This window comes from Schistocerca serialis, chromosome 3, assembly GCF_023864345.2.
Source record: "Schistocerca serialis cubense isolate TAMUIC-IGC-003099 chromosome 3, iqSchSeri2.2, whole genome shotgun sequence".
In the NCBI taxonomy this organism is placed as follows: domain Eukaryota; kingdom Metazoa; phylum Arthropoda; class Insecta; order Orthoptera; family Acrididae; genus Schistocerca; species Schistocerca serialis.
This window is the reverse complement of record NC_064640.1, coordinates 293,072,551-293,216,729: the sequence shown is the minus strand read 5'-3', so window position 1 is coordinate 293,216,729 and position 144,179 is coordinate 293,072,551. Positions and strand designations below refer to the sequence as shown.

General features: G+C 43.0%; 1 protein-coding gene and 1 non-coding gene across 2 annotated transcripts; one reads left to right on the top strand and one right to left on the bottom strand.

Moving 5' to 3' along the window:
• Positions 1 to 5,629: 5,629 nt before the first annotated feature.
• Trnas-cga (transfer RNA serine (anticodon CGA)) lies at positions 5,630 to 5,704 on the bottom strand. The gene has a single exon. It is a non-coding gene; the product is annotated as a tRNA-Ser (tRNA).
• A 56,715-nt stretch (positions 5,705 to 62,419) lies between these two features.
• Positions 62,420 to 137,621, top strand: LOC126471592 (uncharacterized). The gene is made up of 3 exons (XM_050099827.1): positions 62,420 to 62,442; positions 114,865 to 115,008; positions 137,283 to 137,621. The coding sequence occupies exons 2-3, from the start codon at positions 114,865 to 114,867 to the stop codon at positions 137,376 to 137,378; spliced, it is 240 nt and encodes a 79-aa protein (XP_049955784.1). The 5' UTR covers positions 62,420 to 62,442; the 3' UTR covers positions 137,379 to 137,621.
• The last annotated feature ends 6,558 nt before the right edge of the window (positions 137,622 to 144,179 follow it).

Sequence of the window (144,179 nt, the reverse complement as noted above, 5' to 3'; positions counted from 1 at the left end):
CGCATCTGCGACGTTCGCCATGACTGTGTCAATGCAGGATCGCGCTCTGTTTGTAAAGCTGTATTACAAGAATGATGACTGTGCACAGTCGCTCTGCAGAAGTTCCAGAGACTGAAGGGTTTGAAAAAAAGGCGTTGGTCCGATGACTGTCGTGGGTCTGGAGAAAATGATCCGGAAATTCGAAAAGACGGGTTCTTTTGATGTGCAACCTGGTAGTGGGAGGAAACGAATTGATTCGACGTCAGTGGAAGCAGTGGCCACTGCAGTGCAGGAGGAGACGAGTGGTGGTGTGCAAACGTGTAGAGCACGGAGAATTGCTCGAACGTTGGACATACCCGTGAGCACGATGCGTAAAATCCTTCGAAACATCCTTCTTTGCTATCGATTCAAAATTACCCATGTGCACGAGTTGCTTCCTGTTGACCTGCAAGCAAGAGAGAACTTTGCTTTAGAGTTTCTTGCTTGCTTGGAAGAGTACAATGATTGCCCGTGGAAGATTTTGTGGACAGATGAAGCCCACTTCCATCTGGCAGGATATGTCAATACACAGAATTGTCCAATATGTACAACGGAAAATCCACATGCAAATCAACCAGTACCACTTCATTCTGAAAAGGTCACTGTGTGGTGCGGGTTTACGGCATCATTTATCATAGGGCCATATTTTTTCAAAGAGACAGGTGCTCAGGGCCTGTTGCCTGTACCGTCATTAGTAAGCGCTATGAGTGTCTTTTGCGCAGCCACGTCAATCCAGCTCTCCAACAGCGTGGATGTGTGGATGGGATCATTTTTATGCAAGATGGGGCACCTGCGCACATTGTAAATCCAGTTAAGCAGCTGATGAAGCGTCACTTCGGAAATGGTAGCATTATCAGCCGCCATTTCTCTACAGCCTGGCCGTCCCATTCACCTGATCTTAATCCGTGTAATTTCTGGCTGTGGGGCTATCTGAAAGATATTGTGTTCAGTGTTCCAATTGCAAACTTAGCTGCATGTAAGGCACACACTGCGCAACACATTCTAAACGTGACCCTGGAAACACTACGATCAATTGTGGAACAGGCTGTTCCTCGATTCAACTTGTTGCAAAAAGCGGTGGACAGTATACTGAACATGTTTGGTGCAGGTCACACGGAAATTAATAATCCGATTCGACTTTGACTGACGCTTTTTATACGGTTTTTGGCCTCAGGACAATTAAAAACCGATTCTTCCTATCCGATGTGATATGATCTTGCCGTAGTGGGTGGGCTTACGTAACTAACAGTATCACACCTGTACACCTATGCACACTGAGTAGTACAGTTTGTTTAACGTAAAACGTACACCTTAGGCATTGTTGTATGATTTATTTGTCATTTGTAGTCGACCACTATTAAATTACGATGCTTACAGCGCCATCTTTGTTTTTCTTCTGCCATACGTTTTCCCCCTTCTCTGATTATATTCCGTTGCAATTTGACATCATTTTGACCAGTGGTGTTATTCCTACAGCGGTTTGAAAGTTTAACTTCTCGTTTAGAACTAAAATCTCAAACGCAATATACAGGACAAGTATACTAAGCACTTTTGGAGTAAGAAGAGCATTGTGAAAAGGAGTGTTTCTAACAGAAATTTTGCGCCATTGTCCTGGATGAAATTCAAAACCTCACTGCAGTGTCACATGTTGTGAGAGTATGTTGATGGTTTTCGTCTGCTGGATGGGGACGCTAAGCGCGTTGAACTATTCCAGAGGATTAAAAAAATGGTTCAAATGGCTCTGAGCACTATGCGACTTAACTTCTGAGGTCATCAGTCGCCTACAACTTAGAACTAATTAAACCGAACTAACCTAAGGACATCACACACATCCATGCCCGAGGCAGGATTGGAACCTGTGACCGTTGCGGTCGCTCGGCTACAGACTGTAGCGCCTAGAACCGCACGGCCACTTCGGCCGGCTCCAGAGGATTAGACTGTGTGGCTACAACACGTTTCAACTCTCCTGCCGAAACTTCGTTGAATACAAACATAACACCACAATGTAGACACCCGTTATTGTCGCCTGCACTCAACATACACATGTAAGAGATAAATCTCATACACTGCGTGGGTAGGCACCATTGTACACGTATAAACAAATTTCTTTCTGAACCAGAGGCTGAACCTACTCCCTTCGTGGCCTTCCAGCCTACAACGCCATACGACTCTCTATTTATAATGGCCTGAGTGATACACCTCCTCTGTTCCTAGAAATAATAGAAAAAATGTTATCAACGTATTTAAATTTTGTGACTCGCCCTAACACTAACCAAATTCTTCTGTTGTTGCCACAACCAGTGAGACTGCCACCTACCTGCGTCATCTGTATGTACCAGAAAACTCTATATTGGGTGTAGGATGGCATTTCGAGATGGGGAACTATATAAAGCAGTCGGAACATCTAGTTTGCCTGATGGCAACGACGTATCATTTGAAACGTTCCCTTTGAAAAATTATGAATGACTGTGCTGGTAAACTTCTACGTTATTTGATTTTCAAACAGATGAGAAAAACTCAACTTACTGATGCAGTTTTCTCTTTACTTATTCCGATCAACACTAAACTGACACACAATATTTTTAGCGCAACGCAATCTGACTTTCAGTTATCCCTACAGAAGAACGGCCCTGACTAACAATAACCTATACCTTTCATGAATCACTTACCTCACAAAAATCTTCGTTACTCGAACTACTGCAATACAACGAGTACCAATACTGCCAGCTAAATAAAAGGTTCTAACTACTGAAGGCACAAACTACTGATAGGCATAGTTAGCAAATGAAAGAGTTTGATAGAGAACAAACAATGTATTTACCTTAATAATGTTCAAGAGTCATCATTTATACATCCATCTTTACAAATTTCTTTTTTCTGGCGGACACACGTCCAGATCGTCCGCTTTTAGTTACCTCTCAAAACTCTGGCACCTCTCTCTCCACATCCACCACTGCTGGCGGCTCACATCCAACTGCGCAACGCTACGCGCTGTTCCCATCAAACTGCCCAACACTGCACAAGCGAATATTCCAACAATAAGTCCAACCAGCCACAGACTACACACAGCGCAGTCAGCGATTTTCATTCAGAGCACTACGTGGCGTTACCAACATAAAAACCTAAACAGCCTACTTACACATTCACCAGATAGCAGGCAAGTCCAACACACGTGATCATGTTGTTAGAAGTTCGTCGTGCTAATGTTCATAGACTATGGTACCTAGTGTTATCTTTTCTATTACATTCTGTATCTATGCTGAAAGTGGGAAATCGAACAGCCAATAATAGTTTAGTGACTTTCTTATATTCCAGTACAACAATTCGATCTAAACTTACTTTCAGAGCTTAGTTCTTGGCTGTCGGCTTTTAAATACGACATGCTTCAGTGCTCCTCCCTTCCATCAGCGATCGTTGAGTATCGGCCGCCGCCAGGAAGCTATCTTTCATTCGCAGTAGTTTAAATCTACATATGCATCTATACTCCACACAATACTGTGAAGTATATGGCAGAGGGTACTCCCATTGTGCCAATAATTAGGGCTTCTTCCCGTTTCAATCACGTATGGAGTGCGCGAACAAAGATTGCTTAAATGTCACTGTGTGCGCTGTAATTAGTCTAATCTTATTTTCGCGGTCCCTGCGGGAGCAATAGGTAGGGATTGTAGTATGTTGCTAGATTCTTAAGCCAGTAATGGCTGCTTAAACTTTTTAAGTAGGCTATCGCGGAGTAGTTTGCATCCATCTTGAAGCGTCTGTCAGTTCCAGTTTCTCAGCATCTCTGTGACATCCTCCGATGGGTCAGATAAACCTGTGACCACACGGTCTGCTTTTCTTTGTAAGAGTTCAATAACCCTTCATAGTCCTAGTTGGCATGAGTTCCACTCATCTGAGCAATATTCTAGGACTGATCGCAGGAGTACTTTTTAAGATCTCTCATTTGCAGACTGATGATTTTTTTCGAGTACTGCTCTAATGAATCGAGTCTGCAACCTGCTTTACCTACGACTGAGCCTCGGTGGTAATTTAATTTCATATCCCAACAGATTTTCATACCTAGGTGATTGTAAGTAGTAGAGCAAGGAGAGAACGAGCCAACCTTCAAATGACCTTTGGCGTCATATTACAGCTGAGATAACTGCGCATGTCACAATTCACTGACATCAGCATCAGCACTTTCATACCAGCAAGGTCATTCCACGAATCATGACATCCTGCCACCTGCCAAGGTCTACCCCCCCCCCCCCACTCCACTTCTGCAAATTCTCAATGAAACACCCCCCACCCCAAGCGCCTCCCAGGTCCTTTGCATTGGTGGGAGTGAAACTCAAGTGCAGTTCCCATGGTTATCATATTTCACTAACGTCAGTATCCCCACACGTCCCCCTGCACTTCTGCAAATTTTGTATGAAGCAGCCCAAGCCCCAAGCTCCTCCCAGGTCCTCTGCATTGGTGGGAGTGAAACTCAACTGCAGTTCCCATGGTTGTCATATTTCACTAACGTCAGCATCCCCACACGTCCCCCTGCACTTCTGCAAATTTTGTATGAAGCATCCCCAAATCCCTCTCCCCACGCTCCCGACCACCTCGTACTTCCGCTCTGCAGCTATTTTTGTATTACTAGCTTCCAAATAGTCATTTAAGGACTGGCTCACCAGTCCTCACATTGGTAACTTTGATTTGAGGTTGTATATCATTCTCCATGGAATACTGAAACGAGTAGATAGCATTCTTCTCTATAAACAATTGAAAACCAACATTCGGGTATTAAATACAAATGACGCACTGGAAATTCTTATTTGTTGACGATGGGTTTTTTACCATAAACACTTACACACAAAGCTCTGAAAACGTAAATAAAGGCGAGCCCACTTTCACACCCAACTCCCTCCTGTCACTGGAAGATGGTAGCACCGAAAACCTAAATTTAGTTAGAAAATATGAATAATGAAATTGGAATTTGTATTTGTTGAACATGAGTTTTACCTTAAGCACAATCCCACAAACCCAGAAGACGTGAACTAATAGCAAATCACAATTCCTCCAGCCGCTAGCAATTGCAGCACTGTTAAATCACGACCAGAGTTCGATCTTCGTACCACGCCTATAGATCGTTCCAATGCACGTATTGTAGTAGTGTGCACTGTGATTCCAGTTCACTGCAGATGCAGATCGATAATGGTCATGTAACCATCATGGGTATTGATATAGGCTTAGGAGGAACACCTGTACAGAATAGAAATACATCCAAATTCCTTTACAGAACCAACACCTCAGTACAGTTTAGCCGATATCATGCCAGGACCAGTGTGGCCTAATTACGGCACGCAGGATGCTAGATTAGTAACATTTAATGAGTGGCCCCATACTGCTAAGCAGCAACCAGATGAGCTAAGTGAAGTGGTGTACTTTTACATCGGTAATGGTGACGAAACAGTGTGTTTTCATTGCGGCGGAGGTTTGAAGCATTGGCATTAACAGGATGAACCATGAACGACACACGCTCTGTTGTTCTCCAAATATATGTTTATGATTTGTGTAAAGAGCACTGACTGTGGATATTATCTTTCGAACGAAAAATGCGATGAAACTTCCTGGCAGATTAAAACTGTGTTTCGGACCGAGACTCGAACTCGGGACCTTTGCCTTTCGCGGGCAAGTGCTCTACCAACTGAGCTACCCAAGCACGACTCACGCCCCTCCTCACTGCTTTAATTCCGCCAGTACCTCGTCTCCTACCTTCCAAACTTCACAGAAGCTCTCCTGTGAGAACCTTGCAGAACTAGCCCTCCTGGAAGAAAGGAAGAGACATGCCTTAGTCACAGCCTGGGGGTTGTTTCTAGAATGAAATTTTCACTCTACAGTGGAGTGTGCGGTGATATAAAACTACCTGGCAGATTAAAACTGTCTGCCGGACCGAGACTCGAACTCGGATAGAGCACTTGCCCGCGAAAGGCAAAGGTCCCGAGTTACAGGCTGTGGCTAAGCCATGTCTCCGCAGTATCCTTTCTTCCAGGATTGCTAGTTCTGCAAGGTTCGCAGGAGATCTTCTGTGAAGTTTGGAAGGTAGGAGACAAGGTACTGGCGGAATTAAAGCTGTGAGGACGGGGCGTAAGTCGTGCTTGCGTAGCTCAGTTGGTAGAGCACTTGCCCGCGAAAGCCAAAGGTCCCGAGTTCGAGTCTCGGTCCGGCACACGGTTTTAATCTGCCAGGAAGTTTCATATCAGCACACACACTGCTGTAGAGTGAAAATTTCACTCTAGAAAAATGCGATAATTACAGCAAACGATGTGTTAAATATTAAACTTGAGGCTGATATTCTGAACAAAGCAGTATCATCTGGAAAGCATGTGGCTAAGAGTGCTAGAGTGTGTAAAATTTGATTCCAAGACGTCGTGTGTGCAATGCTCCGTTCAAGTGGACACATTACCACCTGTGTTAAATGTGCATTCTCCATTTCCTAGTGTGTTGCATGTTGGGAGCCTATAGCTTCTAGAGTTAGAGTATTCAGTTAACGTAATTAAGACACTATCAGTAAATGGTGAATTTGTGCCTTTACAACATGGTAAACTCCACAGTTCACAAATTAAGATGTATCTTAACTTATTTAGTAAACACAGTTGTGCTTGCATGTAAGTTGCTACTTTTTATTTTTAGATCACTGGTTTCGATCTACGATGTAGACCATCATCAGATCTACATTTTGTGAAGAGGAATGAAACATATTGTTTTAGTTACGCCAAATTGACATTAATAAACAACAATTTAGTAAAACGGCGCAGCATTATATATGCTCGGAGACAGTAGGAATGGCTGACGTGGAACAGGCTCGTCCGTGTTGGCGTGGAGACCACTACTGAATACGGCTCGACTGTAGTTAAATAGCGAAAGCCTCACCCCTTGTCTCTGGCATAACTCATTGGTAGCCAATGATGGTGACATTAGATTATATTGTGTGGAGAACATGTATTAGATGTATAACTATTAGGAGTTCGGTATTTCAGAAAACAATGAAGGATATTTTTACTTTATAAAGAAGAAATACACGATAAAAGCGACGAAACAGAAAAACAGTCATTATCCAATGACAGGCTTCATTTAAACGTTGGCTGCCCTCTGCAGGGCCCTCTGGTAAACGCAAATGTACCAAGTCGATCGGTAGGACGCCAGCTTGGTAACCAAGAAGACGATGTACGTTCCGCCATTAATCAATGATATTACGGATTCCCAGCTAGTAACCATGGAAATGATGTGTAATCCATTAGTACCGTCATTTGCTAACAGATGTATGTAACCATCTGCAGCTATTGTAATATACTTCTGTAATGTATATTACAGAAGAATACCTTCTTGTTATGTCCTTACGTTTATCCACACGTAATTGGTCTTTGTTTAAATAACCGAGTCACTGCTGACATGGAAGATACCGACTTATAGCATAGATTATAAGATGTACAGCTACTTTGTACTAGATGCGCAAAGTACGTGTATATACAGGGTGTAAATTTTAAGTTGACAAACCAGAATAACTCGAAAAATAAGCTTCACACGAAAAAATGTGTAGAATCCAAAGTGGATTATTTTCGAGGGGAACATCTGCTGGTGCTAAAATTAGTCCGCCACCCCAACACCTGGGGGCGTGGAGGGAGGCAACTTTAAAATTTCAAATGGGAATCCCCATTTTTTATTGCAGAATCAGATTCTACATAAAAAACTACGTACGTTTTGTCTTTAACATTTGTTTTGATTCTAGGTAGTTGGCGCCGTAGTTCAAGAAAATCCATGTTCTAATTTTTGCGTGGAAAACGCTTACGGATAAATAAAAAATACTTATTTACTTCGTAAATTTTTTTCGCTAAAACTAAAGCTCTCCCTCTCTCCCAAAAGGGTGTGGACTGAGAGAGAGGAATTAGAGTTTTACAAATGTTGACCCAAATACTGAGTGAGTCTTGTGTAGTGCACGTGGGACGTAAGGGAAGGCAGATCATCTTCTCTTGTCATCCATTAACGGATTTGTGAAGAACCCAAACTAAACAAAAACTGTAATAAAGTTATTCTACAAAATCTTTCCAGAATTGCTGCCTAGCACAAAAAAGAAAGAGAAGTTAGTGACTGCCGTAGTCCTTATCTGAAAATTCCAACATAATGGCGGTGCAGTCAGTGAAACGTTAGTTTTTCGTGGCGGAAACGGTGTCAGCAGCGTTGAAGCATGTAATGTAAAACCACAGTTCAAATTTCCTTGAAAATTCAAACGAATTATACAGTTACCAACATAAAATTAATACCATATTTTGTTTTAACGAAAGTAAATGTAACTGCAAAACGAGTTTGCCATAAACGTTGCAAAGCTGTAAGATATCATGCACTTTTATCTCGAAAAAGACTTTTCCTCACGCGCCCTAGTTAATATATTTGTAGAATTTGAAGCCTGTCACTGAACTGAGGAAGTTTTGTGGCGGAAGTACACTGACAAAGAAACACAATTAACAAAATATAGGACACCACATTGTAAGCAATAAATTGTGTATTCCCAATAGGAAGCTGAAAATTATGTCAGTGAAGAGAAAAGAAAGATGCTGTTATCACTAAAAGAGTAATATGCAGTGTCATATATTTTACCTACAGATTACGCAGACGAATGATTGTAACTTCGATTAGGAATCATAAGCGTTCTGGCATTTTCGAGTTCATACCTCGCTAGAGAAATTACATATCTCTGCTCTGAGAATATCAAATGGTTCAAATGGCTCTGAGCACTATGGGACTTAACATCTATGGTCATCAGTCCCCTAGAACTTAGAACTACTTAAACCTAACTAACCTAAGGACAGCACACAACACCCAGCCATCACGAGGCAGAGAAAATCCCTGACCCCGCCGGGAATCGAACCCGGGAACCCGGGCGTGGGAAGCGAGAACGCTACCGCACGACCACGAGATGCGGGCTCTGAGAATATCAACCTACCTCACAATCACCCTTTCACATTACTCTTAAATGATGTCCCATGCCATCTAAAATGGCTAGAGGGGTCCGAATGGGCCTATGTGTTTCATTCTACGATACTCTGAAACGTAACTCTCTCGACAGAAACATTCTCAGGATTTGTGCAGTGAGCGCGTTTTTGGTATGTAATGTTCGTTTGTGTCACTCTAGTAGAATAAAGGAATGGTTCCCGATTTCACAGGGGAATTGAAACAAATGGATTATAAGGCTAGGGAGCTGTGTGGGCCACGCCATTTAGCAGACTATATCGGTTTCCTTGACATTAAGGGCGGGATACGTTACAGATATGGTCTGCTGCCAAAAGCAAGACAATAAAAGTAGATGACTTCTTCGGACAGCAGACAATTGAAACGAGCCGCAGACACTGTTCTGGGCAGGTGAAGGAATTGCCAGAGATCCCCGAGTGAGCAGTTTTTCAGCCGCTAACAAGCAGTGCAAAGCAGGCTATAATCACTGCTCTTCTCGCTTCTGTTTACATGGACTCTCCACGACGGTCGTCAGCGAGTAACGAACATAGTTTATTACCATCTTCATTGCAGAAAAATTTCTTTTCCTCTGCGTCTTCTGTTTTAGTATATATACTAAGGCCCTAAAATATTGGTTTTACTATATAGGATCTCTGAAATAAGTGGTACTTACCTACTGAGCTACACATCGCGACAAATTTGAAAAACGTAGCCATAAAATTCTGTGGTTATGTTTGTCCTTCGTCATCGATTTGTGATGCCTGAAAAGAAAATAATAAAGTGATAAAAGTACAAGGAATTTTACAGTGAGGTCTCATATATATTCAGGGTGAGTCACCTAACATTACCACTGGAAACACCTGCCAAACCACAACAAACACTGAATAACCAATTCCACAGACCGAAAGTGAGGAGAGGGGTTGGTGGAACTGGTTAATACAAACCATCGAGAAATGCACGAAAGTATGGTTTTCAACACATACTGCCGGCCGGTGTGGCCGAGCGGTTCTAGGCACATCAGTCTGGAACCGCGCGACCGCTACGGCTGCAGGTTCAAATCCTGTCTCGGGCATGGATGTGTGTGATGTCCTTAGGTTAGCTAGGTTTAAGTAGTTCTAAGTTCTAGGGGACTGATGACCTCAGATGTTAAGTCCCATAGTGCTCAGAGCCATTTGAACCATTTTTCAACACATACTTTTTTTTAATGGAATCTTGTTATTATTTTTAGCACAACTGCAAATAGAAACAAATACTTAATCAATGCCGTTTGTTACATTGTAAAATGTTAAGTACATCCGGCGTAATTTGTAACGTAAAGTTGACGCTTGAGTAACTCCTTAGTAGTTCAATCGTGTGTATCGAAGAGAACCGAATTAATTATGGATACAAAGAGAACAGTGATGTCACGTAGTTACAGAAGAGACATGAACAGCACGTTACGTCCACATGCTAACTTTTTTATTAGTGTTTTTCTTTGAAGAATACTGAACGTCACTGATTTGTTAGAAGGCCTATAAGGACGGAGATTTTTTTTAGGTGGGGTCACTTCAGAGATATGATGGTCAACTTTGTTTTTTTTTTTTAATGGAATACTATAGTTTGGTAGTTATTTTCTGACAGTGGTTATCGAGATGAATCCAATGATGTGTAACAGTAAGGTCTTTGATGGTCAACTAAGGTCACAAAGGAGGTATGGACGTCCATTTACAGAAGGTGTTCGAAGTGATGACCATTGGTATCAGTGCAATGGTGCAATCTTCTTATCATGGATTGAGTGGTATTCCTTATCACATCGGCACTTATCGAAGCACATGCTCTGACAATTCTCTCTCGCATATTTTCGGGTGTAGTTAGTACGTCTTTATAAACAACTTCTTTTGCGAATTCCCAAAAGAAAAAATCCAGAGGCGTCAAGTCTGGCGAACGAGCCGGCCACGACACATCTCCTCCGCGTCCAATCCAACGATTTGGGAATTGTCTCTCCAACTCATTTCTAGCCATCAGCGAAAAATGTGCCGGACACCCATCATGTTGATACCACATCCTGTTCCTTGTTGCTAATGGTATTTCTTTCAATAACAGATCTAATTTTTCTTGCAGGAATGTGGGTGTACTTCCTACCATTAACATTTACTTCGATGAAATAGGGGCCTATAATTCTGTCTCCAGAATCCCACACCATACATTCACCGACCACGGTTTTTGGTGTGCAACTTGCAGCTGCCAACATGGAATTTCAATTGCCCAGTAATGCATGTTATGCAGATTAACATTTCCATGGTTCGTGAATGTAGCCTGGTCAGAAAATAAAATCAAATTAATATATGTGTCATCCCTCTGAATCTGAAGTTGAGCCCATCGGCAGAATTAAATGCGACGCATACAATCCGTACCAGTTAATTCTTGGTGGAGACTGATAAGCTGAGGATGATGTTCATGGCGATGCAGAGCACGAACAACACTACTCTGGCTCATGCCAGATTCCCTTGCGATTTGACGCGAACTAACACAAGGATCGCGAACCACAGTGGCAAGAGTACCAATTTCCGTTTCCTCGTTAGTAACTTTCCTTTGCCGGATATGTTTCCGATGTGTTAAGATGTAGCTGTTCTCAGTTTATCATACACATATTTAAATGTACGACGTGTAGGGTGAGTACGTTGAGGATATCTTTCAGCGTATAAGTCTCTAGCTCTTACTGAATTTCATTGGCATTCTCAGTAAATGAGAAGCATATCGACGACTTGTTCTTCGAAGGAATACATCATTCACATTCGTTTGATTCAACGATACTAGTCTTACCGTTCCTATTAGTGTTGTATTGCGAAACCCTCGAATGGTGTTTACATGTCAATGGCACCTTAGATGGATACCCCGTATTGGGCGAATATTTACTAATCGCGCGATATACGAGAGAGAATTGTCAGAGCATGTGCTTCGATAAGTGCCGATGTAATAAGGAATACCACTCAATCCATGATAAGAAGATTGCACCACTGCATTGATACCAATTATCATCACCTCGAACACCTTCTGTAAATTGTGGCGCGTGCCCCCGGACTCCAACCGCGTGCTGATGTAGTCGACGCCGTAGAGCTGCTACTGCCACAGCTCTCGCGGCAGAGTAGAGACAGGATGCGATATAACGTCAGTCCCCGTAGATTAACGAGAGAAAAAAAAACTGAAAAACTTCCGGAAAGGCGTTCCTCGCGTAGTCGTTGTATCTGAATTACAAGTCCGCAGCGTTTCCACTTATGCGAACTCGTATAATTGATGCTTTTTGTTATTAATATTGTATTGTTAATTGCCCGGATTTGCAGTAGTTATTAATTCTTCTCGCGTCGCATAGCACACACCACTGATTGCGAGGAAATATTTTAGTTAACAGTTTTTTCTTACGCTGTTGTCTCGTTGCTATGGAATTGTTGTGCTGGTATGCAGCGAGATCTGGAGATACTCTTTGATTCAGTCTTTGTAAGATTGTGCCGTAATACGAAAATATTTTAAAGTTCACCCCTCAACTAATGACGTGAATATTTGCACTTCAATGAAATAGCCTTTCATGAGTAGTCGTTGATTTAGTCATTTATCAAACTATTTAATGATGTAGTCCACACCGGGTATTTAACTGGTAACGAACAATTTATTGTTATTTTGTCACTAAATACTTATAACTCCCGCACCACACGCACACGGAATAGTTTAGTTAAGTCAGTCCGATTGAGTTATAGTTTCTTGGCAATTACCACAACTCAACACTTTAGCGTAATTGTTTTATCTTCATGATGTCGTGTACTTAGGTCCTACTCAAGACTAATTGCGTGTATTCTTTCATAGAATGTTCACTTCTCCTTAAGGTCCAACTAATTTAAAGTCCAATGTTCACTAATTCCGGTATTAGATTTCAATTAACCCGTAGTGCACGGTTAAATGAGTCTATCTATTCCTCTCTCAGTTCATAAAATCAGTTTCTTAAGCCGTGAATCCCGTCACGCAACAAACACTTCTAAACTCGAAAACAATCTCGTCACGATTCGCAATCTCAATAATTCAGATCAGAACTGCTCTCGTACGTCTGCACTGGATGAGTTCTAGCAAGCGACTTCTTCTGTGGAAGAGCATTGTAGGCGCATTGAATTTCTTCGTTGCGCTTACAACTCTCTTCACATAAAAGTTATCTCCGATGACATTACTTTGGACTTACCTTTTGAGATATTAATTTCATATTTGTCACATGGATATTTGTCCATTACTGAATTACGATGTTTCTTCTTTCTGTTTCACTAACAAATGTGCTCAGTGGTGTACAATGTAGTTGTTGACAAAACTCTTTCGTGTTAGATCATCGGCAAAGATGACGTAACTGCCAAGATAACTTTCCCTACTTCATATTCTTTCTTAATTGACTTTAAGGTGGTCGTTGGGGCGTTACAAAATGGACGTTCATGCCACCTTTGTGACCTTCGTTGCCTTCAAAGATCTTACTGTTACACATCAATGGATTCGTCTCGATAGCCGCTATCAGAAAATATCTACCAAACTATAGCATGCCATTAAAAAAAAAGTTGAACATCATATCTCTGAAGTGACCCCACCTAGCAACAAAAAACCAACGTCATACCATGGCCCCGTAGTTCTATGCAACATTTGTCCCACAAACTTTTCAGCTACTATCATACTTTCGGAGTTATTCTAGGTGGCAATAGTTAGTGACTCACTCTGTATATGTGTGTTTGTGGGGAGAGGGAGGGAGAGAGAGCGAGAGAGAGAGAGAGAGAGAGAGAGAGAGAGAGAGCGAGAGCGAGAGCGAGAGAGAGAGAGAGAGAGATTTTACATAGGCTTAAGCGTAAGTAAGATAAAGTTAATGTAAGATTAATGTAAAGACAACGAAAATGATCATCATGTTGCCATATTCTGTACTGAAAAAAAAGCTAACTGTAAGAGCTCGCCGTTATGATTCAAAGCTGAAAATAAACGAAACAGAACTCAGCTGAATCATAAGGAAACCAACATATTGAGTTCTCTTTCACACTGCTTTCGGTGACTTCTTTTTCTTTACTAATTGCTGGGCCCGCCAGCAATGAACAATCTTTCGTCCATAACTAGACTATTATCTTTGCCTAAATTCTGTACTAGTCGCCCTCTGGGGCGGAAGATATGTGCACCTTCAGCCTGAGAATCATGTAAACTTTATTCTTTGTGTGTGTGTGTGTGTGTGTGTGTGTGTGTGTGTGTGTGTGTGTGTGTGTGTGTGTGTGTGTGTCCTAACTGCTTGTGATTAAGCTGAAAAATAAGCAAATGGAGAGATAAACAGTTTTCTTAAGGTAGTTTGTTGACTCCCTGGGCATCTTAATAAAATATTAGTCATCAGAGCTCATCCGGAAATATTTAGGTGTTCATTTTCCCACGTGCTATTCGAGAGTGGAACGGTCGAGAAACAGTCTAAGAGTGGTTTTCTTAACTCTCTGCCAAGCACCTGGATATGAGTTGATATGATGGAGATGTAAATGTATCGCTAACGAGAATTTACTTACACACAGTGGGGAATGATTCTGGAGGATCCAGTGCTTGGAAAACTTACATTGCTCAACGTGTGTAGCTTTAGATTTAAGGTGCGCAGGAAAAGATATTATGAGCTTAATGAAACTAAAAAAACTTTACTATGAAATAAAATTTAAAAACAATCTTAAATAAAGATAGTCTATTCCTGTTTGAATGAAAAAATTGAAGATTAGAGTTTAACGTTTTGGCGACAACGTGGTAATTAGAGTCGTAGTACAACCTCGGATCACGAAAGGTCAACTCTGCCCTTTTTAAAGAAACCATCCCGGAAGCTGCCTAAAAAATTTAGGGGTATCACGTAAAACCTAAATATTGATGGTCGGACGGGGTTTGAACCGTAGGCCTCCCGAATGTGAGTCCAGTATGGTCACCAATATGCCACCTCACTTGGCCCTACGTATAAGTCTGTGCACAGCTTCGAAATAAAAATCTCCTGGTGGGTAACATGAGATACAATGTACTTTCGTACTGGATCAGATAATGGTTGAACAGAAAAAGGAATAATGATGAATTTGAAAATCAGCAGATAAGCCGCTAAGGCAGATGACAGGCAGATTCATTTGAAGAATTCTCAGGAAGTATAGTCCACCCACAAAGGAGGTGCTTTACAAAATCCTCAGTCGACCAATACTTGAATGTTGTTCGTCAGTCTGAGATCCGTACCAGATAAGATGGAGAGAGGAAATAAATAAGATCCAAAGAAGAGCAGCGCATTTCGGTACAGCTTCATTTAGCAAGTGCGAAGGGGTCACGGATATGCACAGACAGTTCCAGTGGCAGACGCTGCAAGAGAGGCGTTTTACGTCAACGTGTGGATTACTGCTAAAGCTCTGAGAGCGTTCGATCCTAGAAGAGTCAGCCAATATGTTGCTTCTTCCTGCATACATCTTATGAAAATTCTGTGAAATTAAAAATCAGAGAGATTCGAGCTCACATGGAAACTTATCAACAACTGTTTTCCCGGCGAGATTTCGTGACTAAGCTAGGAAAAGGGGGAAATGAAAGTGGTATGCAAAGCACCCTCTGCCAAACACAATAAGGTGGCTTGCGTGATGTAGAGTAAAAGGTTATCTGCTGCAAGTAGGAGGAATATTGATGGTGAAATTTAAAGGATATACAACAGATATTGCAACCATACAGGTAGACTTGCCAACTACGGATACAGATGAAATTGAAGAAGGTCCTGATAATCTCACTGAAATCGCAAAATACGTGAAAAGGTATGAGAAATTAAATATAATGGGAGACTGAAATACAGTCATTACCGAAGGTAGGGAACACAAAGTTACTGAAGAATTACATCTCGGGAACTGAAATGAAAGGGGGAAAAATATTTAAATTATTCTGTACGAATTACGTGATGCGATTCATTCTCCGAAATCCTCCTGAGAAGAATTTTACGTCGTAAAGGGCCAAAAGGATATGAAATTAACTATCTTTTGGTGAAACAAAAATTCAGAAATACACTGAGGTGACAAAAGTTATGGGTGAGCGATATGCACATATACAGATGGCATTGCACTTGGATGATTCATTTGAAAGGGTTTCCGACATGATTATAGCGTACGTCGGGAACTAATAAACTTTGAACGTAGAATGGTAGTTGAACTAGGCGCATGGGATATTCCATATTGCAAATCGGTAGGGAATTCAATATTCTGATATCCACAATGTCAAGAGTGTGGCGAGAATACCAAATTTCAGGCATTATCTGTAACCACGGATAACGCAGTGGCCGACAGCCTTCACATAACGATCGAAAGCAACAATGTTTGCGCAGAGTTGTCAGGACTAACAAACAAGCAACACTACATGAAATACCCCCCGAAAACAACGTGGAACGTACGACGGACGTATCCTTTAGGTGCGGCGAAATTTGGCGTTAATGGCCTATGGCGGCAGATGACCGACGAGAGTGGCATTGCTAACAGCTCGATATTCCCTACAAATTTCTCTCCTGGGCTTGTGACCGTATCGGTTGGATCCTACACTACTGGAAAAACCACAGCCTGGTCATATGAGTCCCAATTTTAGTTGGTAAGAGCTGATGGTACGGTTCGAGTGTAACATAGACACCACGGAGCCATTGCCCAAGCCGGCCGTTGTGGTCGAGCGGTTCTAGGCGCTTCAGTCTGGAAGCGCGCGACCGCGACAGTCGCAGGTTCGAATCCTGCCTCGGGCATGGATGTGTGAGATGTCCTTAGGTTAGTTAGGTTGAAGTAGTTCTAAGTTCTAGGGGACTGATGACCTCAGATGTTAAGTCCCATAGTGCTCAGAGCCATTTTTGAACCATTGCCCAAGGTTGTCAACAGGGCATTGTTCAAGTTGATGGTGGCTCCATAATCATGTGGGCTGAGTTTGCATGGATAGGACTTGATTCTCTGGTGCAACTGAACCGATCATTGACTGGAAATGGTTACGCTCGGCTACTTGGAGAACTTTTGCAGACTTTCATAGACGATGGAATTTTTATGGACGACAATGCGCCATGTCACGGAGCCACAATTGTTCGCAACTGGTGGGAAGAACATTCTGGACAATTCGAACGAATTATTTGGCCATACAGATCGCCCGACATGTATCCCATCGAACATTTATAGGAAATAATCGGGAGGTCAGTTTGTGCACAGGATCCTGTACGGGCAACATCTTCGCAATTATGGAAGGCTACAGAGGCAGCATTTGTACAGGGGACTTCCAACGACTTGTTGAGTCCATGCTACGTCGAGTTGCTGCACTGCGCCAGCAAAAGGATATTCGACACGATATTAGAAGGTATACCACGACTTTTTTGTCACATCACATTATAATGTGGCGAGCCGCTCTTAACTGTCTTTTCAGGCCTGTGTGGTGGCGCACTAGAGCGGCCACGGCCAGACTTGCTGTCAAATTTACGTACACTATGTGATGAAAAGTATCCGGACACCCCCAAAAACATACGTTTTTGATATTAGGTGCTTTGAGCTGCCACCTACTGACAGGTACTCCATATCAGCTACCTCAGTAGTCATTACACATCGTGAGAGAGCAGAATGGAGCGCTCCGCGGAACTCACGGACTTCGAACGTGTTCAGGAGATTGGGTGTCACTTGTGTCATACGTCTATACGCGGGATTTATACACTCCAAGACATCCCTAGGTCCACTGTTTCCGCTGTGATAGTGAAATGGAAACGTGAAGGGACACGTACAACACAAAAGCGTACAGGCCGACCTCGTCCGTTGGCTGACAGCGACCACCGACAGTTGAAGAGGGTCGTAATGTGTAATAGGCAGACATCTATCCAGACCATCACACAGGAATTCTAAACCGCATCAGGATCCACTGCAAGCAATATGACAGTTAGGTGGAAGGTGTGAAAACTTGAATTTCATGGTTGCTGGTAAAAGCCAAACGTCGCCCCACTTGGTGTAAGGAGCATAAACATTGGACGACTGAAAAGTGGAAACACGTTGTGTGGAGTGACGAATCACGGCCCACAATGCGGCGGTCCGATGGCAGGGTGTGGGTATGGCGAATGCCCGGTGAACGTCATCTGCCAGCATGTGTAATGCTAACAATAAGGTTCGGGGGCGGTGGTATGGTGTGGGCGTGTTTTTCATGGATGGGGCTTGCACCCCTTGTTGTTTAGCGTGGCACTATCACAGCACAGGGCTACATTGATATTTTAAGCACCTTCTTGCTTCCCATTGTTGAAGAGCGATTCGGGGATGGCGATTGCATCTTTCATCACGATCGAGCACCTGTTCATAATGCACGGCCTGTGGCTGAGTTGTTACACGACAATAACATCTCTGTAAAGGACTGGCCTGCACAGAGTCTTGACCCGAATTCTATAGAACACCTTTGGGATGTTTTGGAACGCCGACTTCGTGCCAGGCCTCACCGACCGACATCGATACCTCTCCTCAGTGCAGCACTCCGTGAAAAATGGGCTGCCATTCCCCAAGAAACCTTCCAACACCTGATTGAACGTATGCCTAAGAGTGGAAGCTGTGATTAAGGCTAAGGGTGGGCTAACACCATATTGAATTGCAGCATTACCGACGGAGGGCGCCACGAACTTGTAAGTCATTTTTACCCAGGTGTCCGGATACTTTTGATCACATAGTGTACCCATAAATTGTACACCATCTCTGTTTCGTACGTAGTTTTGTAAAATATAATATGCCTTAACAATATCTACAATGATGGTTCAAATGGCTCTGAGCACTATGGAACTTAACATCTGAGGTCATCAGTCCCCTAGAACTTAGAACTACTTAAACCTAACTAACCTAAGGACATCAGACACGTCCATGCCCGAGGCAGGATTCGAACCTGCGACCATAGCGGCCGCTCGGTTCCAGACTGAATCGCCTAGAAACGCTCGGCCACAGCGACCATCTGCAGTGAAATCAATGTCTACATGTAGGGGCGTATGAAAGATCCTCCACTTATTTGCCATTATCGTCAACGAGCACTCTTTGAAATGTCTAGTTCAAGAACGATGCTAACCGAATACGTTTTGCTTCACAAAAAAGTAACAAAGATTCCGTTTTCAGAGCGGGCTTGGAATATAGGATGCAGTCAATATCTCTTCTCCTTTCGTTTCTCCTCATGCTTCCAGAGTTACACAGCCATAGCTATCTCCGTACCTTCCGTACGACTGAGCTGCGGCCAAGCGAATGCCAGCCAAGCCGCCCAGCCGCAGCCCTGGTCGTAGTAGCTGCGGCCACAGCCAGCCGTTGGTCGTGGCTGTGGTCACACTATTGTCCCGCCGCACTTGAGTCATGCAAACTCAAAGACCATGTCTGGCGTGAGGTCAGTCGCTTGACGGCGCGTTTCGGAGCGGGCCCGCCCGTTGCCGGCGCGCCGTAAGGCACGGAAGCTCGCACTGGGGCGTATCGCTTTCCAGTCGGGTGTGCCGCGGCGGTCCTCACAGGGGAAGTGACGCGTCTCCTACAGCCTCTCCTTCCCAAGTGGCTCTTTCCGCCTTCCCGTGGTGCCAGATGTTAAGCTTGGCATTTTGCCTTGCGACAAAAGGGAGAGCTGCGACCCAACCCGATGCGAAAGCGAAGGGTGCGTGGCACAGGGGGAGCTGTGTCGAGGGACCGAACATCAGTCCCTTCTGTTCGCAGGGTACAGACCAGCACGTGCTCTGCATGCCGGCGATCTCGTTTGTCGGCGTGGGATCGCGGCGCGAGTCGGCAAGGGCGCTTCGCCGCGCCCCTGGGTAACCGGGGCGTGTTCTGCCAAACCCAGGAGGTGGTGACATCGCCTGGGCCAGGTTAGATGGGTCCAGACCGCCGAACGTCTGGGGGGCCGGCCCGCCACCTGAGTAGGAGTGGGTCCTCGGCCAGGAGGTGGAAACTCGGGCAAGTAGGCGGCGAAGGGCGAGAGGTGCATCCGCCTCTCCAGAGTGCGGGGTGCAGTTGCCGAGGAGCGTCGCGTGAAATCGTCGATAACGGGGACACCGAGGAGGACCAGTGCACTGGCGACGGTGCGCTGAACCTGGCAGTTCGGAAGTGCCCTTGACCTAGGGGCGAGGTCGGTGGGCGAGCTGCAGAAGTCTCCCCCCCCCCCCCCCCCATGCCAGAGGAGCCGGTCCGGGGCAAGAGACAGGTCCCACCCCCTTTTTTCATCACTCGTTGAATCATGGCTACAAACGAAACGAGTGATTCGTGTGCGCCTCAACGAGCTTCCGCTGCGCCTGATCCCTCTCCCCAGGACGAGCAGGGACAGGCAGAGAATGAGACAGTCATGCAAAGGTATACCAGAATCACGACGCTCATGGAGCAACAAATTAAAAATGGCAAGATAAGCCAAGCTGGACTTGCCATCATTAAGAATGAGCTGGCAGCATGGGCTATTGCCCACGCTAAACTAGAAGGTAGGGTCGAAGAACTTAAGGAGAACGATAGGCTAAGGAGGCAACCGGCAAAGACGTGGGCGGCCGTGGCCGCGCAAGCGCCCACTAAGCGCCCACAAAACACGACCAAAGACACTATCGACAAAATCACAAAAAGAACAGATACAGCTCGTTGCCACAACTGTGGTGACTTGGATCACGTCTTAAGGCTGTGCACCAGGGAGCCGGCGTGCACTAAGTGTGGGGAACATGGTCACAGCCGCAAAGACTGCAAGGCGGCGGCAGTCTGCATACCATGCAAGAATAGAGGTAAGAAGTCTTGCGGAGCCACAGGCAGGAATTGCCCGACATACAGAATGTTGGAGCAAAGATTAATCTCCAGAACCGACTATGGTTGAGCCCGGCATACCGAACAGGATGCCAAAGCGAAAGTCCCCGAGCAAAAGGAGGAGGGATGCCATGAGTGCAAACAGATTCAAGTAGTTTTTGAGGTCGCTCTCGGGCGCCACTAAAACTGAAACAAAAGATAAAGCTATACAGGCCGAATTTCCAACAATGGACACTGGCATACAAACCAATCTCCCCCTCATGGCCGAAACTCTCTCCCCTGGAAGCCGGGGAACAAAGCTGGAACTGGGCATCCTGTGGCTGTGGCAACGCCTAAAGATAGTAATATAAATAAACAACCCATTCAAGAAAACACAGGGACAAGCTCATGTACGAGCCCCACTGCACTAAGTTCACCAATAGTCAGACTGCCACCGGTCGATCCGGTTAGGGTGTACCCCAACTTGGAGTACACCATGCAACTATCCAGACTAGAGCAGCAGGCTACCCTGACCACTGCCTTACGACATGTGGTCCGTGTAGGACATGAAGACGGCAGGAAGATAACCTTCTCGGTTATGGAGGCTGTCGACAGAATCCAGCTAAAATCAGTGAATCTCCCCACCGACTTCGGAGCCTTGCGAGATCTGCTCAAGAAAGTGTTCGAGAGACGAGGTGAGAAATTTGACCTTAACGACATCTACGCACAATCAGTAATAGCACATGGACGAATTGCTTTCGACTGGAGTAAGACCTGGCCACATGACCGAATACATACGTACTTTCCCTAATGACAAAATTAACTATTGGACAGCTCAATACTCATAACAGCAGACTCGTGATGCAGGAGCTCCGAAGGGAGGTGGAGGAGAGGAGACTTGATGTACTCTGTCTACAGGAGCCATACTCCCTGGCTGGAAAAATAGCTTTTGCTGCCGCGAGCTGGCAAATAGTCAGCAGAGGGGATGATCCGAAGGCGGCGATTATAATCACAAACAGACTCTTGAGAGTCACTACACTCTCGCAATTCACAACTAGCCACTGTAACGTCGTGGAGCTACAAACCCCTATGGGAACAATAACTCTCATAAACATGTATTTTCAGTATGGGGACAATACAGAACACTACATAGACCACCTAGCGAGAGTTACCACGGCGTTGCAGGGAAGAAAGGTTGTAATAACAGCTGACATTAATGCCAAATCCCCCCTGTGGTACAGTGGCACGAGAGACGCAAATGGTGAAAAGTTGAGGAACTTATAATGGCATCACAACTTGTGGTGGCAAACAGGCCTGGCAATCCTCCTACCTACGCTGCAGGAGGGGGACAGGGCACAAATATTGACGTCACCCTTGTAACTCCAAATATGGCTAACATTATTCAAAATTGGAGAGGCACAGAGAATGCCACCACAAGCGACCACAATCTGATATCCTTCACCTTGGGAGAAAGAGAGTGCCGCTGGGCCACGGGGTGGGAGGTGCAACTAAATTATAGAAGAGCTGACTGGGAACGCCTAGCTAGGGAGTGTGACATTCCTCCGTCACCGGGAGGTGACATGCATCTGGACATGGACGTGGACCAGAGAGCAGAGGAACTGGTGAATGCAGTGACAAGAGCGGTGAAGGCAGCCGTACCTACAAGAAGGAGGGCCATGGCGGCCTCTCCGTCACCATGGTCTGCTGAACTAGGAGAACTGCGTCAATCTGTCAGAAGGCTGAGGAGGCACTACCAGCGCAGTGTCGTCTGGCAGGAACGACAAAGGTGGCAGGTGCTATATAGGGAGGAAAAGCGGAAGTTCCAAAAGGAACTACGTGAAGTTAGGATGAGGAGTTGGGAAAAATGTGTGCTCAATCAACTAGTCACGGATCCATGGGGGCTTCCGTATAAGTTAGTGAGAGAAATAATCCGCTCTCCTCTGGAGCTATCAACAGTCAGATGCGGGGACAGGATGATGGAGTCCTGGCAGGAGACTGCGGGGGTCTTCCTCCTGTCCCTGTTGCCTGACGACAATTCGGATGGGGAGACAGAGGGGCAGAAGCAACTCAGAGATGAAGACCAAGAACTTTGCAACTGGTCGGCTGTTTTTAATCCTATTACGTGGAACCGTTGCTGTTGCGCAGCTATGTTTAAAATACAAGAAGTATACGTTAATGAGACGGCTGTCTACCCCTTCTCAGAGGAGGAGGTGGCAACCCACATAAGATCATTGAAAAAAGGAAAAGCACCTGGGCCAGACGGCATTGTGGCGGAGGTGGTGCAGTTTCTGGCGCCCCAGCTGACTGCGCCACTAACACAACTATATAACGAATGCCTCAGACAGGGAAAATTCCCTAAGACATGGAAAATTGCAAATGTAATAATTATAAAGAAAGGACCAGACAAGGACCCAGCAGAAGTGAAATCTTACAGGCCGATTTGCCTGCTGGATGTGTTTGGCAAAATACTGGAGAAACTGCTGGCTGACAGATTGATAGCACACCGAGTGTTGTGCGGGGTGAGCGACAGGCAGTTCGGGTTCAGGCCGGGGCGGGTCGGCATCTGATGCAATCGCCCTGGCGGCCGAGGTCTGTGGCTCGACCCCGCACAAATACGTAGTTGGCATCATGGTTGATATCAGTGGCGCCTTCGACAACCTGTGGTGGCCTTCGCTCTTCTCCTGCTTGCGGGAGAAAGAGTGTCCAGGGCCGCTATATGGTTGCCTGAGGAGCTATTGCAAGGATCGGGAGGTCTGGTTATCATCATCTAGCGAAAGAGTTGGAAAGATAATTACCAAAGGATGTCCACAAGGTTCCGTCTTAGGACCCCTCTTCTGGGACATCCATATGGAGCCTTTATTAGATAGATTACAACAAAGTGATGAGGTGCTAGAGGTGATAGCCTACGCGGATGACCTCCTCCTGTTGGTTGGTGGCCGTAGCCGCGAAGACATTGAACCGAAAATAGAGACAGCATTAGACAAATTACAACAGTGGTGCCACACGACTAAAATGACGATATCGCCCAGTAAATCCACCTACCTATTACTAAAAGGACATCTTATTAGAAATCCGACTGTCAGAATAGACGGTTCACCAGTTCTCCGACGACGTGAGACACGCTACTTGGGAGTTATCATTGATGAGAGGTGGAGTTTCGGAAAACACATTGATACTGTCACTCAGAGAGCCCTTCAGATATTAAATAACCTGATTTCCATAGGCCATAAAAGATTCCATCTTCCTTCACACCTAATTAGACTCTATCACAACAGTATCCTAACCTCAGTTGTGGGCTATGGCTCGGGAGTCTGGGCGCAAAGGCTCACGAGGGTTGTGCCCGCCATGGCGGTGAGAAGGGTTCAGAGAAGCATGGTATTAAGAGCTGTGGGAGCCTACAGAACTTCTCCAGGGGGGGCCTATTAGTTATAATGGGGCTCTGCCCTCTGGACATAAAGATAAGAGAACAGGCGGCTTGGTACTGGGTCAAGAAGGGAAATTACTAGAAGATTGCGGATATTATGGGTATTAGGATGGGGGATAAAAGAGAGATAAGGAAAAGAGGGGAGGAGCTCTGGCAGGAGACTTGGGAGGCAGAAGAGGCTGGACGAAGAACCTTCCAGCTTCTACCTGATGTGAGGGAACGACTTGGACTGAAGTATTTTGAGTCCACAAGAGATCTGATCCACTTTCTCACTGGTCATGGACCCTATCCGACTTACTTATGTCGATTTGGGAAGAGGGCAACACCAGCGTGCGACTGTGGCGATCCGGAAGGTACACCTGAGCATGTAGTTTACGAATGTCCCCTCTTCAATGATATCGCAAACACACTACGAGACAGACTACCCAACCGAGACACATACCATCTACTCAGACGGGAGGAGACCTTTCAGACCTTAAACACCTTGGCAAACGAGGTATCTCGAAAAGTTCTATATGACTATTTAGGCGAGATACATTAAATAATGACAATCACCACCGATTGCGTCCAAAAGCCCTATTCCCATGCCGCCCGTGCGCGGACTGGCCGACTACATCTAAGTTGGAATCCGCCGCGTACAGGACTAGGGGGAGTAGGGAACAACCACCGATTATGACACACACCGAATATGACGTAGGTTAAGTTAGTTAGATTGTAGGACTTAGTTATAGGAAATTAAGATAGGGACTGCAGCGAATTCAACATCGAGGCCTGCCCAGTGCCAGGGGCATGCTCTTCGGGGTTAGCTCGAAGAGCAAGGCATACGAAAGTAGGTTTATATCCTCACTGGCACACATGTGACGCTGCAGATTACATACATAAATTAAATTAGTTGTAGGAATTAGGTACAAACAGTATATGTAGATAGTATATGCCCATTGTTATGTTAATAAGTGTAGCTCACATACTAACATTAAACTAGCTGCAAAATTTACATACAAATGTATAACTGTTTAGGACCCACTAATGAATTAAGGAAGTGGGTTGATTTGTATAATTATAACGGTTTAATAATAAAGAATTTTAAAAAAAACTCAAAGACCATAAGAATCAACCCCCACGACATATCCATTGCGCGATAAAGGCTCTGCTCAAATACCGTCTCGTATTTCTTCCAAAGTGGTTCAAAATGGTTGAAATGGCTCTGAGCACTATGGGACTTAACATCTATGGTCATCAGTCCCCTAGAACTTAGAACTACTTAAACCTAACTAGCCTAAGGACAGCACACAACACCCAGTCATCACGAGGCAGAGCTTCCAAAGTGTTCACGTGCATTGTCATATTGTAATCGTAACCTCTACGGGACATGAAGTGGGATATCTTCTAGTGCTTTAATTGTTTGTGAGAAATACGTGATACCTTTGGGCTGGCGACAAGTAAGGACCCACAGTACTGTCTCACAATATTCCCGCCCATACTTTGATGGTAAAACGGACCTGACAGCCACGTCATGAGGGACGTGCGGGTTAACTTCACACTTATGGCAGGAATTGTGTATATTCAGGATGCCCTCTCGTGTGAATACAGCTTCATGAGACCATTTTACAATATTTGTGAAGTTTTCGTTGGCTACCTTTTTTTGCTGGAACAATTCACAAAGCTGCATCCACAGAAGACGCTCTTCATTACTCTGGTATTGCGTTAACGAATAATGATGCAGGTTCTAACCTCCACCACACAACACGTCCATTATCATACGCTGTAAGTTTTGAAGCTGCCTAGCAACATTACGCGCTTTTCTTTGGGATTCTTAGTGTATAGCTTCTTCGTTAGCTACAGTGCGGCTAGTCCGTGGAATAAATCCATTCAATGATGGTTGAAGGAGAGAATCTGTCTCTCGAAGGTGAAGCGCAGACAATGAATATATTCAGTTCTGTTATCGCATGCACCAAGAGCCAAAATGATATCGACATATTCAGCGTTGTATATGTCATACGACTTTCCACGCTATTTTACGAGAAATACAGGAAGAAAGTACGGTATGAGCATGACTGTAAAGTGGAGAACGTCAACTGTGCGTCACTTTCTTCGCAGCTACTCTCTGTCCAAGCAACAGAGTATGCAGAAGAAACTTCTTTCATCGAAGTAGCCATGGACCATAAATTGCATCATTGCTCTTACATGTTGTTGTTGGTGGCGTTTTCGGAGTGTTTCTGTGGGAATAGAATGATTATCAGTAATAAATGATTGACAAGTCCAGCATCTCGATGGCTATGTGTATGATTCAAGATTTGTAGAAAAAAACTTTCTTTCTGCATTATTCAACTGGTGAGAGGCTGATGATTTCAATAAAGTTATTTGTCTTGCGGTAATAGATGTAACTAATAATAATAATAATAATAATGTGTGGAGACGCACGCTAAAATGTCTGCGCTTATTATACTGAACACTGAAATGTGTAATTAGATGTTACAGGAAAATGATAACAAAAATGGTAACGAAGTTTAATATTTACATGTAAAGGAGGTTGCTAGCCTTATTGGGGACGTAATGCCATAACGAAGTGTAACGGGCGTGAAAGTGGCAAGCGTGGTAGTCGGTACGTTGGTGCGAATCGATGGAACCAATGGCAGGAAGACATAAAGGAAGCTGGGTTCGGATATAATAGATGAAGCAGTGTGCGACAATAGACTTGCACGATGTGGCTATGTGATTTGCATAGATAAGGGGAAGTGTGAATTAAGTAGTGGACGGTAATAGGAGAAAGGATGGACCAAAAACGGAATAGGTATAGTCAGTCTTTTTCTTCTTGGAGAAAAAGCCAGAACTGCAGAAGAGGGAAGCAATACAGACAATGAACCAGAAAGCATGGGTGCAGTGAATGACACAAGAACAGTCTTCAAAAATTTGTAATAAAAACGGTTATACTCTTATTTTTGTGTTAGTGTTATGTATTTACACTTGTTTTGTATCAGACCTCCTGTAATTACTGTCTAGCGGTTAACAAGCCAGATACCCTACTGCGCAGTCTAAGATTAGGAAATAAAAAAATTGCTCCTATTCGCGGAATTGGACTCTCCATGTTGAGTAGTCTAATGTATAACACCATCCAGCATGTATGATTCCAGTGTTGACAAATTGGCATTATTTTGACCTCTGTATTGGACCGGAAATACGCGCCGGACGAAATTTTGACACAGACATTTTAATATTACTGCTAGTCAAGGAATCACCCTGTGAATCCCGAATGCGGGGATGTTTCTTTATTCTGTATATTTGAGCAGGTGAAACTTATTTGTGTGATAAAAACTCTATAGTGTGAAAAGACTGTTAGATAGTAAGCTATCTCTTACAACAAAAATTTTAATTTAATTACCAAAACATTTTTCGCCTGTTCAAATGAGGCATCAGAACTACATATTGTAATAAAGAACACATGTTTACAAATTTTGGTCGCTCGTGTAGTTGTTATCGAACACTGTCAGCAAACAAATTCGTCTCATAGACTGTTAAGTAAGCATCACTACTAATGCACGTTCGTGGCTATGTACTACATTAATCAGAGGCTGTTTGCGTCCATCGGTTTTTGTGTGAAAGAGTTTTTCATCTTGTAAATTCTGTGATTGTGCCGTTAATAACAAATAGTACGATAAGAAGTGACGCAGCATAGTGGAATCTTAAACAAAATGATACTTGTCATTGTAAGTACCTGAGTCATACATTCAATCCTGCCAACAGACGCTGGCTTCACTTGCATTTCGAATCACTGTCATTTAAAATGATTTTTTTTATTATAATACACAGTGCGACGAAGAAACATACAACAGACGATCAGTGGTACCTCTCATTAATATAGTCTGCACCTGGTGTCTGATGATGATCTGAACGTAACCGGTAATAGGAATAATCAACCAAGCGATGGTAATCTCTCACATGTTTACAGGTTGGTATCTGTTAAACAATAACTTATTTATGAAACAAGCATAGTTACCCTTAACATATTATCCATTGACAAAATAACTAGTAACATAAGATGCGAGAAAATAGTGAAACCTAAAAAAATAAAAAATAAACGTATGTTGTAAGAGACAATCAATGAGGAGAAGTTGCTGTATTAGGCTAAATGATTCAAAAAGTTGTTTGAAGCAAACCTTGTCACTGATGACAACACGTTTACCGTCAACGGCGATGTCAAAAAATGGTTCAAATGGCTCTGAGCACTATGGGACTTAACATCTGAGGTCATCAGTCCCCGAGACTTAGAACTACTTAAACCGAACTAACCTAAGGACAGCAGGCACATCCATGCCCGAGGCAGGATTCGAACCTGCGACTGTAGCAGCAGTGAAGTTCCGGGCTGAAGCGCCTAGAACCGCTCCGGCGATGTCATTGGCGACGTAGTACCAGCTGAGACTGGACAAGTAATGCCGTCTCTGTATCCACACGAAACGATGAATTTGAAAAGAAAAAGGTTAAATAGTGATCCGCGGTGATTCTCTGTGGCAAACTTACAATTCTGATATCAGTGGAATTTGTTCTGTGATAAAGATTGACTTGGAAGCGACAACACCCAGCTTTCGAGTCTTTTGGAAATCAGTAGCCTGAAGAGAAATGACAGTCATCAACGAGAAATGATTCAGGGACATTCACGTACGAGCTATTGCCATCAATGCCGTCCAATATCGGCTCTTACGTTTTCGAAATTCTAGGGGGACGTGCGTTTTCTCTTAGCTCACACACATCAAAGGGCACGCTCTTAACAAAGGCCAGGTCCCAAGTGGAGCTGACAGTGGGTATATAATTAAACTGCCATTGCCAGGATTAATGGCCTGCCGCGAGGAAGCGCCTAATGAGCCCGCATCGTGCCATCGCTACGCGCTCTGCGCTGCGCGCCCTGCGCTGTCGGTCCGATCTGCGCCAGCGTATCGACTGGCGGCGCACCACACCTACGCTGGCGCCCGCGGGACCTGCACGTGGTCCGCCTGTCGCCGCCTCGCGCCCGACACTGCTTTCTGGGAAGTCAGCCCACGCACCCCGCTTTTCCTCTTCTACTTTACGATTTTCGAGAAGGCAGTGTCATTTTACCTCATGCAAACAAACTATAGATAAAAGGAAGTAGCCAATGTATTAGATTAATCATTTTCTTACGACTCACTTTCTGTCTGTGGTCGTTGGTGTATAACTCCCCGACACTGTATGACATTTATACACTACTGGCCATTAAAATTGCTACACCACGAGGATGACGTGGTACGGACACGAAATTTAACCGACAGGAAGAAGATGCTGTGATATGCAAATGATTAGCTTTTCAGAGCATTCACACAAGGTTGGCGCCGGTGGCGACACCTACAACGTGCTGACATGAGGAAAGTTTCCAACCGATTTCTCATACGCAAACAGCAGTTGACCGGCTTTGCCTGGTGAAACGTTGTTGTGATGCCTCGTGTAAGGAGGAGAAATGCATACTATCACGTTTCCGACTTTGATAAAGGTAGGATTGTAGCCTATCGCGATTGCGGTTTATCGTATCGCGACATTGCTGCTCGCGTTGGTCGAGATCCAATGACTATTAGCAGAATATGGAATCGGTCGGTTCAAGAGGGTAATAGGGAACGCCGTGCTGGATCCCAACGGCCTCGTATCACTAGCAGTCGAGATGACAGGCATCTTATCCGTATGGCTGTAACGGATCGTGCAGCCACGTCTCGATCCCTGAGTGAACAGATGGGGACGTTTGTATTCGTCATCGCCATACTGGCTTATCACCCGGAGTGATGGTATGGGGTGCCATTGGTTACACGTCTCGATCACCTCTTGTTCGCATTGACGGCACTTTGAACAGTGGACGTTACATTTCAGATGTGTTACGACCCGTGGCTCTATCCTTCATTCGATACCTGCGAAACCCTACATTTCAGCAGGATAAGGCACGACCGCATGTTGTAGGTCCTTTACGGGCCTTTCTGGATACAGAAAATGTTCGACTGCTGCCCTGGCCAGCACATTCTCCAGATCTCTCACCAATTGAAAACGTCTGGTCAATGGTGGCCGAGCAACTGGCTCGTCACAATACGCCAGTCACTACTCTTGATGAACTGTGGTACCGTGTTGAAGCTACATGGGCAGCTGTACCTGTACACGCCATCCAAGCTCTGTTTGACTCAATGGGCAGGCGTATCAAGGCCGCTATCACGGCCAGACGTGATCGTTCTGGGTACTGATTTCTCAGGATCTATGCACCCAAATTGCGTGAAAATGTAATCACATGTCAGTTCTGGTATAATATATTTGTTCAATGAATACCCGTTTATCATCTGCATTTCTTCTTGGTGTAGCAATATTAATGGCCAATAGTGTATCTCTGGCTCTAACGCGCGTGCGTACGTCAGTCTGTGTGTATGTGTGTTTGTGTTTGTGTGTATGTATGTGTGCGTGTGTGTGTGTAAGTGTGTGCGTGTGGGGGGAAGAGATTATGCCACTCTTCTCTTTCAAAAAATTATCGAGTTTCATTAGGAACTCGCTTGAGAAAGATTTTAAACTGGTAATTTAGTGTTGCGTAATCCCTTTTCGAATAAAACGTTATTTGAAGAATGGGACTTCAAAAACTTGTACTATTAACCATATCATATTAAGTTTCTGAGAAGCAGGAAATTCAAAAAATTGTCACCGTTCCTCATAGGAACAACACATTGTGAAGTATACTGAGGTGATAAAAGTCATGGTATACTCCCTAATATCGTGTCGTTACTCTTTTTGCTCGGCGGAGTGCTGCTACACGACGTAGCATGGACTCAAAAAATCGTTGGAAGTCCCATGCAGAAATATTGAGCCATATGCGGCCACTATATCCGTCCATAACTGCGAAAGTGTTGCCGGTGCAAGATTTTGTGCAAGAATTGACGTCTGGATTACGTGCCATAATTGTTTGTAGGGATTCATGTAGGGCGATCTGAGTGGTCAAATCATTCGCCCAAACTGTCCAACACGCTCTTCACACCAGTTGCGAAAAACTGTGATTCGGCGACATTGCGCAATGTCATCCCTCCCGGCGGGGTCAGGGATTTTCTCTGCCTCGTGATGGCTGGGTGTTGTGTGATGTCCTTAGATCAGTTAGGTTTAAGTAGTTCTAAGTTCTAGGGGACTGATGACCATAGATGTTAAGTCCCATAGTGCTCAGAGCCAAATGTCATCCCTAAAAGTTCCATAGTTCTTTGGAAACATGAGGTCCATGAATGGCTGAAAAGACCTCCAAGTAGCTGAACGTAACTATTTCCAACCAATGATCTGTTCAGTACACCAGACGAACAAGTCCATTCCATGTAAACACAGCCCACACCATTACGGAGCCACTTCCAGCTTGCACAGTGCCTTGCTGACAACCTGGGTCCATGGCTTCGCCGACCGTTGTGGCCGAGCTAGGCGTTTCAGTCTGGAACCGCGCGGTCGCTACGGTCGCAGGTTCGAATCCTGCCTAGGGCATGGATGTGTATGATGTCCTTAGGTTAGTTAGGTTTAAGTAGTTCTAAGTTGTAGGTGACTGATGACCATAGATGTTAAGTCCCATAGCGCTCAGAGCCATTTGAGCCATTTCAACAATACATTGCCTCGTGCGGTCTGTGCCACACTCGAGCCATACCATCAGCTCTTGCCCACAGTGAAATCGGGATTCATCTGACCAGGTTATTGTTTTCCAGTGGTCTAGGGTCCGACCGATATGGTCACGAGCTCAGGAGAGGCGCTACAGGCGATGTGCTTTTACCAAAGTCATTCTCATCGGTCGTCTGCTGCTATAGCCCATTAACGCCATATTTCGACACACTGTCCTAACGGATAATTTTGTCGTAAGTCCCACACTGATTTCTGCGGGTATTTCACATAGTGCTGCTTGTCTGTTAGCACTGACAACTGTGCGTAAACGCTGCTGCTCTCGGTCGTTAAGTGAAAACTGCCAGCCACTCCATTGTCCGTGGTGAGAGGTAATGCCTCAAATTTGGTATTCTCGGCACACTCTTGACACTCTGGATATCAGAATATTGAATTCCCTATCGATTTCCGAAATGGTATATCCCATTGCCTAGCTCCAACTACCATTCTGCGTGCAAAGTCTGATAATTCCCGTCGTGGGACCATAATCACGTCGAAAACCCTTTTAACATGAATAACCTGAGTAAAAATTGCTGCTTCACCAATGTTCTGCCCTTTTCTACCTTTTGTACGCGATAGTACCACCATTTGTATATGTGCATACCACTATCCCGTGACTTCTGTAACCTCTGTATATATTCTCCAGCTTTAGATAATGTTAACTTAATTTAATTCTCCTGCATCTGACAGTACCATTTTTCTATTTTAAAAGAACTAAAAAGCTTTATTAATTAGTTATACAGATTGACTATTAAGGAAGAAGATAAAATTTTCATACGTTTTTAATTATTAAAATTATGCATACATATTACGCCTAGTAGAAGAAATTCTGATAAAACTGTGAAGCACTCCACTGTGTTAATATGGGAACCATGTGCTTCAGGAGGGGAAAATGTGGTGGAGACTGAGTTGCTCAAGAGCAGTGAGGTTTGGGCTATCAGTGGATCAGGAGGGATTGGTACAGAGTGGGGCAGAGGAGGAGGGGGGGGGGGGGGAGGGAGCGGAGGATTCGGGAAACGTGATATTTGGAGTAGGTGTAACTGGGAGGAAGGTAGGCTATCGTTATGACGATGTAGGAGTAAAAGAGTGTGGGATGGGATGAGGGAGGGCTCATGAGAGGGTTAGATCTTGTAAAAAGTGTTAATTCTGGGACGGATTTAGTTATCTGGAACAGGCAGTCACTTAAAATTGCGTAGGAAGAGCATATAGAGGTGTGTAGGTGTAAGATTGGTGAGATGCGTCAGTATAGTAGCGGCAAAACACCAGGGTTGTAAATTAGAAGGGAAACAGTGGATCTGGAGTAGAGTTTGAAGGATGTAGAGGAAATGTGGAGATGTTCAGTCTGTGTGATGAGGGAGTGCAAAATAATAATCTGCTAAATGATTCGTTTAGGGGTAGATAAGTGGATCGCTGAACCTTAATCTAAATGATCTACCTGTCTGTCCAATGAATAGATTGAATTGTTCTTAGTGAGAGTAACGTATCTTCATTTAGGCTCATCTGCGCAACAAAAGTCATGTCGCTGAAGGTACTGATGATGCGTTGCACCAGTTACAAAGCTTACTAAGGAAAGTGTTACTGAAAAAACTCAAATCTGTAAACACTTCAATGAATTCTGGTAGAAGATATGAAACAAACAAATAGATTAAATAATACACCGTTTCTAGATAGCTGAAAGAACTTAATATTGTACTTTAGAGCATTTTTAGATGTATGGGTAATTTTTAATTTCCGATATATTATATAATACATATTTGCATTTTAGTCTCAATGTTCAAGCTGTTAAGACACATTGTAGTCAAAATAGGTCGTAATTAGGACGATGGCAGTGCTGCATTCACTTCGTCCGTCAAGACGCTGGAAGATTTGGGAGAAACATACTAGAGGGTACTCCAGATTCCTTCAATATCTGCATTTACGACAGCTTCGCGCCTGGGAAATGCTCTGGTATTTTAATACACGATAACTTTTATTGCAATTGTACTAGCTGTTAACTTCTCCATACACAATCCTTCATATAATTGTGTTTCCGCCTTTAGAACTGGTATGTTTATATCAGCATTTGTATTTCCTTTCTTTTACTTTGTTATGCGGTTCTGTTCCCAATTTCGGTGACATACTTTCTATTTGAATTCAAGATGTTGAACTTTTCAGTGTATTTTCGGTTGAAAAGATGTGCCGATCTACACTCATGCTCATAAATTAAGGATAATTGAAGAATGTGGTGCCACACAACGTGGCACTACACAAAACTGGCGCTAATAGCATAGGCACATAGGGAACACACACGACACAGATCTGTAAGTCCACGGTATTGATGATAAGTTGAGAAAACCGTCCCGAAACGGATGTAATACAAAACGCCACTGTTTCCTGCGCATGTACCCCGACGTCAATATGGGATATGATCACCATGCACACGTTGTGCGCAACGGGTTGGCATACTCTAGATCAGATGATCGAGCACCTGCTGGGGTATAGCCTCCCATTCTTGCACCAATGCCTGTCAGAGCACTTGAAGTGTCCTAGGGGTTTGAAGACGTGCAGCGATACGTCGACCGAGAGCATCCCAGACGTGCTCGATGGGGTTTAGGTCTGGAGAACCGGCAGGCCACTCCATTCGCCTGATTTCTTCTGTTTCAAGGTACTCCTCCACGATGGCAGCTCGATGGGGCCGTGCGTTATTATTCATCACGATGAAGGTGAGACCCACTGCACCCCTCAAAAGGCGGACATACTGGTGCAAAATGACATCCCAATACACCTGAGTTGTTACAGTTCCTCTGTCAAAAACATGCAGGGGTGTACTTGCATCAATCATAATCCCACCCCACACCATCAAACCACGACCACCATACAGGTCCCTTTCAAGGACATTAAGGGGTTGGCATCTAGTTCCTGGTTCACGCCAGATGAAAATCCGGCAAGAATCACTGGTCAGACTACACCTGGACTCGTCCGTGAACATAACCTGGGACCACTGTCCCAATGACCATGTACTGTGTTCTTGACACCAGGCTTTACGGGCTCTCCTGGCACCAGTGGTCAGTGGAATGCACCTTGCAAGTCTCTGGGCGAATAAACCATGTCTGTTCAGTCGTCTGTAGACTGTGTGTCTGGAGCCAACTGTTCCAGTGGCTGCGGCAAGGTCCCGAGCAAGGCTAGCTACAGTACTCCGTGGCCGTCTGTGGGAACTGATGGTGAGATATCGGTATTCTTGTGGTGTTGTACACTGTGGACGTCCCGTACTGTAATGCCTGGACACGTTTCCTGTCTGCTGGAATCGTTGCCATAATCTTGAGATCACACTTTGTCGCTCACGGTGGGCTCGTGCTACGACCTGCTGTGTTTGACCAGCCTCCAGTCACCCTAGTATTCTATCCCTCATAACGCCATCAATTTGTGTTCTTTGAGCCATTTTCAACAGACAGTCGTCATTACCATGTTTGACAACGTCTGCACACTTACTCGCTGCACCGTACCCTGATATGTACCAACACACCTCTGCGTATGTGGACTGCTGCCAGCGCCACCGTACGATGACCGCAGGTCAAATGCACCGCATGGTCATACCTCGAGGTGATTTAAATCCGCAAATCGCCCACCAGAGCGTTGTTTCACCATGTATCAGCATTATCCTTAATTTATGAGCATGAGTGTATTTCGAGATGTTACGAGTGCTGGTAAAGTAAAAAAACTATCATACGAGTTGCAATTTCATCATTCTACATACAGAACTTCACACCTATAATAGTAAGTTATTACGCCTCTCCATGGTAAAATCGTATTACGTTCATACACTGAAGAGAAAAAAAACACGCCTGCCTAATATCATGTAGGGCCCCTGCGAGAACGCAGTAGTGCCGCAACACGACGTGGCATGGACTTGAATAATGTTTGAAGTAATGCTCGAGAGAAATGACTCCATAAATCCTGCAGGGCTGACCATACATCCGTAAGAGTGCGAGAGGGTGGAGTTCTCTTCTGAACAGCACGTTGCGAGGCATCCCAGATATGTTCAATAATTTTCATGTCTGGAGAGTATGGTGGCCAGCGAAAGCACTTAAACTCAGAGGAGTGTTCCTGGAGCCACTCTGCAGCAATTCTGGACGTGTGGTGTGTCGCATTGTCCTGCTGAAATTGCCCAAGTCCGTCGTTAATGCACAATGGACATGTATGGTTGCAGGTGATCAGACAGGATGCCTAAATACGTGTCACCTGTCAGTCGTATCTAGACGTATCAGGGGTCCCATATCACTCCAACCGCACACGCCCCACATCATTTCAGAGCCTCCATCAGCTTGAACAGTCCCCTACTAACATGCAGGATGCATGGATTCATGAGGTTGTCTCCATACTCATACACGTCCATCCGCTCGATACAATTTGAAAGGAAACGCGTCCAACCAGGCAACATGTTTCCAATCAACAGCCCAATGTCGGAGTTTATGGGCCCAGGCGAGACGTAAAGCTTTGTGTCGTGCAGCCATCAAGGATACTTGAGTGGGTCTTTGGCTCCAAAAGCCCATATCGATGATGTTTCGTTGAATGGTTCACACGCTGCCACTTGTTGATCACCCAACATTGAAATCTGCAGCAATTTGCGGGAGGGGTGCACGTCTGTCACGTTGAACGATTCTCTTCAGTCATCGTTGGTCCCATTCTTGCAGGATCTTGTTCCGGGAGTAGCGATGTCGGAGATTTGATGTTTTGCTGGATTCCCGATATTCACGGCACACTCGTGAAATGGTCGTACGGGAAAATCGCCACTTCATCGCTGCCTCGGAGAGGCTGTGTCCCATCGCTCGTGCACCGACTATAACACCACGTTAAAACTCACTTAAATTTTGACAATCTGCCATTGTAGCAGCAGTAACCAATACAACAACTGCGCCAGCCACTTGTCTTATATAGGCGTTGCCGATCGCAGCGCCGTAGTTTGCCTGTTTACATATCTCTGTATTTTAATACGCATGCCTATACCAGTTTCTTTGGCGCTTCAGTGTATTTTCCGTTGTTTTTTGTGCGAATGATGTTAAATGTTAATATGCATTCATTTTTTGTCCTTTCCAACTGCACTTGTGCTGTATTATTTTTAGTAATGTCACTACATGTTCTTTCCGCACTGCTATACGACTCATGACGTGCTGTAAGTATAAGATACTGTTTGGAGTTGTGTAATTAACTGATCCGTGTACATTCATATTTTTTTTAGTGTTTCTTACTTTACTTGAAGCTGCCTGTAAGTTTTGTTATAGCTCTTACCATGGCCGCGTGGAGTGGCCGCACGGTTAGAGTCGCCATGTCACTGACTGCGGCCGGCCGATGTGGCCGAGCGGTTCTAGGCGCTTCAGGCTGGAACCGTGCGACCGCTACGGTCGCAGGTTCGAATCCTGCTTCGAGCATGGATGTGTGTGATGTCCTTAGGTTAGTTAGGTTTAAGTAGTTCTATGTTCTAGGGGACTGATGACCTCAGATGTTAAGTCCCATACTACTCAGATCCATTTGAACCACTGACTGCGCGGCCCCTCCCGTCGGAGGTTCGAGTCCTCCCTCGGGTATGGGTGTGTGTGTTGTTTTTAGCATAAGTTAGTTTGAGTAGTGTGTAAGTCTAAGGACCGATGACATCAGCAGTTTGGTCCCTTAGAAACTTACACTCTTTTGAACATTTGAACATTTTCTCTTACCATGAAGTAGCTTTAGCGTCCAAGGGGGCGAAATTAGTTAATCGCTAATATTGAAATAAAATCTTCCTTTTAAATAAAAATAGCATCATGCAGGAAAATGCCTTCTTACAATAAATTTGCATTGGTTATGGACCTATACAAAAAGACTATTGACTTATGGTAATACTTACAAACCATTTTCCTTGCTTACCTCATTCTCCAATACACTGGAAAAAAGTATGTGCATGAGGATAACAACACTCCCATCGCAAACTTTTGATACTTAATCAGTCTCAATGTCGATTTCGGAAAGGTCTGTCCGTAGAACATTCTGTTTTTCAATTCACGAATCAGTATACGCAATGTACTGTTGTACAGGCGGATCACACTGCTATTTCGACAGCTTTACACCCTGTCATTATCAAGGCACAAAAGCAACGAGAGAGCGCTATGCGAGGCATTCTAAGTCCTCGGCATGCAGAGCATATGCCCAAAGATAACACACACTGTTAACACTTACGCCACTACACAACCAAAGATAACAAGTGTCAGAAGTTATTGTTAGTGAATATTAAAAATTAAGAGTTCAGCTAGCACTAACTCTGTCTGTTGCTGGACCACGGAGAGAGCAGGATACCAAGCAGAATTTAAGCGTAAACCTCAATTTCTGTTATTTATGAGTGAGTTATACTTACCCCGTCATATGAAGAACTTAACAGATAATAGAATTAACTTCAAATAAAAACTAAAATTGCGTGCGTACCGCTGTGTGTGTGTGTGTGTGTGTGTGTGTGTGTGTGTGTGTGTGTGTGTGTGTGTGTGTGTGTGAGAGAGAGATAGAGAGAGAGAGAGAGAGAGAGAGAGACATATGCACATGAAATAAAGTTTTTGTTGTTGTGGTCATCAATCCGAAGACTGGTTTGATGCAGCCTTCTATGTTAGTCATCCTGCGCAATTCATACTTCCCTCCATTCCATCCCTAAATGGACGTTACTTTGATGCCTCAGGATGTGTTTTATCAACCGATTCTTTCTTCAAAGTCACGAATTTCTTTACTCGCCAATTCGAATCAGTGCCTGCTCGTTATTAATCCGATGTACCCATCTATTCTTCAGCAATCTTCTGTGGCACTACGTTTCAAAAACTTCGATTCTCTTCTTGTCTTAATCATTTAATGTTCATATTTCATTATAAAGTTAAACCTCAGATAGATATCTTCAGAAAAGATTTCCTAATAGTTAACTTGATATTCAGTGTTGACAAATTTCGTTTTTCCAGAAACACTGTTTCTGCCATTGCCAGTCCGCGTTTTATGTCCTTTCCACTTCGGCCATCGTCAGCTATTTTACTGTTCAAATAGCAAAAGCCACCTACTACTTTCACTGTCTGATTTACTAATCTAGCAGCGTCGGGTAGCCGCGCGGTCTAGGGCGTCCGGCCGGCCGGAGTGGCCGTGCGGTTCTAGGCGCTACAGTCTGGAGCCGAGCGACTGCTACGGTCGCAGGTTCAAATCCTGTCTCGGGTATGGATGTGTGTGATGTCCTTAGGTTAGTTAGGTTTAATTAGTTCTAAGTTCTAGGCGACTGATGACCTCAGAAGTCGCATAGTGCTCAGAGCCATTTGAACCATCTAGGGCGTCCTGTCACGGTCCACGCGGCTGTACCCGTCGGAGGTTCGAGTCCTCCCTCGGGCATGGGTGTGTGTGTGTCGTCCTTAGCGTAAGTTAGATTAAGTAATGTGCAAGCTTAGGGACCGATGACCTCAGCAGTTTGATCCCATAATACCTTACCACAAATTCCCAATTTTACTAATCTAATTTCCTCAGCATCACCTGATTTAATTCAAATACACTCTATTATCTTTGTTTTACTGATAACCTCTTGCCGTCAGTAACAGACAGTCAGAGCGGAAGAACTATCGAAGTTTTTATATTTTCCCTTTACTTTATTTCTTTTTCCAAATTTTTATATTTTCCCTTTACTTTATTTCTATTTCCAAATTTCTCCTTGAGTTTCTTTTCTGCTTCCTCCATGAGTAGAGTGAATAACATAGGGAACGGAGTGAACCCTTGTGTCACGTCCATCTCAACTACTGTTTCACCCTTCACGTCACTCATCATTATAGCTGCAGTCCGGTTAGGATACAAGTTTTGGATACGCTTACGCTTTCTATATTTTATCGCTGCTACCTTGAGAATTTCAAGCCACATCTTATTAATCTTATAGTTTGTTAATATTCACACATGTTAGCAATTGATGAATTCTTCTCGGGTTATCAGCCAAGTGGTGGCGTCGTCTTATCGCAACGTTTGAATGAGTTTTGTACCCATCATCTTCTGGTGACTTCGCCAGACTTCACCAGAAGATGCTGTGTACGAAACTCATTGAAACGTTGCGGTAAGACGACGCCACCACTCGGCTGATAACCCGAGAAGACTTCATCAGTAGAATACGCCGAGAAAGACTGCAATCGCATATGCTAACAATTGCCTTCTTCGGATGTGGTACTACTATAGCCTCCTTGAACTTTGAAGGTAATTCGCCTCTCTTTTTATATCTTACTTACCAGCTGGATTAGTTTTATCACGATGTATTCGCCAACGTCCTCAGTAATTCTGAGAGAATACCGACCATTCCAGGTACACTGTTCAGAGGTAGGTCTTTCAGTGCTCTGTCAAATTTTTCTCGCAGTATCATATTTCTTCAGTCATTTTCATCTATGTCCTCTTCTCTTTCCATAAATCTAGCTTCATCTTTGTTTCCTTTGTATAGCAAGCGTATACATCCCTTCCACTTTTCAGCCTTCCGTTCTTGGTACAGAACCAGCTTGCCATCTGAGCTCCCAATATTTATATAGGGTGTTTCCGTAACAGTGCACAAAAATTTAACAGGGCATACACTATGTGATCAAAAGTACCCGGACACCCCCAAAAACATACGTTTTTCATATTAGGTGCAGTGTGCTGCCACCTGCTGCCAGGTACTCCATATCAGCGACGCTATTAAGCACTAGACACCGTGAGAGAGCAGAATGCGGCGCTCCTCGGAGCTCACGGACTTCGAACGTGGTCAGGTGATTGGGTGTCCCTCGTGTCATACCTCTGTACGCGAGATTTCCACACTCCTAAACATCCCTAGGTCTACTATTTCCGATGTGATAGTGAAATGGAAACGTGAAGGGATACGTACAGCACAAAAGGGTACAGGCCGACTCGTCCTTTGGGTGACAGAGAACGCTGACAGTTGAAGAGGGTCGTAATGGGAATAGGCAGACAACTATCCAGACCAACACACAGGAATTTCAAACTGCATCAGGATACACTGCAAACACTATGACAGTTAGGCGGGTGGTGAGAAAACTTGGATTTCATGGTCGAGCTGCTGCTCATAAGCCACACATCACGCCGGTGAATGCCAAACGACGCCTCGCTTTGTATAAGGAGAGTAAACATTGGACGATTGAACAGTGGAAAAATGTTGTGTGGAGTAACGAATCACGGTACACATTGTGGCCATCCGATGGCACGTTGTGGGTATGGTGGTGGATATGGCGAATGCTCGGTGAATGTCTTCTGCCAGCGTGTGTAGTGCCAACAGTAAAATTCGGAACCTGTAGTGTTATGGTGTGATCGTGTTTTTCTCGGAGGGGGCTTGCACCTCTTGTTGTTTTGCGTGGCACTATCACAGCACAGGCCTACATTGATGTATTAATCACCTCCTTGCTTCCCACTGTTCTCCAACGGAAGCAGCTCGGGGATGGCGATTGCATCTTTCAACACGCTCGAGCACCTGTTCATAATGCAGGGCTTGTGGCGCAGTGGTTACAAGAGAATAACATCCCTTTAATGGACTGGCCTGCACAGAGACCGACCTGAATCCCATAGAACTCTTTTGGGACGTTTTGGAAAGCCGACTTCGTGCGAGGACTCACCGAACGACATCGATATCTCGCTTCATTGCAGCACTCCGTGAATAGTAGGCTGTCATTCCCCATGAAACCTTCCAGCACGTGATTGAACGTATGCCTGCGAAAGTGTAAGCTATCATCAAGGCTAATGGTGGGTCAACACCATATTGAATTCCAGTATTACTAATAGAGGGCGCCACGAACTTCTAAGTCATTTTCAGCCAGATGTCCGGATGCTTTTGATCACATAGTGTATCTGTCTCTCTTTGTGGATATGGTGATCGCTTTGCTCATTACAATAAGTAATTATTATTCAAAAATATATGCTGGAAAGGCTTGGATGAGACGAAAATGTATCCACATTGTTTCATGTAAAAAAGCACGTTACGTGCCGCCAACAGCAACAGAAACGTGTATTTTATTACGATACTGCAAAGTAGCAAAACTACACACACGTATTTATCTGTCATTGTCTATTATCATTCCTTAATATTCTAAGTAAACTTTTGTTTATATCATTCTGTACTTTGCATTACGTTTGTTACTATTTGTTTTAATTACATTTGAATTTATTGTATCTCTTCGTAAAAGGAATTATTATAGAAGTTTTTGTCAAATTACATCTCAAATAGGTAGTTACTACAATTCTCAACAAGGTGATCAACCTAACAAAAAATATCAATTACTGAGAACATGGTCTTCTACCATGGGTTAAGGGAAATACTATTGTTTTTGCTGCACCAGGCCTCTGCGGTTAGGGTGAGAATAGGCAATTACCGTTTCATTATCGTCCAAGTAGGTCAGCTTCAAACGCTTGCAGTAGCACGAAGCAATGAAACCCCGACTATGAATATTAAATTGCCGCGGATGGAAGAATACGGAGGACAGGAGGCTACGCTGAACTTCGTTTTACGATCTGGTGACGAAAGGTCAAATTGAATACGGTGGGAACATTAAGAGTCAGAAGTCACTTAATGATTGTGTTGGCCGGTGGCATGGTTTACTTTGGACGGATTGCAATCTGCTTACTGGAAGCTGCATCGCATTTTTCGACAGTAATAAGGTTACTTCGTTCATCTTTCATGTTGGACTTGTATTTGTTTTCGCTTGTTGTGTTTCAAAAGGACAATACATGTGTATCTTACAGTCTGCTAAATTTGTCTTATTACTGAGCACTGGATTTACCATTTATTCCATCCTTTCCTAATACTAAGAATGTTACGTTTAGCAAGAATGCGATTTGTAGGTAATAATTGCTTTATCTCGTCTAATGTGTTACTGGTACTGTAATGTTTTAGCTCAGGTAATTTTAATGTGGTATCTAAAGTGAAAATCCGCTTCGTGATTCCATGTATAGTTAGGATTAAACTACGAAAGCCGTTGACTGCAGTAGTATTCGTATTAGTGCCATAGTTAAAGAAATGCTTCGATTCGTTACAATTTCACGAAAATTTAACGCGTAAGTTATGAAATGACTCCGTGGGTACAGCAGTACAAAAAAGTTTAACTATGTTTTCTAATGAAAAGATATGTCTGGTACCAATATAACGATAGGGAGCTACTGTTTATTGCACAATGCTGGTGTTTACTAAAGCAGAGAAGTTGCGTTACTGACGATAACTACAACTAATTGGTTAAGGAGTGTAATAAATAAATGTCCTATTGGGACTGGCGACCGATTTTAAACTTAAGATTCATGGATGGAAATTCTGAAAAGTGAGTCTGCTGGTCCCTGCTTCAGTTATAAGCAATTTTACTCCGCCGATGGAGCGCACAGAATCGTATGTGCAGAATCACTGACTCAGTTGTTTTCTTGCTAGTAACGATAGGTCGGACCAGTCAGTTCTTACGCTGAGATCGACTAACAGCGACCTGGCTTTTCCGTCGCTCTGTGCTCTTCGTTCCTAGGGCTAATTATTCCTTATCAGTCTCTATGGGATCTTCGGACTCTGCCTAGTGAGCAGGCGACCCAGGTTCGAATGCTGGTCTTGGTACAAATTTTCATTCGTCGCTTCAGTCTGCATACATACATCATAGATGTTTGAGACTTCAAATGGTCTCTGGAACCATATAGTTTCACAGAGAGTTATCCTAATGGAAGATGGCGCCGCAACTGGGGAAGACATCCAAAATGAATGGAAGCAGTTCGTCCTCAATAATGTTCATGAAGGCCGCAGCCGTCATGGTGCTTTGGATTACTGCTATAGGTCTCATCCATGGAAGCCCTGCTGAATGCCCCCCGCAGCTTAACAATGTCCCCACCGGCCTGTGTCCGCGGCGCGTTTCGAGGAGCCGTTCGCCTGGGTTACGAGGTATTCGGACACGGCCACCAACCTGGTGAACAACAAATGTGATTCATCCAATCAGGCGCATGTTTCCAACGGTCCACGGTCCAGTCTCGACGATCATGTGTCCACTGCAATCGTAATTGATGATATCGTTGGGTGAACATGGGAATACTTGAGTGTTATCTGCTGCGGAGCACCATATTCAACAATGTTGCTTAGCGGTGTGCTCCAGAACACTTGTGCCTGATCCAGCTGTTGTCAGATGCCCCAGAGATCGCCACGTATTCTGTTTTACAGATTGGGCAAGCCCACGACCTCCATTACTGTGATTAGGCGTAGTCGTCCAACACCTTGTCGCCTACTACTGATTCTGCCATTATGTAAACACTCCCCATAAATGCTCAGGAAAGTAGCATGAGGACAACCGATCAGCTTCCCCGGTTCCGAGATAAGTGTTCCCAGACATCGGGAAAACAGTCTACTCTTGGTTAAGACGCTGACATCAGTGGCTTTTCCCATTTTCAGCCACCTTCGTCCGTGGGAAGATTGCCCACTTGTCACTGTTCAGCTTAAATGCTTTTCTTACCGCGACATGTGCCCGCAACGACATCATGTGTCATTAAATCTGGCGGAGCGCAATGGTAATAATGTTTTGTCTCATAGCTGTATACCCTCAAGCCGTTACAGTACCGGACTTGGAATAAGATCTTCTTTACTTCCGAGTATCAATATGATGCGTTTGTAAGATATTGTCTGTCTTCTGTATGGAATTTTTTAATTAAAAAAAATGTTAGTCCAACACGAGAGCCAAGAAAGGACATTATCAGCTGTGCAGTGAAAAAAGGTCGATGTTGTATGCAGAACTGATCGAGCCATGTCATGCTGAATTTAAGTAGTGCGCTGAAGAAAGACTATGGCTTTGCATTCTACAATAAGACATAGCAACTGCTGGTGTGTTTATTCGGAATTCGTAGCAGTTGATATTGCGTACTATATCAAAGACACACAGCAACACACAGCGCTTCCCATTCATTAATGTTTCTTTACAGAGCCTACACAGTCATCTAAAAATATATGCCTGTCGCTCTAATCAGACTTACAAAAGACAGCTCTTCTGATAACACGATCTCTTTGCCAGTCCATACGGCACGAATTACATTCTTGTGTCCACTGTAGCCTAAGACATTAATCGATTCAGGGTCTTATTGCAGTCGACAGTTTGCAGTGTTATATAAAATGAACAGCAGTTGTTATAAATGCAGACGACAAGGTTATCATTAACAACTGTGACGTCAACAAACAGCGAACACTGTCATCAGAAGCTTTTTTTATGCTTTCTTTATTGTCATTCCTATCACTCAGTGCTGTAGGCGTAGTTAAGACGGTCATTAAGATATGGAAGATTGATAATGATATTTAGTAAACGGATCATCTTGAAGTGGTGATACTGGAAAAATTTTGGAAATTTGTGGTAAGTTCCTATGTGACTAAACTGCTGAGGTCATCGGTCCCTAGGCTTACACACTGCTTAATCTAACTTAAACTAACTTAGGCTAAGGACAACACACACATCCATGCCTGAGGGAGGACTCGAGGGGGACCCGCGCGAACCGTGGCAAGGCACCCCAGACCGCGCGTCTGACCGCCCACGTGGCTGTGATATTGGGAGAGTGGTGTTATATCGGATGGTGATTTTGGAATTTCAGTAAGTCGGCTGTATGGGTAGACGAATGGATGGAATGGGATCATGTAATCATACGGAGGAGATGGAGGTGAGATATAGGCGGGGAGCTGATGTTGAGTGTTGGAGAAGAGAATTTTTAAGGTTTTGTTCTAGTATTTGAGAAAGGAATAGCGTCTGATTATGATTGTGTCTGTTATTGGCACAGTAAGATTGATATCTAGACTGAAGATAGAGAAATGGAACTGGTTCTGGAAAAATGTGGCAGAGGCATTTAGGAGAAATACAGAATGGGAGGTCACTGTAACTTTTTGCGGAATGACATCGCTCAAAAGAATGGATATTTTGATGAACGTACGAGAAAAAATGGAAGGAAGGCAGGAAGATTAGGGTTTAATGTCCCGTAGACGACTACATCATTTGAGACGGAGCACAAGCTCGTATTGAGAAAGGATGGGAAAAGAAATTAACAATTCCCTTCGAAAGAAACAACCGTCCTGGCATTCGCCTTAAGAGATTTAGAGAACTCACGAAAATCCTAAATGTGGATGGCCGCACGAGGATTTGAACCATCGTCGTCACGAATACGAGTACAGTGCCTTACTACCGTGCCATCCTTCTCGGTGAAGTAAAATGAATGATATATTCAGTGATGAGAACATTACCAATATAATTGTTTCGATGGGATAGTGTGCTGAAGGGACAGATGGGAAATTCGTTTCAGGTTTCGTGTGACGGAGTTTTGCTTTTAACTTGAGGGAGTAAGTTGGGTGGGAGAAGTTACACGCATTAGATTGCGTTGAGGACTGAAAGCTGCGACATAGTTTGGGCTGGTTTTCACATGTGTGTCTTAGATAATCATTTTGTGTAAGATATTTACGGCAACGATATACATAGGCTTCGGACTGGGAGGGTACCACCTTCTGTCTGTAACGATAAATGAAGGAGTCATGGGTAATGAGATAATCAATAGTTGCCGCGAATACTGCAAATTGAAGGACTAGGGATGTGGGATCAGTGTTGTTGTAGATACGACAGTCTCTTCGCATTTAGTATTCAGCATTGTAGTTAGGTTCCCGCTCAACCACCTGAGACGTAATCTCATGGACCATCTTGATTACAGAAGTGAAGGTCGGTGGGCGGCCTGAAGGTTATACTTGTTTGAAACGTGGGGGACCATGAGGGTCTAAGGATGCATTATGACCATTGGTTAATGAGGGGAGCTTATGCAGCAGGATTGTTGGAAATTGTGTACTGAAGCCTTATAATTACAGTAAATTTGTGTAATATGAATAAGATTATGTTTATGTTAATGAGATACTTATTCATTCCAAATGATAAGGTCTTCAAGCTAAGTAATGTAATGTCATTTCAGATAGAGGATGAGGATGAGTGTAATTAGGGCAAATTTTATTTCCTGGACAAGGTATTTGAGGAAATTCATAGGTAACTGGAACTGGACATCCAATGAGCGAATGTTTTACTGAGAATGCTGCACAAAGTTGCTACTTATGACACAGGTGCTGAGTAAGCTAATGCAACGCAGCTATGGTAGATGTAAAGGGAGCTGGCTGATGATTACAGCTGGTGACGTGAGAAAAAAATCAGAATATAACTATGACAGACATTTTTCCTTAGCAAGAGTGGCAGGATCCAAACTCCAGAGCATCTGAGTAGCCAGTACCAAATATTCAGCTCCGGGAATGAAGATATCGAACAGAAAAGTATAAAACTTGAAAACATTATACGATACCCCATAAACCAGTATGTGGCTAGTAAAGTTGTAAGGGATGAAAAAAAAAAAACATAATGGTTCAATGGCGCTGATAGAAAGTTACTACGAAAGCAAAGCGAACTTCATCAAAGATTTAATGAAGTGCAAACTTTTTTGACCAACAAAAACTGAACCAATCAAAATGTGCATAAAGACAGCAATGCCAGAATTGTTCAATGAATTCAAAAGTAAACTTTTAGCAACCGATTTGACTAAAAATCCTAAATCATCTTACGTAAAGTCAGTAAGCATATCGAAATCAACTTTTCATTCGCTCAGTGACTGTGCTGCCACCAAAACGGAAAATGAGACAGAGTAGGCCAAAATACATAATTCGGTCTTCTAGAATTATTTCACTGTGGATAATCGGTATACCGCTCCTCTTTTCAAAGCTAAAATGTGCAGATATAGGGATAAGCGATCGCGGAATAGGAAATGAACTAAAACCACGAAATAGTGGAAAGGAATCTGGACCAGATGAGTTATCTATGAGATTCGGATAGGTTATATGAGAGAACCTGCTCATCTTCAACAGCAGTTTACCATAGGTCGCAGGAGCAACAAAAGGATACCAAGCGACTGGAAAAAAGAAGTGTAAAATTATGCAACATGATTTAGCTTCATGCTTTATTACGTTTTTTCAAAAAAGAGAATTTCTTCCATAAGGTCCATAAAGTTTTACACGAATCCCGCAAATAGAGATCTTGCGAGGCTCAGGTCGACCTGTCGAACTGAAATTTAGCGCGCCAAAGAAAATGGTGCTCAGTCTGATGATGTGTTACCTGACTTCTGGAAGGCATTCGATACAGTTCCGTCCCGTTTACCGAACAAAATACGAGCTTACCGAGGACCGGACTAGATTTGTGAATGAATTCGGGGCTTACTAGCAGATAGAACTTAACATGTCGGTCTTAAGGGAATAAAATCGACACAAGTAGAGGTAATTTCGGGAATACATCAAGTGATTGTAGCACAGCTCCGTGAGACTGTTCGTAGACCACGTTGTTCCACATCTATATCTACAGTATTACCCTGGAATTCACAATTAAGTGCCTGGCAGAGGGTTCATCGTACCACCTGGAAGCTATTAATCTACCACTGTACTCTCTAACAGCGCGCGGGAAAAGCGAACACTTACATCTTTCCGAGCGAGCTCTGATTTTTCTTATTATATTATGATGATCATTTCTCCTTACTGAGTGGGCGAGAATAAAAATTTTTACATTCGGAAGAGAAAGTTGATGGCCTAATTTTCGCCGGCCGCGGTGGCCGAGCGGTTCTAGGCGCTTCAGTCCGGAACCGTGCGACTGCTACGGTCGCAGGTTCGAATCCTGCCTCGTGCATGGATGTGTGTGATGTCTTTAGGTTAGTTAGGTTTAAGTAGTTCAAAGTTCTAGGAGACTGATGACCTCAGACGTTAAGTCCCATAGTGTTCAGAGCCATTTGAACCATTTGAACCTAATTTTCATGAGAAGATCCTGCCGCAAAGGAAAATGCCATTGTTTTAAATATTGCAACTCCAGTCTGCGTATGATATCCGTGGCACATTCTCTCCATTTCACGATAATGTAAAATGAGATGTCCGTTTTTTGAACTTTTTCGATGTCATCCGTCAGTCCTATCAGATGCGGATCCCACACCGCGCAACAGTACTCCAAAAGAGGATGAACGAGCGTTGTGTGGGTAGTCTCTTTAGTAGACAGTCTGCATTTTCTAAACATTCTGCCAAAAAACTGTAGTCTTTCGTTTGCTTTCCCCACAGCGTTATCATATATGTTCCAGTTTAATTTATTCTTAACTGTAATCCCTAATACTTAGTTGAAATCACAGCCTTTAGATTTGTGTGATTTATCGTGTAACCGAGATTTAGCGGATTCCTTTCAGTACTCATGTGGATGACTTCACTCTTTTCATTATTTAGAGTCAACTGTCACTTTTCGTATGATCAGATACCATGTCTAAATCATTTTGCAGATGGGCTTGATCGTCTGATGACAGTACGAGATGGTAAATGACAGCATCATCTGCAAACAATGAAAGAGGGCTGCTCATATGTTCTCCTAAATCGTTTATGTAGATCAGGAACAGCAGACGGCCTATAATAGTTTCTTGGAGAACTCCAGACATTACTTGTGTTTTACTCGATGACATTCCGTCAGTTACTACGAAACTATTAACTACTTTCTGATAGGAAATCACGAATGTAGTCACATAAATGAGGCGATTCTCCGTAGGCACGCAATATGATTAGAAGTCGCTTGTGAGGAACGGCGTCAAAAGCCTTCTGTAAATCTAAAAGTATGGAATCAATTTGACATCCCCTAACGTTAGCACTCATTACTTCGTGAGAATAAAGAGCTAATTATGTTTTACAAGAATGATATTTTCTGAATCTATGTTGGATATTTCTCAAATTGTTTTCGTCGATTTAATTCATGGTGTTGGAACACAATATACGAGGGTTGGAACTTTAATAGTGGCAACTATTTATTTAAAGCTCGTACAAAATAGATACGTGTTTCAAAGTTTCACTGATCTTCAAAGTAGCCACCAGCATTGTGTATAACCCGTTTCCACCGATGTGGAAGTCGTAGGATACATTCGCAGTGCCAGTTGTGCTGACAGTTCGAGCGGCGCGGTTTATTGTCCGACGAATTTGTAGCAATTCTGAAGCGAATACCGTGAAGTGTTTCCTTCGGTTTCGAAATCGAATTGAACTTAAGAGGGCTCCGAACGATTTTCCAAGATATAAATAAGTTCGTACACAACTATAGATAAAGCAGATGAGAAAAAATTTATTGATTAGCCCAGCGTCCTCCCAGTTGAATGTAAAAGTGTTATTATTGCAACCATCATTAATTTCTTTCAAGTGTAACTCGAAGCACTTCACTCTGGACCATAACCTTGATATATTCTATACTTTTCGTTCACATATTAATACGAGCCACAAATTTAAATATCATTATCATCTCACAATTAATTAACAATAAATTAGTTTTACGAAAATACAGTTTGCTGGCATACTTAGAAGTTCTTTACCGTTTATCTTTCTTCGAACTGAATACAACTGGTTGTTCTGTTGCATACAACTCAGTAACGTTTTTTGCTGACATTGGAGAGTTTTTTTTTTTCTATCAGAGGCAATCAAATGAAAATGAGAAAGATGGAAAAATGTGTTAATGATCGGAATAAACGTTAATAAATTTAACCCACTGTGAGACAAGACGGTCAATGCCTTCATGGAAAAATGCTTACAGTTTCCTACGTAACCATGATTGTACCCAGGCGTGCACCAAAGAATGTCGTTCTTCAAGGCTCCAAAAGTATGGAAATCGCATGGTGAGAGATAGGGACTATATGGAGGATGTATAAGGGATTCCCAGCGAAACTTCTTCAGCGTGGTCGAAACAACGTTGGCAAAATGTGGGCGGACATTATCCTGCAACAGAATGATGCCGTCCGTCAACATTCATGGGAGCTTGGACTTGGTGGCGAGCTTCAGTTTTTGCGAAGTGTCCACGTACTGCTGTTTGCACTACGCTGCGGAAGTTCCTATGGGAAGCACTTAAACATCCTCCATGCAGTCTCAATCTCTCCCCATGCAACTTTCATATTTTTGGAGCCCTGAAGAAAGACATTCGTGGCCGTCAATTTTCTTCGAGCAAAGAGATGCACTCCTGGGACCAATCATAAACCTGTAGACAACCGCAGAAATGTGTCCATGAAGGCACTGACCATTCTGCTTCACAGTGGGATAAATGAATTAACAGCTTATCATTTTGAAATAATTAACAGTTTACTTACTTTTCCTCATAAGACTTGTTTTCATCTGACTGCCACTTATAGCACTTGCGTTTGGCTGCCGTCTTTTGTGTGTTTATCATGATTTGAGTGGTAAGCATCGTGCTAGATCTCAACTTTGTGTAGTCAGGTAAGTGTGTACAGATAAATTACTACGCACATAATGACAGAACGTCCTAAATCTAGCCACGAATCTAAGTGGGCGCTAGACGAGAAGCAAATTTTTTTTTTATCAGAAAATTCTGCAAAAGTAAGGAGGAAGACTTCCTTGCCGCCCATAGGTAAAGAGAAATGTGCTAACGTTTCCCCATCTACAGCTTCCACAGATCTCCACAGGAGAAAAACGCGTCCGTCCACTTCCAGATCGTAGTCGTCAGGGGGAATTTTTGTTTTGTATTCAGTTGTGCTCACATAGAAATGACGAAGTCGAAGATACACAAATAATGTACCGATTACGCCCCGTGTAAAACACATATGACCTGCAAGGAATGTAATACAACAGTAATATAAATAAACGTCTGTGTCTATAAATCTATCAAATGAATATTAAACATATATTTTGTATGCTACCTCGAATGTGGTAGGCTGGATGATTTGCCGATTCCTCACACACGAGATAGCTGCACTGTAGGATCTCTAATACAAACGTACGTAATTTCCTATTATCTTTTATTCTTCCTTCTTAAATGCAAAAATCTTGTTATTTTATAAATTTTTTTCTGAATTTATAATATGTCAACAAGTTATAACACGTCATTACCGTTTTTCTACCTTCCTAAACTCCTAACTTTTTTTTGTTAAAGAATTTGGCCAATTATAGAAAGCTTAGAACCTAAGACAAAGGTACAATCTTTTTCTTTTAATGTTCCCAGAACTTCTTCATGCGTTAGCTGATGGCCTGCCTCTGGTGAATTCCGTTGTTGGACAAGAAATTTTGCAGTATTGATCTGTTGTGTACGGTGTTTTCTGAGGACATTAAGTTTCTGAAGTTCTTTCTTGTCTCTTCCAGCCATCCCGTGGTGTTTTTTAATTTGGAAATGAAGTTAAAAATTTTTTTCGTTTGCCTATTGTTAATCATTATGTACATATGATCGTATAACTTTAATCTCCTCTTTCTTATTGTATCTGTAATTGTTTCTATATAGATCTTCATTTCTCCTCTTCGTCCAGTCTTCTGGTCCTAAAGATTTTCTGAGTATTTTACTTTATTTCTTCTCCAGCTCTTCTTATTCACCTCTGTTATTCAGTGTTAGGCATTTGGATCCGTAAAGGGCTTCCGGTTTAATTACTATTGCGTAGCGTTTAATTTTTGCCTGGAATAATACTAATATTTTATTATATCAGTTTTAGGTGAGCTTGTATGCTGATTCCATTTTCTTCGATCTTTCCTTACTTGTGGTGTCACACTGAAGAGCCAAAGAAACTGATACACCTTCCCAATATCGTATAGGGTCCCCGCGAGCACGTAGAAGTACCGCAACACGACGTGGCATGGACTCGACTAATGTCTGAAGTAGTGCTGGAGGAAACTGACACCATGTATCCTGCAGAGCTGTCCATAAATCCCTAAGAGTACGAGGGGGTGGAGATCTCTTCTAAACAGCACGTTGCAAGGCATCCCATATATGCTCAATAATGTTAATACACTCCTGGAAATTGAAATAAGAACACCGTGAATTCATTGTCCCAGGAAGGGGAAACTTTATTGACACATTCCTGGAGTCAGATACATCACATGATCACACTGACAGAACCACAGGCACATAGACACAGGCAACAGAGCATGCACAATGTCGGCACTAGTACAGTGTATATCCACCTTTCGCAGCAATGCAGGCTGCTATTCTCCCATGGAGACGATCGTAGAGATGCTGGATGTAGTCCTGTGGAACGGCTTGCCATGCCATTTCCACCTGGCGCCTCAGTTGGACCAGCGTTCGTGCTGGACGTGCAGACCGCGTGAGACGACGCTTCATCCAGTCCCAAACATGCTCAATGGGGGACAGATCCGGAGATCTTGCTGGCCAGGGTAGTTGACTTACACCTTCTAGAGCACGTTGTGTGGCACGGGATACATGCGGACGTGCATTGTCCTGTTGGAACAGCAAGTTCCCTTGCCGGTCTAGGAATGGTAGAACGATGGGTTCGATGACGGTTTGGATGTACCGTGCACTATTCAGTGTCCCCTCGACGATCACCAGTGGTGTACGGCCAGTGTAGGAGATCGCTCCCCACACCATGATGCCAGGTGTTGGCCCTGTGTGCCTCGGTCGTATGCAGTCCTGATTGTGGCGCTCACCTGCACGGCGCCAAACACGCATACGACCATCATTGGCACCAAGGCAGAAGCGACTCTTATCGCTGAAGACGACACGTCTCCATTCGTCCCTCCATTCACGCCTGCCGCGACACCACTGGAGGCGGGCTGCACGATGTTGGGGCGTGATCGGAAGACGGCCTAACGGTGTGCGGGACCGTAGCCCAGCTTCATGGAGACGGTTGCGAATGGTCCTCGCCGATACCCCAGGAGCAACAGTGTCCCTAATTTGCTGGGAAGTGGCGGTGCGGTCCCCTACGGCACTGCGTAGGATCCTACGGTCTTGGCGTGCATCCGTGCGTCGCTGCGGTCCGGTCCCAGGTCGACGGGCACGTGCACCTTCCGCCGACCACTGGCGACAACATCGATGTACTGTGGAGACCTCACGCCCCACGTGTTGAGCAATTCGGCGGTACGTCCACCCGGCCTCCCGCATGCCCACTATACGCCCTCGCTCAAAGTCCGTCAACTGCACATACGGTTCACGTCCACGCTGTCGCGGCATGCTACCAGTGTTAAAGACTGCGATGGAGCTCCGTATGCCACGGCAAACTGGCTGACACTGACGGCGGCGGTGCACAAATGCTGCGCAGCTAGCGCCATTCGACGGCCAACACCGCGGTTCCTGGTGTGTCCGCTGTGCCGTGCGTGTGATCATTGCTTGTACAGCCCTCTCGCAGTGTCCGGAGCAAGTATGGTGGGTCTGACACACCAGTGTCAATGTGTTCTTTTTTCCACTTCCAGGAGTGTATGTTAATGTCTGGGGAGTTTGGCGGCCATCAGAAGTGTTTAAACTGAGAAGAGTGTTCCTGTAGTAACTCGGTAGCAATTCTCGGCGTGTGAGGCGTCACATTGTCCTGCTGTAATCGCCCAAGTCCATCGGAATGCACAATGGACATGAACGGATGCAGGTGATTAGACAGGATGCTTACGTACGTGTCATCTGTCAGAGTCATAGCTAGACTATCAGGGGTCCCATATCACACCAACTGCAGACGCCCCACACCATTACAGAGCCTCCACCAGCTTCAACATTCTACAGCTGATACGCAAGGTCCATGGATTCATGAGGTTGTCTCCATACCCGTACACGTCCATCTGGTCGATAATATCTGAAACGGGACTCTGCCGACCAGGCAACATGTTTCCAGTCATCAACAGTCCAAAGTCGGTGTTGACGGACCCAGGCCAGGCGTAAAGCTTTGTGTCGTGCAGTCATCAAGGGTACTCGAGTGGGCCTTCGGCTCCGAAAGCCGATATCGATGATATCGTTGAATGATACGCATGCTGACACTTGTTGATAGCCCAGCACTGAAATCTGCAGCAATTTGCGGAAGGGTTGCACTTTTGTCAGGTTGAATGACTCTCTTCACTCGTCGTTGGCCCTGTTCTTGCAGGATCTTTTTCTGGCAGCAGCTATGTCGGAGATTTGGTGTTTTACCGGATTCCTGATATTCACAATACACTCGTTAAGTGGTCGTACGGGAAAATTCCCACTTCATCGCTATCTCGGTGATGCTGTGTCCCATCGCTCGTGCGCCGACTATAACACCACGTTCAAATTCACTTACATCTTGCCGGTCGGTGCGGCCTTGCGATTTTAGGCGCTTTAGTCAGCAATCATTAATAACCTCTTAAATCGTTACAGCTGCTGGCTTCCTTCCCAGTTTCCACACCTCAACTAATATTCCGTCTTCACCTGGCGCTCTGTTGTTTTTAAGCTGGCCAATGTACTGTTCAATTTCATGCAGTGATGGTGATTCGGAAGGTGGGTTTTCATTTCGAGGCTGCCTGAAAATTAGTCGCTGTGTTGGTTCCTCGCAGTTTAGAAGATTTTAGAAGTATTTTGCTACTAACTCACAGCTGTTTTTGTTGTTGGTAGAGCCAGTTTGCCTACTGAATCTTTGAAGTGGAGGCTCATCGGCTTGTAACCTGTTATTTCTTCTTTGAAAACTTTTTATAAGTCCTTAGTGTTGTTCTGTTGGAAATTTGTATCTATTTCCTCTAATCGTTTTTTGTGATGTGTGTGTGAGTTCTTAAGGGATCAAGCTGCAGAGGCCATCGGTTCTGAGACTTACACACTACTTAAACTAACTTAATCTAACTTATGCTAAGAACAACACACACACCCATGCCCGAGGGAGGACTCGAACCTCCGGCGGGAGGGGCCGCGAAGTCAGTGGCATGGCGTCTCTAACCGCGCGGGCACTCCGCACGGCGTTTTTAGTGATATTTCCGTTTCTCTGTTCGAATAATTTTTTATGTCTGTTTTCTGATCTCAGTGAATGTGTTCCAGTTTCTTTTCTTTTTGCAGGGGTTCCATTTTTTCCAAGCAGTTAGTCTATTCAAATGGTTCAAATGGCTCTAAGCATTATAGGACTTAACATCTGAGGTCATCAGGCCCCTAGACTCAGAACTACTTGAACCTAACTAACCTAAGGACATCACACACATCCATGCCCGAGGCTGGATTCGAACCTGCAACCGTAGCAGCAGCGCGGTTCCACATTGAAGCGCCTAGAACCGTTCTGTCACACCGGCCGGCACTTAGTCTATGCTCTGTCGCTTCGTCACGTATCTTATTCCACCGCCTATGTTTCCTTCTTCTTCGTGGTTTTTCTAGTTTTGTCACCGTTTCTATCATTGCTTCTCTGATTTCATCCCAGTTTATCATCTTCTTACTTTGCGTGAAGCTTTTTAATGAATTCGTTCCTGTTCTCTGACAGGAATTTTGTGTCAATTCTATGGACTCTTTTAATTTTGGTGTTTGGTTTTGATTTCTGTTGAAAAGTGTTTCGAATCTATGCCTAGACCTCTTCTGACCCTTACGCTCATGATTTCTTTATGGTTTTGTTTGGTTATTGCCACATGATCAAGTTGATTGGAACCAAAATGTGAATTAGCAGAAGACCAGGTCTTCTTTCTCCTTGGTAGTTCCCAGAAAAAGGTTACATTAGTTTTAAGTCAATTTGTCTGTAGAAGTTGATGAGTCATTCTTCATTCTTATTGGTGCGTTTGTGTGCAGGAAAATTTCCTACTGTTGCCTTGTATTTCTCTTCTCTGCTGATCTGTGCGTTGAAGTCTCCTACGAGTAGTTTCACGTGGTGCTTTGGAATTTTTGACGTTTCATTTTCTAGCGTCTCTTTCTGGATTTTTGCTGTTGTCATTGTTGGTAGGTGCATGTGCATTTATGATGGTATAGCTCTTGTTTGCTGATCTAATCGAGGGAAGTGATATTCGCTCCAATGGGGACGCAAAATTCGTTATGGATTCTGTTAGATTCCGTTTGACCATGAAAGCTGTTCCAAGCATAGTGACTTTCAATTTATTCTTTATGGCCGGTTTTCCTTTATAGATCCTGTAGCCCTCTGATTCAAATGCGTTCTCGTCACCGTATCTGGTTTCCTGAAGTGTTAGTATGAGTATGTTGCATCTGTTTAATACATTCCTCAATTGTTTAGGTTTCCCAGTTTTTATAGTAGAGTGTTGATGTTCACTGTGCCTAGCAGATGTTTCTTCTTAGGCCGTATGCGAGAAATACTAGGAAGCTCCGAGTCTTCCTTACATGATGTTCTAGGCTCTCCAGAATGCTACGGCCTAGTTGCATTTCTGTTTCCAGCGTTGAAGGATTTTTACCTCCTGGAGTACTTTTCCCTTCGGTTTTTATCATCATGTCTTGGTTGAAAGTAAATTATCTTATATGTATAGACTTAAAAAGTGATTAAGAAACGTGTGTGTGTAAATTGTTAATTTTAAGTATTTCCTTTTCTTAATTACTTTTAAGTCCACAAGATTCAATATGTAATATTATTAACCTTATTAAAAATAAGAAGAAATCAGATAAGTGTCGCACTCTGTATATGTACAATTGCATGTTATAAAAATATGACCTGTCTTAGTAACAATGTGATGGGTCATTTGTAAATGCTAGAAAATAAAATTTTTAAAAAAATATCCCTTAAAATTGGAAGGAAAGTCATATACACCATCCGTCTATGAATCATGTGACTCCTGGTAAACAGAGTGAATCCGAACTCCACGCAAAAAATTTCGGACTTTGTAAATGGGTATTTTCTGAGTATTTGGATACAAGGCACCTGTGGTCTCCGGTGGTTCGTTGCAGAGTATTTGTATTTCGTTTGATTTCTTGCTCCAGTTTATCTAAACTGCACCGGAAACATCTCCACACCAATGCAAATGTCGACGGTATGTGGTTCCAACATGACGGGGCGTTGGCACACTTTGCACTCGATGTATGAAACGATATCGATGTACATTCTCGACAGCAATGAACTGGTCGCGGTGGTCCTGTTCTATTGTTCACTCGGCCACTAGGCATAACACCAAGGTATGCCTTCTCCTGAGAGCATGTGAAGACTGCGCTTTATGTGACCCAGGTCGATACTCACATGGACTTATTTGACAGGATTGTCGCAGTCACGGAAATCGCACGCCAAAATCGTGGGATTCTTCGGCGTGTAAGAAAGTCGATCGCGCGTCGCTTTACGGTCTGACGTGGTCATGGTGATCAGCGTTCTCAGCAGTACCTGCACTGAGCAGTTGTTACGAACTGCACCGAGTGTTGAAAGAACACACTGAAACACATTGGGATAAAACTGAACCTGTTTCGTATGAAGGTTGTTGCATGACTGAATGTTTTTTGTGGTACCTTTTATTGATTGTTTTTCACAAAGTTTTTCCTTTTTGTGAAGGTATTTCTTTATTATTCTGTAACGAGCCACCGAGGAGCACGTATCCCCACCTCTCACTTTACTTGCGTATATTACAGCTAGAGTGTAGTCGATCGCTCCTTGCGAATAGTGTTGAGAAAGTAGTAAGGATAAATAACACTTTTAGCCCTTAAAACTGTAATAGTATGCAGCATATTTCATTTATTTTGCTTATACAGCACAGTAGAAATAATATGTGATCAAATTTGTAAGTGATTTGGGGTGTACTGGATGCGAAACTTTGTAGACGGAGAGGTTCTAACCCGGCTAGGGATCGATTGGAACTGAAACTGGATGGCAGATTCGGGCATGTTATTCCATGGTGCTTTAACTCCATGCCAGAGTTCATCAGTGGCAGAAGCTGGTTAGAGGTATTGTACAGCCATGACCACATGTTTTCTATGGATGAGTGATCTGGAGAATGTACTGATCAGTGCAAAGGTCGAACACTCTGTGTATCGAGGTAGATCAGGCCATCACTGAGAGAATGCCGTCTCACGTCATCTTGTTGAAAGGTAACGTTACAGACACAAAGTTGACTACAGTTAGCAGGTGAAACACAACGAAATGTAGCATCTGCTGTCCAAATTGCCGGTGTTAGTGCTATGTACCGATTGACACACCATGCCATCATGCCATGTAACGAGCACACGTGTGACGACAGCGAATGCAATCTGGTAACGTTTATTTTTCTCGGTGCCCCCACACGCGGATATATTCATCGTAATGCTGCACGCATATGTCGGCCGGAGTGGCCGAGCGGTTTTAGGCGCTACAGTCTGGAACCGCGCGACCGCTACCCTCGCAGGTTCGAATCCTGCCTCGGGCATGGATGCGTGTGATATCCTTAGGTTAGTTAGGTTTAAGTAGTTCTAAGTTCTGGGGGACTGATGACCTCAGAAGTTAAGTCGCATAGTGCTCAGAGCCATTTGCACGCAGATCCGGGATTAGTCTCAAAAGACAAAGTGGTACCACCACATCCCGGCTGGCTGGGAGACCCCGAGGGGTAGGTTAAGCTGTCCAGTTGGAAAGATTTTTCTATCCTTTGCGCGCAGTGGCCCTTTTCTTTCGCAAAGTGTTAGAGTTGTGTGTTTAAGCGTATCTGGAAGGTGTAGATGGCTGTAATGCGTGTATAAGGGGCAGTCAAATGGAAACCGAACACCCGCACAATGGGAACACGGGCTGTTTCCATTCAAATGTAATCACCACACGCGTTAAGACACTTATCCCATGAGGAGACGAGACGAGCAGTGCCACTTTCGTAGAATGCGATCGGCCGCTGACGAATCCATAACCGCAACCACTCTTGCACTTCCTCGTCCGACGGGAACCGATATCCACGCACGTCTTTCTTCAGGTCACCAAATATCTGAAAATCACACGGTGAAAAGTCCGGGCTCTACGGAAAATGTTGCAGTGTTTCCAAGCCAAATCACTGAAGTGTTGTCTTCGTCTGATTGGTAGTGTGGGGGTGACGTTATCGTGCAACAGGGTGATCCCATCCGACAGTCTGACGACAACCGGCAAAGCCAACAATGGAAACATCCCACATCTATCCAGCCAAAGAAACCCAAAGCCGGTCACACAAGCTCCGGTAAGCTCATGATGACCTTCGACTGCAGAGGCCTTCTGCTCTTCGCGTTCCTCGAGCATGGAACCAGGATCAATACGCACCGCTATGAAGACACTTCACAGAAACTGCGACGCGCCATAAAGTCAAAACACCCAGGAATGCTGTGTGACGGAATCATTCTGTTGCACGATGACGCCGGCCCCCACTGCCAATCAGGCTACGCTTGAGCGATTTGGTTGGGAAACACTGCAACATCCTCTGTACAGCCAGGATATTTCACATGTGATTTTCACATCTTTGGCGACCTGAAGAAAGACAGGCGTTGACGTCGGTTTCAGTCGGACGAGGAAGTGCAAGAGTGGGAGCGTTTTATGAAACAAAAATTGATCGTCTTATCCTCCAGTCGGATAAATGACTTAACGCGACTGCTGATCACTTTTGAATGGAACCATTCCATGGTTTCGTTATGGCGTGTGTTCGGTTTTCATTTGGCTGTCCCTCATATGTGGTGTGGTGTCATGTATGGGCTGGATGATGATCAGAGAACGGAGAGGGTGAAACCTGATGCTGACTCGTAGCCTACTCTTCTCAAATAACACCAAGCGTTGCCGCCGAGCTTAACATCCCTATCATATGGACTTACCACAATCAATAGTTCACATTCCCCCACTTCATGTGACACTGCGAAGAGGATGGAATTTAATGGCGCAAAGACTGGTGATCTACATCTACATCTACATCCATACTCCGCAAGCCAACTGACGGTGTGTGGCGGAGGGTACTTTAAGGACCTCTATCGGTTCTCCCTTAGATTCCAGTCTCGTGTTGTTCGTGGAAAGAAAGATTGTCGGTATGCTTCTGTGTGGGCTCTAATCTCTCTGATTTTATCCTCATGGTCTCTTCTCGAGATATACGTAGGAGGGAGCAATATACTGCTTGACTCCTCGGTGAAGGTATGTTCCCGAAACTTCAACAAAAGCCCGTACCGAGTTACTGAGCGACTCTCCTGCAGAGTCTTCCACTGGAGTTTATCAATCATCTCCGTAACGCTTTCGCGATTGCTAAATGATCCTGTAACGCAGCGCGCTGCTCTCCGTTGGATCTTCTCTATCTCTTCTATCAACCATATCTGGTACGGATCCCACACTGGTGAGGAATATTCAAGTAGTGGGCAAACAAGTGTACTGTAACCTACTTCCTTTGTATTCGGATTGCATTTCCTTAGGATTCTTCCAATGAATCTCAGTCTGGCATCTGCTTTACCGACGATCAACTTTATATGATCATTCCATTTTAAATCACTCCTAATGCCTACTCCTAGATAATTTATGGAATTAACTGCTTCCAGTTTCTGACCTGCTATATAGCAGCTAAATGATAAAGGATCTTTCTTTCTATGTATTCGCAGCACATTACACTTGTCTACATTGAGATTCAACTGCCATTCCCTGCACCATGCGTCAATTCGTTGCAGATCCTCCTGCATTTCAGTGATCAGGGGTTTCACGCCAGCATCCCTCCTCACCTTGTAGATACGAAGGAAATTTGCCAAAGCGGCGTACCTCGATCCGACGAGAACCGATGTATGCAACGAGGCAAAGCCGTTGGCTCAAAGTGCAGGACATGGTTTCACGATCCTATAAAGTTGAGCGAACAACACGTCTCTACGCATGGGGTTGTTAAGGTCTTGCATAGCGTTGATTATCGCCCTAGTTAACACGTCAGTTCCATATCCCCACGACAGTCATAGGATCCCGACAGACACGAACGGGAATATCGCAGAACTTTCAACCGTAGTGTTACGATCCCCCTTGAACGTGTCCTCCACAGATGGAGACGAAACGTTGGGTTTTAATGGAAAATCCGTAATGACCACTGCATAGTAGCTTGGAATATTTCATTACTTGTGACATTTCCGGCCGTGAAATTTACATTTTACAAACATAATTTTGTCAAACCACGCTCCTGCCGTTGTCGTATTGCGCCACGTGCTGGTAGACGTTCCTTCTTTTCATATTATGTATAATACGAGTTTCTTACAAAAGACGAATAGTCAAATGCGAATTCCCTATTAGAAAGCTGCTGCATAATCTTTCCTTATATACCGAATGTAGATTACGTAACCACACCGTGCATTTATTCTAAAAGTGCTTATCATTTACACATCCAGAAATCTAGTACACTTCGTGCCAGTTTGATGTTTGCTGCACGCCTCCTCTATGGTGCTGCAATTTTAAACTCTAGTCTCGTAGCACGTCTCTCCTAAATGTACGTTTATTTTCGCGATTATTTAATTACGCATCAAGATTCGTATTTATTATGTACGAACGCAGTTTATTTAATAAGTACACAGTAAGTGCTTTGAGGGATGAAATGGAATGTACAGTGCGACGAGCGCGCAGCATAAAATTTAAAGACAAGAACCTCTTTGGGCTTCCGAGAAGTAACAACAATATCCAAATGTTGTTCCATTAAAAGAGATTAATTTAGTGACGAGATATTATGCGCATTCATTAAAAGTGTGTATTTTATTTACGCGTCTGGTGTCGCGATTATTGCCGAGGCACGGACGAGGAATGTTAATGAGGACGATTGAGCCGAAGTGCGATGCGGGCTAAGTCGGCAGAGCTTGTAGCGCAGCAACAGTTGACGCCTGTGCCGGGGGTTTTGTTTTTTGCGCCGGCTGGCGCCGCACTGCGGTCGCGGCCAGGAAGAGGTGACTGCTGGCCAGGCGAGGCGAGCGGCGTCGGCGTCGGCGTCGGGGGCGGCGCCGGCGCCGGCGGTGGAGCCACAGCCAGAGGCGGAGGCGGCGGCGGCGCCTGCGCGGCCCGGGGGCGGCGCGTCGCCCACGCGCTGCCTATATAACCCGGCGTCCCCAGCGCGCCGCCCATCGCAGCCCAGTCCGCCGACCACACCGAGCAGAGGTAGGTCCGGGAACCGCGCGCTTACTTGCCAACGCTGCTGCCTGTAGTCGCTTCACCAGCCTTCATTAGAGGCAGCACTCACCGAGCTAATAGTTACAAAATATCACAGGTTCGTGCCTTTTGCACTCGTCGCTTTCGTGAAGGACAGACACGTAGGGCAAAGGAAAGCCAGTAATCCTATATTTCTGTAATACTGTTTCGCGTCTTCGTAAGACTACTATTTGTTAACTAATAATGACACGGTTGACTAATAGCTAGCTCGGAATATTTCACTTTTTCCGTTTCGATAGGCGTGTCTTCATTGCGGTACACGACGTTCCTAACGAGTGGTTATTTTCAAAATTACAAAAGATCACTGTACACTAAAGCCGTTCCAGTTGATTCGTTGTACTGGTCAATGATAGGCTTGGATTTAGAAACGAGTTACTATGTTACTGTATGACAGTAACCCATATTACTTTCACGGAGAAGAGCGAAATAATTTGGAAATTTAGGTCAAACGGTTTTCAAATTGATTGCTACTAATCAGTATACAGTATACGTTTTGTCTTTCCCAATGCAGATACTGAAATTTTATTTGTTTCTGTACGGCGCGGAAGGATTGTCGTTTGGTTTTTTAAATCACTCATAGGGCGGAGAGGAGCTACCCTTGTCTGCTGCCTAACGTTTGAGTGCAGAGTTTCGATTTTTCTTTTTTTTTTAAATATGTCTGTCTCCAAGGGAGCACCAAACTATACAAATCTCAAAGATACAGAATCAGTACAGCGCGATCACGTTTATTGTTCCTGTAATATAAAAGAGCAATATCCGTACTAAACTTCACTGATAAATTAATTGCGGTAGATACCTTTCAGAGACTATGGACCACGCAACCCTAAAGCGCTGGATCACATGCAATACTAGTTCTGCACCTTGCCATTTCGGTGTCCAACTTTTACGCATTTTGGTCTCATAATTTGCAGAATCGTCAGTATCAATTACTTTACTAAACAAGAAAGATAGCGGCACCATTTGATATCAGACAGTTAGATCTAAAGTTCACAGAAAGGCTCCTCATCTACGTGGCGTTTTTAAGGTTTCCTAGCGTTCTACTCATAAATCACAGGCCTGATATCGACCTGCGACAGGTGGATTCAAACAAAATCGCGCACCCTGTCCGTTACGGAAGAATCTGGTAGCAGCTCCTAGCTTTCGACGAAGTTTCTTCTGCTAATGTTCGCTGTGGATACCTGAAAACTGGGCTTTTACAGCACAGGATTTTTGCTTTCAGTGTCTGCAAATAACAAGCTGACTGGCTTCCATAATCGTATTAAAAACAGATCTCAACGTCAGAGGGATTTAATCCAAGGAGAGGAACGTAGATGCAATATTACAGCCGTCCACAGCAGTTGGGGTATGCTCGCATCATCTTCGCTTGTTGTGGTGTGGCTTCCCTCTACTGTACTGTTTACAAAATCTCCAAGAAGAACTATGGAACGAAGCAGCTGAGACTGGAGATCTGGAACGACTTGCATATCGAGACGCAAAAAGAGACTAAGAAGTAAATTCACGTCAGAAGCCAATGCTTGCATATTTAATTGCTTTAAGAACTTAACTGTAAATTACAGAAGCCGCTCCCTGCACGAAACTAGTATAAGAACTTACACTATAATGCAAAATAGATTTCTTTCTTTAAAAAAAGAAAATTATCCATTGCTGCCAGTGTTGCTTCTGAGACTGTATTACTTTTGTAAAACAAAAAACAAACTGCTTCCTATCAGGGCTTGAAACGCATCGTGCATTGAAATAACAATCACGATACTTCACTCATGGTTGTTTGTTTTATATTTTTGGGAAAATAAGCTTCGCCTTAGACTGCTGATTATTTTGAGTTTCATAAACTGGGAACATTGCGGCATTTGTAACCATGTGAACTGGCCTTGTTAGATTTAATTTTTTGCACAACGCATTACAAATTTTGTGGTTCCGGTAGTATAGCTGCTGTTTTGATTACCTCGCTACGGCCAATGCTTACATGGTTCCTTCTCCAGTGGCAAGAAGGTGGATGTGCTTAGCCTCTGCTCTCCGACTTAGGTCACGGCTTTAAATTTAGAAATAATGTTAGTTCGATAAAATGGAAGGGATAAAATATAGTCGATTTCACTGACTCAGTACTCTTTAATCTCAAGTTGAAATTACGCAGCGTACTTTTTAACATACATGATTTTGGTCAGCCGGTATAACTCTTCTAGTTTGTTTCACAGAAAACGTAATTTTGTTGGTTAACTATAATCACATTAGAGTAACTTATAGTTTTAAAGCCTGCAAATTAGAAGATCTTACAAGAAATATCTTCTAAAGGGATTACACGAATCATAGGAGAAGTGACCTGGACGAATATCCCCGGTTTACAAGGTGCAAGAAGGCTGACGGAATTAATTGAGTATATGCTTCCTAAGGTCTGTCGGTCGGAGCAGAAAGGTCATAGGTTCTGATCCAACAGTGGATATGGATATGAATTTTAGCTATAGAACACTAAAGGGGAAAATGTTACATTGTTACTAAACCATCGTAAATTTTACTACTTCACATTTTATTTACAGTACGACATAATTTATAGTTTGTGCACTAGATAATTACAATTATAAGGTCTCCAATGGTATGTCACATACAAAATAAGTACAAATTTTCCTGTTTTACACGCTATACTGACAGTACCAAACTGGCGGGAACCGCGCATTGGTACCAATTGCAGTCGTAAATTTTGAAGATAGTTTAGTAATCTGGGGTTAATCTTCGTCTAGGCAATGCCCAGTGTTACCTTATCAGAGAGGCTAAGCGAAATGCTGGTCTTATAACCATACATGCACGTTTCAGTGTCTAGCATACTCTACAGTAGTTCTCCGATTTCCCATGGGAAAGGCCACAACACTGTGGAATTAGCAACATTTTTAAGGCGACTTAAGCTGTTTACCAAGCTGGGTCCCACTAGCAAAATGCTACACTGCTCACACGGTTTACTTCTCTTGAGTCTATTAGAGAACAGTGAAGAACAGCTGCCCCGCTTAGTGTGCGTAGGTGCACGCCGCCCAGGCGAACAATGTAACACTTCAGAGAACGGAAACTTTTCCGGGAATTCGCAGTTATAGCTCAAATCATGTACAGTACAGGCACGAATGAAATACTACGTAACACACAGTTTACTTTGACAAGTGGCAAAAGAGGTAATATTACTGGAATATTAAGTGAAAAATTTCCTCTTCACATTCTAGACATATTCCAGGAAGGCAAATAACTTTTCTCCAAATAGAATACGCAGTCAAATGGTTCAAATGGCTCTGAGCACTATGGGATTTAACATCTTAGGTCATCAGTCCCCTGGAACGTAGAACTACTTAAACCTAACTAACCTTAAGGACATCACACACATCCATGCCCGAGGCAGGATTCGAACCTGCAACCGTAGCAGTCGCGCGGTTCCGGACTGAAGAGCGTAGAACCGCTCGGCCACCGCGGCCGGTGGAAGACGCAGTCGTTATAGGCAGCTGCACAAAAGCCGGACAATTAGAAGCGTTGTGGGAACTTCTGATGATGGTAGTCTACTCGTATACAGCTGAAAGCACAGCGTCCAGACATGATTGTAGATTCTGAGTTAGTTTACTATTAGATTGCTTTTTTTTAAAAAAAATGCATTCTTTTAGTTTCACAATTAAAAGTTTTTGGTGCCCTTACGCGTGTCTGCACTACACAACATTAAGCGTACTCCTCAATAACGATCCTTCGAAATTTGTTCCTACAGTAAATGCGAATTTTCTCAAATATTCTGCTAAGCAGGCTTACACCACATGCAGATGAAATTGTGGGGAATTACCAAGCCGGCTTTCGGAGGAACAGATCAACTATAGACCAAACATTCACCCTGCGTCAAATTTTGGAAAAGAAATGGGAATACAATAAACCAGTTCATAATCTTTTCATAGATTTTACAAAAGCATATGATTCAGTATTGCAGTCAAAATTGTACAGAATTCTTTTGGAACTTGGAATACCAAAGAAGTATGTTAGACTTATAGAAGCGAGTTTGAAAAACACAAAAGGTAGAGTACGCGTGGAGAAATTGGAGTCAGAAGAATTTGTAATAAAGAACGGACTTAAGCAGGGAGATGCCCTGTCTCCGCTAGTTTTTAATTTAGTCCTAGAATATATTGTACGAATGGCAGCAGATAATTCAGAGGGTGTGGAGTTAAATGGAAATATTAAGATATTAGGGTATACAGATGATCTAAATATCAATAGCGATAGGAAAGAATCTGTAACAGCAAATGCGAATGCGTTAATCAAGGCTAGTGAAGATGTAGGTCTAAGGATAAGTGAAGACAAAACTAAATACCTGGTTACTACTAGAATGCCAACAGCAGCAGATCAGGAAATGTTAAGAGTTGGAGACATGCAGTTTGAAAAAGTGAACACATTTAAGCATCTAGGCGTGGACATCACTTCGCGATATGAGACTGAATCCGAACTGAAGAAGAGATTACGGGCGGGAAATGCGTGCTACTTCTCACTGAATAGATTACTTTCATCACGGATATTGTCTAGGAATTTAAAGATTAGAATATACAAAACTATTATTCTACCAGTTATGCTGTATGGGTGTGAGACTTGGTCTCTCTCACTGTGCAAAATGAAAGGCCGTTTCGAGTATTTGAAAACAAAATTTTGCGGAAAATTTTCGGAGCAAAAAGGGATGATATTAGCGGAGAGAGGCGAAAACTGCATAATGAAGAGGTTCACGAACTCTATTCAAGCCCTGACATAATCAGTATTATTAAATCACATAGGCTGCGATGGGCGGGTCACGTAGCTAGAATGGATGAGGGCAGGGCAGCGCGCAGAGTACTGGTAGGGCACCTAGAAGGAAAACGTCCTGTGGGGAGACCGAGGCGTAGATGGGAGGACAATGTGAAGGCTGATATGAGGAGCCTAGGTATTGAAGGTGAATGGAAGGAAATAGCCCAAGACAGGGACAGATGGCGAAAATACGTTGCTGCGGTAATGGAATCTCGAGTTCGGTATGACCTGTGAGTAAGTAAGTAAATGCAACGACAGTTGTGTCATAAATCACGGAGGGACACTTCCGGCAGCAGATATGCAACATCTGACAGACCTATGATGTGGGTGAAGCTCCTCACTTCCACCATTACGGGAAGACTATTTATTTATGATGCGGGAACTCTTCGTTGCTATTTCCATAGCGCCGTTTCATAGTAATAATATTTTTCGAATTAAAATGTCACATGAATCCGATCCAGTTCGAATAACTATCTGTTATCAACATGGTAAAATTGTGCATTATACCCTTACGAATTTTTTCCATTAGAGGAAAATATTCTGTGTTGCAGTCAAATAGGTCACATGATATGACACACCTACAACGTATTTTTATTGCTTATCAATGAACTATGAAATCGTACCTTACGTTTGCGTATTACAAATATAAGGTATCAGAGGATATTCGAACACGGAATTTGACAATCTCATAAATATATCTCGCTGCAGGGTACTGTGGGACATGGCATACAGTATCAGTAGATTATCTGCAGGACAGTTGTCGTAAAGCGGACACCTTTTGTCTAAAGTGGACAGACGAAAATATTTAAGTTCCGTCTAGGATCAACATTTAAACGTCTCTTCAAGGAGTTTTTTGTAGGGGCGTTTCATGTTAGATTTTATGCCACATGTGTTGGTAGTGCAGACGAAGTAGCACACGGTTAGTTATGTCTGTAAGGACGTCATTCACTGTATGATAACCGATGTTCCGATGCGTAAATAACTTCGCTTGTTGCCTTGCCACTTTAGTCATGAGCCAAACCTCATCGGAAACACGCTATCCGCTATCAAGTCACTTCTCGTGAAGAGAAATGGAACTGATGGGGATGGAAACCGAGTTAAACAATGGCGTTCCTAAGCTTCACCATGCGGTAGTGGCTTGAAGCGTATTGGGAAACAATACAAGCCAGCAGGCGTGAATGAAAAGTATTTTGGCGCGTTACAGTGCCGGCCTATGATAATGAATAGGTGAACACAGCAGGTCAAAATGCGTTTTAGAATGTAGCCTTGTTGTAACATACCAATTAATTTTCGAGTCGGTGTACAGAGTTAGACACTGACCCCGGGAGGCCGAGCTGCAAAGAAAAGGGTTCCGAGATGTTTTTCGATTCTATCAAATAGATTTTGTCAGCGAAAACGGCATATTCGATGAGCAACATGTCCGGCTGATGTAAAGGCTATGGAAGTGGTAATAGTCATCGATCTTGGAATAAGGATTCCACATTCTTCGACATATGTGACCTGGCATTGTTCTGTTGGAATATGGCAGTAGAAAAGCAGCAGAAAGGACTGTACCTCTAGTTCCAAAAACTTTCTGCTGCAGCGGTTGGTGCTTATGTTGCCCTAAATATGCAATAGTCCAAATCAAAAGTTGTATACAATTTCTTCCAAGCTATATCATATGGTGCTAATCTATTATGTCAACCAACAACGCAGGCTGTCATATTACCTCGTCCCTCGTGGACGTAGTTATAAAATGAGTACGAGCTCAGGCCGTGGAAGAATGGGGAGGGAAAACGGTATGGTATTTCAAAAGGAAACCTCCTGGCATTCACTTTAAGTTATTTTGGGAAATCACAGACGACCTAAATGAAACAAGTAAGTGCTCAGCTGCTCTAACAGCTATCTTCATTGTCAACATTATGCAGGGTATATCATAATCAACAGCAAAAAGAAAGTGTAAAACAGTGAGAGAAAACACGTTACAGTACACATGGGTCGGCAAACGAGCCGTTTGCGAAATAATTGCGAAAACATGGTTACGAACTGCCACGCACTTCAGTATGAAATATTGTCCTAGAGAGTGCCATGGGTGAAATTTGAGTCCAAATAGATGTGGACTTAATCGAAAAGTATATGTTCCAAATACCTTTGTACTTGCTATGAAATACACTCCAAGAAAAAAAATACAACAGACGCACCACGAAGGAATATCCGAATGGGACGGAAATGTATAGATATGATGTACATGTACAGACAAACGATTACAATTTCAAAAAAACTGGATGATTTATTCAAGAGATGAGCATCAGTAACCGAGCAAGTTGGTCTACCTTTGGTACTTATGCAAGCAGTTATTCGGCTCGGCATTGGTTGACAGTGTTGTTGGGTGTTCTCCTGATGGACATAGCGTCACATTCTCATCAACTGGCGCCTTAGATCGTCGAAATCCCGAGCTGGTTGGAGAGCCCTGCCCATAATGCTCCAAACGTTCTCAATTGGGGAGAGGTCTGGCGGAGGAAGGGCTTGGCATGCACGAAGACAAACAGCAGAAACTCTCACCTTGTGCGGAAGGACATTATCTTGCTGAAACGTAAGTCCAGGATGGCTTGCCGTGAATAGCCAGAAAATACGGCGTAGAGTATCGTCGACATGCCGCTGTTTTGCATGAGCGCCGCGGATGACAACCAAAAGTATCCTGCCGTAAAATGAAATGGTTTCCCAGAACATTATTTGGTACCCACCATAGTCCAGGGCGTCTCCAGACATGTCTTTGCTGATCATCGGTGCTCAGTTCGAAGCGAAACTCATCACTGAAGACAATTCTTCGTCAGCGACTGAGATTCCAAGTCGAATGGGCCCGAACGCAATGCAGACGGACGTGTCGGTGTACAGAGGTCAATGGCTGTTGGCGCAATCGCGGCTGTGAGCTGAGACCCCTTTCTGTGAGCCACCTATTAACGGTTCTTGTGGTGAACGAAACTCCAGTTGCACGTCGAACCGATAATAATGATGAATGCGGGGCTCTGAGTGCCTTTCTGATGAATGCTCGCTTCCCACGTTCTCTCGTGTCTCTAGGTCTACTGCATCCTTCTTGACGCTGTGTTCGGCCGTGTTACACCCATTCCTACCATCATCGCCGAATAGTGGCAACACTCCTGTTCAAATGTTGAGCGATTCGCCAATTCCTCCAACCAGGAAGGGGACCAAACAGCGAGGTCTTCGGTCCCATCGGATTAGGGATGAATGGGGAAGGAAGTCGGCCGTGATACACCCTGTATAGTGTCTGGCTGAAGATAGTATATAATAGCTACGAAGTGATAATACAGCATTTATCAAATCCTCAATAATCTCGATAGAATATATTGCGACGGTAAACTTCAGCGAAAATTCTGGAGTGAGTGAGTATATGGGCCTTACCACGTAGTTAAAAGATCCCAATGATCTGAAGCCCTGATTATCAGAATTATAGGTGGTTGATTGGTTGATTTTGGGGGAGGGGACCAAACAGCGAGGTCTTCGGTCCCATCGGATTAGGGATGGATGGGGAAGGAAGACGGCAGTGCCCTTTCAAAGGAATCATCCCGGCATTTGCCTGAAGTGATTGAGGGAAATTACGGAAAACATAAGTCAGGATGGCCGGACACGGATTAGAATCGTCGTCCTCCAGAATGCGAGTCCGGTGTGCTAACCACTGCGCCACCTCACTCGGTCCGAAATTATGTGTACACACTAGTGAATAATGGAAAAACTAATACCTCAAAACACCCTTCTTTAGAAACACCATATTTATGTAAGGTCACAGGCTGAGTATAGAAAAAGCCTTAATTTTGAAGTGCTATGCCGTGGACAACGAGTGAACCATGTTCTGAACAAGAAAATGCTGAACCCATAACAGCTATATTTAACCTTCTGAAATAGTGGCCTGTTGTTTCGAGTATCTTTTTGGTTTATTAAGCATTATACAGTGCCTGGTCACTGTTGACAAGCGCATTTCGTACGATTTATGACATGAAGTGTGAGCTGTAGCTCAGTATTTCCCTGTGGTCTAAGGTATGTGCATATGGCAGTCATGGTTCCAGACGCCAGTAGTTTACAGATTCACGCCTGGATGACCACATCAGACGAATAGCCACGATTGAGTATATGACAAATGGAGAACGTTGTGGTATATCTGCACTGGTAGAGCTGTTCAAGGATAGGAAAAAACCTATATACCAGGCAATAAGCGTCAAGACCAGAAAAAGACTTATATACTAGGCAATAAGCGTCATTAGCGGTTGAGAGCTACAGCGTATATAAGGCTGGGATTGGCCACTTGTTGGTAGACAGCAGGTTATCGAATGTTCACACTAAGTACGCCATAGTTGTGTTCATGGGACTTGGAGTTTTTCTAGCGTAAAGATGCTAGGTAGAGATATCGACGAAAGTAAGCGTTGCTCTAAACTGATTTTAGAGGCAGCTTTTTTTGGCAAGTATCGTGAGAAATGAGGACATTACGAAAGAGTAATGAATGTTGATATCAACGAACACGAATGCAGAGCTCAAAACACTACCTAGCCAATCAAAAGCAAGAAGATGTCCAGGGCGATATTTTACTAAAAGCCATGTCAGAAAAGAAAGGAAGAGTTTGCTTATTCTCTCGCTGTGGGAGACTTCTGTTCCTAACATGAGATACTTCAGCTTCTATATCTGCAGGGAAATAGTTTGGTTCGACAAATATGATGGAAGAATTGTGCTGGAGGTCGGCGAAGACTTTGGTTGTGAATGTAAAAAATGAGTGTCAGTGAGAGATACTGCATACAAATTTCTGATCCAGCCTGGCCTGTATGCAGTTACCAAACGTGTCACCTTATCTAATGCAGATACTGACACCACCCAACGTAACCTGTTAAGCTACACACCTTGCGACATTATCAATGCACCAGTTGCCTCCTGGTTATGAGGTGATCAAGGAGACCAAGTGAAATTCTGCTTACCAAGACTCTAAAAGTCACGCATAACTAATATTCAGGGCAAGGGACACTGAGAGTAGCATTAATACAATGGACGTGTCGTATGCTGAAATTTTGATTTGTGATAGTAAGATGGCATTTCTTTTGTTCAAAGAATGGTGAATAAATACAGTAAGGGCTTTATCATCAATTTAACCAATTGTAATATACCTTCGTTACATTCCAACAAATAATACTGTTGTGTCTAGACAAGACAGCCTAGACACAATGAGAGGAAGCCGAAAGGCACGCGCTTAAACTCACGCAGGCTGGCGTGAGGTCTGAAACAGGATACGTAATGAATGCTATAAAGAAAAGTACGTAGCTTCTGGAATACTTAACTTTAATCCACATTTGTAGAACATCGCTCTTGATGATACATTAATAGAATCTCAATATCAATTGAATACGGCGCCTTGCTAGGTCGTAGCAAATGTAGCTGAAGGCTATGCTAACTATCGTCTCGGCAAATGAGAGCGTATTTGTCAGTGAACCGTTCCTTGCAAAGTCGGCTGTACAACTGGAGCGAGTGCCAGGACGTCTCTCTAGACCTGCCGTGTGGTGGCGCTCGGTCTGCAATTACTGACAGTGGCGACACGCGGGTCCGACGTATACTAATGGACCGCGGCCGATTTAAAGGCTACCACCTAGCAAGTGTGGTGTCTGGCGGTGACACCACAGATACAACTCGTATTTATATGACAGGTCCCAATTTTGAAACTCTGATGCATTATTTTCATTACTCTGCAGTGTACCTCGATTAGGAGTTTTATTTATACTCAACAAAATAAACAAACAAGAATAATTTGTTCTCAGATGTGGGTTCTCATCGAAACATACAGTACAACATATTAAGACCAACGTTGCAGGTCCCGGCGGAGGTTCGAGTCCTCCCTCGGGCATGGGTGTGTGTGTTTGTCCTTAGGATAATTTAGGTTAAGTAGTGTGTAAGTTTAGGGGCTGATGACCTTAGCAGTTAAGTCCCATAAGATTTCACACACATTTGAACATTTTTGAACAGTGTTGCACCCAACGCAAGATATAGCCGAAACAGCACTCCGCTAATTTTGTAACCGTTCTCGATCATCAGGAAAACGTGTTCTTCCACGAAGAAAAATTAACGTATGCATATTTATCGCATTTCCCAATGCACAAACCAAGATATCTGTCAACTTCCCTAACAATGAAGCTGTTCCGCATTAAGCGTATGTGGGTCACGATATAGTGGCTTCTGTTCCAGCAGCCGGCCAGAGTGGCCGAGCGGTTCTAGGCGCTACAGTCTGGAACCCCGCGACCGCTACGGTCGCCGGTTCGAATCCTGCCTCGGGCATGGATGTGTGTAATGTCCTTAGGTTAGTTAGATTTAAGTAGTTCTAAGTTCTAGGGGATTGATGACCTCAGAAGTTAAGTCCCATATTGCTCAGAGCCATTTGAACTTTTTTCTGTTCCAGCAGCAACCCCTGAGCAACTGCAACATCAGATGGATCGCTATGTCCCTACGCAATATCTGACATTTTTATGATCGTCCTTACATACGACTGGAGAATGTGTATAGTTAGAGAAGATTATACAGTTTGTCCAGCAAAGGAGACCCTGATTTCAAAATTAAATATCTCAAAAGCTAAAATCGACACACGAGTACAACAAAAAGTACGTTTATTGCGAAAGACGTAAGAATTTTATACAGCAGTTTCCATATAGTGCGAAAAGCTGCAAACATATGGCGCTGTACGCTATGAAGCACCTTCAATATCACGTGCACAATTAAACTCGTTCTCTGCAAGCTGCCTTTGAAGTCACATCACAGTCATTTCGAAATGTCCACTACTCGCAGCACAGTGGTGGCACAAACTAAGGATGATCTGGCTCCATATTGCATGAACCATTCTGATTGGTCGATCCTCCAACGATCGTTTCTCGTATGAAAAAAGGGCCAATAATACCTCTGCTGCACACTGCAGATGAGATAACTTTGGGAGAATACTGTGATTTCGCTTCACACAAATAGGGATATTCAGAACCTCATATTCGCCAGTTCTGGTTATTCAGGACTCCACCTGGATGGTGGAAGTGTGCTTCATATGTGAACCAAATGCAGCCAACATCAAATCCTTCGCGTTGTTCAATGCATGATTTCAACTTCTTTCTTCGGTGCGCCAACTTCCTTTCACGTTTCAACCATAGAAATGATCGCTCTGGTCTGCAGCGCACTATTTATAAGCACTACAAATAGAGATTACAGTGGCATCTGTAAACTACTTTTTCGGCTATTTCGAAACTTCTGTATAAAATTCTCACAGTTTTCACGATAAACATGGCGCTTGTTGCACTCGTCTTTCAATCATAATTTTCCAGATATTTAATTTTGAAACGAGGGACTCCTTCGCTGAACGCCTTGTACAAGATTCTGATACTTTTTCGTAGAGAGCACATTGTGCTCATGTGGGAGCGATCTAGATGCTTGTAAAACAATAAACTGGTAGCCAAGATCGCAGGAATTCATTTTATTCCATGATTACCGATTTCGGCGAAACTAGAGCCGCCATCATCGGATCTTAGGACACATACGGATTACAACATCAAGGCAAACAACGGTAATATTAATATCGCCTATAACACGCAGGCCTTACAAAATTGTCGTAAGTAGCACAGAGGTGTCCAAGAGAGATGACAATCAGACTGTTAGATAACTGCAGATGGGCACAGTGAGGGCACTGAGACACAGGCAGCAGCGGCTGCGGTTATTAAGATTATCGTTGCTCTTTAGACGAATTATAGGGTGTCATCGCAATTTTACCTCCTGTGCAAGTTTCAAAAATACGAAAAAACGGCGATAAGCGTCGCTATAAGTTTACTCTGGTCATAAATTCACGCAAACTATTTTTTACAGTTTCATCTTATCTTTCCAGCAACTTATGGCAAAGCCATGTTTTTGCTGCACAGTAACTGATCCATTAAATTTCGGGAGTGATGCAACAACGCTATTTCTTCATTTTTGGGATTCGATGATGAAAGAAGCAGTTGAAATACTGTTGTTGATGAATGTAATTAACAGAGATACCGGTTTCAGCCTAGACATATCATGGAATCTGGCGCTTTCTTTAATAAACTCGTAAAGACATCGTTGCAGGGCAGCTACAGGGCGACAATTGTTGAACTATATGAAATAAAATCGTCATAACAACTGAAATGTTTGCCTTAGGACGTTCAAATTGCGCGGTTGACCCTGGTTTATTCTATTTGGTTTACCGACGAAGCACACTTGCATTAGGATTGGTTCGTCAATAAGCAAAATTGGCTCGTTTTTTGTGACTGAGAATCCGCATTTCGCTATTGAGAAGTCTCTTCACCCTCAACGGTTGACTGAGTGGTTTGCAATGTCCGGTCACGGAATAATCGGTGCGATATTCCTTGATGGTACGGTGACTGCCGAATGGTACGTGAAGGTTTTAGAAGATGATTTCATCCCCATTATCCAAAGTGATCCTCATTTCGACAAGATTTGGTTCATGCAAGATGGAGCTCGATCCCATCGAAGCAGGAGAGTGTTTGACGTCCTGCAGGAGCACTTTGGGGACATCATTCTGACTCTGGGGTACCCAGAGGCCACTGGCATGGGCCCCCATTGGCCGCCATATTCTCTGGATCTGAACACACGCGACTCCTTCTTGTGGTGCTGTGTTAAAGACAAGGTGTACAGCAATAACCACAAAACCATTTCTGAACTGAAAACAGCCATTCAAGGAGTCATCTACAGCATCGATGTTCCGACACTTCAGCGGATCATGCAGAATTTCGCTATTCGCCTGCGCCACATCATCGCCAATGGTGGCAAGTATATTGAACATGTCATAACCTAAATCCGAACATCTATAGTGACATTTACATTCTAAATAAAGTGTGTGTACGCTTTAGTTTGTAACTAATTTACTTTTTTTCATATAGTTCAGTAATTGTCATCCTGTAATATTGATACATTAATGATACATGAACCAACCACGTAGTCTTAGATTCAATTTATGCATACTTTTCTCCAGCAAATTGGACTCGCATTCGGGAGGACGATGGTTCAAATCCGCGTCCGTCCATCCAGATTTAGGTTTTCCGTGATTTCTCTAAATCGGTTCTGGCAGACGTGCTTCCATTGAAAAGACAGGGCCGATTTTCTTTCACATCCTTGGAACGATCCGAGCTTCTGCTACGTCTCTAATGCTCTTGATGTCGACGGGACGTTAAACCCTAATCATTCCTTCCTTCTTTGCCTCCGATCAACGACCCACCAAAGAGATCTATGGTTTAAAAGACGGAACAATTAATGTAGCTTAACTCTGGCGGTTCATTCTGAAGATGGCCAAAATACAGGGTGATTCAAAAAGAATACCACAACTTTAAAAATGTGTATTTAATGAAAGAAACATAATATAACCTTCTGTTATACATCATTACAAAGAGTATTTAAAAAGGTTTTTTTCACTCAAAAACAAGTTCAGAGATGTTCAATATGGCCCCCTCCAGACACACGAGCAATATCAACCCGATATTCCAACTCGTTCCACACTCTCTGTAGCATATCAGGCGTAACAGTTTCGATAGCTGCTGTTATTTCTCGTTTCAAATCATCAATGGTGGCTGGGAGAAGTGGCCGAAACACCATATCCTTAACATACCCCATAAGAAAAAATCGCAGGGGGTAAGATCAGGGCTTCTTGGAGGCCAGTGATGAAGTGCTCTGTCACGGGCTGCCTCGGGTAGTTTGGTTTTCAGCCTAGTCAACAGCGCCTCAAGCGAACAAATGTACAACTAAATGAAACTTTATAGCTCCCTTAATTCGCCGACAGATAGTGCTTAGCTCTGCCTTTTGTCGTTGCAGAGTTTTAAATTCCTAAAGTTGTGGTATTCTTTTTGAATCACCCTGTATATTAGGCGGCAACATTAGAAGAAGAAAAGTAGATTTTATGCTGCTGCACTCCCGAAATTTTTTGGATTATGGTGTGTTTTACCCACGCAGGATGACTCTTTCAGAAGAAAAATGTCACTTTGTTTCTGAATATCTAACAGCTGATTATCTCCTTCCCAACATTTTAGTGTGGGACCCACACAATTAACGGACATGTTAACGATAAAACGTGTTTGGAAATAATCCCGCCGGCCGGTGTGACCGAGCGGTTCTAGGCGCTTCAGTCTGGAACAGCGCGATCGCTACGGTCGCAGGTTCGAATCGTGCCTCGGGCATGGATATGTGTGATGTCCTTAGGTTAGTTAGATTTAAGTAGTTCTAAGTTCTAGGGGACTGATGACCTAAGATGTTAAGTCCCATAGTGCTCAGAGCCATTTGAACCATTTGATTTGAAATAATCCCATTAAGACTATAATATACAAATGAGAGATGTATTACCCTCTAGACTGTGCAATTCTGGAAATTTTGTTTACATATTGGCATTATTCTGCTTGTTTTACCGAAATATTCAGATTTTTCTAAAAAATAATCAACCGCCAGACAACTATCGATAAACAGTTTAACACAGCGCTATTGTTGACGAGATTCTATCCAACATAATGTACAGTTACTCAGAAGGTTACATGTTGATGAATCATAGAAAATAACATATTAAGTAAATAACCTGCTCACTAATGAAGAAGTAGTGTCGCACATCCATATTGACGTGTACTCTTGAGTCTGGTGGCCAGGAATTAGATCACAGAGATCATTTACACCAAGCTCAAATTTTCAAACTACAAATATATATTCTTTCTCGAGTCACAAAGTTGTTAATAGTTAAAAATTGTTAAGGCATTCGTAGTCACCTTTTCACGTATTGCCTGTCCGCTTCTGTCTCGGGTTCTTCAGCCGACGTTCGTTTGACGCTTTTTCTGATGTTGCGCCACCATGAGTGGCATTGCCAAGGCTTCATCCTCCACCGCTAGTCGCTATCAGCTTTGAAAATCTCTGCCACTGGTCCTGGCGAAACGTTAGAAAAATCGTCAAACATCGGCCGAAGAACTCGAGAAAGAAGCCAACAGGCAATTTGTTATGCTAATTGTGTATAGATCTCGATTATTTTTTATTATTTTGAAGGTGTAAATCTATAACGAAGTGTTTCTCACGATGGATACTTTCCTGTCCATCTCCTTTTCATTTCATGCGAAGTTTTCAATGCCCAGGAAACGTCGCTTCTTTTAATTTTGTTTCATAAGTCTCTCCCGCCAACGTAAAAATAAATTACCATGTAATATCTCTTAGGTAATTTGTTCGTCAGTCCTCACTGTTTTTGTTTCTTTTTTTAATTAAGTGAAGTAGTATTCGAGGAGGCTTCTTTATATGAATCATGAGTAATTACGTGAGATTCGTGAAGTGATCAACCTATTCCGTCTCTAGTAAACGTCACACCCATAAACATTGAATGGTGTTGGCGATCACCTTTCGGTCACTATTTGGAAGGTGGAGGATCCTCCCTCATCCACCTCCGACCTCTGACATCGACTACCCGTTCCGCTCTTGCTCGACTAAATTTTTTGGACTTCGAACGCACATTTTGCAGGCTGCTTCGAGCGACTGCGAGTTGTTACAGGCAGAGAACAAGACTAGGAGTATAAAATATCTGATGCTGCTCTTAAAACTGAGCAACAGCAGACATTCGCACGGAATGGCTGTGGCGCGACGCGGCCCCGGCAGGGCGTAAATCCACTCCCTCCGCGACTGCTTTAGCGCTCGGCGACAGACGAGATGTCTGGCGCCGAGATGAGCTACACGCCGCACAAAAGCTTTGCTTACCCCGCTTCGGTAATGGCTTTCCCATCAATGAACACTAGGACGCGCGCAAATCTTCGGAGCGGACGTATACTACGAGCAGTAGCTCACAAGACGCGACCAAGTAATGAGACGAGATAATTAAGTCTTTTCGAACTACTGTTGTGGTATTTCCGAGACCTTTGTTATTCTCTTTTGCATTCATTACTCGGATAATAATGTAGTCCTACGCAAATCTAGATGACTTTGGAGACTTGAACTTGATTCGTTTGGAATACATCATTAGTGCCATCCACAACGCGATATCCTTATATCAGTCCATAGTCATTACGTTGTGGATTCGGTGTCTCTAGATTTGTGTAAAAGTTTTCGGTCTAGAAGCATACCTGGTAAAGAAATTACACACGTATGCTACACTTCTGTCAAAGCTTGCGACTGTTTTTGAGACTTCTTGATATGGAGAAAGGATAACATTATCATGTACGGGAAGTAAGCCGCAGGCGCTACCGTAACATCTATCGTATGGGGACAAAGGTCGCTTCATTTCACGTTGTGTATGTTAATGACCGTGTGGACAGTATTAATTACAATCACAGAATATATACAGATGATGTAGTTACCACGTAGTATACTTCAATAAAACTTGTTGTAGTAAAGCGTAGTTAATGCTTAAATTCATTATTTGTCTTCTTAATTTCTCGACATTATTGTTTTTAAAACATCTGTGCAATGGAAGACACTGATTTGGTCAGAGCTCCAGTTATATTCACTTCATAAGCGTTCGAAATAATACGATCAGATGTAAAGTTTAAACGATGAATCCTTGGGTAGAATGACATATCATGAACTTTGGTAAAATGGTACCCTATGTCATCTACTGAAATTACTACAATTAGCATTGATAAAAAAAGTTGAAAAGGAGTTGGACGTTCTTTAGATTTTAACATTTGTTAAAAGTAGTGTGCTCATCATTGATTGAACTGAGCATTAACTCATCAATTTAGATGTGTTTGATCACCCTATGCAAACAAAAATAATTGAGCGAGGTGGCGCAGTTAAGGTATTGGACTCGTAATCGGGAAGACGGTGGTCTGATCATTCAGATTTAGGTTTACCGTGCTCTCCCTAAATCACTTTTTTCCGAACGTCGAGACAGATCGTTTGATAGAGCACGGACAATTTTCCTTTCGCATTATTCCTCCACAGTGTCAGTCTGTGCTCGGTCTCTAATGACCGCTTGGTAGATGGGATGTTGAATTCTATTCTTCCTTCCAATCCCCTCAAATAAAATTACGAAACACTTGCGATCTTAGAAGTATAGTTTATTGATAAATTCAGCAAATAGCTACAGTAAGTTTCATTTAAACATCATTCTCCCGCTCTAACAAGTTTAAAATTAGCAATAGAAAGTAAGTCACTGTAAACAATGGTCTCTCGAACTGAAAGACTCAAAATTAATAGATTTCAAACAGAAATTCGAAGAAGTAAGATCACTGAGACCATTATTGCTAAGAACTGACGTCCTCACTGAAAGAGCATGTTAGGAGGAACTCTTAATTGTGTATCATGATTTAAAGGATGCAATTGTCTTTATTGTAATGGTTTGTATTCTCGAAACCGACCGGTGTGGCCGAGCGGTTCTAGGCGCTTCAGTCTGAAACCGCGCGACCGCTACAGTCGCTGGTTCGAATCCTGCCTCGGGCATGGATGTGTGTGATGTCCTTAGGTTAGTTAGGTTTAAGTAGTTCTAAGTTGTAGGGAACTGATGAACTCAGATGTTAGGTCTCATAGTTCTCATAGCCATTTGAACCTTTTTTTTATTAATAGAAATAAATTTCTTCTGAAACCAAGATCACTAAATATTATTTGTTTCACGATTACCAGTTTCAACAGAAGCTTGTTGTCATCATCTGATCTACAATAGTAACAAATGATAAATAACTTTAAAAGGAGAATTTTTTAACACTGTAGAACAATTTTTCAAATGTTGAGTAAGGTATGTATTTTACTTGGTACATATTACACAACGTTATGAAAATTGTTCTTTTAGAGCATTATGAAATGTTATTTGTACTTTCTTACTTTTGTACCTCAAATGATGAGAGCAAGCTTTTGTCGAACCCAGTCATCGTGAAATAAACAGTATTTAGCGATACTGGCTTCAGAAGGAATTTCTGTCCCTTAATTGCTTTTGTGTTGCGTGCTCATGTAGTGTACTTCTATGCATTCAATGGCATAAATAAAATATATCTAAGAAAATCTCATGCATTCACAGTACATCCAAACAGGAGTGGTAACTCATTTTAGGCTATTTCCCCCTCTCAGGCAACACATAAATTGATATTGATAATTGACTTGAAATGTAAAGGAAGGAAAATCTGTATGAAACACTTCTAAACTAATTCGGTGACTGCGAACTCCTTGACATAAGCTGTGTTAGATATTGATCTACTACAAAGGAGACAACATTTGACCATACCGGGATTGTCTCGTGCATGAGTATCTGCAACAGCGAACTATTCAGTGTACGAAGCGGCCAGTTTAGATCGGCCTGAACCCCCACAGAGAACTTTGAGCAACCCTCAGTGTGCGTTGGCCTTTCTAGGTCTTGCTCCACAGACGCGTCTCGCAGTGAGACTGGGTTTGCAAGAAGAATTTAACTCCCGTTATGTGGGTCTCAAAGACAGCATTCTTAGCAAAACCATCACGCATTATTTCCGTTTGATGTTATCGCACCAGTACTTGTGTTATACCAAGTGGACACATACTGCAAACCAAAATGTGGATGGCTTGGTAGAGATTCGAACCACTATCTCCCCAAATACGAGTCTGTGTCTTACCACTGCGCCACCCCACTCGACCACATGTAAATGTTATTTGTGTAATTCATGTAAACCACTTTATTATACGGTCTTGTTAAAAGAGAATTTTTTCTGCCTACCGGCGCCGCAAGAGGTAATTCAGTAATACGGCATGTATAACACATAAAACCACATCCGTCAATGGCATCACACGATCTACCATAACTTTGAACCATATTTTCGGATTACAATGCCGAATTGGCACTAAATTGAACCGATGTTGTTTGTAATTCAAACTGAAATCTCATCTGCTAGATTGTGAGCAAGCGTAAAGAGAAGAGAGATAGGAATCGCATGAGGTTTGATTTTTGTGACTGTAGCCAACTGGCACGCTGCCCTGCGAGGCGCAGCCCTAAGCGCCTCGGCCAAACATCGCCGAGATTCGAGAAACATTCTCCAGCCATTCCACTGGTGCAGGGCTTCGTACGTGACTGGGAAGGGTGACCAACCTCTTGTCTACACTCTGAGAAAACGTATTGTAGTAGAGAATGATGGTTAGCCACTTCAAAAAATGGTTCAAATGGCTCTGAGCACTATGGGACTTAACATCTGAGGTCATCAGTCCGCTAGAACTTAGAACTTCTTAAACCTAACTAACCTAAGGACATCACACACATCCATGCCCGAGGCAGGATTCGAACCTGCGACCGTAGTGGTCGCGCGGTTCCAGACTGAAGCGCCTAGAACCGCTCTGCCACTGTGGCCGGCGGTTAGCCACTTGCTCCGTTGTTGTAACAACTGGAAAGGAGAGAGAAATGCATCCGTACTAAATGCTGGAACAGTTCGCCATTCCCACTTCACAAGTACGATAAAATTCAACGTTGTTGTTGTTGTTGTGGCCTTCAGTCCTGAGACTGGTTTGATGCAGCTCTCCATGCTACTCTATCCTGTGCAAGCTTCTTCATCTCCCAGTACCTACTGCAACCTACATCCTTCTGAATCTGCTTAGTGTATTCATCTCTTGGTCTCCCTCTACGATTTTTACCCTCCACGCTGCCCTCCAATGCTAAATTTGTGATCCCTTGATGCCTCAAAACGTGTCCTACCAACCGATCCCTTCTTCTAGTCAAGTTGTGCCACAAACTTTTCTTTTCCCCAATCCTATTCAATACCTCCTCATTAGTTACATGATCTACCCACCTTATCTTCAGCATTCTTCTGCAGCACCACATTTCGAAAGCTTCTATTCTCTTCTTGTCCAAACTAGTTATCGTCCATGTTTCACTTCCATACATGGCTACACTCCATACAAATACTTTCAGAAACGACTTCCTGACACTTAAATCTATACTCGATGTTAACAAATTTCTCTTCTTCAGAAACGATTTCCTTGCCATTGCCAGTCTACATTTTATACCCTCTCTACTTCGACCATCATCAGTTATTTTACTCCCTAAATAGCAAAACTCCTTTACTACTTTAAGTGTCTCATTTCCTAATCTAATTCCCTCAGCATCACCCGATTTAATTTGACTACATTCCATTATCCTCGTTTTGCTTTTGTTGATGTTCATCTTATATCCTCCTTTCAAGACATTGTCCATTCCATTCAACTGCTCTTCCAAGTCCTTTGCTGTCTCTGAGAGAATTACAATGTCATCGGCGAACCTCAAAGTTTTTACTTCTTCTCCATGAATTTTAATACCTACTCCGAATTTTTCTTTTGTTTCCTTTACTGCTTGCTCAATATACAGATTGAATAACATCGGGGAGAGGCTACAACCCTGTCTCACTCCTTTCCCAAGCACTGCTTCCCTTTCATGTCCCTCGACTCTTATAACTGCCATCTGGTTTCTGTACAAATTGTAAATAGCCTTTCGCTCCCTGTATTTTACCCCTGCCACCTTCAGTATTTGAAAGAGAGTATTCCAGTTAACATTGTCAAAAGCTTTCTCTAAGTCTACAAATGCTAGAAACGTAGGTTTGCCTTTTCTTAATCTTTCTTCTAAGATAAGTCGTAAGGTTAGTATTGCCTCACGTGTTCCAACATTTCTACGGAATCTAAACTGATCTTCCCCGAGGTCCGCTTCTACCAGTTTTTCCATTCGTCTGTAAAGAATTCGCGTTAGTATTTTGCAGCTGTGACTTATTAAACTGATAGTTCGGTAATATTCACATCTGTCAACACCTGCTTTCTTTGGGATTGGAATTATTATATTCTTCTTGAAGTCTGAGGGTATTTCGCCTGTCTCATACATCTTGCTCACCAGATGGTAGAATTTTGTCATGACTGGCTCTCCCAAGGCTGTCAGTAGTTCTAATGGAATGTTGTCTACTCCCGGGGCCTTGTTTCGACTCAGGTCTTTCAGTGCTCTGTCAAACTCTTCACGCAGTATCTTATCTCCCATTTCATCTTCATCTACATCCTCTTCCATTTCCATAATATTGTCCTCAAGTACATCGCCCTTGTATAAACCCTCTATATACTCCTTCCATCTTTCTGCCTTCCCTTCTTTACTTAGAACTGGGTTGCCATCTGAGCTCTTGATATTCATACAAGTGGTTCTCTTCTCTCCAAAGGTCTCTTTAATTTTCCTGTAGGCAGTATCTATCTTACCCCTAGAGAGACAAGCCTCTACATCCTTACAATTGTCCTCTAGCCATCCCTGCTTAGCCATTTTGCACTTCCTGTCGATCTCATTTTTGAGACGTTTGTATTCCTCTTTGCCTGCTTCATTTACTGCATTTTGTATATTTTCTCCTTTCATCAATTAAATTCAATATTTCTTCTGTTACCCAAGGATTTCTACTAGCCCTCGTCTTTTTACCTACTTGATCGTCTGCTGCCTTCACTACTTCATCCCTCAGAGCTACCCATTCTTCTTCTACTGTATTTCTTTCCCCCATTCCTGTCAATTGTTCCCTTATGCTCTCCCTGAAACTCTCTACAACCTCTGGTTCTTTCAGTTTATCCAGGTCCCATCCCCTTATATTCCTACCTTTTTGCAGCTTCTTCAGTTTCAATCTGCAGTTCATAACCAATAGATTGTGGTCAGAATCCACATCTGCCCCAGGAAATGTCTTAGAATTTAAAACCTGGTTCCTAAATCTCTGTCTTACCATTATATAATCTATCTGATACCTTTTAGTATCTCCAGGATTCTTCCACGTATACAACCTTCTTTTATGATTCTTGAACCAAGTGTTAGCTATGATTAAGTTATGCTCTGCGCAAAATTCTACCAGACGGCTTCCTCTTTCATTTCTTCCCCCCAATCCATATTCACCTACTATGTTTCCTTCTCTCCCTTTTCCTACTGACGAATTCCAGTCACCCATGACTATTAAATTTTCGTCTCCCTTCACTACCTGAATAATTTCTTTTATCTCGTCATACATTTCATCTATTTCTTCATCATCTGCAGAGCTAGTTGGCATATAAACTTGTACTACTGTAGTAGGCATGGGCTTTGTGTCTATCTTGGCCACAATAATGCGTTCACTATGCTGTTTGTAGTAGCTTACCCGCACTCCTATTTTTTTATTCATTATTAAACCTACTCCTGGATTACCCCTATTTGATTTTGTATTTATAACCCTGTAATCAGCTGACCAAAAGTCTTGTTCCTCCTGCCACCGAACTTCACTAATTCCCACTATATCTAACTTTAACCTATCCATTTCCCTTTTTAAATTTTCTAACCTACCTGCCCGATTAAGTGATCTGACATTCCACGCTCCGATCCGTAGAACGCCAGTTTTCTTTCTCCTGATAACGACGTCCTCTTGAGTAGTCCCCGCCCGGAGATCCGAATGGGGGACTATTTTACCTCCGGAATATTTTACCCAAGAGGACGCCATCATCATTTAATCATACAGTAAAGCTGCATGTCCTCGGGAAAAATTACGGCTGTAGTTTCCCCCTGCTTTCAGCCGTTCGCAGTACCAGCACAGCAAGGCCGTTTTGGTTAATGTTACAAGGCCAGATCAGTCAATCATCCAGACTGTTGCCCCTGCAACTACTGAAAAGGCTGCTGCCCCTCTTCAGGAACCACATGTTTGTCTGGCCTCTCAACAGATACCCCTCCGTTGTGGTTGCACCTACGGTACGGCCATCTGTATCGCTGAGGCACGCAAGCCTCCCCACCAACGGCAAGGTCCATGGTTCATGGGGGAAGAATTCAAAGTTACTTGTTCAAAAAAATGGTATGAGCAGGGTAGTGCAACAAAGAGATTAGGACTCGTCATCATAAGCCAACATCTTAAAATCGTCTTCCACATGCAGATATATGTTTTCTAAGACTATCAGGCATCATCCTAGATCTACGATAACACCTCGACTGATTCTGTCTCTTCAAATTCAAATGGCTCCAAGAACTATGGGACTTAACATCTGAGGTCATCAGTCCCCTAGACTTAGAACTACTTAAACCTAACTAACCTAAGGACATCACACACATTCATGTCCAAGGCAGGATCGGAACCTGCGACCGTAGCAGCAGCGTGGTTCCGGACTGAAGCGCCTAGAACCGCTCGTTCACAGCGCGATACGATAAACCGCAATCGCGATATGCTACAATCCGACCTTTATCAAAGTCGGAAACGTGATGATACGCATTGCTCCTCCTTACACGAGGCATCACAACGTTTCACCAGTCAACGCCGGTCAACTGCTGTTTGTGTACGAGAAATCGGTTGGAAACTTTCCTCATGTCAGCACGTTGTAGGTGTCGCCACCGGCGCCAACCTTGTGTGAATGCTCTGAAAAGCTAATCATTTGCATATCACAGTACCTTCTTCCTGTCGGTTAAATTTCGCGTCTGTAGCACGTCATCTTCGTGGTGTAGCAATTTTAATGAACTCACCACGTCCAGTCTCAAAGGGAATTAACGCTCACGACCACTACAGCGTGTATTTAATGCAAACCCGATTTGCATCCTCATACTAGCGCCACTCTTATGCGGTTGGCTTGAAATTTGAATAGACATCTTTCAGATGTTGAAACACGTCTACTTACTTTCGTTCATGTCGCTCAGCTCCTTCTTGGTGTTGTGATTTTTTTTCCGTCAGTATATATAGAGCTGGAAATTTGGTTAATGCGAGTACTGTGACGTCAAAATTACATATTAGCATACAAGTAGTATGTGAGCTTTGTTTATATGATACTGCTTGTATTGCCTCTTCCTATATTGCAATAAGACATCCAGAGAAGTGACGTCTGCTGCAGTTAATTCATTAATGTAAAGTTCTCAGCAGACGTGGACGTGGGGGGAGAAGAATTTCGTGACTCAGAAATTTAACGTAGCAGATTCGACCCCATATATGTCGCGATATCTCATGACCGTTTGTAACTCATAACATATTTTGGTAAAGCAATGAATTTTTTCCTATGCGCTAATTAATGATAATACTTTTTAAATAATTGAAATTTCTGTAATTCTTTTATGAAAGTTTTTGTTACCGCTTGGGAAAGTTTTCTTTCGCATTCAGTGTTCTATTATGACTGTATGCCACTTTGAAAGGCTACAACGCAGTTGCATATTGAATCGTAGAGAAGATGCTGGAGGGACAAGAGTGATGGCAGATTCACTGAGGTGAACCTTGTAATTTCTGGCACTTTGGGAGCACAATGTGTGCCTGTATTGAAATGTAAAAGAATATTTTTGTTTTTCAGAACTCAACCATTCTAGATCTTTTTTCTCGTAAAACTATCTACGTGTCCATGAGAAGAACTTTCTGCATGTTTACCAGCAGTGGGAGTATTACCAAGCGAGATCAAGTTGAGGGTAAGCTAGGAAAAGATGCATGTTATCGTTGATATAAAGTTGTTGTAGCAAGTCATCCGCACTTATCCAGTATAACATGGGAGTTACTTTACGCTGGGACTAATCTTGCTTCGTAGTAAGCCATCAACCATTTGCTTTTCTGAACGGGGCAGGGAAATAGAAGCATAATTGCCGTCGGCATCGCTAACATTTGGTTATAGACTGGAAATTGCAGGAAACGTGTTATCCCCATCTCCCTCAAAGCGATTTGTAGGCCATGAAGTTCCATACGTGGTGGTGCCCTACGTGCAGTAAGTCTTTTGAGAAAGTACCACGCCTGCCACAGATGGCGTTGTCATCCCTGAAAAAGAAATCACGGCCTACAGCACTACGGAAATATCGAACATCTCTCTCCACGATATCGGTAACAACGGCATTCCCTCGATTAAACCTGTTTCGATGGTATAGTTTCCATGCACCAAGACAGATGCCCACTCATATCATCTTAAAAGTCTCATTCCGGTATATTCTGAATATGGTAACATGTTCTTCGTCTTCTCGTACAAGAAGGTGTCGTGAAGAACTTGTTATACGGAACTACGATTCATCTGTTAGTACTATCCTTTTTTTTACGCTGCCAATGGCTCTAACTACGACTTTCAGCACCGCACTGACAGAGGGAACGATGTTGGATTGGAGTCATTGTAGTGGACGGTCTCATCCTGTACGAAGTGGTTTTGTGGGAAGCGTGCGTCCCTCAAAGTGCACAAATAGCAGACGTTCCGTTTCCACCATCTGGGATATGCATCGATTTTCTTTTCCTGTGGTAGGTCTGTTAAATTCTTACATGATCTGAGTTCAGATCGGCCTTATTATCATTTATCTTTGTACCTGTCAAAAGTCAAAATAGTCCCATACTATTAGTATGGTGTGAGCGTTGGGTAGCATATGCAGAGATCCTGCATAGCCATGTAGGTTAAAAAATATCAGGTGTGTATCTGTGTCTTGTGGATGACTGTGGTCAGTTTTTGTCTAGTGGAGTTTCCGATCTGTCATGTTATGGATGCAGGGAAGGGAGAGGGTGAAACGCAGTACCGGCACACAGCCCACTTCTCTCAAATAGCACCAGGGCGGCCGGCAAGCTCAGCGTCCTCATTTGACGGTCGGATCACCGTCAACAGTGTCACATCCCCTCACTTCATAAGATGTTGCGGAGATGTTTTGAATTTAATCCAGAGCACTGGTGCAACGACTGGTGATTAGGAACTTTATGCCATCACCTCTCCTCCCCTTGCCGGCCAAATACGGTCAGTGAAAATTTTCCACCACCCCTGGCACACCCCCAACTCGAGGGCCACCGCACAAGTATCCGTTAGCGATCTCGTCTGCAAAGGAGAGTCTTTGTACCTCTGTAGCATTGAAAACGTCTGCACAACAGCGGAAATGTTAACGGTGAGCGGTGTCTGTTTTATTGGAAACAAACTGTTCCATTTACTAACGGAAGCAGCTGTTAACTACTGTAATGCGACCACACTCTTCATCCTCAAACTTGCATCCAGCACTGGACGGTTCTGTCTCAGATTTGTTTTTCCGGCAGTATTAGTGGTGCGTTAGCAGAGATATACAGCGGTGTGGATAGGTTTATTAATGAAGAGATGGCCTATATGCCCCTCTTGTATGGGTTCGCTGAGTGCAATAAAAGAGTATCATAGACGCCGTTTTGCTGAGCTGTTTCCTCAGCGACATCAGTCATATCGCCGTTTCTTCTGAGGGCTGCTGCATTACCCTTTGATCTGTGTTGCACGTTTTGTGCATTGCGTATTACACACTTTTCCACTGTTGTGAAGATAAAATCACAGAAAAGAAGATAACTGAGGCAACAAACCGGATAAATTGTACTGCAGTATTTGTCTGGAATGAAGTACTGGAGACTCTGAATCCTTATACCAAAACACTAAATAACTTTCAAAATTTCATTTTATCGATATTTAGCAGCTGTAAACGTGGCTGTATTCAATACGCAGGAGATATGTATAAAAACACTTTCAGTCACAATTTTTTTGGTGTTTTATTAAATTACATGTTGCATTTCGGATGCTGTGAGTCCATTGTCAGGTTAAATTCGTCTAATATATTATTTACATTTGACCTTGAGTGAGGTGAACTGCATATTCCTGTTATGAAAACTTTAGAGGTTACATTTTTTATTTCGTTAAGTGAAAATATGTGAGTTTTTCTCTCCGAGCACTCTGATATTTCGTTAAGAATTTCGCGAACATCTGTCACTTAGCAACTTTACAATACTGCGGGTCAGACTGAATCCTTCAGTAACGCCTCTTACGTAAACTGTACATTGTAACGGGAATCCATCTGCAAAAACTGCACCCACACACATTTATCGAATAATACACCTTCTATTATACCTCAAGCTCAACAGTTACCTATTCCGCAGAACATGCTTATTAAAGACTGAAGTTTTATTAAAGACTGAATTTTTAACAATTAGGCGGTTTGTTTCATCTGACACGTGTTCTGAAACTATCAAAAACGAATAACAGATATCGGTTAGTGTCTCCGAAGGACTGTGTAGATTTAGTGCCGTATTAGTGATAATTGGCCTCAACACTGGCTTCGGAATGATGTATTACATGCACTCAAATCCCAATTTCGAGTCGAAGTTGAATCCAGAGCGAGCAGGCGAAGTATACCTTACCAGTTTTATCTATAGTATTCGATGTTAAATACAGAATCCTTGCCATTAACCTCCTAATGCGCGGCATACTTACAAGCTGATCCCAATATGTTGTTGTTGCGGTCTTTAGTCCTGAGACTGGTTTGATGCAGCTCTCCATGCTACTCTATCCTGTGCAAGCTTCTTCTTCTCCCAGTACCTACTGCAACCTACATCCTTCTGAATCGCAATATACAATATACAATAACAAATTTTATGATGAGATATGCTCTTGTGTGGCGCATTGAAATAACCCACATTTCCGTTAGTCTCTCCCATTTTGCGATTTACTGATTCTCTGCAATCCTTTTGACACGCCCTTTCACACGGTGGAAGGCAACCTCATTTCTTTCTCCCGTCAAGTAAGTTTTTTTTCCATCCACTATATTTCTATTCTAAATATGCAGTTGTTAGTTGTCCTTATGTGTCCCTAGAATAGACTGAGGAACATCATTTCAGTTTTTTCTAGCGTCATTTTTTTTGGGTAAGGTGAAGAAAGGATTCCGCGGCGCAGCCCTCGTCGTTATGGGCGGACAGCCGACATCCTTCTCTCTGCCCCTTCGTCTGGCGCGCCGCCAGATGCCCACAACTCAACGATACACCACACTCCCGTTTCTTGCTGCCTCACGCCTGCGTAAACCGGCACGCACTGAACTCACTCAGCGCTAGAACATGGCTCCAGTTCTTGGAAGTCTGTCCGATCTTCTCGTTTTAGGTTCCACTGCGGGAATTATTCTTTGTATTGCACCTCGGCCAGTTAACACTTCATGTGATAAGGAATGTCGCTGGTAACTCCACACGTAATCGTAAAAAACAAATAAAAAATTGGATAATAGAAGTCATCAACAGAAATTAAAATGTGACAGAAGAATGTACGATTCAACTACCACCTCAAACTTTCATGCTAATAATCTGGCGAGTAACATGAACAATATTCTCAGCATTTTAACAAATTATGTGATCTACGCACGAGGAAAGTATTACCATAACAAGAAACGCAATTTATTTTTCCGTGTGCTGGACGCTGACTCTTTAAGATACAGAATCAATTTCGAGTGTACCTCAGAGTCTGATCGGACTATTGGTCTTTTTTTGATCCTATTGACTTAGTGGATAGTCTTAGTTGGTACTCAGACTTTTTACAGATGACACAGTTATGCAGGATGTCCCGTGTGAAATGGACACTCTTAATAATTTAAAAGTGGTTCGAGATAAGAAAAAAATTACAAATGATAGCACTAAAAGGGGCTGGTATATTATTGTGTTTAATTCTCGTAACTGTTTTCTTCTACACAGATATAGAAGCATCTATGTATTTTAAAGCAATTGTGTGTCTTCTTTTAACGGCAGTCAATAGTTCGTGGAATAATGAGTACCATAATGTAGCATATAGCATAGTTCCCAGTGAAACTTTTCTCAAAAATAGTAAACAGATATCCTAAACTTGACGGCGAATTCTGCACTGCGCAGCGTAGGTACATCCTCGCTATTAGATGTTACATATCTATCGAGATTAACTGCGCTGTCTGAAAAGCTTGTCAGGGTGTTGCAGGGTAAGTTGTGCTGATAAATAGTTATTAGGAAAAAAATTCGATATGTTGCGCCTTTTCCAAGTTAGCAAGCATTGAAGTTCGCCAATCAGATTGGAGCGTGTGCAAATTCAAGCGGCAAGCCAGAGATACTGTCGTCGAAAGTGTTCTTCGTTTGCCGTCCGGTGTGGCCGAGCAGTTCTAGGCACTTCAGTCTGGAATCGCGCGACCGCTACGGTCGCAGGTTCGAATCCTGTCTCGGGTATGGATGTGTGTGATGTGCTTAGGTTAGTTAGGTTTAAGTGGATCTAAGTTCTAGCGGACTAATGACCTCAGATGTTAAGTTCCATAGCGCTCAGAGCCATTTGAACCATTTTTTGTTCTTCGTTTGGTTTCGTAAGATCGAACAAGAGAGAGATAAAAAAATTGGACATGGACCGATAGTAAGGATCGAACCCGAACCAAAGGCTGAGCAGTTTCGAGCGTTGTCATCTACGCTATGAGAACAACTGACACTAACTGTATCTGGCCAACCACTTGCACTTGAGCGCACAACGTCTGATTAAGTAAATTCGATGCTAATTAATTCGGTAACGGCGCAGCGCATTGAATTTTTTTCTTAATAATTGTTTCTCAACGCATTCTACCCTGAAACAACCTAACAAGCTTATCGGGCTGTTTCTGGCCACCCTGTACAGTGTTTATGTGTCTGGCTAGTAAAACGTCACGTATTGTAACTTGCTGCAAGCCGTCTTCGTATATCTTGTGTCTTTTATGAAAGAGTAATACATCACAAATAGAGTCACTCATGTCATATAAGTATGAAAAGGGACTTTCCCATTGGTTCAATTGTAGTTGAAGCTAGTAATTTGCTTCTCTTCGTTGCTAAGACACTGAAAATCTTAAGACTACCTACGAAAGTGATTGTCTCTAAAAATCATCTACGAGCTGTGGTAGAATATTGCTCGAGACTGTGGGATACATATGACATTACGCTAAGTGAAGAGATCCAGCCGGCCGCTGTGGCCGAGCGGTTCTAGCCGCTTCAGTCCGGAACCACGCCCCTGCTATGGTCGCAGGTTCGAATCCTGCCTCGGGTATGGATGTGTGTGATGTCCTTAGGTTAGTTAGGTTTAAGTAGTTCTACGTCTAGAGGACTGATGACCTCAGATGTTAAGTCCCATAGTGCTTCGACCCATTTTTTTGAGGAGATCTAGCTTATCCGAAGAATCTGAAACCAAACGACCGTGAGACCCTCTGACACTCACGGATGTCATGGCAGTGAACCGATGTTTATGTGCCAGTCTATCGAATGAAGTTAGCAGCGTAAGGTGGTGACAGAATGGCAGAAAAGGGCTATCGCCATGATGGCATAGTGAATGAAGTTTCTAGATTTGTTAATGTTTAGCGTGAACTGTCCAACGTGGCTACAAGGAATGCTGCGTAAGTGGCAGCCATGTAATGTCGTGTGAGAACATTGGTCGTAAAAAGAGCCTATCACACTATGTCATCACTAGAGACCGGATTATAAGCATCATAAAAATCTTAAAATATGCATGCAAATATGCACTAAAAATGCTTAAAATGCATGAAAAATATCGAAATATGCAAGATCAAATAATAAAAAAACACGGTAGTTACTGCGTGCATTATATCTCAAAGTCGAACCTGTGCATATCAGTTACGTGAAAGAGCGCCGGCCACGCAAAAAATCGGTACATTTAGAACACTGATATCATTTTCTGAATACTTTCTGGTAGCGTTTAGGAAGGGGGCCTTTCTGGGATTATTTTCTAAAAATTTGCAAAATGGGGACGCATACCGTGTTTCAAGGATTGTTCCTTCTTTGCTATTGTCGTCAGTAACAAGCGGAAGCGCTGTGAGTCGCAACGAAACAATTGATACGTACAGGACCAACTTCGAGATATATCGCACGCAGAGGGGTAAGCTCAACAACTATGTAATATTTTATTTAAAAAAACAACATAAAATCATGAATTTTTTAACAACATTAACTTTAAATAATACTATTGGACCAAAGCATCATTTACTATTTATTCTACATCTTTCTACTATTGTAAAAATAAACCATGAAGTACTAATCCAAATGTTCGGTAGTAAGATTCTGTCTTCGACCACTCAAAACATTTATAAGCAGAAAAGGACCGTTCTACATTAACTCAGGTAACTGGGCAGTATTTGATTTTGGGTGCTACGTTGGCACTTATTGTTTCCGGTAAAAGTTCACCCACCCCATTAATAAAATTATCAATTTGGCACAAGTGTTCAAAGCCTGGGTTATTGTTTAAAATGTTTTCAAACTTTTCTTTAAGTTTTCTTGGGAATACCTCCGGCAATGAGGAGTTAACTAGAATAGCTTTATTTATTAACTGAATAGATTCATTCAACGCCCAACCTTGAGTTTCAAGCTTTTTAATACTTGCAAGTAAATGGGAAAAATGAGTGCTAATCACAGAAATGTCTTTTTTAACACCGGAATCATTAAAAGCTTCCTTGCACTGGCAAATTGCCAAAGCCTCTGCACTACTGAAGTCATTTACTACCCCTCTAGTGGCCTCGAAATGTTCATTGTAAAACAAAACAGCTTCGACCCACGTACCCCAACAGGTTACCAATGCTTCGGGAGATAGAGTCACATTTGGTAGTTTTTCTTTGTAGGTCTTGATGCGAGCAGGAGACTTTAGATATACTTTCTTTGTGGATGAAATCAGTTTATTTACATTCACAAACGTGGAACGTACTTCTTCAGCAAGGCGATGTACTCCATGAGCAAAGCACGTCACACGAATCAAATTGAGATAAAATACTGGGAGGGCTTTTCCTGCTTAGATCATATAGGGAGCAGCATCTGAAATGAACACAAACACCCTTCCATCTGCAGAAGATTTTGCAAATATTTTTCTAATACCCTCATTCACAAATCTGGCGATCGTAGAATGATTTACTTTTTCAAGTTCTTTGCAGACCGCTAATAGGAAGAAGGAGGCTCTTCTATTAAAGCACCAACAATTAAATTTGCAATGTAACAGCCACAAGTGTGTAGTTTCGTCAACTGAAATCCAGATAATGCTGTCCTTCAGTTCATCGCGTATTTCTTCCAGAACATTTACGTAAATTGCCGGAATGTAATTTTTACGCAATGCTGATTCATCTGGTATATTTTGATTTAACAATATTTGCATAGGAAGTTTTGGGGATAGGATTTGTAGGTTTGTGAAGAGGAATATTGCTTGCAATGAATGATTCACATAGATCCATCTTAAACCGACGTTTTTGGTTATCTTTGGACAAACACCTGCTATTGCAACTTGCTGTTGTCAGAAGTTGTTGCCGTGGTCCTTTCTTCTGCATTCCTGCGATATGAAGACTTGTCTTGACATGCTGGTCTATTTTAAACTTTTTTTTCACGGAATGCGTTTCATGCAAACTCGACAGTATAAAACAATGACGTCATAGGTAAATGATCCAGGATGGTCAGCTATTCACGAAACGACGTTTCATTTTTCGGGAAGCATGGCGCACAACCCTTTACACACTACACGTCGTAAACACTTTCAACTGTGTACAAGTAAATAGAAGGCTAAACTAAAACAAAGCTTGCGTAGTTTAATTTTTTGCCGACGCTTACTGTATGACAGCGGAGGGGATTAACCAGGGGCGCGGGCACAGGAGCATTGACTATGTCTGCCTGTTCCTGTCCTCTTCTATAATGGTTTCGTTAGGTTAGCGACTGCAAGCAGTTCTAGGTCGCGGTCAATCTGTGAGACATCAAAATTAGATCGAGCTAGAGACCGCCCGTCAAAATTTTTAAAATTTTGTAAACATAGAGCGAAAATATGCATTGTCACTGGTTTTTAGTTAAAATACGCAATATCCTATGCAAAGGAGCCAAATATGCAAACGCACATGCAGCATGCAAAGCATATGACCCGGTCTCTAGTCATCTCCTACATTCGACTTGGATAGCTTTTGAAGATTTGATATGTCTCTAATGGATTTGTTACTCAGGTAGCATTCGATGACTAGTCCACGTTCGGAGTTGCTGACCTCTCCTGACCGACCCATTACGCTGTTGCTACGTCTCCCCTGACAACACTGTACTCCCTGCCTCCTTTTATGGTGGTGGTTTCGCCTCTCGTGACATCTAATGGTCAATTCCGCATCGTGTAAGTTTCAGGATACTTTTGATCAGTCGCGCGGGGTAGCCGCACGGTCTGAGGCGCCTTGCCACGGTCCGCGCGGCTTCCCCCCTCGGAGGTTCGAGTCCTCCCTCGGGCATGGGTGTGTGTGTTGTCCTTAACGTAAGTTAGTTTAATTTAGATTAAGTAGTGTGTAAGCTTGGGGACCGATGACCTCAGCAGTTTGGTCCCATAAGACCTTACCACAAATTAAAAAAAAAAAAAAAAAACTTCTGATTGGCGGTAGAGATAGATGCTGCACAGTGATAGTTGATTGCTCCAGAATGTAGTGTACCGACATCCATGTAAGCAACTAGGGATGTCACTGTAAATCTGCTTACAAAGCTACAGAAGGAGGAACAAATAACTGTGCATAGAAAGAAAGCATTCTGCATAACGCGGTTGCAGTGCAGTTTTCCAGACGCATAAAGTTATACACTCATAAACTGAGGTGAATTAGCCATTCGTTCGAGTCATTCAGCACACGCAGACAGTTAAGTACGTATTTTCTTCGTCTCGATGTATTCCTCTTAAAACGTGGAAGCCCATATCCCCTGATGATCGCATCAGCTGTGTTTCATACTGGCAGAACACTATTTCACTGGATGCGATGGAATTTATGCTCGTTTCTATAGCCGCATTAGGGAACTGGGTCGGCTAGTTGCACATTAGTGCAGCGCGCTATCACACTGACTATAACTTTGTCACGGCCCATACACACCAGCCTTGCAAGCTGTAACCAACTGATGCGGAAACAGTCTCCATCTAACTACGGTTCCTTTTTCGAACTGGAGTAAAAAGTTCAAAGACAGAATTTATTGCTTATTCGAGTCGACCATTCCTTTGCGCCATAATAGGACTATTCTATTCTTTAACTGCTAGAAGTATTACTAGAACCATCGTAAATTTTTTTCCATGTTTTTATGCTGTGCATGCGAAGCACGTACTCACTGTCTCCCATACTTTTACTTCATTAAGCACCAACAAAAACGTAGCACCACGTTACACTCGTAACAGTTCAGTATTTGCCGCCTCATCGATGCGTCTCGGAGGAATGGAATAGAAAATCAGCTGCACTGGAACATTACCAGGAGAAAGAATGGTTTGTATTTTTTATTATTTATTTGTGATTTATATTCTTGCTTTTTTGATGCGGTGTCAGCTGGCAGACTCTCGCTCTCCGACACTGATTAAATATAATTAAAAGACAAACAAATTTTAGAATATAAAACAATAATGATGAATCATGGCAAATGGAATCCCGGCAGGTTTACGCGGATTTGATTAAAGAGGAAGTTATATGAAACGAAGGTGGATGCATATGTATATGGCTAGGAACTGATAGATGCGACGTAGATGTTAAGAGGTAGGTAGGACGACAGTTGGACAGTAAGGAGGTGGGTTGCAACTTTCGTTTTGGATGGAGAGCGCAGGGTAAGTTACAGTTGATGACGGTCCGTTAAGTGAAGGAGATAAAACTTACTCAGATAATATGTTGTTTCCTGATGTGGGAAAAGGTGAATGTGTTGATATAGGTGGAGGCAGCAGGTTAGAATTCTCAAAGATGACGCACGGGACACAAATTCCGTTGTGTTAAATTTAGTTCTCATTACTTAGGATTGTTTTCATCTCTCTTATTCATTCCTGATATGTATTACAATGAACCTCTAATGAGAATCGAAGTACTTTCTTTGTTGTTCTTTTTAAAATGAGTAAACGTCCAAGATTCATTGAGAACAAGCAACGAATGAAGAAAGAACGGTAGTCTCTTTTCTGCAACTTGCTTTCTGAAAAGTCCACTGGTTTCACTTTATTGTATGATCAAAGAAGCACTTTTTAAAAAACTATTGTTATGTTGTATTTATCTATGATTTTTGCAGAAGTTGTCAGGGAACTAGTGACAGAGCCGCGCGGTATTAGCCGAGCGGTCTTAGGCGCTACAGTCATGGACTGTGCGGCTGGTCTCGGCGGAGGTTCGAGTACCCCCTCGGGCGTGGGTGTGTGTGTTTGTCCTTAGGATAATTTAGGTTAAGTAGTGTGTACGCTTAGGGACTGATGACCTTAGCAGTTAAGTCCCATAAGATTTCACACACACAACTAGTGACAGAAACCTGTTAACGTCTTACCTGTGTCCCAGCTGCTTGAAATGTAGCTTCCGAATCCCGCTTATTTCTCCTTCCTCTCCTTTATCATTTTTTATTGCTCTCTAACATCTAGATCAGTTTTTATGTATTATTATTACTATTATAATTATCACCGTTATCAACATTATTTCCAGTGGGGTTTGGACAATACACATGTAAGATTCTGTTCGTGTACGTTAAGTGGTCTTCTATCGTTTGGTAAAACTGGATTTCATTCCAGCACTACCCAACTAAAACAGAGGGCCGTATATTTTTATTTTGTATTTTGTGAATAATCTGTGCACTAAAAAATAATAATTGCAATTAAAAAATAATGTTGTAGTATACACCATCTCCTATACAACGCGGTCAGGAAATCCCTGGATTTTGTTATAGGAACCAATGAAGTATTTGTCAGAGCTTGTTTAAGGAAACACTTTGTACCTTGTGTAGTGATAATTAATTGTTCCGTGGTAATTGTAATTTACAGTGGTTGTCTCTTGTAGAATAAAGTGTACAGTTCTAATGTTGTTGTTATTCGCAGATAGGGACGCATTACATCCCACAGGCCACAGTTCTGACAAGCAGATGCTGAATCGCCATTTTTTAAAACAGACTTGCTAATAATAGCAACAGAACACCACAAAAAGGAAACTCGCATTTTCTTGGTTGAATGTTAGATAATTTACAAACGTTATCGTACCCGTCTGTTTTCATTTGTTATTCCGCGGAAGAAGGAATTAATTTAAAGTACGAAGAAAAAAGACGGGTACGTTTCCACACATCTCGTATATGGCTCAGCGGCCTCATAAAAAAAACTCTCTTCCCACCTTTTTAAAGCCGTCTTTATTGCACATATTTACCATTTAGACCCTTACCAGAAACCACGATTTAAAATGACTCACCCGAAATTCGCTCATCGCGTGCTTACTTTCTTCATGCTTTTTCCCACCTAAAGGTGAGTAGTCACTAAAGATCAACTTGAGACGTTTCGTATTTGCTTTTTAAACATATATACTATCTCTTGTGATCGGCATGCATTCAGACAATCGAGACACATTCTGGAAGGACAAGGCTTAATTCCCTGCCAGACCTTGGTTATTCGTGCTTTGAATAATCGTTTCAGTCGAATGTTGGGATGCTTCCTTCAAAAAGACTCTGGTCTCGTGGGACATTCAACTCCAGCTAAAACAGAAATACTTTGAATATCAGTAATGATGTCTGGTGTGACAGAGTTACTGTCGTGCCAAAATGAAGGCGTCTTTCAGTACCTGTATTACTAATATGCAACTTTGTGCTGTTCTCAAGCGTTTCAAGTTGCGATTACTATAATAATTTAAAAGATGGTTTAGTCAAGACTATTTAGAACGACAACAGGAGCTGATACTTCGTCCCTGGTGTCAGCACCGGGAGAGATGGCACACTGTACTTGTATTTAGCATCGGCATTATTGCATCGTCTATAATCATGTCATGGTCTACTTTTGTCGGCGGCATTTAACACACAATACTTCCTCTCTTCCACGCCAAACCCCGGGGGTAGCCGTGCGCTATGGGGTACCTTGTCCTGGTTCCTGCGGCTACCCCCGTCGGAGGTTCGAGTCCTCCCTCGGGCATGAGTGTATGTGTCGTCCTTAGCTTAAGTTAGTTTAAGTTAGATTAATTAGTGTGTAAGCCTAGGTACCGATGACCTTAGCAGTTTGGTACCATAGGAACTTACCACAAATTTTCGAAATTTTCACGCCAAACTGGGTTTACGTATCAGGTGGCTATAATTAACGTGCAGCTACTCACAAAAATCTAGTGTAAGCTGTAATTATCGAGTGGCAGCGAAACTTGATAGATTTTCAAATGCATTAATGCGGAACCGATTTACGCTAGAAAAACATAGTTAAGATTTTGGCCACCAAGTACAAAGCTGGCGCTGTGAATGCATGAAAGACATATAGAAATGTTTCCATGTGTATTTGATTAGCAACAGGACGTGGATAGAGAAGGTCAAGCAAATGAGAAAAGATTTAATCATTAACCGCCGCTTACACAGTTTGTTGAATATGAGCACCGGAGACGCCGACGAGATGCTGTACAGCGCCAGATTTTCACCTGGTGCCCAAAATTGGAAGCAATTTTTTTCCAGATTAAATCGGTTCCACATTAACGCATTAGCATATCTACTAAGTTTCGCTGCCGTACAATAATTGCAGCCCACACTGGACCGCCGTTAAGTAGCTGCACCTTACTTATAACCATCCTGTGTGTTCACATGCGTTTACTTATCCTCTACAAATTTACAGTTGTCATCATATACTCAAGTACGCAAATCTGTCATTGGTTTCATCGTTACACACATTTTCAACCCATACGATTTCTGGAAGCGGTATTCAAACTAGCCTCTTCTGCTTTACGAGGCAACAAAGCTACTTTGAAACCACGCAGAAGATTTTTTCGACCTATTTGCGCGCCTGTAAACCTTTTGAATCAGAAATAAGGAAAATAGCGGAATTCCTTTATAGTGAGTGCGCAGCAGCGTGTCCTGGAGGGTTCGAGACGAACGAGCAAGATTATCAGCCCTGGCAGCAGTTCTGTACTGTTTACGAGGTCCGTTGTACTTGAAATTATATTGCTGTTGGAAGGAGAGAGGCACCTCAGATCCGCAAGTGTGGTGTGAGGCTTCTTCGCTGGCAGTAGCTCCACGGTGGCAGTACAGCTTATCGATCGAAAGAACTCAAATCTGTAATTCAGCAGGACCCGTCCCTGAGACCCGTATCCATCTTGCGTATAACGGTCTTCTAACAGCTTCCCCTTCTCAGAGTCTCGTCAGCTTATTGCGTCATGTATCCCTGCCGCCGCAGGAAAGAACAAATGTGAGTAATAGCAGCCAGATTGTTTTTCTTTTTTGAAACCTACTCATATTTTTTTATCCTTCCAAATCAGGGTGAAATAAGACGTAACTTAAAAACCACACATGTTCGTGTCTTTTGCCGTATGCTAGTCGCTCAAATTCACAGTCTCTATTTTAGATTACCAAGATAATTTCCATTATGCGCTTTATCGCATAACAAAAAAAAAAAAAAAAATACGAAGAAGTCCATTCTCAGATTGTTAATTAAAAAGAATTCTCCATAACCTTACCATTTTTTCAGTCTAACCATCTCTCGAGGATTACGTGAATGTCATTTCAACCAATTAATTTAACAAGCTTAAAGTTCATCGATCAGAAAATTATGATAATGACTTCATAGTCAAAAATGGTTCAAATGGCTCTGAGCACTATGCGACTTAACTTCTGAGGTCATCAGTCGCCTAGAACTTAGAACTAATTAAACCTAACTAACCTAAGGACATCACACACATCCATGCCCGAGGCAGGATTCGAACCTGCGACCGTAGCGGTCGCTCGGCTCCAGACTGCAGCGCCTAGAACCGCACGGCCACTCCGGCCGGCACTTCATAGTCGACTGAGTTCTAAACTTCAGGGTGAAACTTGCTGTTAGTACATCATTATGGTGAGGCCAGATGGCTCAGTGGGGCCAGATTGCAAATCTGTAGGTCCTAAGTTTTTACATCGCTTCTTTCAGCTCTGGCAATAATTTCACATTTCGTATCCACCTTAAACTGTAGATTCCTCTGTACTGGCTGGGTAAGTGAGTTAAGAAATCGATGAAGGGAATGGCATACCTCCATCATCAGGACGCCGTCTAGAAAAGATTTGCTCTGTTCAGACCAACATTCGCTTTCCCAGTTTACCTTTTATAACATTATCAGCCAACCAGGGAAATCTATAGTTAATATTTTTTCAGTATAAGCGATACGATACCGACATATCCTTCAGTTTCCACGAAACGGTTAACAATATCCTGCATTGGTTTTACATCCTGACTACCGACGGATGTCTCAATATCTTGTCGAAAGTGAGTAATTTAAAGTCATTACCATATGTGCCATAGTACGAAGTTTATTAGAAGATTTTTACACATGAAGAGTGTCATCCTAAAATCGTTTCTTTCACAGTTACATAGGGATGGAAGTGTTGTTTCTAGGTTCCGTATCAGTTGCGCAAGGCTTCCGCTGGAATACGTTTCATCTCGTTGACTACGCTCTTTCGGATACTTCCAGAAGTACCTATTTGTCGCCATTTCAACCTGTTTTTCAGCTAGAGAGGCAAGGAGAGAACACATGTAGGGAGACGTAACGAATAAGGGGGCTTCAGAAATGCTACTTCTTACCTAAAGTTCCCGTGTCACAGATCACCTTGTCTTGGTGTAGCATTCAAGTGCGGAGTTATTGACAAGTCTTCTAAGTACGCTCTCCGCAAAAAATTCCCAGAATCCAGGAAGTGATGGCTCCGGTTACGCATGCATCGATGTATTTGATTCTCTATACAAGGTGTGTACAGAGGCCTGAAGATGACATTAATGAGATGCCGAAATTAGTCTTCTAAATAAAATAATAACCTCTGAAAACATATGGTTGTCTGGTGATTTATCTTAGCTAAATATCTGACCGGCCGCTGTCTCATGTTCACGATTGGTCAACAGAGAAAGTACGTACGACGTCGTCCAGTCGCTCAAATGACATCCTTATCCTGAGTTTTTCAAAATTTTTTATTAATATTTCGCACTGAAAGCACAAATTCTTTGTGGACGGTCTATCGACTGTAAAAAAAAGTCGATTTGATTTTAGATTTGGTTATTGTCACTTTCTTGGTTGGGTAGGGAGGAGTTTGAAGTGTACCTCTCCGACAATCGTATCGGAACTTTATTCGAAAACCATTGATTCATTATCTTAATAACGCGAATGAACAGTTCTGATTCCTGCTAAAGATCAAGGCGCACATTCGTCCGGTTGTTCTTTTGCTCAGTGTAGAGTTTCTTTGGAAACCATCTTCCCACTCATTTTTCTCACGTCCAAACCCAGTCCTGAAATTTAATTAACGTTAAACGCGTGACCACTACTGATCATTCTTACCGTCAATCGACACTCTAACATAACAAGGCACGTCATTCTGTCCAGATTATCATTCTTTCATGAGGTTAACGTCTTCCCATTCGAAATTCGTGTACCACATCTTCTGCTGTTTGCATTTAAGGATTTGTGCCATCTGAACAATTTTGTCCTGTCTAGGGAATGTTTTCAATAAACCTTTTGTAACTTTTCATAAATCAGTCAAGCTTAATATGAAATTAAATGGCACAGCGTTGTTCGTACTTTGCAGACCCATTTTCGTAATTCACTTCCTACGTACTCAGCACTCGTGTAGCAACTGCAAAAATTTCCGCCTGGCACTGAGCCAAAGGCACGATTTAACCGAACCGCTGTGCAGAGACTAAAGGTGCTCTAATTCGATGACAGCTTGGGTTTCTTGTTTATCATTCAGACAGAGTATTTGGAGCACATATTTGATCTATGTAAGTAAACTTTTGACTCTTCATCTCCAAAACTGTGTATTTTATGAAGTTTATGAAATCTTGTCTCTGTGCTTGGTAGAAAATTTCATGATTAACAATGAAATCGCAAAATGTTGTGGTTGTATAATGCCGTTACTTATTTTATGAACCGGTTTTCGTTTTTCGAGCCCATCATCAGGCAGTAAGTGACTATCGTCGTTACAGAAATTAACAAGCTGAATTATTAGGCAACAGTATAAATGAAATGATCGTACGGCCTTGTTGGCCGGGAGACCCCATGCGAGGTGTTCGGCCGCCGAAATTACAAGTCCTTTATAGCTGACGCCACTTCGGCGAATTGCGAGTTAATGATGATGAAAGACACACAACACCCAGTTATCACGAGGCAGAGAAAATCACTGACCCCGCCGGGAATCGAACCCAGGACCCCATCCGCGGGAAGCGAGAACGCTACCGCATGACCACGAGCCTCGGAGTAGGCAACAGTAAATTGCGTAGAATTTACATGTCTTGAATGTGGTAAGTTTTACATTGGTCACTCAGGCAGAAACACAGATTAGCTGAAAATGAGATCAACTGGAGGTTGCAAGGGCCTGACTCTACATTTGCTGAGTGTAAACTACCTCATCAAGAGTATCAGGACTCTATACGCCGAATTACCCACCAGATGTCACGAGAGGCGGTCCAGCCAACATAAAGGAGGCAGGGAGGTTTTTTCTCTTTTTTTGTCACTAGAGAAGCAGTAACAGCAGAATTGATAGGTCAGGAGAGATCAGTGATTCCGAACGTGGACTCGTCACTGAATTTCAGCTGCCTAACAAATTCATCAGGGACATTTCAAATCTTCAAAAACTGCCCAAGCCGAATGTTGGTGATGTGCTGTGAAATGGAAACATAAAGGAACAACCACAGCTAACCAAAAATCAGCCAGACCTCATGTACTGACGGATAGGCATCGTCGAGGATTGTGTTTATAAAAAATCGCATGGAATCAGCGGAAGGAATCACTCGCGAGTTCCAAAGTGTTACCAGCAGTGCAGCTAGCGCAAAGACTGTGCGTAGGGAGTTAAAAAGAATGGGGTGCAATGATTGAGATCCTCTTCATAAGCCGCGCATTTCTGTAATCAGAGCCAAGTAACTCTTTGGGTGGTATAGAGAGCAACGCCACTGGACTGTGGATCATTGAAAAATGAGTGGTTTGGAGTTATGACTCGCGTTACACCCTCTGACAATCCGATGGAAGCGTCTCGGTTTGGCGAATTTCTCGACAACGCTACCCGTCTTCAGATGTAGTCCTAATAGTGGAGTATAAAGAAGGTGGTAGTAAGGTGTGAGGGTGTTTTTCATGTTTAGGATGTGGTCCCCTTATTGCGCTCAAGAAAACGCTAAATTCGGAAGGATATAAACACTTTTACAGTATTATGTACTGTTTACAGTAGAGGAACACTTTGGAGACGATGATGGTTTGTATCGATATGACAATGCACCCTGTCACAAAGCAGCAACTCTGAGGCTATGGTTCTTGGACAAAAACCTTCTTCAAATGGACTGATCTGCCAAGAGTCCCGAGATGAAACCAGTGGAACACCTTTGAGATGAGTTAGAACGTTGACTTCGCTCAAAAATCCAGCGCTCAACATCACTACCGCCTCTGGTTTTGCCTCTGGTGGAGGGATAGTCTGCCAATTCTCCACATTTGGACACAACATTGGAAGTGTCCCCAGCAGAGTTCAAGCCGCCACTAAGGCAGAGGATGGACACACTCTATATTAATGTCCGGATATTTATGATAATGTTTAACCGCTGCCTCGCATTAGGCTTGGCAAAATCGCTTAGTGGTCAAGACACTGCATTCGTATTTGGCAGGACCTGGTCCAAGTATTTGATTTTCAAGGTTCCATACATACGTACAAAACCGATTCCTCCTCCCCGACTGAGCTGGCAATCCGTTTCTGATGACCTCGTATTTGAAGAAACATTAAACTCGAGCTTCGTTGTTTGGGGATTTACAAACTCAGAGTAAATCACACGATTTTCTGAGGCATTTGAAGGAATGTGTGTATGTTGCAAAATATTTAATAAATGTGTATCAGAGCTAAATGTGAACTGGGGGTTGGGGTTGTTTGGGGGAAGAGACCAAACAGCGAGGTCATCGGTCTCATCGGATTAGGGAAGGACGGGGAAGGAAGTCGGGCCCTTGCAAAGGAACCATCCCGGCAATTGCCTGGAGCGATTTAGGAAAATCACGGAAAACTTAAGTCAGGATGGCCGGACGCGGAATTGAACCGTCGTTCTCCCAGATGCGAGTCCAGTGTGCTAACCACTGCGCCATCTCGCTCGGTCGAATGTGAACTCGCAACATCGTAAAGGCTACTACTTAAAATCATACTTAAAGGGAGAGATGTAATACTGCAAGTTTTTGAAAGATGAGAACGTGTAGTCAGTGCGTTCACGTAATACTGATGAATCGATATTTCTATTTCAAGCATTTTCGTGATTTATTCTTTTTGTTTCTTTCAGTCTACTTAGTGTAACTGACAGTTTTAAGGGTGCTGTAATGTTTAAGAGGTTGTAGTAAAAGGCTTTGTACGATTTACTGTTCGTATAGAACTAAATTCAAAGTTCTGTCAAGATATAGATGACACAATATGATTCGCAGACATTATATTTCACAAGGCGACGTCTTATGTTCTAATAATATCAATTAACGGCAAGTTTCTATTTAGTTCTTACAGAATTTGGACCCGTAACCTAATTTGTCTCACCAGCGCAAGCAATCTTTTCACCCACATCCCTTCACACTTCAGCGTTTTTCACTATGTCATGATTTGACTGTCAAAGATGATTTTTGCTCTGTGACAATCCCAACTCCTAGTACGTGCGTAATACCTTTCACAGAGTACTTCAAAAGCTTCTTAACATTTGCCTCATGATGGCCTTGTATGCCGATTATAGTTTCACAAAAGAAATCAATATTTTATAATATCAGTAGCTCCTGAAGGAAGTTTTTCCTAGATTGTATTATATAGTCTTCGGAGCAATTTACAGAATATAACTTGTTAACTCTCTGTTTCTCCAGACTTTACATTATGCGATAGTTGTTCAAGTGGGTTGTTTGGATATAATCCTTTAAATAGTTTGAACTCTTTGAACAAGTGTGATATTTCCAGGAAATGTTTTCTAATGGAAACAATGCTGTCAGAATTGTTTTGATTCTACTACCAATAATTTCTTTCTTTTTTTCAAGTAATTTGATAATTACATTCAAACATAGATTCTTTCATTTAGAATTAGTGCCCTGGAGATCTATTCAGATCTATCGTTTGTGATAAGGGTACCGTTATCATTCCGGTAGTAATGAAGCACCAGTTGTTCCGGTCTCACACGCACTATTTCCTTCCCACCCTCGTCATGAAACGTAGTGAATGACTGCCAGCTACAGGCTGTTCCCTACAATACAGAAAGATCTACGTCTTGACCCAGGCGTATGCATCTGAAAAATGTTATTTATTTAGTTATCGCTAGATCATTTGCACGATCTGCAATGTCTTTCGTAACTTCATCAACAAATTTTGAATCCCGATAGATCGTACTCGGGGCCCATTTTTTATTAAGGAACATACCTTCTTAATTCGTAAGTAATGAGTTTGTATCATGTGTGACGCACATCGGTAATAGTACGTGATGCATTGTACTCAAAATGTAGTCAGTTGTTGTTCTACTTCCAAGCATTTATTGTTCCTCGTTGTTTACGTGCGTGATGCTGAGCCCTACACGAAATATGAAAATCATCATCAGAATGTTAATGATGCTGCCTTCTACGTGCATATCTTATTCAAACATAAGACTCACTTCAATTCTGTCGGTTATGAGCAGTTGCAATAAGCACATTTGGGATTATGAGAACATACATTCCATTGTTGTTGGTCATAATCATCAAAGAGGTTTTCATGGACTCATGGCAACAAGCTTATCTTAAAACATCTAGTCAGCCTAGAGAGATGCCGGATGCAGTAGTAAAGCAAACTACGAGGCTGAAGCTAGTGAATTCACTGTCATTAGTGGTTCCCTTTTTCAGCTTCGTGCCACTTCGCTCGAGGACAGCTTAAATTTCTAGCAGTGTTGCATATCCGTCATTATACGTTATTTGCTCTTCCTCATGCGCGCTGCCTAATTCATTTACATCTCTTAATTACACTCGTCAAAACCCTTTAGTGAAGCGGATAACAGCAGTAGTCCATTCACAAACACGTGCCAGGCGCGCTGCGTACTTAACGGGAGTACTTTATGGAAAATCTCGGCTTGCAGAGGAAATGGATCTTCCGGAGGTTGCTAAGTGCAGACCTAAATTCTCTGCTCGAGGCAGGCGTATTTTCTTGCGGACGCTCTCACTGCCTTCTCCAGACTCCAGCTACCAGAAACTCGCGAAACGAATGTGCTCGTGATTACTGTCTCCCAAGCTTTCTAATCACCTTTCCTACAGAACATTTCATCTGAGGAAGAGTAACTATTTCTTTCATTACTATCTATTCGCTTTTATTTCTTCACGGTATCTATGGTGCAGAAATGGTTTCTTTTTCGCACAAAGCGGATTTCCATCACGAAAGGAGCTTCGTGGTAATAAGTAGTAGTCTTCTTTCGGGAAAAGAAATGAGGGTTACTGTTATACTTTGAGTTCATTAGAAATGAAGCACTGGCTCAGGGATATGAAGGACTCTACCCTGGACGTGTTGAGGAAACTAGACCCGCAGTCCCATGGAAAACTACAAAAATGTAAAGCAGGTTGGTAGGATGGTGACTGCAATCTGTTCCTCTCGAATACTGTTCATAAATATAAAGGAATCTAATTTAATCCTGTTAGAGAGGACTGCAATCCGTGCCCCGGTCTATTTAGCTTCATTTAAAGTTTCTCTGATTGCTAAAACTACCCAAAGTGATTGCAGAGATTACGCTGAATATCAGACCAAAAACTGTTTTATACCACAGGTTTTTAGACGTCTATAGCTTATTTAACGAGTATCCACCTAAACTAAAAACAATCCTGAGAGTTTTTTTTCTTGCTTCTCTGTTTTCTGAGTAAATAATTAAATTTTGATCAGCATAATTTTATTATAAAGTTTGAAGCAATATATACTAAAATGTTTGTAGTGTTTTAAAGTATCTAATAATAATATGTAATAGCGAAGAACATATACGATAGAAAATTGAGAATAAGTCAACTTGAAAAATGAAACTGCCAGGAGTATATCAGTACTTAGGCAGAGGAACATTGATTTAACAAATAATGTAGTCGTCATCGAACAAGAATGGGTAAAAGTACGCTCTATAAGACAAAATGGTTCAAATGGCTCTGAGCACTATGGGACTTAACACCTGGGGTCATCAGTCCCCTAGAACTTAGAACTACTTAAACCTAACTAACCTAAGGACATCAGACACGTCCATGCCCGAGGCAGGATTCGAACCTGCGACCGTAGCGGTCGCGCGGTTCCAGACTATAGCGCCTAGAACCGTTCGGCCACATTGGCCGGCTAAATTACGTAAATCTCTAGCATTTAAGAATGGAACGGAAATAGTCAAAAAGTCACAGAAAGAATTATGTAGGTAACATATTTCCGGGAGCAAGAAGGTATGTAACTGTTAGCAGAGAAAAGGATAATTTCGGCAACAAAAGATGACAGATGTATTCAAAAAATGTTATAATCTTCCAACATTATAACACGTAGAAGTCATTCTCAGATTACGTCTCAGACAGGTGTGGCATAACTTGAATCAGTAACTCCACAATAGACTCACGTTCGGGAGGACGACTCTTCAAATCCCCGTCTGGCCATCCAGATTTAGGTTTTCCGTGATTTACCTAAATACTGTGAGTCCAAAATCAAAGCAACAAACTGGAATTTTGCAAGGTTGCGTTTATTTTGCCACGAAACAGTACAAACAGGTGATAGTTAAGTTTAAACAAGGTAAAGGATACAGAACGTAAACAACTGCAACGTGCATAACGTTAGATAAAAATGTTCTTAGTTTTTTCCAAGTTAACGTATTTGCGCACACATTCCGACAACTGGTTAATGTGCTCAATATGGGGTGTGACCACCTCTGACAGCAGTACACGTCTGACAACGACGGAGCATGCTGTAAATCATGGCATCAATCTCATGTTGATGCAAAAACGCCCATTCTTCCTGCATAACTGATCGCAAGTCTTGGAGAGTGGTTGGTGGATGCTGACGTGATGCGACCCATCTCCATAATGCATCTCAGACATGCTCCATGGGATTCAAATCGGGAGAGCGAGCAAGCCACGCCATGCGTGCAATATCTTCCGTTTCCAAGAAAACAGCAACCACCTCTACTGTATGAGGTCTAGTATTATGGTTCATCAGTACGAAGAGTGAGCCCACAGCACCTCGCAACAACCACACAGGAGGCCCCAGGATCTCATAACGATACCTGACAGTAGCTGAACCTTGCCAATTCACCGTGCAATTACATGAAGAAGTGTCCGAGTGGTCAACATAATCCCTGCCCACACCATTAGGGATCCTCCTCGAAATCGGCCTCTTTCATCAACGTTAGGGTCCCGAAATTGTGTTCCATGTTCCCTCCAGATGCGAATCCCTCAAGAATCACTCTCCACACCAAATCGGTGAAAAGAGCATTGGCCCACTGTTAAACCGTCGCATGTTGATGACTCCACTCCAGACTTTCTCTTCTGTGAAGACGCGATAGAGGTAGACATACAGCATGTCTCCGACAATGCTGCGAGGTCAGATGCCAGTTGCCGTGCAGTAATAAGGTGGTACCGTTGTGCCCTTACAGCCAAATAACGGTCCTCTCTTTCTGATGTCATACGAGGTTGGCCCTGTGCTTGTTTCGGGATACAGTTTCGGTCTCTATAAACTGTCGCCACAGCCGAGAAACAACAGAACGATTCACAGTAAAAACAGGCTACACCAGTTTGTGACTTTCCTGCTTCAATTCTTCCTGTGACTCTCCAGCGCAGAGAGTCTGGTAGGCGTCTTCCCTGTGCCATACTGCACCGTCTGTGACTGTGTACACATCGAATGTGGATGTGGGAATACGTGGCAAACGCTACCCCTTTTGACAGGTGCTCTGATATCATTGTTGTGGTGGTTGTACGTTGACCGAAATGCCACCTTCCTTGCAGAGCACGATCGTACGGACATGTGTTGACAGTTTGTAGATTATATCGTGACTTAAATACAGGACGGGAAAATAGCGGTTTGTTGCTTTGGACACCAGTGTACTTGCAGTAAAATGCCGAGATGGTTCTTTTCAAAAGGGTACGACTGATTTCCTTCTCGATCATTTTGTAATCTAAGCTTGTGTTCTATCTCCGGTGACCGCGTAGTTGACGGGACGTTAACCTCTAATCATCCTTCCCTCCTTCCTTCTTTGAAAGTATAATAGATATCTGTAATATATGCTAACACGATACGTTCAGCTGCACAATATTGGCTACGTATGATGCAGTGTTGGTGAATTTAGAAAGTACAGGTGCTTGAATCGTCCAATGCGCTAACCAGCTCTATGTTCAGACCAAGAAGAAATGCTAAAGTAACTACAATACTTCCAGCTCTCCTGGGCTGCTCATGATATAAACTTAGTAGCCAACGTGAGATAATCTTTAGCCTCATACAGCTTTCGTCTCCCCCTTTTTTTCTCCAAAGTCGCCATGGAAATGTTATATGGTTTCAGGTTCCACCTCATCTACACTGTTTGTAAACACAAAAAATCCACGATCTGTCTTTCATCGCAACTTCAACATGTAAGCGTCAATGGCTACATACAGGCACCGTTTCCGGCCCAGCTGTATACGTGTGAAAAAATCATAGTTTAGAACCTTCAGCCACACCACAGAGGAAGAGTGCTGGATGAAGGGTGGTAAGGGTATATTCACCAACAATCAACGGCAGCTGGCTTCCTGTAGTTGGCACCAGATAGAGGTATTACGAAAAGCAAGCTAAATATTGCAATTACTTTTCAGCAGAAAGTTGAGTATAAAATCAAAGATAGGTCAATATTTTAGTGATGACTTCTGCTTTTATTACTTTTCTTTAAGACTAAAATATTTTTCATTGTGATAGGAATAACTGGAGATGCTCACCGACTACCGTATTTAGGCGAACATTTAAGAAGTTAAGCTTTTTAACCACCGCACTACAATATCTACATCTATTAATGAAATTGCTTGGCAATAATCATTTACTGCTGAGAAGGAATTCCATTATTACAATAATCGCGGAAAATTGATGCTCATTGATCTTCACTGGAACGGCCTTTAGCTCATAAAAGGGGGAATCATTCTACTATCAAACTATTTGATCACAAACCCAATATACGCCATACGGTCACATTAATGTGACCACCTGTCGAATGCATTTTGCTGCGCAGACCGCTGCGAGATGTACAGGAAGAGATCCAGTGAGGTTCTGCAAGGTACCGACGGGGAAGTGAAGCCACGCCAATCCCAGTGCAGTGACCAGCTGCGCTAGGTTTCTCGGTTGAGAGTTCATGGCACGAACAACTCGATCGAGGTAGTCCCACAGATTCTAGAAATTCTAGCCTTTGTCAACGATGAACAGCAGTCACCATGGGTGCACAAACCAGGCGCCTGCTGAAGGAGGCCTATACGCAGCAATGTTCACTGAACGGTCGTTGAGGAGACATTGTCGGTACCCCCTTGGTTCGACTGGGCGGTCAATTGCTCAACAGTTGTGGGTGTATTCGCCCGTGAATATCTCCACAGCTATCGTTTGCCCCTGTCATCTGTGGGCAGTGGAGCACCGCAGTTCACTCGACACTGGTTGGGGAGCGCGATTTTGCCTTGCGTGGTATATTTTAACCACGGCGGCACGCGAGTGGCTTACGAACTTAGTCGTTTTGGAAACGACCGTTGTTTCGACGGTCAATGACCATGCCATTTTGGACGTCGGATAAATCGTTCCGTTTCTGCATTACGACAACCACTGCAGTGTTTCCCGCGTCCCCAGACACGCTTTATATGCCCTCCATTGCTATTACTGCGACCTGCTGTTTGTGCGTGGTTATTTCACGTTGACGTCGAACATAAGCGCTGGTCGTATTAATGTGACTGGACCATGTACAAAACATGTATCACATTTAAAAGCTAAAAATTTGAAAGAAAATTGACAAAAATTTCTTCTGGACAGCTTCTCATTTTCTTTTCCGAACAAATTTATTTTGAAACTTGTAGTTTACATAGTTGAAAATTATCATTATTATGAAACATAATTTTTCCTCTTATCTGAACTCATCCATAAATGATCACCATACTATCGTATTTAAACTGAATTAATTCTGTTACCTGTTGGTTGACTATCTCAACGCTATTAAGAAACTTGTTGTCTGAGGACCTCGCTTACATACCTTGAAGACTGACAGGTCACTTACATCAGATATTTTTTCTTCATGGCCACATTATTTTTCACGTGTCACATATGAGACTTCAGTAATGTCCTGGGAGTACATAATATAAATCATACTCAAGTTATAGATTATTAAAGGCATCTTAAGTGGTGTTGATGATTATGGTTCTACGTCGTTAAATTGCTAGCTCATCACCATTATGATACATTCGAATGAACGATAAATACTTTGCTATGAGACTCATTATTCGTGCCTGATACAGGCAAACACACTCTCTAAACTAAAAGTCCTGCACGACCTACCCAGTGTTTACCAAAGCCGACAATTTTGTGTGTTCACATAGCAACACTGAAACGAGCTGAGATTTTGTGTTGCTGTGTTCAAGCGGTACTGCTTCCAAATATGCGTGAACGGGTAGTAGCCTGTTCCCGTCAAGCGTGCTGGAAGAAGTACAGGTACTGTGATAATTAACAACCATTCCATCCTAAATGCATAGGTAGAGGTCACCTAGAGTCACGAGTCATAGTAATCGTACTTGTACACGACGATGCCAGGGTGGACAGAAACGCACATGCGGCTATACAGGAAGGTGAGAAACAGTCTGAAAAGCTTTTAAGAGTATTGCATGGGAGGCTGTGATGATAAATAATTGTTAAGAAAAAAAATCGATTCGTTGTGCTGTTTCCGAAGTTTTTAGCATTGAAGTTAGCCAATCAGGTCGTTGTACGCGACAAATTCAATCATTTTCATGCACTAAAATGCGGTAATGCGAAGACATCTGTGGGTCTGTGAGTTACCACTTGTCAGATGCTCATTACTTGTGCAAATGTGCCTTTTTGAAAGTGATAAATGTACGCTACGTGAGCCAGAGCGACGTTTGTTCGGCTTGAGGAAACCATACGAAGAACAAGTTTGGTGACACTGTCTCTGGCAAGGTGCTTGAATTTGCGCGCGACGACCTGATTGGATAACTTGCTAAATAACAGCGCAATGTATCGAATTTTCTGCTTAACAATTATTTCTCAGCACAACCTCCACTGCAACATCATACATACTAATTCTGACCACCCTGTACATCTCTAGTGGCAGCGGGTGAGCAGTGTCATGTTATCACCACATGGAGGAAGCTTACTCGTATTTGGGACTCATGATATATCCTGCAACTTTCGTCGCAGACTACCGTTATCGTCATCTTCTGAGACGTAAAGTGAATCTGTTTGTTCGCTTGTACCCGCAAGCGCAAAAGGAACAATATACCGTCACAAGCTCCAGGTTTGTATCAGAGTATTTCCATTAAAACTCGTAGGTCATGTAAACGCAATCATTATGACCACAACTGATATACTGTTGTGAGGTGTACGCGCACCTCGCACCCAGCTTTTACCAGTTTCGTTGAGTAGCTGACGGCTGCTCAGCACTCGTGGATCAGTACAGCACTTTCAACCTCTTGTGAATCGATTCCGTTACGAGCAGCCACCATGTTAGAATGAATGAAGACTACGCACTACTAGGAAGCTGTGATTCTTAACATTTTCCCGTTATAATGAGTATTCCACGACGTTTCAGGCTTTCAGCCGGATAACGTCGTAATCTTGTTACCGTATTTCGGCTGACAACCATTCAGCAGTCCTCATGTAAGATTTACAATGAGTTAAAGAGTAAAACTCACCTGAAGATGGCTGAATAGTTATCAGCCGAAATATCGTGGCAAGATGCTGACGTCATCCGACTGCAAGACTGAAACCTCATGGGATACTAGCGAGCTGTCTCTGACTCAGCTGCTCAGTGTTGTGCAATTCTTGTACTTTCTTTGACGGTAGTTAATGTCTGTTATAGCATTCATAGAAAAATCTCATTCAGGTTGCGTACCACAGCTTAGACGGTATTTGTTGTTTGCAGATGTTTTCGCAGCGCAAGGCTTTGGTGCTGATTGTCGTCGTGATGCTGGTGATGAGCGTGGCGCAGGCCAGATACCTGCCCACTAGGAGGAGCTCCGCCTCCCTGGAAGACCGTCTCGATCGGCTACGCGACCTCATCAACGATGTAAGTTGCAGTCTGAATTTTCTAACAACTTAAGACCATCTTCATACTTTTACCTAACAAATCTGAAAAAAAAATGTAACAAACAAGTAATTTTCGTAGCCTATTTACTTACTAACGGGTAACGCATTGACGTTGTTGTCTTGTACTTGATTTTCCCTTCGTATTTTTATTTTTTATTATGCACGTCTACGTCCATAGGAGCAAATCTTCATGGTCATGGATCGTGGCAGTACATGAAATTACAACAGAAAAGTAATAATAGATAAAATAAAATGTTGATGATTCCTAAAAAGACGACAAGCCATAAGTTTATATAACCATAATCAACAACGTAACATAGGAATTAGCTTAATTTTTCAAGGAACTCCTCGACAGAATAGAGGGAGGGAGCCATGAGGGAACTCTTCAGTTTGGATTTGAAAGCGCGTGGATTACTGCTAAGATTTTTGAATTCTTGTGTAGCTTATTGAAAATGAATGCAGCAGAATACTGCACGCTTTTCTGCACAAAAGCCAGGGAAGTGCGATCCATATGCAGATTGGATTTCTGCGTAGTATTAACTGAGTGCAAGCTGATAATTCTTGGAAATAAGCTCATATTGTTCACCAAAAGTGACATTAAAGACTATATATACTGATTGGCCAATGCCAGAATATCCATATTAATGAATAGGTCTTGACAAGAGATTCTCGAAATTACACCACTTATTGCCTGAACCGCCCGTTCCTGAGGCAAAAATACCATTTGAGAATAGGAAGACTTACCCCAAAATAAAATATCATACATCTTGAGAGAATGAGAATAAGCAAAGTAGACTGCTTTTGGTGTCGAATTATCACTTACTTCAGATGCTGTTCTAATAGCAAAAACGGCAGCATTAAGACTTTGACGAAATTCCAGAACATGGGCTTTCCACGACAGTTTGCTATCTATCTGAACACCTAGAAATTGGAACTGTTCGTTCTCACTACTCATATGCCCATTCTATGTAATTAGAACCCCAGGTTTTGTTGAATTGTGTTTCAGAAACTGTAAAAATTGTCTTACTGGGATTTAGCGTTACTTTATTTTCTACAAGCCAACATCACTAAAACATCCCTAAACACCACATCACTAAAAGTTCTCTAAGCTGCCAGAGCATCTGTGATCTTGGTAATATTTTATTGATGTACCGTCGCATCACAACTTATAATCTTCGCGAAAGGGCATATTGTTTGTGTCGCCTTAATTGCTGCACTCCTGATATGAACATTAAATTCTACTTGGGATATCTAGAGCTACTGTGTTTGCTGCCATGATAGGATATAAGCTTCATATGAAAATATTGCCTGCCAAACATAACAGTGGAATAAAACTTGAACCTACGAGTGGAGACACGTGGCATTAACATGTTGAGTGCCACACGCTTTGTGATGATGTTTCACCGCCAGACCTCGGATATGAACATTAAATTTTACTTGGTATATCTAGAGCTACTGTGTTTGCTGCCATGATAGGATATAAGCTTCATATGAAAATATTGCCTGCCAAACATAACAGTGGAATAAAACTTGAACTTACTGGTGGAGACACGTGGCATTAACATGCTGACTGGCGCTCGCTTTGTGATGATGTTCCACCGCCAGACGTCAGGCATGAGGCTCTGCTGTGGACGCCGTCGACCTCGTGGCATTCAACGTATTAAACAGGCTTCAAATAACATCTTTCTATTATATTATTTAACCGTTGTTGTCTGTGTTGGCAGATCAGTTAAGAGTCTGCTTTCCCCATCCAGCATCTCACGCAGACTTCGGACAACTTCTTGTGAGGAATGGCATGAAATTCCACTGACACCAACTTAGTAGTTATACGAATCGTTCTCCAGAGAGGTTAAGACTATTGTGAATGCCGAATAGGGTACTAGACAATTTTAATGAGCGTATATCTTTTTTGTGTAACCCGTCTATACAGATAACGCACAGACATTAAAAGTAATTGAATCACTTATGTTTGATTAGTATGGCAAAGAAATATCCCTCAGGTTTGAGGGCAACTGTGTGGAACTAACGAACACGACTAGAGAATGTTGCGTAATTCGTGGATGTAGTGTTCAATTTACTTCCGTAAGCCGAGAACAGATATGAAGCCCTACGTGAAGAATGACCTCATCAGACCATGTCACCACAATCCATGTTGTATGTTCTTGGTGCTATTTTCTTCATATTATCACGTTCTTGTCTTTGCTTCTGCCAACCACCTGTCTTCCTTCAGATATCTTTCGTAGGATTGCCACTGTAATAACACATTGTTCGAGATGTTCACTGAGTTCTGAAATCACATGTCTCGCATTATTTCTACCGTTCTTTGTCACAATCCTTGTCACTGTTCGTCACTCCCCTTCACTGTGGTCTAGTTTCCGTCCCCGACTACTGTTCATTGATGGTGTCTTGCGACGAATCGTTTATGTATTCTTCACTTTGAATCCGCTTGCTTTCCATGCATTATTAATTGGTCTCCAAATAATTTCCTTCGTTGTAAGGTAGAGAATATTCTGTTTTACTTCACCTATATCTTGCCAGTTGGATGTTTGCTTGGTAATTACATGTTTATTGGAAGTATCTCTTTTTGCGTTATCTAAGTTAATGTGGAACAAACGTAGCTTGGAGATTTTCTCTAGCACATTAAACAAATGCCAGTCCACTTCTGTGCCAAATCTATAACCATCTAGGTGTATGACAACAGAGAACCACGTAGCAGACACAAATTCAAGACGTGGTAGTCCCTGTCTATAGATTATGTTACAGTTAATCTCTGATTGAGAGAGAAAGACAGGCTGGCAAGCTTGCAGTTCAAAAGGTGCGGACATTTTATTTCAGAAACGCAACAGTTGAGAATTTGGGGCCTCTGTAGAAACGGGACGAATGTAAAAGTAAAAGAAGGAGAAGTGGTTATCACTGGTTTTCTCGCTAGCTGTAGACATCTCTGCCTCTTGCAAAACCGAAACCTGAGCTATGTGCGTCGCTCATTACTGCAGCTTCATTAACGGTGAAGACGTATTAGCAACATCATACCAGTCCTCGTAAAATCAATACCCTATTGTCTCCAGCAAACCTCTAGACTGCCTCCAACAGGTACGAAGTTACATTGTAGCTGCTGTGGCGAGAGCGTCATTATCCGTTATATTAGCTGATACATGGCTGCGTAACCAAAACTGGAACTGAGCAATGTGACCCAATGTTTACGAAGTGTTAAGCAAGAGTGGTCATGCTGATTCGAGTTTTCGTAGTTTACTTAAAAACCGTTTCTGACGCATGCTAGGAAGGTTTCTTCAAGGACACGGTCGATTCTTTCCTACCCTTCTGGAATCAGCGTCCCATTAGAGACTATATCACACTTCATCTTTGTCGCTTAAAAATAACATTGCCGGATGATTACCACTTTTCTTCTAAGAACTCTAAAATTTTGTTAGTAAAGGGCATGACTCTTTTAATATATTAGAGCCAAGAGCTTCGTGACGAGATGGAGCTTGATGTCATCTGATTTAACTCTAACTGATATGATAATTTATCGCCTGTCTAAAGTATTCTCTGAATTTTATACAATTTCTTTACGTGTGCAGTCATCTGTAGTTTCAGTGTCAAAATAAAGAAAGCCTGTGTATTGACTGAACATTACAATATAATACTGAGTCTTTCTTTATCATACGGGAGTGTGTCATCACATTTATGAAATTCAGTCGTAGGAACTCAGCGGATCTCTGAAGTTAGTAGTCCACAGTATATTAACGTGCTTCGATATTAACTATATTCTTCAAATTAGCGCCTAAAGGTAACGTTCAGGCGGTGCAAGTGCAGAACACTAAAATAATATCAATGAATTTCGATGCACTAAAAGCATGTTTGTAACATTTTGGGGTAGAGTTTTCCTTTCTTATGCGAGTCATGCTTTGAAAGAACCACTACTTCATTCAAAGGTTAGGTGTTGGAGGTCAATGTAGTAAGCATGCTGTTTTACTGGCTGCTACTATCAGCCTTTGTAACCATAAGTCCTCACAAGGCAAGGTGGCCTCGCTCTAGTCCTCCTACCTACGTAAATTCTTTGGTGGTACACCTGTGCCCGTGATACATGTAAAAAACTTCGTGCTACAAAACATTCCCCCGAGATTATCTTAAGTCTGTGTCTTGTATCTCCAACATCGATCTTCACACTCATAAGGCTTGATACATGTCCACATCATACTCAACGCTCCGATACGAATATCATTGCTATGCCCACGACTTCTCCTCGATAGTAAGGAAAACACCCCAGACAAACCACAGTCTTCTTCTTGCGTGTGCTTGAGTTTGATCTACAAATGAAAACAGTCGCTGTGCCATTTAGTAATACGCTCAAGCTAGCGTAGGCTCTTAATATGCAAGACTTTCATATTTTAGTATAACCTGTAGTCTATAAGTAAAATCTTGCAGAGATATTTGTATGTGTAATTTTATTTGTTAGAGGTGCATTTGAAGTACAACCTGTAAATGAGATTTTCTGAAAAATCAGTCAGTTTCATCGTAACATACAGCAATTCCATAACCTCGATGCGCTTGTCCTTTGATTAGATGGGATGGTTTATTTTCGTTTTCCTTAAGCGCACCTTTCCTTTCCGGCACAGTGTCCTTGAAGTTAATGTGGAAAACCGATTAACCTCCCGCTCTCATTTCTTGCCTGAGCATTTTTCTCTGCAGTCAGCGCAAGAAATTTCTCCTGCGAAAGTACTGCCTTCCCCTTTCTTATCAGTATAGAATTAGACCGTACGCAAAATCAGCCGGCACGCTTTAGACACTTACTCCCGAGAGAAAGGTCTTAAGATCTGTTTGAACATTTTTGTGACTAATCGCAATTGCATGCCAAGTGCGCCGCAAAACTGGAGAGATTCCTACTGAAAGTTGTGTACGTGCTTGACGCACAGCGGAAAAAGAAGAAAGCTGCATCTCTCTGTTTTAATAAAATGGTCGCGAGAAAGGAGTTAATGCAAAAAGGCGTCGACGCTATAAAATTAGACGGTTTGTCTTATGATATTATGCTCACTGAGTGAATCCGAAATTTTAAGATAAAGTTATAAAGCAGCAAATTTCTTAGACACTAAGAGCGTAGTTCTGCTGCCCAGATGTCTAGGTATCAGTTAGCGTTTACAATTTGTATATCTCCTTATCTTACATTCTTATTCGCGTATTGCTGTTTCAGCCTTCACATCACAAAAGCCTTGATACTTCTAGGTGGACGCCATTGACTCCCCCTGTCAGGAAGTACTCACTCATATATGGTTTTCAGTCGTCTACTTCTGTTCGTCATTTGTAGGTGTCCCTGCCGAAATAGACGTTTCGCTTTAATTACCTATTTTATTGTCATCTCAACATCCACATACCTACGTACAGGGTCATTTCGCATATGATCCATGCTAGATTTCCTTCAGCGCTGCCTCCAGGAGTGTATTTCCAATGCTGGCTGATTTTGCGTACGGTCTAATTCTATACTGATAAGAAAGGGGAAGGCAGTACTTGCCCAACTCTCTGGTCTATGCCACGTAAGAGCAAATAGCTCAACAATTTTATTGTAAGTTCATTGTTACCATTGTATCCTACAGTGCACACTTTATTTGACATATTGTAAATAATTGTCATGAATTTGTTGTGTACCTAATTTGGTCTTCAAAATATATGAATGTCCACTTAAGCAATATCAGTAAGGGTCTTAGGCATTTCAGAGATGACCAAGTATGCAGGAGGATTGTATTAACACATCAGCTGAACTTCATCCGAACAGGTCTTGGATACCGACCGAACGCCGTGTCATCCTCACATTATAGACGTCACTGGGTGCGGATATGGAGGTACATGTGGTCAGCACACTGCTCTCCCAGCCGTTGTCAGTTTTTGTGATCGGAACCGCTACTTGTCAATCAAATAGCTCCTCAATTGGCTTGACAAGAACAAAGTGCATCCCGCTTGCCAGTAGCGCTCGGCAGCCCGGACGATCACCCATCCAAGTGCTAGCCAAAAAAAAAGGCTCTGAGCACTATGGGACTTAACTGCTGTGGTCATCAGTCCCCTAGAACTTAGAACTACTTAAACCTAACTAACCTAAGGACATCACGCACATCCATGTCCAAGGCAGGATTCGAACCTGCGAGCGTAGCAGTCGCGCGGTTCCAGACTGTAGCGCCTAGAACCCCTCGGCCACTTCGGCCGGCTGCTAGCCAAACCTGACAACGCTTAACTTCGGTAATCTGACGGGAACAGGTGTTACCACTGCTGCAAGGCCGACGGCACTTTAATAAATAATAATAATATATAAAAAATGAAGGAATATCTCTAGATGATGAACATATGGTCTAAGGGTTATAGTTTGTCGCTATATGTAACCAAAAGTAATCTAATTGGCGTTGTCATCAAACGGAATGCAATTCTCGTAAACGGATGAAAAGGCCCCACCTTGTGTGATTAAGCGCATGACACGCACATGTACTAGATAGAGTCAACGACTCCCACATTGGATATAGTTAATGTGATTCTAACTGCAATACCCTTTGAAAAAGAAAGTTTTGAAACTGTGGAAACCATGGTCAAGGTTTAATAATCTTGTATCTTGCAACTAGTTGGCTGTTATTTCCAATCCATTGAAGCTCTTGTGTAACTACATCGTCACCGGTAAAGTAATTAAAACATACACACCAGTCAAACATTATGGGTTACCCATCAGGAAGGAATTCAGAGGGAATGACCACATATTTCTTTCCGAGGAGAAGCGACATACTAGACTGAGCTTCGTTGTGAGAATACTGAGGAAATGTAACTCATCCATGAAGGAAGTGGCTAAGAAACACATCGCTTAACACTTCTGAATACTGTTCCTCATTTTGAAGTTGTCTCTGAATTGTATTTATTGGAAAAAAATAGAGAAAATTCGGAGAAGAGCAATGGGATAAGTACCTGTATTACCTACGGAAGGAAGGAAAGTTCAAAGATTAGTTTTTAACGTCCCGCGGACGACGAAGACATTACCGAAGGGCCACAAGCACTCATCGGGCAAGAACAGGTCTGGACTGCAGAAAATCTAACTCAAAACGACCAGACTGGGATTAAATCCCCGATCCTTTCCAATGCGAGTCCAGTGTGTTAGCCAATGTTTCATATCACTCGGTTACAAGTGAGTCGTAGGCAGAAGAAAAAAAAGAAGAAAGAATAACTGAGGTAATACGTGGTGGATAAATGGGCAATGTTAGAGACTGATCAAAGAAACAGCCCCAGTCACTGCAAAGTATCATTAAATTACATTTCTCTATCAGTAATGAGTAAGAACTAAACAAAAATAATATTTCTTGTCCTGCGGTAGCATTCCGCTTATTCTGTCTGCATTTTCGACACCACACATTTCACCTACAGATGTATGTGAACGCTTTAGTGTCACAATGAACTTGATGTCACCCTGTGAACAAAGGGAAACTCACGGAGCAGCAACTCACGCTTTGGTAGACATCTCCTGGGAAATATGAATTACAAATTACTACTGAGACAGTGAAAGCTGCATAGTACATACTTCCTGAGATAAATTCTCGTTATGATGTGAGCAACAACGACATCAAGTGGAAGAGCTGCCCTCATATTCACATTCACACTGCGAAGGCCCATCGCCCTCGTCCCCCTCTCCTCCTCCTTCCCACGCACCGTCCTGGTCGAGATGTCTTACCGTCGGCTTACATAACGTTGAACCACTTTCTCTTTCAGTGCGTTTCAAAATAGTTCAAATGGCTCTGAACACTATGGAACTGAACATCTGAGGTCATCAGTCTCCTAGACTTAGCACCATTTAAACCTAACTAACCTAAGAACATCACACACATCCATGCCCGAGGCAGGATTCGAACCTGCGACCGTAGCAGCAACGCGGTTCCGGACTGAAGCGCCTAGAACAGCTCGGCCACAACGGCCGGCTCAGTGGGTTTGTTTTGCAGTTTACAAATTGATTCTACCTCTTCGGTTTTTAAGATACACCTCTCATTTTTTAAATATTTTCGTTACACATAAAACTTCTACATTTTCTTACATACCTAATGAGAAAACTTTGAAATATAAAACTTCACATTCCGTGTGTGCTGGTGTAGTGATTAGCATGCTCTACCGCATTCGCAGGGGACAGAGTTCAAACTTCCAGGCATTCAGGTTTATGTTTTCTATACTTTCCTTAAACTGAATAAAACGAATGCCGCGATCGTTCCTTAGAAAAGAACACGGCTGATATCTTTCCAAATATTAATACAATCCGAGGTCGTGCTCCGTCTTAGTGATCTTCTCGCAGTCAACACTTTAAACCTTATACTTCCTTTCTTTCTGAAAGCGCATAGGACAGGGAATAGGCAGCAAACAGATTATCATGATAAAATATTGCATATGTGTCGTCCTTAAACTGATATAGTACAGAAGGATGAATATATCAGTACATACCATATGGTACTGGTTACCTGACTAACTATATAAACGTAGATCCCATTGTTCGGACTACCTTCAGACTCTGAGTAGCATTTTGTGGAGAGGATATGTGGAAACTGTAAGTTCCAAGCTTTCTGGCGGCTAAACGGCGTGCCGTTGTTACATTTCAGTTATGGCAGGAAGTTTCCTCCTTATTATTTGCTTAACGTAGGAGTTACGTCGAACAGATGACTCAGACTTACATTTTTAAGCAACTGTTAAAATTAAGACCAATAATCTATACCATGGCTAATAATAAGTTCTTGTTCGAACTTGATGTCTCACTTGCATGATATTATGTACGCTTTTCATAATTAATCAAGTAGCAACCGTTTTTTCCCCTCAGCATAGCATGTGAAGTGGTGAATCAAAGTCGTGTGGATGACTTTCATAAGTTCTTGCGCAGTTTTATTTATTTAATTCTTGTAAAAAGCGCTGCTTGCAGTATCCACACAGATTGCACTTATATAATGACAGAAAAAAGGAAAACTGCAATTATAAATTATAGATTTACAAGAGTACGGACTGTTTCACCCGATTGAACAAAACTATTTCCTCTGCATGAATGACCATCGAAATTTGGGATCAATTTTAAATTAAGCATCCGACTACGAAGTTCTTATTTTTAAAATAACCATTCAGTTTCAGAAGGAAATATCTGTACATAAATCGCTGGAAACGTTTTACAATTGCGTTCAGTATCAAAGTTAACCTTTCCCAAATGTCCAGACTTTCGTCACCAGACGCGCGACAAACGTCCTGACGACAATCAAACCAGTCCCATTCTTATGCGAGCATTTCTGAAGTCACTGCATTCACTGGTGCAACTAAGCGGTGTCAGGGTCTACACAAAGTTGTTGGAAGGGGAAACAATAAAAATCACATACTGTGGGACCATGTAAGCTTGGAAGACAATGGCGCAAAGCGAGATCCGCATGCCCCGGTCGGCCGATCCATAGTTATGGCAGCTCCGTGTTACGTGCAGGTGCCAGTGCATTGCTTCTATGTCCTGTTGAAAAATCAAGTTTTCAACATGTTCTCGCACATTGGGCAGTAAATGAGCGAGCGAACAAGCTGCAGCCGAAGACCCCTACCGGCAGCCGCCTAAACTATCAGTTTACAACTGGCCCCAAGGTAAACTTTTAGTTTCGACTCATAAGTTAAAAGCCATTCTAAGTCTCTATCTTTATTCATGTAACGATATAGTTTTGTGAAACCGGATAAATTTGTATTTAAACACCCTGTACATAAAAAACAACAAGAATTACATTAAGGAAAAGCTGTTCGCAGCAGTAATATAATTAACATTTAAAAGCTCAGTATTACACTGGTGTCCAAAATTAAGGCAACAAACGGAAATTTTGCAAGATTGCGTTTATTTTGCCACAAAACAGTATAAATAGATGATAGTAAAGTAGAAACAATATAAACAACACAGAACGAAACAACTGTAGTATGCGTAGCGGTAGACAAAAATGTTCTTCGTTTTTTTCCAACTTAACGGATTCACACACATATTATGACAACTGGTTAATGCGTTCAGTATGGGGTGTGACCATCTCTGGCAGCAATACGGGCCTGACAAACGACGGGGCATGCTATGAATGATGCAATCTCATTCTGAGGCAATAACGCCAATTTTGCCTGCAGTGCTGCTCGCAAGTCTTGGAGAGTGGTTGTTGGCTGCTGACGTGATGCAACCCGTCTCGCTAGTGGAACCGGCGTGCTCCATTGGATTCAAATCTGGAAAGCGAGCAGGACATGCCATGCGTGCAACATCTTCCGTTTCCAAGAAAACATCAACCACGCCTGCTCTATGAGGTCGAGCATTATCGTCCATAAAAAAAAAACAATAGTTCAAATGGTTCTAAGCAGTATGGGACTTAACATCTGAGGTCATCAGGCCCCTAGACTTAGTACTACTAAAACCTAACTAACCTAAGGACATCACACACATCCATGCCCGAGGCAGGATTTGAACCTGCGACCGCAGCAGGCACGCAGTTCCGGACTAAAGCGCCTAGAAGCGCTCGGCCACAGCGGCCGGCTATCGTCCATCAGCACTTTGCAAAAACCGCACATGAGATCCCAAGACCTCGTTACGACACCAGAGATCACTTAAACCTTGCCGATTTAACCGTACAGTTTCATGAAGAGGTGTTAGAGTGGTCAATATAATCCCTGCGCACACCATTAGGGATCATCCTCGATATCAGTCTCTTTCCACAATGTTTCGGTCCCGACATTGTGTTCCATGTTCCCTCCAGATGTGAATACCTAGAGAATCAGTCTCCACACCAAATCGGGACTCATCTGTGAAAGAAACACTGACCCACTGTTCTACCATCCAGGTGTCATTTTGACGGCTCCAATCTAGACGTTCCCTACTGTGAAGACGCGTCAGAACTACACATACAGCAGGTCTCCGACAGTAAAGTCCACTCTGCCGAAGCCTTCTGTATACCGTTTGCCTCGCTACCACACGTACATTGGATGCTGCGAGGCCAGATGCCAGTTGCCGTGCAGTACTAAGACGGTACCGTCGTTCCCTTACAGCCGAATAACGGTTCTCTCTTTCTGATGTTACACGTGGTCGGCCCGCCCTGGTCTTCGGGATACAGTTTCGATCTCTATAAACTGTCGCGACATCCGAAAAACAAGCCACAGGACCACATTAGTTTCCGACTGTCTTGCTTCCATTCTTCCCATGGCCCTCCACCGCAGACAGCCTGGTAGGAGTCTTAAATGTGCCATACTGCACCATCTGTGACCGTGTGCACAGCGATTGTGGATGTGAGACTACCCGGCAAACACTACCCCGTTTGACAGATGCCCCGACGTCATTGTTGGTGTGGTTGTCCGTTGGGCAGAATGCCATCTTTCGTACAGAACACGATAGTATGGACATTTGTCGACACTTTATATGATTATATCGTGAATTAGACACAGGACGGGGAAACAGTGGTTTTTTGTTTTAATTTTGGACAGCAGTGTACTGCATCTCTGAAGTTTAATTAATTATATCAGCTCAGAAATTTGCAGGGAAACGTTTCGCGGTCGCACCGAGCCAGAAGAAAATGCCAGAAAGCCGTCTGCGATGGTTTAGACATATCCTGCGTGCAGAGGACGATACCACTGCACTTACATGATTGGTTGGAAACACTGCAACATCCAACCTATAGCCCGGATCTTTCATTGTGTAATTTTTATATCTTTGATAACCTGAAGAAAGATATGCGTAGATGTCGGTGTCAGTCGGACGAGGAAGTGCAAGAGTGAGTGCGATTGTGGAGCCTCATCGGCCGACCGCCTTCTATGAGACAGTAATTGATCGTATCGTCTCCCAGAGGGAAAAATGCGTGTGGTAATTACCCTTGAACGGAACCATTCCAGGATCCCGTTATGGCGGGTGTTCGTTTTTCATTTGACTGGCCCTTATAGTTAGTGTTGGTCTTGATTTTGCACAGGGAACGTCCGATAACATGTAGGTGCTCTTTCAGTGCCCCTCGCTTGCGAAATATATTGTATTCTTTGTCTTGTTATTTTAATGATGCGGAGTAAGGGTGCTACTCGTCGCTAGCTCGTAGCCCATTTGTTCCAAACCGAATGGGGTGGAGAGCACACTGGGCTCGCATTCGGAAGGAAGTCGGTTCAAATCCCCGTCCAGTCCTACACATTTAGGTTTTCCGTGGTTCCACCAAATCGCTCCATGCAAATGCATGGATGTTTCCTTCGAAAAGGTCATGGTCGATTTCTTACCCCTTCCTTTCGTGATCAGAGCTTATGTTCCGTCTCTAACGACCACGCTGTCGACGGGACGTTAAACTACACTTATCATTCCTTCGTTCTCATTCGCTTGAAAGCACCAAGAGTCTCCGTCCGACGGAGGGTTCGCCATCGACAATGACATAGACCCTCTCTATATAATGTAAATTGAGGGTAGAAGGGGGATTAAAAGAAAGGAAAGGAATTACTGGTGTCAGCTGCACCAGGACATTAGGTGGAATCAGCGGCAACAGCGAAAACATGTAGTGGACTGGGAGTCGAACCCAGGATCTCTTGCTTATCAAGCAGGTGCATTAAGTACGGCGCCCACTCCGCAGACTATCTCGCCACGCTTCACGGCCAACCTACACTCCCACCGAGTGCAACCTATCCGCAGCCCCTGTCCACTTCGTCCATGCTTACGACTCTGAGATTCCCGTAGGAGGTTGGCCGTACTTGCGCATCCGCAGTGAAGAAGGCATATCTATTGCCCATCTAGGCGAATCAGTTATATGAATGCGTGTTGTCTGTTATTTTGGACATGACCGGAAGAACAGACACCACACACTCACATACTCTCTATATAAGACACTGCAGAGCTATTTATGATTTAATCCAGATATTGGACGGCCGGTGTGGCCGAGCGGTTCTAGACGCTTCAGTCTGGAACTGCGCAACCGCTACGGTCGCAGGTTCGAATCCTGCCTCGGGCATGGATGTGTGGGATGCCTTTAGGTTAGTTAGCTTTAAGTAGTTCTAAGTTCTAGGAGACTGATGACCTCTGATGTTAAGTCCCATAGTGCTCAGAGCCATTTGAACCAATCCAGAAATTTGGCACAGAGTTTAGAGATCAAGAACTAAGGGATGAAATCTTAAACCCGTTATGACCAAATAGAAGTCTACTTCCTACCTCAGGGTTGACGGTTACTGAAGTACAGTGCATTAGCGACCTTGACTACAAAGGTGTGTGATATTCGACACGAGTCATTTCGTTCACTCACAGAGACGCTGAAAAGTAAACTCAGTATTGCAGACACGTGCCAATCATTTGCTGAAGAGTGGGGGGAGTGAAGGCTGTGCTGCTGTTAAGAAACAGCGTGCCCCCTGTACCTGTTAAATGACAACGTAACTGTGATAACACTTACTGTCTACAGAAGAGCATATGCAAAGTCATTTTCACATAGCGATTACAACCGTGAGCCGCTTTCAGCTGGCCGACATTCGCCAAAGCATAGTTCGCTGATAACATGTGATTGCCTACTAAAGTTATATACGAATCACTATTCATCCGTATGTGGGAATTACGTAGTCGAGAGGATGCCTTTCTGCCACGTGATTGCAAGCTACAATAGCAGCTGTATTTACAGAGAAAGGTCGGAGTGTCAGAAACACTATGTGGCTCAAGTCACTGAAATTTGTTTCTGTGTTTCTGTGAAGGACAATTCGTTGAGCAGGATTAAAAATTGTCTGGCTCCTAAAACGACAGATTTCTAAAAAATTCGAGCTTCTTTTTTAAGTCTTAGGAATAAAAACCTGAACGTATTGCTTCAAGAGGTCAATTGTCTACGTCCGAGAAAGAATGAGACACATATATAATTAAGGAACTATACAGCATTGTTATTAGTGACATGTGTCTGCGATAAACCGAGATATCAGGAAAGTAACAGCCGCTCCTTTTTGTAGGTTTGAAAGGAAAGTCTACTCCTACCGTAATTACGAATTACAAATCTCGCAGTAAGTTATTTTCATTTATTTATTTTATTGTCTGTTCAATTAGACCACGGCACCAACGAGACGAGGTCATGAACCACATCTAAACCTTACTTTTAAGAAATGGAAACATTAAAACGTTGAACTGTTATACAAGATGGATCACCTAAAACTTACACCGCAAATACTGCGGAAATTGAAAGTACTACTTATGTGCGGTTTTCACAGAATAGAGTGGTAGTCACGAGCTCGTATTGTTAGTCAATCACAAGATTGTAATAATACTTCTTAAAGTGTATTTTTGTGCAAACATACACGTTTTTAAACAGAAGAATGCTTACTGACATTAACAAACTAAAAGTAGGGTAAATTAGAATGTCAATGGTGTTTATTGTAGTCTTTTGGTGTCAGTCGTTTGCGAGATATCTTATTTTGAAAAGCCCTCACACCGACACTTATTCAGTGCCTGTGATAGCACACGCTAAAGAACAACACAAGTTATGTGGATTCTGACCAGTAACGAGACACCTGACCATCACAGGTTGTGTTCAAAATGACCACCGTCAGCGGCAATACACGCTTCCAGTCTGGTATGGAACGACTGCTGCACCCGCGCTAGCCTTTCAGCAGAGATATCCGAGCAGGCTGCAGTAGAGTGTCGTTGCATATCATCGGGTGCAGTTGGTATGTTGTTGTACACAGCATCTTTCAGATTTCCCCGCAGAAAAAAGTCTAAAGCGTCAAATTTGGATAACGAGCCCACCAAGGTACAGGGCATAAGTTTCATAAGCAAGCAGAGATACTGTGATGCGAGTATAAGAATCTGCAGCTCGTTGCATAGTTTTCAATGAGATTCTGGAATGGACACCTCATTTAGTCCTCGTTGTTATATCGTACATATCAAATGACATCAAAGTATAAAAGTATGCGAAATAAACCATTTTCATCGTATAACTGATACTTACTGTGAACGACATTCCAATTGTAAAAGTGGTCGCATTCAGATTTTCCGGGAAGTTGTGGATATGTGCCATCCACTAGAGTTTCCCGTCTGCCCACAGTCCTTATCCTCTCAGGGATGGGTTTCTGCAGCTGATCGCCATTTGGCAGAATCACCCTATATATTTGATTACATCATCTGAGCTTGGAAGGCCGATTGTCATAAGAGGCCATTTTCCTTAACGTAGTGGTCCCATCGTTCGTAGTTGACTGAGGATGTCAATGGCTTGCCATTCTGTATTCCATTATTTGCTAGAAGAAAATACAGTATCTGAAATACACTTTTGGGAACTTTCGAAGTTTAAAGCGAGAAAACGAGAAAAGTCTAGACAAATATACGTCTGAAAATCATTCGTTTTTCAGTTTTTATTGAAAGAACATTCTACAAAGGTCTGAAGAAAGAAATTCATAGCTATGTGTTCCTATCAAGATCCTTCGTGAAGTGGTAACAAATAGGAGCATTCCTTCTATTGAAGCATTCAAGAAACTATGTAATAACAGAGTGTTTAAAATCGTTGAGGCTTTCGTGGCCACTTACAGACAAATTATCTGTTGCTTCTGTCTTGGGTTCTTCGGTCGACGTTTGTTGAAGATTTTTCTGGTGTTCAGCAGTGGAGGGTGAAACTTTGACAATGCCAGCCACTTGTGCTCTCGAAAAATCACAAAAGTCATCAAACAACCTTCGGTCGAAGAAATAGAGGCAAAAGCGAACAGGCAGTTTGTCAGCGTGTTTAAAACCGCTCTCTTTCGGAATGGATGATGAAAATATGTGCACTAACATAAAGATCAGTACCGTATGGTCTATTAGTGGAACATTTAACTCTTGACGGAGGAACTCCTTGGAAGATTGACTTTATAATCGAATCTGATGTGGCAAGAATATTGATAAACATTTATCCAACTTTCACAGCATTTCTTTTTCGGTATAAAACTAATAAATTCATACGTAATTAATACAAGTTATGAAATGTGTAATATGTAGAATACAACCTGATAAACAAAAAATTTACATGGTATGTAGTTAATAATAATAGGTATGGTAGATACAGGGGGTGAGCAGAAATATGGAAATACAAAAAACAAAACACATTACCATGCCTAATACGGTGTAGGAAGACCGCTGGCATTCAAAACAGCTTCCAGTTGTATGGGAATCTATGATACAGGTCTTATATGGTTTTCAACGGAATTTCATGCCATTCTTCCTCTAAAATCTACATCTACATCCATACTCCGCAAGCCACCTGACGGTGTGTGGCGGAGGGTATTTTGAGTACATCTATCAGTTCTCCCTTCTATTCCAGTCTCGTATTGTTCGTGGAAAGAAAGATTGTCGGTATGCCTCTGTGTGGGCTCTAATCTCTATGATTTTATCCTCATGATCTCCCTTCGCGAGATATACATAGGAGGGAGCAATATATTGCTTGACACCTCGGTGAAGGTATGTTCTCGAAACTTTAACAAAAGCCCGTACCGAGCTACTGAGCGTCTCTCCTGCAGAGTCTTCCACTGGAGTTTATCTATCATCTCCGTAACGCATTCGCGATTACTAAATGATCCTATAACGAAACGCGCTGCTCTCCGTTGGATCTTCTCTATCTCTTCCATCAACCCTATCTGGTACGGATCGCACACTGGTGAGCAATAGTCAAGCAATGGGCGAACAAGTGTACTGTAACCTACTTCCTTTGTTTTCGGATTGCATTTCCTTAGGATTCTTCCAATGAATCTGTCTGGCATCTGCTTTACCGACGATCAACTTTATATGATCATTCCATTTTAAATAACTCCTAATGCCTACTCCCAGATAATTTACGGAATTAACTGCTTCCAATTGCTGACCTGCTATATTGTAGCTAAATGATAAGGGATCTTTCTTTCTATGTATTCCAGCACATTACACTTGTCTATATTGAGATTCAATTGCCATTCCCTGCACCATGCGTCAATTCGTTGCAGATCCTCCTCCATTTCAGTACAATTTTCCATTGTTACAACCTCTCGATATACTACAGCATCATCCGCAAAAAGCCTCAGTGAACTTCTGATGTTATCCACAAGGTCATTTATGTTTATATTATGAATAGCAACAATGGTCCTACGACACTCCCCTGCGGCACACCAGAAATCACTCTTACTTTGGAAGAATTCTCTCCATTGAGAATGACATGCTGCGTTCTGTTATCTAGGAACTCTTCAATCCAATCACACAATTGGTCTGATAGTCCATATGCTCTTACTTTGTTCATTAAACGACTGTGGGGAACTGTATCGAACGCCTTGCGGAAGTCAAGAAACACGGCATCTACATGGGAACCCGTGTCTATGGCCCTCTGAGTCTCGTGGACGAATAGCGCGAGCTGGGTTTTACAAGATCGTCTTTTTCGAAACCCATGCTGATTCCTACAGAGTAGATTTCTAGTCTGCAGAAAAGTCATTATACTCGAACATAATACGTGTTCCAAAATAGTTGCAATTTCAAGTAACCAGACGTAAACTCGGACAGAACTTGGAAATAGTGTGACATAAAACTCATCCAACCAAATTACTTTTTTCTACTGTTCCATAGACCAGGTTTTATTGCTTCGGCACCACGTTTTCCTTTTACTGGCATTTATATCGCGGATGTGTGGTTTTAGAATTCCAGCTCGCCCTGAAATTCCCACCCTATGAAACTCCCTTCGTGCTGTATTAGTGCTGGACAGGGCTCGCGAGTGCGACAGTCAGTTCTGCAGTGGCTTTTGCAGCTGTCGTCCCCTTTATTTTTCATCACAACTCTCTTCAGTGCCCGTCTGTCACACTCACTCAATACTCACTTTCGTCCACGTTTTGACTTAGCAGATGATGTTTCTCCGTTTTCCTGTATGCAGTATAGGTGTTCGATGCGTTGCCTCTTGAAACACCAAACACTTTGGATCCTTTGGTTACGGAAGCACGCACCATACGAGCACCAACAATTTTTCCACATTCGAATTAACTTAGTTCCGACATAATGCACTTACAACTACACAGAACACTGTTCTGAACACGACTGACGGTTGTAGCATATTGAGCCGGCCGAAGTGGCCGTGCGGTTAAAGGCGCTGCAGTCTGGAACCGCAAGACCGCTACGGTCGCAGGTTCGAATCCTGCCTCGGGCATGGATGTTTGTGATGTCCTTAGGTTAGTTAGGTTTAACTAGTTCTAAGTTCTAGGGGACTAATGACCTCAGCAGTTGAGTCCCATAGTGCTCAGAGCCATTTGAACCATTTTTTGTAGCATATTGAGGGCACTGCGTAGGTGTCGTTCGTGGTGAAATACAACAGCGCCACCTGCAGGCTTGGCTAGTGTCTTCGTTTATGTGCAAACATGCATTTCTCGCGGTGTTTCTATATTTTTGTCCAACCACTATATAAACGCGCATGTAGTGTTAATAACAACGATGATACTAATAATGACTTTTCTTTAGAATGACATATTGTGACACGTGAAGCTGTTGTATATTTTTTTTAACTGCGCAAGTGATTTCTGTCAGAGTCCACTTTCCAGCACAATTTTTTTTAATAACAGGTGTTACATATACAGGGTGAACCAAGTCAGACAGGACACTCCCCAAATACATCCAGAATCAGTAAATATTTCGAGGTGTGGTTTTCAATAAGTTATAGCGGACAATATGGCGAAACTTTCGCAAGTAATTTTTAACGTCTATAGTCGCCAAATTACGACACTGACTTTATTCTGTGGCATTTGAAACACGCTACTTAGAGAATTTCAGCAACATAGCATGTATCGGAATTGATCAAATAGTATTAAGATGATAACGCCGCAAACGACTGTCCACCATCAGGAGAAGAGGTTCTACAGATGTCTGTCCTATTATACTAAATGTAAACAAACATGTAACTAAGGTCCAAATGGCCCTGAGCACTATGGGACGTAATATCTGAGCTCCTCAGTCCCCTAGAACGTAGAACTACTTAAACCTAACTAACCTAAGGACATCACACATATCCATGCCCGAGGCAGGATTCGAACCTGCGACCGTAGCGGTCGCGCGGTTCCAGACTGAAGCACCTAGAACCGCTCGGCCACTTCGACCGGCAACTAAGGTACGGTTCGTGTGTCTATTATCACGGTAGTCATTTAAGTGCTCAAAATGTTGATCTTGAGCATTGCTACGCGCGATAAGGTGATTCTGGAGAAACAATACTGCACGTTGAATTTCACCTGGAGTTAACGGCAGCACAAGCCCGTGTTAGAAGGCATTTCATTCCTTCGGGTTTTCGTAGGTGCTTTCTAATGGACCTCTTGTTTTATTTTTCGCCATAGATAAAAGTATAGAAGTGCTAAATTTTCTGAGTGTCCAGACCATTTTGGATTTTCTGAACGACCGTTCCGATGCTCTCTAAATGTTCTCTTGAGAGGGTCTGCCATTACATGTGTGGAATGGGAGGGACATCCGTGTGATACCACACTGATCGTTTTATGTCCAGTGGGTTGTCTTCCAACAACTGTGGCAGCGACATATCTTCAGAATTACAGCTGCTCTAATAGTTTGGCGACATTTGCCATAAACTATATCCACTTTTACGACTATTGCATACATTGTGAATGTCTAAAGTTACCTGATTGCTACAACAGCAGAACACAGACTGGTGGGCTTCTAACGCACTGGTAGACACGAGAACCATACCTGAGTTAGGTGTTTGCTTACATTTAGTATGTTAGTGGAACCTCTTCTCATGATGGCGGGACAATGACTTTCGGCGCTGTTATCTTGATACTGTTTGATCAAATCTGATATATATTATGTCGTAGAATTTCTCCTAGAAGTTTCTTTCAAATTCCACTGAAGGGTGATTCAACTGCTCGTACCGATGGATTTTATTCAACCCGCAACGCCTTCAAATACCACATGCAAGATTTGCATATTCTCTCGCTCGCTCTGTGGAAACCATTGTTCCCACAATATAAAAGAACAGGAACTGTTTATAGCAAATTTAATGTACTCAAATTTTATACTGCGATAAGTTCCACTAGAGGCCGTATTTTTCGAATTATTCGAGAAAAACTTACAGATGTGACCCTCAAACGCGTTTTTCTTGATTACTCGAAAACCATGGCTTTCAGCGAAAACGTATTTCAGTATAAAATTTAACGACATTAAATATCCTGCAGAAAGGTCCTGTTCATTTTTCCTGTTGGAATAATAGTTTGCGTGTAGCAGGCAAGAGAATATGAAAATCTCGTGTGTAGTTTTTGAAGACGTTGCGGGTTGCATAAAACCCATCGCTAGGGGGAACTGAACACCCTGTATGGTTCAATTAGAAAAAAAAGCCGGTGCCATAATTCAGCTGCTGTAAACGATAAAAATTATTTGCGAACATTGGGAAATTCGTCATGTTGTCCACCATAACTTGCGAAAGCAGCATCTCGATGCATTTACTCATTCTGGATATACACTACTGGCCATTAAAATTGCTACACCAAGAAGAAATACAGATGATAAATGGGTATTCATTGGACAAATATATTATACTAGAAATGACATGTGATTACATTTTCACACGATTTGGGTGCATAGATCCTGAGTAATCAGTACCCAGAACAACCTCCTCTGGCCGTAATAACGGCCTTGATACACCTGGGCATTGAGTCAAACAGAGCTTGGATGGCGTGTACAGGTACAGCTGCCTATGCAGCTTCAACACGATACCACAGTTCATCAAGAGTAGTGACTGGCGTATTGTGACGAGCCAGTTGCTCGGCCACCATTGACCAGACGTTATCAATTGGTGAGACATCTGGAGAATGTGCTGGCCAGGGTAGCAGTCGAACATTTCCTGTATCCAGAAAGGCCCGTACAGGACCTGCAACATGCGGTCGTGCATTATCCTGCTGAAATGTAGGGATTCGCAGGGATCGAATGAAGGGTAAAAAATGGTTCAAATGGCTCTGAGCACTATGGGACTCAACTTCTGAGGTCATTAGTCCCCTAGAACCTAGAACTAGTTAAGCCTAACTAACCTAAGGACATCATACACATCCATGCCCGAGGCAGGATTCGAACCTGCGACCGTAGCGGTCACGCGGTTCCAGACTGCAGCGCCTAGAACCGCACGGCCACTTAGGCCAGCAATGAAGGGTACAGCCACGGGTTGTAACACATCTGAAATGGAGCGTCCACTGTTCAAAGTGCTGTCAATGCGAACAAGAGGTAACCGAGGCTTGTAATCAATGGCACCCCATACCATCACGCCGGGTGATACGCCAGTATGGCGATGACGCATACACGCTTCCAATGTGTGTTCACCGCGATGTCGCCAAACACGGATGCGACCTACATGATGATATAAACAGAACCTGGGTTCATCCGAAAAAATGACGTTTTGACATTCGTGCACCCAGGTTCGTCGTTGAGTACACCATCGCAGGCGCTCCTGTTTGTGATGCAGCATCAAGGGTAACCGCAGCCATGGTATCCGAGCTGATAGTCCATGCTGCTGCAAACGTCGCCGAACTGTTCGTGCAGATGGTTGTTGTCTTGCAAACGTCCCCATCTGTTGACTCAGGGATCGAGACGTGGCTGCACGATCCGTTACAGCCATGCGGATAAGCTGCCTGTTATCTCGATTGCTAGTGATACGAGGCCGTTGGGATCCAGCACGGCGTTCCGTATTACCCTCCTGAACCCACCGATTCCATATTCTGCTAACAGTCATTGGATCTCGACCAACGCGAGCAGCAATGTCGCGATACGATAAACTGCAATCGCGATAGGCTACAATCCGACCTTTATCAAAGTCGGAAATGTGATGGTACGCATTTCTCCTCCTTACACGAGGCAACACAAAAAGTTTCACCAGGCAACACCGGTCAACTGCTGTTTGTGTATGAGAAATCTGTTGGAAACTTTCCTCATGTCATCACGTTGTAGGTGTCGCCACCGGCGCCAACCTTGTGTGAATGCTCTGAAAAGCTAATCAGTTGCATATCACAACATCTTCTTCCTGTCGGTTAAATTTCGCGTCTGTAGCACGCCATCTTCGTGGTGTAGCAGTTTTAATGGCCAGTAGTGTACTCATATGGAGTGGCCTGTCTTAACTGCCTCACCATGTATTTATCATAAAACAACTGTCAAGACACAATATTTGTAAGATGACTTTTTTTTTTACGAAACAGTAGCTTATTGAGATACGCTTTGGTTGTTGCTCCTCAGATATCGATTCAGTTGTTTAGGGTGCGTTACATTCTGAGTTTTCGCCATAGCTCGCTGATTGACCCTAGTCCAGGTTGTGTAAGAGCAGCGGCCATTTCTTTGTGTTGCAGCTGGTGGAGAGCGAGCGGCCGAGTGCTCGCATGGCGCCCCCGCGCCGCCTGGACTGGATACTGGCCGGCGAGCCGGAGCTGGACTACGCGCAGTGACGCCAGCCGCCGCCGCCGCCGCCGCCCCAGTATTGGCTCACCACTTCCGCCGCGCTCTCTCTTCTTCCTTAACCTTCTCATTATGTTTTGTAATGATATACCCATTGTATTCCCCCTACTCCCTTTACAATCGTGACAGCGATTGACTGCAGAATTGCTTCCTGTAAAATACTTAGCAGTGCTGTATGGTTTATTTATTAAAGCTAAAATGCTAAAATATATTTTTAATCTTCGCAGCACTTACTCTTTGTGTTTGATGAAGTAGTAATACCTTTACCCATGATTCTAGTGGAAGTTTGGAACTAAAAAAAGAAATATCTACTTGAAGAAAACACCGCATCGTCCATGACAGCTACTTTGGTTCCAGAGTAACCGTAAATGAAAGAACTGATGCTCCACCTGTTCACACGTAATATCAAAACACTCGTGAAGAACAACGATGTTTTCTGGATTTTCGAAGAGCTTCCGATTACTGACGCCTTTATATGTGATATCTAGCAAGTTTTCTGTCCTGGTTTGAGTGTCATCCTAAGATCCAGACATAATTTTGAATGCGCCCCCACTGAAGTACTACAGGATAGTTGCTGCCTATGTTATACACTGGCTGACAAAAAAGTGTAGCACGCAGAAGGGGTTGAGAAGATATGTGATGTTACTCCACTGATTACAATCTAGTCAAATTTAAAAAGAATTTGTCAGTATGATACCACTTACCAGTATGACGTTGCACTCCCTTTAGCCTGGATGCTTGCACTGATGCGGTTGGGAAGAGCGCCATGAAGCAGTTGAATCCTCTCTTGGGGCGAGCTGGCTCACAATTGTTGCAAATGATCTTTGATATCCTGGATACTAGCAAGGGACGCAGCTGTCGTCTGAGCTGGTCCCACAAATGTCCTATCAGGGACAGATCAGGAGGTCTTGCTGGGTACATGAACACCTCAACATCACACAGGTAGTTCATAGAGACACGTGCCATATTTGGACGATCCTTGTCTTACTGAAAAATGGCACCACGATACTGTCGCATGAGAGTTAACGCATGAACCGATCTTTGATATCCTGGATACTAGCAAGGGACGCAGCTGTCTTCTGAGCTGATCCCAAAAGTGTCCTATCTGGGAAAGATCAGGATATCTTGCTGAGTACATGAACACCTCAACATCACACAGGTAGTTCATAGAGACACGTGCCATATTTGGACGATCCTTGTCTTACTGAAAGATGGCACCACGACACTGTCGCATGAGAGTTAACGCATGAACCGATCTTTGATATCCTGGATACTGGCAAGGGACGCAGCTGTCGTCTGAGCTGATCCCAAAAGTGTCCTATCAGGGACAGATCAGGATATCTTGCTGGGTACATGAACACCTCAACATCACACAGATAGTTCATAGAGACATTTGCCATATATGGACGATCCTTGTCCTACTGAAAAATGGCACCATGATACTGTCGCACGAGAGTCAACGCATGAAGACGCAGGATCCCCGTGAGCTACATCGATCACCATTAGCCGTGGCTCGCCACGACGTGACACGTCTGTCTCTCCAAAACACTGGAAGAATGTGACTTCTCACGAGGTCGTCACCATATTCGCCTGATGATGGTCATCCAGCTAGTTTAGAACTGTGATCCATCACTGAACACAATGTGACCTCATACATAAGCAGTCCATGCTTCCCGGTCACGGCATCACTTCAGTCGCAACTGTTTGTGTTGTGGTGTTAACCACAACCTACGCATAGGAGGTTAATTTCCTAGTCCAGCTGCTGCTAGTCTCCGACCAATAGTGTGGGATGACACAGAACCTTGCAGGGAGTTCATTAGTGACTCTCGGATGCCAGGTACAGATGTGGAGGGGTTACAGGGTGCTTAGTGCACAATATGGCGATCCCTCCTTGTGGTCGACAGACGTGGCCGACTGGAACCTTGACGACGAGTGTACCCGCCCTAACGTTCCCACGAATTGCAGCGTCGGACCACTGTCACATCCAAACGCCCTACAAATCCAGATATTGCACGATTCGTCCAGCTAGCCCAATGGCGACCCACAATGTGGTGCTCACAAATTGTCAGGTGCTGACAACACAGTCTCGCACGAGTGCACGACATCCCTGTATCAATGAAGACTCAATATTTGACGCTCTTCACGCCCCTTATACTACGCAATCACGATATTATTGCACTTGGTGCTATGAGAAACGCGCGGTGACATTACACAACAAGTATAGTGATGACTAAGCAAAACACATCGCACTGTCAATGCTTTCAGGTCATTTGCCCATATACTATCAATCCTGATTAAGCATTGACTCACGATAAGCCGACTGAAGCGCCCTCACTCCCAGATGCAATAATATTATGGTTGACTAATATATCCTACCAAGGCTGATACAAAGCCCGCCGAGCTAGCCGCGCGGTCTAACGCGCTGCTTCCCGAACAGGAAGGCAAGCTGGTCCCTGGCACGAATCCGCCCGGCGGATTAGTGTTGTCCGGTGTGCCAGCCAGCCTGTGGATGGTTTTTAAGGCGGTTTTCCATCGGCGAATGCGGGCTGGTTCCTCTTATTCCGCCTCAGTTACACTATGTAGGCGATTGCTGCGCAAACACTGTCTCCACGTACAGATGCACCATAATTACTCTATCACGCAACCATTTGGGGTTACACTCGTATGGTATGAGACGTTCCTGGGGAGGGGGTGGGGGGTGGGGGGTCCACTGGGAGCCGAACCGCACAATAACCCTGGGTTTCGCGTGGGGTGGTGGTGGGGTGGGGTGAGTGGACTGCTGTAGCCTGTTGTGGGGTTGTGAACCACTAAGGGCTATGGTGGGACGAAGCCTCTCCGTCTTTTCTAGGTCCCCGGTTCAATACACAGTACAAGCCTGATACAACGTTAAACACAAACAACACTAATGCTCTCTGGTAGCCGTTCTACCTGTCACAGGGAAATGGAACTGTAATCACTTACACAGTGGATGATGGTGTGTACATGAACAAAGTTACATATACAACCAACTGTATCTTCTAGGTGCTTCACTTTTTTCTCAGATAATGGTGTATTTCAATAAATTCGCTAATAATGTCAGTTGTAAAGTCAGAATTTCGCGTATGAAGCAGTAATGTGTCTGATAAAAAGTATAATAGTGTTTGATCATTTCTTACTTGTGGCTAAGATTGTAAGTTGCTCTTAATGTAGAAAAATATGAAGTTGTTCACTTCACAAAACGTACTAGTCTAGTGAACTTCGGCACAAGATTAATGAGTCACAACTACAGTCAGATATGTAAAACACACATGTGGAAGTAACAGCCTTAAGTATATAAAATGAAACAAATACTTAGAGTCTGTTGAGAGTACAGCAATGAGAAACGTATCGATTCATTTGTAGCACATAGAGACACTGCAGATGGCGTATGAAAAAAAACTGCTTACAATAACCTTACACGAAAATTCTGGGAAAATGGGCATTGCTAACGAGTTTGCCGAACAGGGAACGTCCAGTGTATACACAGAAGCGTGACGTCAATGAACATAGTTGAAGAGCCTGAAAATCAGTACTGAAAGACACATGAAGAAAGTCGAGCACGCTGCTAAAACATGATTAGAAAATTCCAAAAATCGATTTTCATTATAGTATCTTTGGAATTTCTTATACTTCCTGCATAAAGTTTGACTGTGAAGATGAAAAGAGTGGCTAACAACAGCTTGAGCAGAGTCAAGTATGAGTCCACCAACGATAACATAGGGTACAATAAAAGTGCTCTGACTCGCACTTAACATTGATTTCCCAAAATGCAAGTATAGTTATTCAGATGGTTCAGATGGCTCTAAGCACTATGGGAGTTAACATCTGAGGTCATCAGTGCCCTAGAATGTAGAACTACCTAAACCTAACTAACCTAAGGAAACCACACACATCCATTCCCGAGGCAGGATTCGAACCTGCGACCGTAGCAACAGCGCGGTTCCGAACTGAAGCGCCTAGAACCGCTCGGCCACATCGGCCGGCATATAGTTATTAGTTTGGTGTTTCTCTTCAGTGTATCGTATGCAAATAGTGACACCGACATCATTAGTGTAGACGATGGAGTTTACGTCTCCTTTTGGTCACCAAGATAAATCATTGCCCAAATCATCCCAAACAATTGCCGGGACAGTTCCTTCAGCACAGTCACACTCAATTTTTTGTCCTATATACATAATACATGGTTAGACTCTAACGAGCACGAGGTCCTAGAAACGTTAAATAAAATAATAGATCTCAAATTCTGAATGCTCTCCCAAACTCATCGAAAACATTCGCTTCAATGTAACTCTACTGTATTTATGACAAAAAAGAAGAATGTTTCCGAGCTTTTTGAAAAATAAATGTTAAGGAACTGAAACGAACGGCGCAAGTATCTGTCTTCTGTATTATTACATTTTGAGAAATTACATTTAGCTACGCCACTAGAATCCTCCCTTTAGAACAGGAATCACAAAGAGCAAAATAAATAGAGAGAATTTGAGTGCAGGTAACCTATCTCAAGGCAAAATAGTATATTTTTCTATATTCTTCTACTTTTTGCCTACATATTAGTTTTATGTCGTCCTCGTAATTCTTTATTTAAAATATTATGTAATTGTCGGACGTATTCTTACCCTACATCATCCAACTATAGACATTTTTATCTACACGTGACATTAAGAAGCAAAGATGTTTCCTGTGGAACAAAGAGAATAATTGTTCAGATGAGCTTTAACGCTTCCTCTTTGCACTTAGCTTGCTAGTTAAGCACCAAACGAACTGTTACTGTTCCTTATCCAAAGCTGACGTCTTTCCCAACACAAATATTCTTATTACTCCATAGACCCTAAGTATAACTCAAAGAGTAAATTCGAGGAAAGAAGATTCCATTTGCTGTTGTTACCTAATTATAGCCATATCATTCATCTTGAAGTTGGAACAAAGAAGGAAGAAACGTCCCGTCGACGACGAGACTCTAGAGACAGAGCAAAACTCAGATGAGGAAGTAAAGGGTGGTTATAATTACACTTTCGCTACTTGAGCCAGTGTAGACAGCAAACTATTTACCATATTGATGTCCAACATTAAAGAATGATGTTCAGAACTGCGCTGCAGGATTTGCGTTGTTAGTAGTGTTAGTGTCACGACTTGCTGTTAGGCACCGGTAGTGGTTCGGGACGTAGGGTTGAAACACAAGAATGAGTGTGCATTACAGTTACAAACATCAACATGGATCTGGACAAGACGAGCAGGGATTAACACATTTTACCGTTTGAAAAGCGATGCGGACAATTGTGAAATGGAATCTCTAGTGTGGTTCCAGGCCATCGTGGATGCAGATGGTCGTCACATTGAGCAATGTTTGTAGCCTTGAAAATAAACATGGTAAACAATTACAAAATATTACCCTCTCGTATGAAAATTAAAATGTGTTCATTTCCATGATTTATTCGCTATTTCTCTTCCACATGTCCTTGTAAATGTTTCCACATAGTTTAGCTGTCCTATGATCAGTCATTTTTCGTGGGGGTAGCGAAAGTTTAATTATAACCACCCTGTAAATCGGCCGTGTCCATTTCAGAGGAATCATCTACACACTTACCTTAAGAATACAGGCAAACAACGCAAAACCTAAATCTGGGTGACTGGATAAGGATTTGAACTACCGTCTTTCATTATGCGAGCTCAATTTTTTAATATGAGGCTGAATGGCGTTACATAGTAAAATCAGGTATTATAATGTGAAAGAACGGGTCATGATATACTAAAGCAAACCGGTGAATATTAATAGTACGTGGCCTAAAAACGGCATCACTTGTGCAGTGCTGCTTTATCATAAAAAGAAGGAATAAATCCTAGTCCATGCTTCATTGTGAAATTGAATCTCTAGTGTGGTTCCAGACCATCGTGGATGCAGATGTTCGTCACCACCTCTGGCCGTAATAACGGCCTTGATACGCCTGAGCATTGAGTCAAACAGAGTTTGGATGGCGTGTACAGGTACAGCTGCCCATGCAGCTTCAACACGATACCATAGTTCATCAAGAGTAGTGACTGGCGTATTGTGACGAGCCAGTTGCTCGGCCACCATTGACCAGACATTTTCAATTGGTGAGAGATCTGGAGAATGTGATGGCCAGGGCAGCAGTCGAACATTTTCTGTATCCGGAAACACCCGTACAGGACCTGCAACATGCGGTCGTGCATTATCCTGCTGAAATGTAGGGTTTCGCAGGGATCGAATGAAGGGTAGAGCCACGGGTCGTAACACATCTGAAATGTAACGTCCACTGTTCAAAGTGCCGTCAATGCGAACAATAGGTGACCGAGACGTGTAACCAATGGCACCCCATACCATCACGTCGGGTGATACACCAATATGGCGATGACGAATACACGCTTCCAATGTGCGTTCACCGCGATGTCGCCAAACACGGATGCGACCATCATGATGCTGTAAACAGAACCTGCATTCATCTGAAAAAATGGCGTTTTGCCATTCGTGCACCCAGGTTTGTTGTTGAGTACACCATCGCAGGCGCTCCTGTCAGTGATGCTGCGTCAAGGGTAACCGCCGCCATGATGTCCGAGCTGACAGTCCATGCTGCTGCAAACGTCGACGAACTGTTTGTGCAGATGGTTGTTGTCTTGCAACTTCCCCATCTGTTGACTCAGGGATCGACACGTGGCTGCACGATCCGTTACAGCCATGCGGATAAGATGCGTGTCATCTCGACTGCTAGTGATACGAGGCCGTTCCGTATTACCCTCCTGAACCCACAGATTCCATA

Bases quoted from the DNA above. Each gene is read 5' to 3' on its own strand.
- LOC126471592 (XM_050099827.1), top strand. From the start codon at position 114,865: ATGTTTTCGCAGCGCAAGGCTTTGGTGCTGATTGTCGTCGTGATGCTG. The intron at 115,009-137,282 runs GTAAGTTGCAGT...TTTGTGTTGCAG, and splicing joins TACGCGACCTCATCAACGAT to CTGGTGGAGAGCGAGCGGCC.